Source organism: Conger conger, chromosome 11 (genome assembly GCF_963514075.1).
Source record: "Conger conger chromosome 11, fConCon1.1, whole genome shotgun sequence".
NCBI classification, from domain to species: domain Eukaryota; kingdom Metazoa; phylum Chordata; class Actinopteri; order Anguilliformes; family Congridae; genus Conger; species Conger conger.
The window spans coordinates 36,829,371-36,973,549 of NC_083770.1; the positions used below are offsets into that span (position 1 = coordinate 36,829,371).

The window sequence follows — 144,179 nt, forward strand, 5'->3', positions numbered from 1 at the left end:
TTCCTGACATACTGCTTCTACTGATTTTTGTTTACAGGGAACTCTTGAAAATGAGACACATCTCAATGAGTCCTCCCTGTGAACAATTACCGGCCTGTCTCTCTTCTTCCCTTTCTCGCTAAAACTCTGGAATGGGTGGTCTGCTCCCAACTGTCCACTTATCTTCTCCAGAACAATCTCCACGATCCCAACCAGTCCGGCTTCAAGAGTGGCCACTCCACTGAGACCGCCCTGCTCATGGTGACTGAGGCACTCCACTCTGCTAAAGCCAAATCCCTCTCCTCTGTCCTTCGATACAATCAACCATGAGATTCTGCTCTCATCACTGACTGGGATGGGTGTCACAGGATCTGTACTGACATGGTTTTCCTCCTACCTCTCTGGTCGTTCCTACCAGGTGACTTGGACCCCTACCCCCTACAAACTGGAGTCCCACAGGGCTCAGTTCTAGGTCTTCTCCTCTTCTTTCTATACACCATGACTCATGCCGATGACACCCAACTCTTTGTTTCCTTCCCCCCCAATACCCAGGTCACCACATAGATCTCTGCTTGCTTGGCTGATATCTCTGCATGGATGACTATCATCTGAAACCTGAAACTTAACCTTGCCAAGACTGAGTTTCTCTACATCCCTGCTAAGTCCTCTCTGACAGCTGTAGGAGGAAGCCAAAGTGTGACCCTGCCATTTGTGAGGTGGGGGTTCTGGTGTGTGTCAAAAGGGACAAAGGACAATACTGTTTGTAGTACCTTTTGAGGAGTTCCAGACCAGTGACGCCAAGAAGATAAGGGATAGATATATGGTGGGTGGATGAGCGGTTCCCGGGCAATTAGGCCATGAGGGCCATTAAAACTCCTGGGAAAAGAGTGGCTAAAATCTTATGACCCCACACCTGGTCACTTCCAGGGGGAAAGACTCCGGGCAGTACCACAGTGCCCTCCTTTGGGCACTGCTGTCATTACCCCAGGGACTACTCTCTTGGAGGAAAACCAAAGAACTGTTGTTGAGATGGTCAATAGACCCGGTAAAATATTGTAAACATTGCCCATGTGATCCTGGTTGTATTGCATTATGCCCAGTGTTGTAATAACAGGAATTACATGTAAAATGGATACACAGGAGGGAGGTTTCATGATAACTGCACCATAACAAAACATTAGGATAATCTGTTTGGTATGGATGTGATCCAGTAAAATCAAGGAATCAGATGAGATACATTTCATACCAAATGGATTTTAATAAACCATAGTTTCAATAACTCAAGGGAAAACCTACACGTCCTCTCTTGGTAATCATCTCATTTTCCCTACGCAACAACCCCCAACGGTGGGGGTCTAAATTCCAGATTCGACAACCCCACCAGGCTAATTTATGGCACTGCCGCCTGGATCAAACACATGATTTGGCATAAAAGCCAGGGAGACGAGCCTATCAGGGAAGATCGCACTCGACTTCCCACACTGTGCATACTTTGTATATGTGTGTAGCGAAAGCAGGCTGGGTAAGACTATGTCACTATTCTTTTTATCTTCAATTTGTCTTTTCGTAATTGACTGTGTTATTCTACGCTAACTGCCTACCCGTCTGGAAATAAATTATTTTGTTTGTAACTTGCGTGATCTCCATGACTCTAATTCATCTTGTACCTTTTCAGCCTAAATTACAACTGAATATTGAGGGGGACAATGGGGACCAAGGACTGACCGATCGGCAGTCCCTTGGTACAGGTGATAGTTCTAAGCTGTGAGGCCAGCAAGTTTCTGCCAACGTAAAGGGACGGCTATGCACGGCTCTTGTGGTTTGACGTGAAGGGAACCCCTGGGCGTTACGGCGCTGGTTCCTGTCAAATTATCTCTAAGGAGCCCAGTTAATGCTACGCCGACCTGGGCTCACAACTATCATGACTGTGTTGCATGTATTGTGTTGACTGGACCCTCAGCCTCTGAGTTCTACACGGAACTGAGAGCTTGGTACCCATGTGATAGTTCTAAGCTGTGAGGCCAGCAAGTTTCTGCCAACTTAAAGGGTCGGTTAGGCACGGCTCTTGTGATTTGACGCGAAGGGAACCCCTGGGCGTTACGGCGCTGGTTCCTGTCAAATTATCTCTAAGGAGCCCAGTTAATGCTGCGCCGACCTGGGCTCGCAACTATCATGACAGTGTTGCATGTATTGTGTTGACTGGACCCTCAGCCTCTGAGTTCTACACCGAACTGAGATATTCAGCAATAATGTTAATCGCGAGAACATATATTGAGTAATAGTGGCGCCGGTACGAGTCGAGTGTAATCACTCCCGAGGTTCGCGTAAATTTCAAACCCAAATTTCTAAATTATATATCTTAAATGGAGTCAGATAAACGAGTGGAACGAGAGTAACCACTAAGCTTTCAATACGGCCCCGTTTACGAAAGGAGAATATTAGGAATTTTACTGATCTGTTTCAGGCCAGTTGTAAGCGGGATATGGGGCAGGTCAATCCATATCCGACCCGTGGCAACAGACCCAGTATATTCCTAAACATAATTGTGCTCTGTTCGTGTGCGGAGGATGATAATTAAAATCTTTCATTCACTTCCAAACAGCCAGGAAAGAACACGTCGTCCCTTCACCTCCAGCTATTCCCTCATTGGTCTAGCTGTGCAGGTTCTACACAATTGACCTCTCACTGATTGTTGAGGACTTTTTAGTATCCTCCTCCCATACGGCCAAGGATCTTGGAGTGACTCTTGATAACCGCCTCACCCTGGCTCCACATGTATCCTCCACTGCCAGAACCTGCAGGTTCTTCCTCTTCAATACTGGCTGTATCTGTATCTGTACCTGACAGAGAAAGCCACCCAGCTCCTAGTCCAGGTGCTCGTCATTTCCCGTATTACTGCAACTCCCTCCTAGCCAGTCTCCCAGCTTGTGCCATCAAGCTCCTCCAGCTGGTCCAGAATGCTGCAGCCCGCCTGATCACCATGTCACCCCACCTATTGGCCTCCACTGGCTTCCTATTGCCGCACGCATCCGCTTCAAGGCCTTAGTGTTGGCATTTCGGGCTGCTAAGGGGACTGCCCATCCTTACATCCAATCCTTAATCACTCCCTATTCCCCAGCTAGACCACTCCGGTCTGCCAGCTCTGGTCACCTTATGGTTCCCTCACTACAAGCGCCTGGCGGTCTAGCTGCACGTTCACACCTGTATTCCGTTCTGGTTCCTCATTGGTGAAATAACCCTCCTGATCCCCCCCTCTTTCCGATATCCCTCTTGTCTAACCCCAAACCCCCCCCCCCCAAAAAAAAAACACACTTGCACTTACAATGAGTATATTTTTTGTTTAGAACAGCACTTCATGTGTATTTTACTAGTTATGGATGTGATGGTTTAACTTGTGGAAGAACCTATGCACTTCTAAATCGCTTTGGATTAAAAGTGTCTGCCAAATGACTAAAATGTAAAATGTAAATGTTTAAATAAAGAATAAATAAAAATAATCAGGGGTGCGTTTCCCGAAGCCTTCTTAACGCTACGTCATTCGTAAGTTGTCCCTTAAGCTCGACCTTAACATTTCAGCGTGTTTGCCGAAACGTTCTTAGCTAAGTATACCTTCTGTACATCGTACTTTCATAAGGTTGGTCTGGACCACTCTTCGCTATACCTTTGCGATGTTGTCAGCTCTCTCCGCAAGTGGCCACCACTGTAACGAGTGCAAGCCTCTGAAATCAGCTGTTACATCTCAATCTGTTAAGCGATATGTACACTGATAATTCTACAGTTGTAGTTTGCTAATAATATCACTAAAATACCACATTAATGGCACTGCTTTCATGCAAATAATAAAATTGTAAATTACGAAGGATGTATGTTGCACTGTATTGAACATGTTGCCTAATTGCCTTTTAAATGATATTCATAAACTGATGATTTCCCACTCTCTCTGTGTGCTGGAGTGATGCTCAACCATAGTTGTTTCTTGGTTTTGTTGGACACCGTAGTCCTAAAACTGGAAAATAATGTTTCTTTATTCAGCGCCACATCTAACAATATGTCCATTTCGTTGCTGTGAAGCTGTGTATATATACTTTGGCGGAAATTCAATATCCGGTTGGATAATTTCGTTTGTAAGTTTTTTATTCTATTAATACGTTCCCACCAGTCATGATAAATGCTATATTTTTAAGTATTCCTGCAGTGTTATATTCATAAATAACACTACTTTTTCTCAGAATGCAGTCAAACAGTCGCTGCATGGAGTGCATAATCGATCTTAGAGCGAGTCAATGGTCCGAGTAACGTTGCAGGTAGAAGCTCCCTCGTTCGGGAAACACATCCTAGAAAAGTAAACAACTTTAGTAAGGTATACCTTAGAGAGTCTTTGCAAAGTGCTAAGAGACACCGTTATTGGGACACACCCCATAATTATATTGTTAGTCATCATAGTAATTGTCCTTTTCCCCCCAGATTTTGTAGAGTATTTGGGTTCTTGAAAAGTGCAATATACAATTGTAAATACAATTTTCTTGATTATTATTATTATTATTATTATTATTATTATTATTATTATTATTATTATGTCTATCATCATTATAATATTATTATATGAGGATGGTATGATTTAGCAGTGCAACCCACATTACTATTTTGTGTGGGCTCACATAGACATTACACATATATTCTAGCACTTGAAGATGGAGCCTTAAAGCAATAGTTCACCAAACAATTTTCAGCTGATTTCTCATGTCAAAAATAGTCTAATGGCAAATTGAATTCACATTCAAAAGGATCTTTTCCATACATTACCTTGCTCAATCAGAAATTAATGGTAAAGATAGGAAAGCCTTTAGGCTGAAATGAGCTGGTTCATATTTTCTCCGTTGATTTTGAGACCTATTTAACTGTCTAACATTTATAGAAATACATGTGTATATTTCAAATTAAGATATGGAGATATATACTGACTGAAACAAATGGAATTCTTCTTCACAGCATTAATAACTAGAAAGTAACAAGACACATAATTGGTCAATTTTAAGTACATATAGCAACAAAATACTTACCTAATTGATTTCTAGAAATTAATCAACTCCTGCATTCTTCAGAAAATATGGTTGCTGATTCAAAGAGAATATTTGATTGAATCCTCAGCAGCCTGCCCAGTGGTACATGTTGTTTGAAGTAGACCACCATTGTTACAGTACCCATAGCAGGTATTTATGCATTGTGTTGGAAGCCTTGTCAGTGCATTGGTCAAGATAATGTGAATTTCCTGTCTTTTTCGGCTTTTGCCAATCATTATCTCTTCTTTAAAACATAGTTTTTGTGTTGAATTTCCTGTCTTTTTCAGCTTTTGCCAACCATTATGACATTATCTCTCACTATAAACATAGTCTTTGTGTTGAATTTCCAGACTTTTTTTTTACCGGAAGGTAATGTAACCATATCTATTTAAGCAGTGGTTGCCCTCACCGATGATATCTTGTGTTATCAGAAAGTAAACCATTTCAAAATCAGCATTTTACAATATTCCACTTGCATTCTGAATTAACGAATTTTGCCATAATAACTTGAACTATTAATGACTTATATAATTAGAATTTTTGACCATTTTTGACCAGAGAACCATAAGTAGTTTAAGATTGTTACCTATCAAATATATAATGGCCCTTACATGTAAACGTCACAGCAGCAAGAACTTCAGTGAAGTAGCCAACAAGCCTTGAACCCCTTGAACCACATTCTTTTCCACCTTTTCCAGACTGAGTCAAAAAGCATTGCGATGGCTGATTTTGCAAAACGTTCAGCTACCGTTTGGCTTGTGCCATTGCAAGTGGAGTTTTTAAAAGTAAGTTTAGGTCACTAACAAGCGCAAAAAAGAGAAGAGATGAAAGAGATACATGCACTTTACTTTCTATAACTTGCTACCCAAGACCATGTAAATATTATGATACTAACGACAACACATGCTTGATGCCGAAAGCTGATCGGCTTCGAAACACATTCAGATATTTCCACAGTCTATCTATGTGTGTGTGTGTGTGTGTGTGGCAGCAATTATTTCCACAGGGTTAGTCGCAGTTGCTGTAGCTTCTCAAATCAGCACCTTTTAATACAACAAAGTTATCCTCAAAATATCTGCTTGTTCGGAACGCAAGACAAGAGATGTCTGTAATCAGTAAATATAGTGTGTTACATGCACCAATCAGCCACAACATTAAACCCACCTGCTTAAACCTGTTTTTTCATGATTCAAAATGCTTTAAACTGTACTAACGTGTCTATAAACACTTAATATTTCATTATATGATATGTGTACTTATATAAGAAGATAATCATAAGTGAATTGCATTCAAAAGTAAAATTTTTAAATGAACATGGAAATCTTGTAAGCTCATTGTGCTGCGGGTGCATTCTGTTATTTAAATATGTTGGTACATAGTGGTGTTCATGATCACGTCTTATCAGGTGCTCCAGGACATGTAGAATAAAAAAAATAAATAAAGACCACCCGCCATATTTAAAAATGCATTAATCTAATCCTACATCAGTTTCACCCTTCTTCCTTCCATTGGAATTACATGTGGTGAAACGTATGTAGGGTGTGTGAGCATATTAAGTTTTTTCTTTCCAGCTTGCCATAGCAACATTGCCTATTTTCATTGTGATTGAGGGTTTGTTCTTTTCATTTACTAACAGTTATGGTTAGGATTTGGGGAGCTCCATCACAAGATCATTTCAATAGTTGCTGACTACACAGGTTAGCTAAATATATGTTTGCTAGCTAGCCACGTGACTGACCAACCAACCATAGGTGACAAATTCTGGGTAACTCAACTGTTCAAACTAGCCAACATTGCAGCATGATCAAAGACTGTTACTAGCCAGCGCTGCCTATATTGCTAGCTATGATAGCTGTCCATGTAATTAATGTAGTGGCGGGCAATGAAAGAGAATGAACAGAGAAGATGTCATGCCTCCTGCCAGGATGTGCTAGCTATTACTAGCTGCAAATCTGGAGATTATATTAACATTATATTAAGGCAATGTACTTTTGTAAGCTTGGTGGTGACAACTAGTCTGCTGTTGTTGGTTTAATGTATATGCTTTACAGGACTTAATAACATAGCTAGCTAGAAGTTGCCATTATAGCTAAATTGTCCTATTTAACATTACACAGCTAGCTAGATAACACAATTAGCAAGTAATTCCATTCCTCTACTCAGCTGTTCACCTACAGGCTGCGAATGACGTGTGCTCACCTGACACAATGACCATGCAAAACGAAAAGGTTCAGCTGACCCCACACCATTCAGAGATGAGCATACACTGACCTGCACTACCCCAAAGTAACTGTAGGACAAAGTGTTAAGTGCAGTATTGAGATAGGGGGCCTATACATTTGTAGTCAGGAAAAAAAAGACAGCTGAAAATTTCTGAAAATATATTTTATTAGCAGTATAAATAATGTCACACAAAACAGATCTGTAAAAATATATTATCTGATATAATCTCTTCACGGTTGTTATGACCATTGTTTATAATAAATATTAAATTAAGGCAGCTAAATTTTCACAAAATATGACAGATCACGACGGATTCAGTTAAATGCAATTATATTACATTGTGTTAAGTTTCATCTTTGTTTTTGACCTTGAGAAACATATTTAAGCATGATGTATTTTAATGATTTACCATCACAATTCAAAAGCCAGAACTTAATTGTAAACATTTCAAATAAATAGAGTACTTAAATTATAATAAATAAAGTAAGATTTCCAGTAAAATAAATAAAAGAGCTCATATCAGTCACAAGAGTGAGTATGCCTTTTTTCAGGGATAATCATCAGAGTTTCGAGCTCACTACAGACTACTTCAAACTCCAAACAAGAACTTTCCAGTTTTACACATTTTGTCAACCAGGCCAAGAACTCTTCGGATAACTTCAGCACAGTGTAGCCCCATCTCTTCTTCTGGTAGGTCTTGTATTTTAGGTCATCGATGTTGAGCTGGATGGGGGTGGCAGTGGCATTTGTAGAAACTGTGGCTGAAACACAGTTCAGGAGTGTGGACACCGAGCCCTTCACGTTTTTGAGTTGATCATGCAGTTCAACTTTATTGAAATTTAAGTCCTTCTGCTGCTTCTGGATCTCGTCAAGAGCTTGAGCCATGAACTGGAGGCCCTCCATCACCCTGTGACACACCTGCTCAGCCTGCTTGGTGCTGGGAGCCTGCAGCGCAGAAAAATTTCTCTCCAGAAAGCCGCAGGTGTTTTCTTTCACCTAGAAGATAAACAATGGATGAGACCAGGGATCAACAACTTGCGGTCCTTGTTGTCTGATACCTGCTGCTTTTATACCCTCCATTTACCTGGGAATCAGGTGTGAAGTAACACTAATTACGCAGGAGAAAAGAAAACGAGGTCTGGATCTGGATTTGAGTTGATGATCCCATGATTGTTTTTTGACCCTTATTTACCCAGGTAACACCCATTGATAAAAAAGGTCTCTTTTTAAATGTAGGCCTGGCAGTAAAGACAGCCCAAGAGGCGAAGTGTCTGATTGCCTGTACAATTCAAGCAAAGGCTGTCATATCAAATGGGAGACCTTTGCCTTTGGAGTAAACGAACAGAAGCCAGGAGAAATGGAGAGCGTCTCTTGAATAGTGAAACAGTAATAAGTTCCTGTTAGCAATGCCCAAATTGAAACTGAACAAACTTCAATAGATTCAATTCAAGATACTGTATGTGGACTTTAAGGTATAACTAATATTTGAAAGCAGAAACAAAATTTTGATTGCCAACCACCCACTGCTAAAATATATCACCACATAAACATTGGTCTATTTAAGCACAGCAATGATAGTCAGAAGCATTTAAATTTAGTTCATTTGGTTCTGTTGGCTTCACCTGGAAGTTAATTAATGACAAATCAGGTAAGAACACACCTGCAGTATAAGTTAGATTTGCTTTTCGCAAAAACACTTATTTGTATATTTTTTTCATTACATTTTGAGTAAGTTGCATTTCTGTAGGATATGTTGATAGAATGATTGATTGTCAGGCGTTTTGTCAGAGAAAAGCCCCAGCAGTTGGAAACTGCACGTGTGAGCTCACTGTGGAACCAGGCGCACAACGACTGAGGCCTGGGAATATGCATGGGTCTAGCGTCCCACATCGGGGAAGTGCTGCTCATATGACTGCCTCAAAAGAGGCAGAGTAGCGGCTTTTCCTAAAGACACTTCTGACTGAGTAATGATCACATAATCACATGCTCGCTGCTGAGAGAGAGAGAGAGAGAGAGAGAGAGAGAGAGACTTACTGATGACCAGGGCATTGAGGGGATTATGTTCAAAACTTATGTTTAACCCTGGGGTATTCGTATTTTACTGCACATGCTCAATGCATGCTCTCTCAATCAAATTCAGTGGGAGTCGTGCATATATCATTTCCTAAACCAATGAACTCTGTTTTATGCTAATGTCATGCACTTCTACTCTCAGTGTAAACCGTTTAAATATGCTGACTTCAATAAGATTAAAGAAATTCTTAAGTGTTGCTTCTGTTACCACTGTTCATCCTCAAAGAATGATCATACATGAAGAACCGAGAAACACACCTGGAAGAGAGTGATGTTTACTTACATATAATGTCCTGGATTTATTCATGAAATGTCTGGATATGTTTGCCAAATCCTCTTTCTTGCATCCAAACGAAGTTGAATTGGCGTTTAGGCCTAACACCATTATACATATCCACAGTGCTTGCACGAGACCTGCAATACAAATTATTTGTCATGTGGGAACATGGTCCACACAGTACAGCACAGCATTTCACTTCACCATGATGATGTCTTCACACTGAAGTCAACTGCAAGCAAAACCTCCAGTTTAACTTTAAATCTTTTAAACCTTTACTGGCAACTACCAAAAATCAATCATATTTATGTCCTCTTGCCAAATAAAACTACAGGTCACTTCAATGAAAAGAAAAAATTAACACAGGAAATCAGTCTAAATAAATTACGTTCAGAATGTTTTCAAGTAATAAACGGAAGCACAGAAAATAGTCTCCATAACAACAGTACATTTGTTTTTGAGAAAAGGCCCATCATTACCTGTTATTGGCTCCATGAAGACAATCTCTAAAGTTCTTGTGTCTTTCTTTAACTGTGAGCTCAAAGTTATCTGCCCTCAATGAGCAAATGCACATTTTTATAGACCTAGTCTTAGTCATGCTAGGAAAAAATATTATGACGTTAACAGTTTCTCTACAACAAGATGTATCGCAGATAAGGTTAACAGATGATATGGCTGGAGACTTGAACTTAATCCTTAAATTCAAATTGATTTGATATTTCCTTTAAAATGGAAAAATAGAAGTGCTATGTTTTATGACATATTTATGACATAAACTTTATTACACTAGTTTACCAATCTTTAGGGGAGACAGGAGCTGGTCGGCATATGGTTTGGTCGACCCACAGCTATTTTATGGTTTGAAGGTCATAGACCTTATATATCTGCACTGCATTATCTATGCATCTATCTTTGCATGTTAAAACCTCAGAACAATCACTCACACATTTCAGTTTTGTTGTATTAAAAGTCTTCACATCAAATGTGTCATAAAACATTGTTAGATAAATATATTATAGATACATTACTTCCAGTTAGTGCAGAGCTACTCAACTCCTCGTTCTGTGGGCTGCAGTGTCTGCAGGCATTTGCTCCTACCATCCGCTACACCACCTGATTTAACAAATTATCTTATCACCTGAACCGAGCAGGTAAAATAATGAGTGAAATCAGGTGTAGGGCACGGTAGGAGTAAATACCTGCAGATACTGTGGCCCGCAGGATGTGGAGTTGAGTTAGTGTATATTGTATATTGATTTAAGCTGTGAAAGTGTGTAATGAGAGATGTCAGCGTGGTAACCTCATACTATCACAGAGTTGACTCCCAATGAGAGTGGGGAGGTGGCATCCTGATAATTTGATAATGCATGCATTCTACATACATATTAAATCCAATTAAACAGAAGTGTACACGAGTGCCTGAGGGTAGGGTTCTCTGCACACTATTTTGTGGTTACTGACCCATCAGCATTTTAGCATTGTTCCAACCAACCCCGTTACCTGTGCTAACCAACCCCGTTACTTGTGCTAACCAACCCCATTACCTGTGCTAACCAACCCCCGTTACCAACCAAGACGGTGTTGGGACAAGTGCATGTGAATTTAATCATTAGTCACCTAATTTCAGAAAACAATTATAGACATTAAAACATTTGTTCCTAGCTCAAACCTTAACCCTTTCCTTTGCAAACATTTAGAATATTCTAACACAAATTATGCCAGAGAAATACAGCAAAAACTGAAGTGTGCAAACCATCCCTGGTCTCCCCGATAATTTGGATAACAAAATATAATAAAATCGAACTGTATGAAATACCATCGAGCATAAGATGAACCCCATTTATAGTAATTTTTTGGCATACACATCCCAATAAACTGATCATACTTACTCTGTCCGGTTAGGACCTGGCCAGTTGTTTAGTCAGCTGAGGAGTCATCTGCTTTTAAGAGACAATATGCTGGTTTTAATGCCTTTGAAATGAGTATCATTTCCATTTCTAAAACTTTATCTCTCTTTCATAAGAGACTTGCAACACAAAGTGTGTTTTGGGAGAAGGGCGATGCTCAGCGGTCTGGAAATATGCAAAGCATGTTGAAAATATTTTCTTTACAATTGTCGTATTTGCACTGACCACAGCATGCACTGTCCACATTCTGAATACTATATACAGTCAGGTCCATAAATATTGGGACATTGACACAATTCTCCTCTTTTTGGCTCTATACACCACCACAATGGATTTGAAATGAAACAAACAAGATATGCTTTAACTGCAGACTTTCAGCTTTAATTTGAGGGTATTTACATCCAAATCAGGTGAACGGTGTAGGAATTACAACAGTTTGTATATGTGCCTCCCACTTTTTAAGGGACCAAAAGTAATGGGACAATTGGCTGCTCAGCTTTTCCATGGCCAGGTGTGTGTTATTCCCTCATTATCTCATTTACAAGGAGCAGATAAAAGGTCTAGAGTTCATTTCAAGTGTGCTATTTGCATTTGGAATCTGTTGCTGTCAACTCTCAATATGAGATCCAAAGAGCTGTCACTATCAGTGAAGCAAGCCATCATTAGGCTGAAAAATCTAAACAAACCCACCAGAGAGATAGCAAAAACATTAGGTGTGGCCAAATCAACTGTTTGGAACATTCTTAAAAAGAAAGAATGCACCAGTGAGCTCAGCAACACCAAAAGACCTGGAAGACCAGGGAAAACAACTGTGGTGGATGACAGAAGAATTCTTTCCCCGGTGAAGAAAAACAGTTGGCCAGATCAAGAACACTCTCCAGGAGGTAGGTGTATGTGTGTCAAAGTCAACAATCAAGAGAAGACTTCACCAGAGTGAATACAGAGGGTTCACCACAAGATGTAAACCATTGGTGAGCCTCAAAAACGGGATGACCAGATTAGAGTTTGCCAAACAACATCTAAAAAGGACTTTACAGTTCTGGAACAACATGCTATGGGCAGATGAGACAAAGATCAACTTGTACCAGAATGATGGGAAGAGAAGAGTATGGAGAAGGAAAGGAACTGCTCATGATCCAAAACATACCACCTCATCAGTGAAGCATGGTGGTGGCATGTATGGCTGCCAATGGAACTAGTTCTCTTGTATTTATTGATGATGTGACTGCTGACAAAAGCAGCAGGATGAATTCTGAAGTGTTTCGGGCAATATTATCTGCTCATATTCAGCCAAATGCTTCAGAACTCATTGGACGGCGCTTCACAGTGCAGATGGACAATGACCCGAAGCATACTGCGAAAGCAACCAAAGAGTTTTTTAAGGCAAAGAAGTGGAATGTTATGCAATGGCCAAGTCAATCACCTGACCTGAATCTGATTGAACGTGCATTTCACTTGCTGAAGACAAAACTGAAGGGAAAATGCCCCAAGAACAAGCAGGAACTGAAGACAGTTGCAGTAGAGGCCTGGCAGAGCATCACCAGGGATGAAACCCAGCGTCTGGTGATGTTTATGTGTTCCAGACTTCAGGCTGTAATTGACTACAAAGGATTTGCAACGAAGTATTAAAAAGTGAAAGTTTGATTTATGATTGTTAGTTTGTCCCATTACTTTTGGTCCCTTAAAAAGTGTGAGGCACATATACAAACTGTTGTAATTCCTACACCGTTCACCTGATTTGGATGTTAATACCCTCAAATTAAAGCTGGAAGTCTGCAGTTAAAGCATCTTGTTCGTTTCATTTCAAATCCATTGTGGTGGTATATAGAGCCAAAAAGATGAGAATTGTGTTGATTTCCCAATATGTATGGACCTGACTGTATATGCATCCATTATCCATCTGGCTTAATCCTGGTCATTGTCATTGGGGTTGTTAAGGGTGGTAACGGTTAATGAAGTTAAGGGCTAAGAATCCTAATCGCTCCCTCTCATGTGAAATAGGTGCGCATGTTTTTTCACATAGTAGGCAATTACCCCACAAATGCTTGAGATAAGCAGTTACAGTGATATACTATAAGTGCTACCGGAAAAGTTCATGCCTTCTTCTTATTCTTCTTCTTCTAATAATACTACTACTACTACTAATAATAATAATAATCATAATAATAATAATAATAATAATAATAATAATAATAATAATAAATATTTAATTCTACTTTTCCCATTGAATTGGAGGGCACTGTACTTGCGAATACAATCCTTTAAAGTATTAATCTATATCTTATTATTGTGATTTCTGAATGACTGCTACAATAACTTCTTTCGAAACCATACAGGACATACAATAATATCTACCTTAATCAATTACAATAATTCATAATAAGTTCACCTTTTTGTTTTGTCCCCACCTCTTATTGGCTTTTATTTATTTTCTACATACAGAAACTGTTTGCTTTATCATGAATGAACCCATATGCATGCCATGCATAAACATAAAAAATGTCATGCCTTCAACCCCAAAAATGACAGCTGGAAGAAACATATAATGCACTGCGACTTGCATCAAGGAAAGTTTCTTTCCTTGGAAGGAGTTTAATCTCCTGCTGATTTGGCGATAAAGCAGATGTTCACCTGGTAACTTGACTGCATTGGGGTCGCAGGGTGGAACAGCGTGAACAAACATAGTCAGGGTAGTATCTGTAGCTTTTTCCGATCTCTGAAAGCCATCTGAGTGCGATGTCTCCTGACATCACCACTGCTGTGTCACAGGAAGTGAGCTACCCTAGAAAGACCAAAGATGTAATGCTACCACAGGAAGTGCCTCTGGCTGCCCTGTGCAGCTCTCCAGGTACTCTGGGGGTACGTCCCATGCAACGGTTTGCCAATCAAAAGGCATTTGCTTCTTACATTTTTGAACATTTGCATTAGTAAAATGGCTCAGGCAGTAAGAGCAGTTGCCTGGCAGTCGGAGGACTGTCGGTTCGATCCCCCGCCCAGGTTGTGTCGAAGTGTCCCTGAGCAAGACACCCAACCCAAGACAAGACACCCAACCCCCTGACGAGCTGATCGGTGCCTTGCATGGCAGCCAATCGCTGTTCGTGTGTGAGTGTGTGAGTGTGTGTATGAATGGGTGAATGAGAAGCATCAATTGTACAGCACTTTGGATAAAGGCGCTATATAAATGCTAACCATTTACAATTAGGTTAGGGTTAAATTAATGTGGCTTGGCACCTAAGCAGAGTTTGCATCATTCATCCAATTAGTCATTTTGCATCATACATATAACAGTGGAATGTTTTAGAATCATTTGTATGAGTCAAAATCAATGCATCTATCCTGAGAATTTTTAGCAGGTGGAAAGCCATGGTCAAATGCATTGCTCATCAATAGGGGGTTTCTGGTTTAGAACTTTTTGTTTTGCTTTAATCCTTTTACATATGTAGAAGACTATAGGCAAAAAAACACAATTAACTCACAAAACCTATCAGTGTTCTGTTTTGGATGAAGAACAAAGCCTCAAATCTTAATGTAAAATCTTGAGAATGCAACTTGAAAATCAACTGAGCTTCGCATAAAGTAAACACTGGAACAAAAAGCCTAGCATTTAAGGGATGCTAATATCAACTGTTCTAAAAATTAATTCAGGCAAATTTACAGGGCTTTAACAAAAAAGGCAGAATGGAAACATATCGTCTTGCTTAACAATACTGCAATCTTATTAATCAAACCATATTTTTCCGTCATTAAACTATCTATGATAACTATCATTAGCATTTCAGAGAGTATCAACTCTACGACAGAACAAGCAACATTTTGAATAAAACTTTTTTAAATGTATTTATTTGATGAAAAGATGAGGGCTAAAAAGATGCTTCACTGCCTCCCAGAATGGTTTTCTTTCTCAGTGCACATTCTCTTGTTCGGTGAATTCAGGAAATGATTGTTCAACCAGCGTGGCCTGGCTCATCTCACCCTGTCATAACTGCACAGTCTTGCTAGTCTGGTGCCACTGGCCACATCTGGTGAACATCTTCGATATGATGGCTCTGCATTAACATTTGACCATGCATCAAGAGCTCGAGATGGGGGTGAGCTCAGGAGGTAGAGCAGTTGTCTGGCAGTCGGAGAGTTGCTGGTTAGATCCCTCACTTTGGGTGTGCTGAAATGTCCCTGAGCAACACGTCTAACCCCAATTGCCCCAGAATAGCTGGTTGGCAGCTTGTATGGCAGCCTTTTGGTGTGTGGTGTGTGTGTGTGTGTGTGAATAGGTGAATGGGACGCATTCATTGTAAAGAACTTGTTTTGTGTTGGCCTAGTTGGTGGAAAAAGTGCTATATAAATAAAGTCAATTTACCATTTAGAAATTGCCCAGAATTCTGAGCTGAAAGCCACACTTCTTTGAAGGCTCAATTGCAACAAGACTTCAATGATTTCAATTTAGAAATGAATGAACCCATATGCATGCCATGCATAAACATAAAAAATGTCATGCCTTCAACCCCAAAAATGACAGCCGGAAGAAACATATAATGCACTGCGACTTGCATCAAGGAAAGTTTCTTGGCCCAGTTTCTTGAACTCTTAATGAAGGGAAGCAGGAAGTTGACTGATGGAAGGAGTTTAATCTCCTGCTGATTTGGCGATAAAGCAGATGTTCACCTGGTAACTTGACTGCATTGGGGTCGCAGGGTGGAACAGCGTGAACAAACATAGTCAGGGTGGTATCTGTAACTTTATCTGTAATCTCTAAGAGCCACCTGAGTGGGATGTCTCCTGACATCACCACTGCTGTGTCACAGGAAGTGAGCTACCCTAGAAAGACCAAAGATGTAATGCTACCACAGGAAGTGCCTCTGGCTGCCCTGTGCAGCTCTCCAGGTACTCTGGGGGTACGTCCCAAAACTGTATCCACTCGTCTCCTTCTCCTAACTGGAAGTATGGGGGAGGGGGATAATGGAGGAAAGGAGGATGTATTAGGGATGTTCTAAAAGGCAGCCAGAGAAAGGACAGACTGTCTCGATGGGACTCTGAACCAGCAGGGGGAAGAATTAATTTTAACGAGCGCTAAATTAAATTTTTGCCTGGATAGCAAACCGAGACAGTGACATCCAATCTGTACTTTTTTATGACAGAGGGACCTGGGCTAGCAATGTAGATGGTGAAATAAGCCTGTTAGCTTGCTACACTTACTCTTCAGTACTAAATAAACCCGTGATCTAAAAAAGTACAGTCAAGCCCCCATATGCATATAACATCACAGCATAAAAACACAGTTAAATTCCCCTTGTAGGCCCCTTGTAGGCCTAGGTTTCAAGCATAATCCATTCCGTGGAACTTCCCAGTCCTCAGAAAATGGTAGACATTTGGCCTTTGACATGCATGTATTTCTATGCATGATGTGTGCCGGTGGTTGAAAACAGTTGTCACAGCACATCAGATGTCACAACACACCGCAAAACCACAGGCCTATTTATAAGTTCAAGAGAGCATTGGCTATATTTCCCAGCGTCATGAACATCAAGCTCGCTCCCTTTTTTCCTTTTCTTTTTTTTAAACTTGGGTCTGTTCTGGCCCTCAATGCACCTTTAAATAAGATGTGTTGGGTTAGTGGCCTTGGAATAGGCTGGTTTGGAGACTTTGCCTGCAGGGGAAACAGTTTGGGTTACCTTTTGACTGTGAGCCCCACATTCATCATGGCTACCATGAGGCAGCATTCAAAAATGTTCTGAAGATGCCATTTGTTTGGGGTATAATCACATACAAATCGTTAAAATAGTCATTTTACAAATAGCGAAGGCTAATCCTTGTGATAATCATAATCTGCTTTGTTGCATACTGTTGTACTAAGATGTGACTTAAATAAATCTCAACACATATTCATAGCAGAAAGCCTACAGGACTCAAAACCTCTCATTCCTTGTTTGATGACTTAAAAATATGAATTATGCTTATGAAATCGCATAGGACGCACATCACAAGAATTCCAAAGCAGCAGGGTAGGTCTGACACATTGGTTAAACATGTTTCTGAAAGTAAATCTTTTACACGGTTAAAATGTACATAACTATCAAACGCCTGGATTGAAGTGGTATTGTGGTGATGTGGGCCAAACTCAGGTGCTGTCGTGACATTTACCACTTCACAAAATTCCGAGAAAATGAAACCTGGTGTAAGCCAGTCATAAGTAACATTTGGTCTCATGCGCTGGTCAGCTTGCTGACTTCCCCCTCCTGGAGTATACATTGTTAGCCCCCACCGTTGGCACGCATGCCTGTGGGGGAGAGCTAGAGAAGGATTCTTAGAGGCGCCTTCTTGGGCCCTGGAGGCCCCCCTTTTCTCACATTCCTACAGGATTTGAGTACAGGAGTACTGGAGATGGTATAAAGATGTTTCATGATAATCCCAGGTCAGAATATGTTGATCCATCCATCCATCCATTATCTGAACCCGCTTATCCTGATCAGGGTCGCAGGGGGGCTGGAGCCTATCCCAGCAAACATTGGGCGAAAGGCAGTAATACACCCTGGACAGGTCGCCAGTCTATCTCAGGGCACACACACCATTCACTCACACACTCATACACTCATACCTACGGGCAATTTAGACTCTCCAATCAGCCTAACATGCATGTCTTTGGACTGTGGGAGGAAACCGGAGTACCCGGAGGAAACCCACGCAGACACGGGGAGAACATGCAAACTCCGCACAGAGAGGCCCCGGCCGACGGGGATTCGAACCCAGGACCTCCTTGCTGTGAGGCGGCAGTGCTAGCCACTGCACCATCCGTGCCGCCAGAATATGTTGATGTTTGGTGTTATTCTGATTGGTTCAGTGCGACTGGTGTAATGGTCTAGTTTTTGTAACAGTCTACCTTTGATATCACAACCATTCAGGAGCCGAGGGGAAACTGGGCAAAAGCTGTCTCTGTAGAAGCCATGTATTTTAGCCCCCTGCCGGGTGGGCCTGGCTGTAAATTATAGATGGGTGACTCACTTTTTAGAACTAAGGCCTGAATTTCGGAGATAAGGAGAAGAAACCAAACAGTCTGGGATGTCTCCTTTCCTTTCATTCACCCAAATCAGGTTTATCCCAAAGGTATATTACCATGAGAGGCACAAAGACATATTTACAGCATAATGCAGTTATCATGAAAACTCCCAACTACAGCATTCATAGATATGATGGGGCGGCCTGTAGCATAGTGGTTAAGGGCTGCCATGTGTGAGGGGCCTGAGAGCTGGGGTTCCAATGTTGTTTAGACTACCTGTTGGGGAGTTAAGATGTATGAGTGGTCCAAGGCCAGTTGGGTCATGGGAAAAGAATCCTCCCGAACATTGGTGACCTCCCTGTGACCCCATACCTGGTCACTTCCAAGGGGGAAGACTCCGGACAATGCCACAGTGCCCTCATTTGGGCACTGCTGTCATTACACCGGTGACTGCTCTCTTAGATTAAATATTCAAAACTGCTATTAAGATAGTAAATAAACCCGGTAACACCTTGAAAACATTGCCCATGTGATCCTTGTATTATTGCATTAAGTCTTATGTAATGGTAACAGGAATTGCATGTAAAATGGATAATCAGGAGGGAAGTTTCATGATAACTGCAACATAATAAAACATAAGGGTAATCTGTTTGGTATGGCTGTGATCTGATAAAATCAAGGAATCGGATGAGATACATTTCATACCAAATGGAATTTAATAAACTATAGTTTCAGTATCCCAAGGGAAAACCTACACGTCCTCTCCTGGTAATCATCTCATTTTCCCTACTCAACAACCCCCAAGGGTGGGGGTCTAAATTCCAGATTTGACCACCCCTCCGGGTTGATTTATGGCACTGCCGCCTGGTTCCAAACGTATGATTTGGCATAAAAGCAAGGGAGACAGACCAATCTGGGAAGATCGTATTCGACTTCCCACACAACATGTCTTGTGTATGTATGTATGTATGTATGTATGTATGTGTAGCAGTGGAAGATCGTATTCGACTTCCCACACAGCATATTGTACGTGTATGTAAGTATCAGGAAGATCGTATTCGACTTTCCATACGGCATATTCTATACTCTGTGTTTGTGTGTAGTCCAAGCAGGCTAGGTATGATTATTTACTCTATCTCTATTCTTAATTTGTATATTTTATACTTGATTGTGATATTCTAAAGCTAATAACCTACCTGTCTGCGAATAAACTATTTTGTTTGTAACTTGCGTGATCTCCATGACTCTAATTCATCTTGTACCTTTTCAGCCTAAATTACAACTGAAATACTCAGGGGGAAATGGTGGCCAAAGACCGACCGATCGGCGGGGCGGTACACCTGTGGTAGTTCTAAGCTGTGCGGCCAGCAATTTCTGTCCCTTAAGGGTCGGGGGACGCATGGCTCTTGTGATTTGGTGCGAAGGGAACCCTTGGGCGTTACAGCGCCGGTTCCTGCCAAATTAGCTCGAAGGAGCCCAGTTAATGCTACGCCGACCTGGGCTCGCAACTATCAGGGCAGGTTTTCAAGTATTGTGTTGACTGGACCCTCAGCCTCTGAGTTCTCCACCGAACTGAGATTTCAGCAGTAATGCTAATCCCGGGAGCATCTATTGAGTAATGGTGGCGCAGGTACAAGTCGAATGTAATCACTCCCGAGGTCCGCGTAAATTGCAAACCCAAATTGCTAAATTATATTTTAAATGGAGTCAGATAAACGAGTAAAACTATAGTAACCACTACGCGTACAATACGGCCCCGTTTGAGAACGGAGAATATTAAGAATTGTACTGATCCGTTTCTGGCCAGCTATAAGCGGGATATGGGGCAGGTCAATCCATATCCGACCCATGGCAACGGACCCAGTATATTCTTAAACATAATTGTGCTCTGTTCTTGTACGGAGGATAATAATTAACCCAACTAATGTTCTCCCAGTAACGCCAGAAGGACAAGCACGCAAAACCCCCTTCGGCCCCCGCTAAATTCCGTCATTGGGTTAGCTGTGGGGTTTTACACTGGTGATGAAATTGAGTGAATCAGAGAAGCAGACAAGCTGGTTTGTTGCGTGTTCGTTTTGCAGTCAGACTTTTCTCTACAAATGACTGGCAGGCTAAATACCTGGCGAGCTGGTCGTCTGATGTGGCGCCGACTGAATTCCCCTTGTTAACATCAGATTAGCATCCCGCATTTCATGCAGCTGAACACAGAGGCATCGCATCCCTCAACACATGTCCACGTTCATGTCCACTTCCTGGCAATCACTTGGCCTTGAGTGCCCGTTAGGCCATGTCTGTTGATCTGGGCCCTCCTGCAAGGAGAGTTTGCTTCTAGTTCAGCTCTTCAGTGTCATGTATGACATCTTTGTTTCCAGTGTAAAAAGTATAGCAGCTGTACTTATCTGCAAGATGTGGCTCGAGAACAAAAAACCACACTCTGTGACCTGCAAAGGAAATGCAGAGAAATGGAAAAGGAACCACCTACTGTAGCAAAATAATATCTGGTACATCTAGGCTTAGTTGTATTTCCGCAGAATAATTATATTTTAAAAAGATGCATGACAGAACAAAATTGGATTCAGACCAGTTTCCAAAACCCCGATCCAGGAGAACCACATGGACTGCTGTTTTTCACCTTAAAATCCATTCAGAGCCAAGAAACCGGTTTAAATGAGTTGAATGTGCAGAAAAGAACAAAGCTTTAATGGTTCAATTACTTGACAATCCAGCAGACCCTGAAGACCTCTAGGACCAGCATTGGGGATGCCTGGATTAACAGACTCTAAAAATCCTTGCCTCTCCTTGCACTCCTTACTGCCATTTAGCGCACATTTAGCACAGTTGAATAAATACCTAATAAAGTTCTCACTGAGTGTATATATACACTGAATCAAGTATCTTCCTGTACAATTGCAGTGCACCACTTAGGAATCCAACCCGTAACCTTTAGGTTACAAGCACAGTCCTTTACCCATATTACACTGCCGTTAATGTACTAGGATGACAAAATAGTCAAAATAGGACTTTTGCTTCAATCACACCACACTGCAGATATTATCTTATCTCAAAATAATCATGACTGTTCAGCAAGAAAGATTTTCCACTCGCCATTTACACTACAAATCCCACTTCTTGTGTTAGACAAAATTAAACTATGCATTCACACCCACATTCTTGTTGGCCTTCTTTGACTGGAAACCTGCAAAGGCAGTGAAAATGTGGAGGCAGAGTAATAATGTCACTAATTCCGGAGAGGTGATCCCCAGTTCACGGAGAGTCAGTCATTTTCACCTGGAAAAAAAAAATCACGCCATACTTTTTTATTTGTGATATATATTTTTATTGAATAAAGCAGCACTTTACAAATATTTGACATAATACTATGTTATTGTACAAAAATGTAGTTGTACCAAAAAGAGATTACTGATGACTATTTAATAATTCAACTTTTCTTTTAGCCTACAAGAAATAGGAGAGGGAAGGAAAAAAAATAAAAATAATAATTTTTTTTAAAAACTAAAAAAAAAAAAAACTCTGTCTTCTCACCCCAGTTCACAGGCAAAAAAAAAAATCTATAAGTAGTCTTGAAACCTCAGGTAATAGCAGAATCATCAGTAAACTAATGTCAGCAGCAATCCAGAAATGAAACATTGGGATTACTTGGAAAAGGAATTATTCAGAGGATTGCTCTGGTTTCCAAATAATGAAGCAAATATTTTCCATGTGACAGGTATGATGGCTCAAATCAAAGAGTGCCATGTATGGATGTAATATGTATGCCTATACAAAGAAATTTAATTATATTTGGTAATGCAAGTTACAATTAAAGAAAAACAATTGTAGGTCAGGGTGAGGAAAAAAAGAACAAGGAGGCAATCTCCTTGCATGTTTTCGAGCTTACGGAAATATATGCAGCATCAAAATAAGTTATTTAACCTGAAAAACATCATGTCATCTCTGGCAAACAAAATCATATTTTCCAGATGCATGTAAACATACAACAATTTGGAACTGGGGAGTCATAGTTGTACAAAAGCTTATGAGGTTGTGTACAAAACGCTGCATTTTTTAAGTCATTACTAAGGAAAATGCACCTCAAGAACAAACTAATTTCAAACCCTTGTAAAAGTCCCTGTTGAGAGTAAGGGACCATGAAATGGGTACTAAACATGTTTCTTTTACTTTACTTTACTATATTTTTATGATATTTAGCTTTATCTGAGACTGTGCACTTGTAAAAGGTTTTAATTTCCTCAAAGATTTGACTTAGTCAGGAGTGCCCAAGACTGTGGACTGTAGAGCGCATTGACATTTTGAGCAAATTCTCTCCTGGAGGCGAGACAGTTTTCCCGGCCAACTCATAGCTCTCGTGGGTTCTGAACCTTACCGTGAGCTCCACCATGGCCTGGCTGAAAGTCTCAGACGTAGCACTGTGCACTGCAGTGAAGACTCAAATAACGAGAAAAGTTCAGTGCTTCCGAGTACAGCACGACCACCAACAAAATGCTGGGGGTGGGGTTCAAAAACAGGCTCCTCAGGTCAGCACCTTCCATGGAAGCGCTTTGGTGGTCGTGGCAACTGGTGAAAAAGATAATACTGCTTTTGCTGCAGGGCTAGTTCTAGGCACAGAAGTTGTGTCTACAGCTCCATCTGACCCTCTCTGCTCCAAGGGGAGGGGGTAGGGGTTTTTATTCTCCTCAGGAGTTTTTCCCTCAACAGGCCGGCTCGTTCCTCTGCTGATGTAGCATGTCAATCACACTGATGATGTCCTCCTCAGGAACCTGGACCGAAATGGGGTTTAAAAAAGAAATGTTCAAATTAAACCATGTCAATTCACCGTCATCACACAAAAATAAGAGCTTTGTTTTTTACATTATGCTACGAAAATACATACAAAAAATGTGAAGTAAAGACACTTCTCTGACCACTGGTTGCTTTTTTTTAATTTTTTATCCCCACATCTATATATTCAAACCTCTCAAGTCTCACCCATTGACCGTGAGACGCACGCATTTCAACCAGTTCACACACTCACACGCTCACACGCCACACCTATCTTTTCTCACGGTGAGTCGGCCGAGAAGGGATAAAACCCACTACACGGAAATAAACATGATTTTAAAAGCAGTCTCGTTGGATTTGGAGCCACGTTTGGACACTTGAGGATCTTTTGACATTTTTTGGTGATCTTTACCCGTCTGGCCGGTAGGCGGGGTTACTGTGAGGATCTGCCGCGTTTGTCCCACTCTGCACCTGCATGCTCAGAAAGGCGGTGTGCTCTGATGGGTAGGTATACTGTGAACAATGCTCCAGTAAGTTAGTACGTTTTAAATAGTAAAATATTGTTTCAGTTGAAAACTTTGACATATTTCATGTGTCACGTCATTTTGTTTCTATGAATTGTAGTGTTTGGCTGCAATACAAAGTCCCAAAGGTTTTTAACCTCCCATGTCGAAGAACTAGCCTATGTTTGGGAACATTGCTTAAATATGCGCGAATATGAAAGTTTAAATGCAATTCCTTATGTTTTGCTTGTGCAGCCAATGAAAAGATGCCCCTGCAAAAATGATAGAGATAATTGATGTTAATTCAAATTTAAATGTTTACTGACAGGGGTTTACAGTCTACCAGACAATTTTACAAGAAAAACACGAAGTATTTTATTTATTTATTTATTAAAATTCAATTTACTTGACACTGCACCAATCTACCCCCGCGTTGAAAAAGGCCCCCAGCCTAAACCTTGCGGGGGCCCCCCGAGATTTTGCATTACGCCACTGGGCAATATAGTGTAATATCGTGATATTTTGAAGATATCGTATCGTATCGTACCGTAAAATTTCATATCGGTTCATCCCTCCCACACACACACACACACACACACACACAGTCACACACTCAAAGTCACACCCTCGCACAAATGCTCACCTCTCCCGAACTATTACATTTTTTTCTTACATGTGTAACTAAATCAATTTATTTTATTCAGCTGAGTTTGTCTTATTGGTTTGGCCCATCATTTTCGGTTCTATTTGTTTTATTTGTGCTGGTCAATTATAAACTTAATTCCATCCATCCATCCATTATCTTAACCCGGTTATCCTGAACAGGGTCGCAGGGTGGCTGGAGCCTATCCCAGTATACATTGGGCGAAAGGCAGGAATACACCCTGGACAGGTCGCCAGTCCACCGCAGGGCGCACACACACCATTCACTCACACACTCATACCTATGGGCAATTTAGACTCTCCAATCAGCCTAACGTGCATGTCTTTGGACTGTGGGAGGAAACCGGAGTACCCGGAGGAAACCCACGCAGACACAGGGAGAACATGCAAACTCCGCACAGAGAGGCCCTGGCCGACGGGGATTCGAACCCAGGACCTCCTTGCTGTGAGGCGGCAGTGCTACTCACTGCACCATCCGTGCCGCCCCATGAACTTAATTATAAAGTATAGTTTATATAGTTTATATAAACTCAATTATAAACAAAATTATAATTGGGAGAAGTGGATTCGGCCAAGGGGCCTCTGCGACCAAAACATACACAATGTCGATTTGCTCCAGCCCTGATTTGCAATCTCACTCAGAGTTTTTCATGAAACTTGAGAGCCCTGATACATTTCTCATTTAGGGTCCCCTGCCTTATGATGGTTTTTGTGTGCAACCTTTATTGCATTCAGTGAAGTATAAAGAGATATTAATTGCATTTAATTACACCTTTAATGTCCAGGGATGGACGACAGACACTTAACTACATATTCATGTTACAAGAGTTATGTATGCAACTACGCATCGATGAGCTCCAGATGACTGTCAGAGATGGTGCTTAAAGCACTTTAATTTCCTCCATCCCGTGCAGTCACCGGTTGAGGTCCTATGGACCCCACTCTCTGGTTGCCCACATACATCTTAATTGTGGAGGTAGAATTGTTAGCTTCCAGCAGGGCCTGCAAAAACTGTTACGGTTTCCACCTTTTTGCATACAATGACCAGGTGGAGGGCGCCCGAGAGTTCAGGATGGTCTGAACGATTGCCTGATCACACAACGTCAGTAGTGGTTCTGGTCCCTCAGAAGTCAAACAGAGTCGCAGGTGATTTGGGTCCGGATGCTATCTGCGACCCTCTAATTGTGCAAGGAGATCCGTCCCTCTCGGAAGGTGCAAGAGCTCCATATCACGGGGTCTGAGCAGCACAGAAATCTATGGTCATTCTGGCCAGTTGGGAGCCACCAGCAATCCTCTGGATGCTTTTTTTGTCCCAGTCTAGGGTTAGAAGAAGCAATAGAAGTTGGAAGAAATCCATACAGAAGGCTGGCCATGCATGGGCTAGAGCTTGCAGACAAAGAGGGCTGAATGTCTCCCCCCAATGCCTCTGGGTGGAGTCTCCAATCCCCCGGAGGAAGGCTTTTGTGCCACCTGGTGATGAAAGGTCCAGGTGAGTTCCACACACCCTCGGCGGCCCTGTGTCACCAGACTGCTCCCCACCCTAAAGGGGAGCATCTGTGTGCACCAGGTCCTGGTCCTGGGGGAATCAACCCCAAATATGCTCTTCTTCTCCACAACATAACGATGACATCTTGCTTTAATTTACCATCAGTCCCAATTAAGCCACATGCGAGAGTGTTACTGCTGGATCCTGTACTGCTCGATCACTGGTTGGAGAGACAATCAAACAGTCGTCCAGATATAGCAGGATCTAGCCTGCAACAGTGCAAGGGCTACAGCCATGCAACTGGTGAAAAGGGTCCACTGACAGGCCAAATGGAAGAATAATTGTTTGAAATTCAAAAGGCAAAGCACAGAAACATTTGGTTCAAACCCTGCAGATTGGGGATGGGACGAATAGCCGCCTGCCTTTTTAGGAATTAAAAAGTATGTACAATATGTAGAGTAGTTTTTTTTGTTGTTTTTTTTTAGTTTTAGTTTTTTTACATAAAAAATGTATACTTAAAAACCACAATACAAACAAACTTTTGAATTAGGTCTATCAATGATTATGAGAGCAGATGCAGTTATGATCGGCAACAGTAATGGGTATGGCCAGAAATATTATGGGTTTGTAACTATGATTCTTTTTTACAAAATTATATGAATCATTACCATTACACCACAAAAATAACCATCCTCCTACATCCACTGCAAGCATCATAAGGCCCCACCAAAAATATTAACAGCCCTGTTTCAGTTTCCACCTATCACTGCTTAGAAGTCTTGAAAGGCAACACATTTCACAGCAATGCAACACTTCCATGATGACACAAGAATACAGAAGCTATCAGGTGCTACTATGTCATAAACTACTGACTCGATGACTAACGGTCTATAAAGAAATGAAAGTGACAGATAGATTGCTGACAGTCACAGGTATCTTTAGCCTTCTTTGGCTCTTAATTTGGTCATGCGCTTCTCGCTGTTCCTGTTCACAGGAAGACCGACAAAGTGTTATCTACTGATCAAACATAACTGATCTGCTTGTAGCTGATAGCTGATCTGCTTGTCAGGAAGGCCCAATGATTGCCACAGGAAACGCTTAAAAGGGGTTAATATGCATTCATACAAAGTTCAATTTAAAGCAACTAAAAAAACAAATTCCATCAAGTCTAACACAGGAAATACACAAGTATACTCATGCACATACACACACAAACATGCACACACGAACACATGGACCATGCGCACGCACACATACACACACACACACACACACACACACACATCTCAGCACCCAAAAACAAATTCATTAATAAAGAAAAAAAAACGAAAAAAAAAAAAAACAGCTCATCCATCACCATATGATCATCAGCAGTCTGACTCCAACACCAGCTTGCTCTGCTAATCCTGCCTAGCAGTGCAGCTTTCTGCTGGTTTAACAATTTCTTTCCTTTCAATGATGGGGAGATGATAAAGGAGTATACTGCTAGAGTGATGGAGAAAAAGTGCACATCACCATTTACCAGGCCCTTCAAATCTGCCTTCAATCAATGTCAAATACTAAAAAAGAAAGGAAAACCATCAAAGATCCAATGAGTCTTCTTATTACATTGGAATACAAAAAAGAAATAAAAACTTGCATTTCCATTTAAACCACAGTGCATTAACAAGAGCTGATGTGGCATATTGGTTGCAAGTCTTCATCTCCTGCTTGGATAGGATAGAGAGAGAAAATAATTGTGCCGGCTTTATGACGGCAATTGCTAGAAAGTGAATGTGGCCTTAAATCCACAGAGAGCCCCATTCACCCCCATGGAGAGCCCTATGACCAAACCCTCATTGTCTGACTGAGAACTTGGGGTGCAAAACCACACTGCAAATCCCTGTCAAATGAAAACCATTTTCAGCAAGTTCACAGCATGAACCCACTACTTCGGAACTGTACTTTCCTCTCAGGTCCTCTTCGCACTTGTACTTGTGTTTGATCTGCACTTTGTTGTACGTCGCTCTGGATAAGAGCGTCTGCTAAATGCCATGTAATGTAATGTCATGTAACAAAGCACTTTTCAAAGTGATATGTTACAGCGCGCTGAACAAAAAATAAAATATAATCACAGCAGAGATAAATCATCAAACAATATCAAAGAACTGTGCACTACTTCAGACATTGCAATGTGTGTGCACTGCAGTGATCAGTCCGACAGCAAGAAAGAAAGCGACTGTTACTGTAGAAGTGCAGATTCCATAGACCAAAAAAAAAGACCAATGAGTTAGACAAACAAGAACATAACTACCCTAGTGAACATTGGGCTATATTGGACAAACAGCAGCAGGAAGCTGTGCAAAATGCATATCAACTAGGAAAACTGTACAAATTAATGGTAAATTAAGTCAATTAAGCAAAGGCTCCAGACCTGGTAAAATTAATTACTTGCAATATGTTGATCCATTTAGACATGAATAGAATCCCGGTAGATTTGTGAACATTTTAAAAGTAGTTCTTCAATTACAAAATATATTGATGCTTCTTCTAAAATGTCAGATACAGCAACTTTGGATTTTCTTGAAAATTCTCAGGGATTTAACAGACTTCAAATGTTTCAAATGTAATGGTTTTCAAATGTTACCAAGTATTTCAAATATGTATTTGTCCCACGTCTCATTAGTTCAAATTTCCCAACTGTATTTTTGGACCAACTGTGTGAAAACAAATCTAAAGCACTGGTCTGAAGCACGAAGGATGTGAATGTTAAACATATTAACTAGCAGGTTTTCTACTCAAAGTTTTTCTTTGACGTGAATCTGGACCTAAATACACAAAGAGAAGGTCTAACTAATCTCAGGTGTAACACCTCTACCGCCCCCTGCTGCTAAAAGGTAGTTAGGGAACACACAAGCAACTCTGCTGGAGTAACTTCACAATTTACACCATTCACTGTGAGCTCCTGTCGTGACTGCAAATGTGGCGATTCATCTCGTGAGAAACCAAACTCCTTAAATAAATCATTCACTGAAAACTGCGATGCAAGAATGCCACAAAATGCAGACACACAGTCCTTATCAGCACCTGGGACCACACAACCCAGCTCACAGCCAAGAGCCTCCTGGTTGAGATTTTTAAGAAATACAATTATTCAAGCAATAAAGTTATGATATCCAGGGTGACATACAGTATATTCCTTGATTAATCATATTGTTGAATGGAACCATGACACTTCAGTCATGAAGAAAACGTATCGATTATACGTTGTCCATTGATTAAGTGTCCATTCTGTAATGTTTAGGCATTGCATTGAAAACTCAGTGTCACTGTACGCAGGCAGGCTACAATGTTGCTCCAGGGTTGTGTTTTCGATCCGTATCACTGCAATGCAGTAGAGAATAAATCAGAAATAAAAGATAGAACCTGCTCTATCACTACAGTATATACAAAATCATCCACCCTCTATCCATATTTATCTACATGGGAAATTAAAGAGAAATATGCTAATAATACCAGGCTATTATTGATGAAACCAGCAGGCATGATTTATCACAAATTACAGGTAAGCTGATAAGACCATAAAGGCCAAATTATGAGAATGAGAAACTACATAATGCAAGGATTTGTCCCTATTTGTGTCATCTTTACAGTAAAAGTAAGACTGAAATTCGACTTTTGCAAACAATGTACGACAGTCAATACACGTACATGCACAAACACGGACACCCACACACAGAAGGTTGCTGGTTCAGTCCCTTGCCCTGGGTGTTTCAAAGTTATTAAAGTTCATTATGTGTATATACATTTGAATACTTTATATGGTATTTTATATATATCTCATATCTATTGCAAGAGGACCCTGTGTATACTGTATTGTAAACAGTAGAGTTTTACTAGAAAAGCTGTTACCTCCTACATTTTGCGAAAGGTGCAGGAGAAATGTCCCTCTAGTGGACGATGAAATATGAACTTTGCTGGCTCTGCCTCGAGGCCGGACAGTTTCCGCCGCTTCTGTTCGGCTGTGCGACGGAGCGGGGAGGAAGGAGGAGGAAGGTGCGGACTCACCAGAGCGTGGTCAAAGCTGAAAGTGCTTATGTAATACGCCGAGATGTCGCTGTCCGCTAGCGGCTGGGAGATCTGGGCCACAATACCGCATTCATCTGGGATGGGGGTAGGAACAGACAGTTCACACATTACAAAAAAATACTACACTACTATTTTTGTGCTCTTGGCCTAATATCTACTCTTTTGCTTTGGTGTGTTTTGCCTTCTATCATTTGACCTTTTTTCTTTGTTCTGTCTTCATTGCTAGAAATGTACTCAATAAATAAATGTATTATTGTTATTATTATTATTACAGTGTTATAGTCACTCGGTCACTGAGGCATGCAGTAGTTGATTGAAAGCGATAAGGTTGGTTGCCCTTTTTTTTTTCTTTTTTTTTTTTTCTAAGGCCAAACTCTGAGACATGGAGAAAGATGCCATTCAAGGTTGAATACATATGAATGCAAAGCCTGTCAGTCAAGAGCAGGAAGACCAGATTAGACATTTATTTTCCTTGGAAATGTAAACGTCACACCCAAGTTAACATGCTCTAACCAGTAGGTACAGTATTCTTTTCATAATCATAATGTTCACATGACGCAACTGAAGCACAAACCTTTACATAAAAAAAAATAATAATAATGTCATGACATAAGTTAACTGACAGAAAAGTTACACACAGGAGAAAAAGTGAAAGAGTGGAGAGCCAGCAAGGGGTGTGGCAGCATACAGACCCCTATCACTGACAGACCTGTGTGTGTGCGTGTGCGTGTGAGTGTGCGCGTGTGAGTGTGTGTGTGTGCGCACATGCGTGTCTCACCGAAGCCGAGCGGCTGCCCCCCGATGCGCACCATCCTCCACAGCTCCCCGGAGGAGCTGGTGAACAGCAGGTCTGCAGGGAACCTGCCAATCACACAGGGAGCAGACTCGGTCACTACTGCCGCCCGTCTCAGCACAAACACACACAGATTACACCAGCCCTCAGCCAATCCCCTTCCCCCATATGGCTCCGTCTCACAATCCCATGTCAACGCTGGAGATCCACCACACAATGGAAAAGGCATCTTGCACAGACAGGGTGGGATCGAGCAGATGTTGGGAGTATGCCTGGATAGACAGTAATTGCTGTTGTCTGAAGTGATTTCAATTTTCGAGCCTTTTTTCCCCCCCAAACAATTTGTGTATTCCTTGCTTTTTTTGTCGCCAATTTCACAACTACAATTCAAATGTTTTTAGAATAAATATGTTTACAGTTTACCCCAAAAAATGTTTAGCCCTGTTTTTTTTTTTCATTATTACTATGATTATAATGTCAGATAGCCAACACTGTCCTGCGGTTCTATAAGACAATCAGCAGGGAGGTTGTTGCGAGCATGTTGGAGAACTTGCCACAGTTCTTCTGCAGACTTTGGTTGGCTCCTTGCTTACAGTAATATGTTACTTTTTAAAATTAAAAACTTTAAAAACTGTAAAAAACTGTAAAATTAAATCTTTTGGAAAATGAATATTTGGAAATCTGAAATGTGTTCTTTTATACTAACACACACAAACAAATAAACATACATATAATAAAGTGTAGGGTGCCTAAGACTTATATATATATATATATATATATATATATATATATATATATATATATATATATATATCTAGGATCGGTACCCCACTAGAGTAGAACGGCCAGTGCGCCGGCGCCAGGAGCTGGGGAAAATAACTGACGGCGAATATTCCCTTAAATCGTATTTAAGGGACCGGCACCTTGGAGAGCCCGGGCAGGGGGAGAATCAGCACCAAGGCCAGCACAACCGGGGCGCGGGTGGAATGCACTCCGAGTTTGAGAGAGACCAACTCCCTACAAAAGGCCGAACTCGAGCGCAGGGCGGGGCTCATGACGGAAGAGGAGATACGCAGAGCCAGTGTGGGTGAACGCCTCGACCAAGCCACGACTGAACTCCACTCGAATAAGACGTGGAATACTTTCGGGAAGGACACCGGGAGAACCCCATGATTACGGAAGAAACCCCGCGGAAGAAACATTAACTTCCCGGATTCACATGAGCCAATCATTCCTGCTAGAAGCCAGCTAACTTCTTTTTTTAATCCTAGACGCAACGGACAAAGACGGGCGTCTAGGCGGGGGAAGAGGACTTCCGAGGCTGGGGAACCACGTGGATTTAACGGCCCCTCAACGGACAAAGACGGGCGAACACAGCCGCGTGAAGTCCGGCTCCGTTTTTTGGTTTTTACCGTTTCGGAGTTACAAATTTTTTGGCCGCTTATTTCTATTTTTTCCTCTTTGATCTTTTTCCCTGTTTTTTTTTGAAAAAGGAATTTTTGTTGTGGACAATTGAGAAGTGCCCTGAAGGCACTAGTAGAAAAATAAAGAAATCATTTTTGTGTCTCACTCTCACTCTCACTCAAACTCAACCAACGGGTCACCACTATATATATATATATATATATATATATATATATATATATATCCACCTGCACCTGCACCTCACACTGGATCCCCACCCATAAGTTTAGGAATAGGATGTGTTGTCTGTAACCAAGCAGTTGTTGTCATGGAGATGGAAGTACTGACAGGAAGGACTTACTGGCGTTGTGCTTCAGTGTCCATGACGATCGAGACGTAGCCATCGATCAGGGAGAACGAGAAGAACTTTATGCAGTCCAGGTCCTGGTTGGGCGGAGAGCCCTCTTTCGGACTGCCAGGTTGAAATAGAGAGAAAGAGAAGAGCAGAGCAGAGCAGAGCAGAATACATCAAAGCACACCTTCAACAAACAGCAGCTTGAACTCGGAAGGCCTATAGAAATCAGCTCAGCGATCAAACTCCTCAAACTAACAGTCACGGACAGTGCCAGAAATGCCTCACTCCAGCAACAAACCCCATAAAATGCCAAACATGCCACAGAAAGGACTGCGATAGGGGTGGGCCTTGTCCCGTACAGGTTTATAGAGTCCGATCTGAGACTGATTTACAGATGGTCCAAAAGGGCGTTTACTAAGAATTCCACTCAACAGCTATGAAAGCAGGCAGAGCCGTAATGGAGTAAACACTAGATGGAATTTCTCCATTTGTCCATCAAACCTCAGAAGTAACGCTAACAAAGGGTTATTTTCAAACCGCTTTCCTTTCCAAACTAATACCCAAGATACACACTCAGGATGTGAGCTTAGCATCATAATGAGTAGGTCTGAACAATTAATTACAGAGTCCACACTAAAGAAATATATACTTCTGAGAATCTAAACCTGAAGGTAGGCAGAGTACATTATTCATTTGAAATCCGTTTTGTCATCCTATTTTGACGCAATATGTTAATTTAAAGAGGTTGACAGCACAAGGGCAATGGGTGATTTTAAATGTGTAATTTGTGACTGCTTTTTAATTACGGTTAACAAACGGAGAATGAAATGGAAGTATTTGTTCTCAACTTGATTGTTTTGTTGGGTAACTGTGTTTTATGTCAGGCCATAGAAAAATGCTAAATAATAAAGATTAAATAGAGATAAGTTAAAATAAGAAAATATTAGCCTCCCGTTACTGTCTCAGAATGCCTTGCGCGGGCAAGAGAAGCCCCACCCGTTGGAGTAGAAGAGCACATCGATCAGCGTGGTGGCGATGGCAGGCAGGGTGTCCGGGTCCAGACTCATGACACAGAACCGGTTCTGTGGGCTCAGCACTGGGTGCACCGTGGGGTGGATGGCTGTGGAAAGAGTGATGTGACGTTTCTATTCCAGAACTCATTGAAACCATGGTCACGATCTCCAGAGACTGATCACTTCCACCCAGTTACCGTGGACCAACCATGGACCAAGCCAATAAGCACACAGTGGTATTGATCACATTCAGTAACAATGTACAAGCATTTGCTTTCCGCTAGCTGATGAACTGTGAATACCATACATCAGAAGACCATAAGGACGTTTTATGATGAGAACAGGTTATTCAGATTAGCAATTACTGTACCCACTACCTTAAGCAGTGTGGTTCAACCCGTGGTCCAATCTGGAGAACCATGTGGTTCAAAGCTGCTGTGCATTTATTTTGCATACAGGAACTCCCAGGTGCTATACTGATTGGTTGACCATCACTTCCTTAACATACAAATCGCATATTACAGAGGCACGCTATTGTACAGCGCACCCAAAGTCCCAAATATATATATTTTTTCTTGTGCGCACAAGATATTAACTTCAGGGAACAAGATAAAAAAATATATATAACTTTTTGGGACTTTGGGAGCTCCATACTATCCTATTCACAACAGCTTACGGACAATTATGATGGGTGGTTGGATGGATGCACAGATAGACAGTGTTCCTCACCTTCTTTCCCATTTTTCTGGAGACCGTTGCGCACGTCTTGGCTGTGGACAGGTACGGATTCTCCACCCACCTCCCTGTAGATGTTAAACTCCTCCTCCAAGGTGTGCACCACCACCGCCAGGTCCTTCTCCCGCACCTAGGGAGCACCACGAGTCACACCATCACAACAGCCCTTTCTAACCATCTCACACATACTCACCCACACACTCACACACACACTCACACACACACTTGAGCTGATTTCCCCTCAGAACATGTTTAATGGCAAATCGGCAGGAGGTTAACAAAGGACATAAATAAGTTAAGTATTCAAGTTAATAAATTTCAAATTCTGAAAACAATAGGCCGCCCATTAACCTTAATCCCAGTGCTCAAAAAGGTACTTGACCATCAGTGAGCACTGCATTACTTGCTTACACTGAAAATTGAGTTTACCATTTCAAAATTCTGGAGTCCAAAGGAAGAATCGGATGCAAATCCATCAGCAGCTAACAAATTATACTTCTTTAAATAGACTTGCTTACCATGCAAAACGGTAAAGAACATGTACAGGATATTTATTACCTAAACATGAGCTTTCCACTCACTGCGTATTTATAGACGAGCAGAGTGCCACAGGCCTGTATTTTCATGACATGCTTTGAGCAGATTAATTCAAGAAGCACCTGCAGAAAGACAGACACTATACAAAAATTTTTTTAAAACCTGTGGAATAATTTCATTTTCCTTTTCCTTAACCTACAACTGAAATGGCCAGAACAGAAGCAAAAGCAAAATGGCACAAACACAAGCAATACGGGAACTTCTAGTACATCTAGAGCACCAAAAACGCTCTGCTCAAAGCGTGCACTAAAACGAGGGTGTTTGGACATTGATGTGGGAGTGGTGCCATTAGCAGGGGTGTGTTTATGAAACTCTTCTGGGAAGAGTGCTCGCTCGCCCTATTTTCATCTGACACTGACAACTTTGCTAACACAGACTTTGCAAACCCAAATGCTAATGCACTTCTCTGCAAACTCTGACAGCAAACTTTGTCCCCCTCACATTATCCCTCATTATGAGAGCGCAGATCTTCTTTATGTACACAGCACAAGGCAGCCTCTGCTTTCCAACACTGAGGAGAAGAGGTGCAGAAGGAAGGGGATTTTTAACAGAGAGCAGCTTATTTGAACATCCTGCTCAGCTTCATGAGAGTGCTAATTATATGCTAGAATAGGACAACATTTATTAAATCATGTCACTTTTAATCTTTTATCTTGTCTACAGTGTACACCTCCAAGTGTAAAATCTGTGTACACCTAGAGTGTGCAACCTGTGTCAAGAAAGTCTCTTAATATTATTTATATGTTAAATATTGTGAGTAATCGTGAGCATTACTCTTTACACTTTGAAGTGTAGTTTTTTTAGGGGGGAAATGCTTTTTTCACAATTCTGTCAGTGTTCTAGAACTCAATTGCTTTCAATTATCAGTTGTGATGGTTACATCAGCATTGGAGTGTTCACATTTGTGATCATACACCTTAAAGGGCCAGTAAGCATCATTACTTCAGTCTCCAGAGAAACAAATGCCAAACAAAAACAGTTTATTCAGAGGCAAACGTTTAAAGGAAACCACACAAACTGCTGAACATGCTTACCAGGACCCAGAGATGGGAGAAGACGATCATGTGGTCTAACAGAAAAGGCAGTTCACCACACGGTGGGCAAACAGACTCGGATCTATAGCTTACAACCCGACTGCTGAAAAGGCTGCGTTCATGTTGCTGCTTCTTCCAACCAATTATTCTGCCTTAAATCTCTAAACGGTACACAGCAGTTTCAACCATAGGCAAAGGCGTACTGTGCACTGGACAGCTGTAGCTTGTGAGTTTTATATTAAAGAAAGCTGGCATGAAATCTTGATATGGATCAGTCCGCATTAAGCAGTCTTAGTTTAGCTTGGGTCACCTTCACAACCTTGCAGGCTTTCCTACGTTAGACTGGCATACCAACATTTTTTTGAAGTTTAAACCAACCCGACTTCCTGTACAACCCTACGACTTCCTATGCAGACAAAAAAAAAAAAAAAAGTTTCATTTTAAAATGTTGCATCAACCAAGGTAATTAATCTGAATTGCTTCAGTAAATACCCTGGAGCAATATACTCATACTGTACAGACACAAGTAAGCGGTGCATGATGTTCAGAAAAATTGCTTCTGATACATGTCTAAAATGAACAAACACCTATGAAAAATTGGCACATTGATCCTCCTCTAACATCTGTGTTTCATACGGATGACTTGTTCAGATACCCATCAAGGAGGTGTTTTCTTACCTCTTCAGCTGAACCATTTCCTTCTCTGGTGTTTAATTTATGCAAGGCCTTTGAATCTTGTTGAGGAATTTTTAGAACAGGAAATGGGCAATTAGCAATAAGTTACAGGAACATGCACAGCTTGTTCAATAATTCAAGAAATTTTCAATTGGCCCTCAGCCCCCACAAACAATGTCATCTGTCACCGTACACAATAGCCCTTAATTACACATCACTTTCACCTGTTTTTAATAATAATGCTTTTCAAGAAATTCTGACAAGCAGGCAATGTTTGCCATCTGTCCTCAAGACATATGTGGCATGTTAAAAAGAAAAAAAAAAAGCTATCAGAATATGATCTGCTCTAATAAACAGCCAAATATAGTTACTACTGCCAAATTTACTATGAACACAAAGAAATTTGACCAATTTTCATACCAGGTCTTAAATAGTTTCCAAGGCAATAATGTCATGCTTGTAATTCCAGCCACATAACATGTGTAAGCCTGCCATTTCCTCATACGCATTAATGTGGAGACTTCGATGCAACACTGCATCATAGAATGGTTCCCCAAGCTGTCCAATTTAAAATGAAGCAAAACTAAAGAGAAAACAAAATTAGTCCATGAAAAAAAAAAAAAAAAAAAAAAAAATGCTCATAACTGGAGAAAACAAGGGATGCAGAGCTGAAAATAGAGCTGGAGAGTGATGTGGAATAAGTGAAAACACAACTCTGGGCTGGCAAGGCAAGCCATAAGCAATTAAGGACTTTACTTGGCAATTAAGGACTTTACTTGGCCATGAATAAATAACCAGCAAATGAGGTCTCATTCGTCTGGACGTGAGGAGAATGTCATTCAAGCTCTAAAAATACAGCATTAACCATTGACCTGTCTTGGCCATTCCCGCTACACGCAAGTTTTGTCTTGGCCATGACCATTTAGGCTGGTAACACTTTAACGAGCAGACATTACCTAAATCCAGCATTAACTGGTAACAGCACGCACGCACGCACGCACGCACGCACGCAGGCACGCAGGCAGGCACGCAGGCACGCACGCAGGCACGCACGCAGGCACGCACGCAGGAGCGCACGCAGGAGCGCACGCAGGCACGCACGCAGGCACGCACGCAGGCACACACACACACACACACACAAGACCTGGGTTAAATACGCAATTGTCTTGCTTTTCTGTGTGACTGATCTTGCCTGGTGCAATATAGCCAAACAAGAGGACCAGAAGGTGGTTGCACTTTTTGAGAGTATTTCATTGGTTCCAATGCACCAGAGAAGTTAAGCTAAGCATAGAAAAGTTGAATTTGAATTCAAAATATACACAAACACAAATCCAATCTAAATTGCTCCGTGCTTAAATCTTCTTTAGTGCTTTTTTCAATGGGTACCTATGGGAAAGTTACTATGAGACTATGCTAAAGTTTTTACCATCTTTAAAGGGGCAAGAGTAAGGGCAGACCGTGATCTCACCAGGATGAAGTCAGTCTGATAGGTGGAGAGCATGAAGACAGACACGTGCTGCTCGGCCAATGGGGCAATGACAGACTTGGCGATTTTGGTGACGCCCACGGCCTGGGAGCTGCTGGAAGCCTGGCCATTGGACGCCACGTTGAGTGGCAGCCAGGTAGAGCCCTCAACCTGCAGGAACTCAGAGGATGGGAGCTCTGCAGGGATAGGGAGAGGGAAGGCAGTTACAATGAAAGCAGGGAATCATGCAGTGCTTCACAGAGGAGAATTAGGTATGATGAATTTTCCCAAACAAGGAATGCTGAACCTCAAAGAAGCACAATGAGGGGTGAATAAATCCCATTTGATCAGGGTTAAGACCCTCTTGGAATACAACAAACTCCACTTTGAGATATACTCTGAAATAGTATAGAGATGGTATGGAGATATTATCAATAACAATATTGTTATTTTAGAATATATTTCCAACATACCATTATCAGGGAAAATTAGTTGGACCAAATTTATCTGATCGATTCATTCAGTAAAAAGCCACCAGCCAGTAACTGGGAGTAGCAGCAGAGCCATTTTCTTTTGACCTTCAATGTATTTTTAATGGTTTTAGGCTGCAGCACACAACAGATACAGAGTGTGGTTAGTGCCACTGACCACAGGGGAACTACAAAAGTCCTCTGTCTGTGCCCTCAGAATATACAGGGCAAAATAACACAAAGACAGGAACTGCTCAACATGGGTATACAAAGCCATTTCTTCCCAATGAAAACTTCCTTTAGAAGGCACGTGCAGATTGAAAACATGCTAGTAGAACTGACCTGCTCTGAACAGGAAAGCCCAAAGCGGCCCTGTGCAGTGATGGAATGCACCCACACGACCAGGGCTCAAGGCCACGCACCTGCAAGCCCTTCAGACCAGCCTTACGTACAGTATTAGGAGGGAGTTCAGCTGGCCTTCCACACCAAGCCAAGTCCCTATCAACGGATTAGTGACAGCTAGACTTTTCCAGCATGACTACGGATGTGCATTCAATATGGCAGGGGTTAGCTAACATTAGCTAACGTTCACCAACATATTAAAACTTTTTTCTGTTTGCCATTAACATTAGCCAACGTTAAATAACTTTGAAAAGGTAGTACTTGGCAAACAAAAATGGCCACCAATGGGGAAGATGACAAGTGAATAAAAGTTGATAATTATTTGGATGTTATAATGCACTTTAATTTAATTGAATATTTGTTCAGACCTTTTTTTTTTTTTTAAACTACAGGTTAGCAGCTAATCAGCAAGCTTGCATTGTTAGACCAAAGTCGCAGCCATTTGTATTAAAAAGGTGTTGGTAATTAACTAATTGGAATGCTCATTTAAAATCGTTCAACAGCAACCGTTTGCTGCAAACATAGTTTGTTGGGAATGTTCGCAATCTTGAGTCTGATCTCGGTGTAATGCTGTTCTAGGGAACCACTGAGGTGTCATCAGCACCCATTCCATTTCCTTGAATTAAGAAGAACATAAAGAAGATACTGTAAAGGTCTGTGCTTTGTGCAACTGGTGGCCACTTCCCTCGTCACCTGGCTCAGCCTGGTTTGTAGATACCTTGTACAAAGAGGTTTTTCACTTTGGCTTAATTTAATTCCAGCTTTAAAAATATGGTGCCACTGTCTCCACGCGCACACGCACACACACGCACACACACGCACACACACGCACACACACGCACACACACGCACACACACGCACACACGCACACACGCACACACGCACACACGCACACACGCACACACGCACACACGCACACACGCACACACACGTATTTGGTCTGTCCATTTTTCAACCCTGCAGGAACTAAGAGGCGTGTGCCGTTTGGCAATGGCGGCCTGTGAACAGACGGTAATGCCAAATACAGGGCATTTCAGAGCCTCGCCTGTTTGTGAGGGTTACCAAGTGTGGCACATCAAACAGTGAGCTCATCGCTTAAGAGATTGGCTGGATATAAGCACCTTAAAGCTGCATGATGACGGTGTGTCAAGCTGGGCACACCGGAACAGCTTTTCAAGCTAAGTTTCAAGTCAATTCTCTTGTGCCTACCAAGGGAACAGACCCAGCTCACGTCAGCTCAACTCCCCAAGGCATCCCTGAGAGGCCTCTCCCCACAAGCTTTCACCACATTAAACAGAAATAGAAAGTGTTTTAACCCCAGAAACCAGTACCAGATGTGCAGGCAATGCCTACAAGCGTCGAACTTTTGCATTTTTGCCACGGTTAAGGATTCATAGCACTCACGTCGAACTTTTGCATTTTTGCCACGGTTAAGGATTCATAGCACTCACGTCGAACGAGAGAATGAAAGAACACTGGTGTATACCTGAGAATCCTTCCTCATCAAGCACCACTGTGTAATTCTCGGGGGTCTCAGTCAGGCTGAAGAACTTGCATCTGAAGGAGAGAGAGAGAGGGAGAGAGGGAGAGAGGGAGAGAGAGACACTCTGAAAACCAGACATTCTGAAAACCAACAAAGACAACAGATTGCTTTGGGGAGGCAGGTGGTGGGGGCACAAGTGCCAAGCTCTAACTGGGCCAGTACCGCCTGCTTTCGAACAGCGTGTGCATCCAAATTGGACAGGCTGCTTCAATGACCCACTGTTTTCCTTTCTTAGAAAGGACCCCGTTACCACTTCTATAATGAAACGTCTTTTCTGTGATGGTCTTTAATTAATGCTGAGAGGGGGCATTATGATGATGCGTGATTATGGGCCCAAAACCGGATGTTTTTGTCACCGAACTAGGAGCTGTTGGACACTGTGTTCTGCTCCATTTAAAATGGCCATTGTCGCAAGAGGATCGCTGACCTCCCGCTGCTACACTGAGTGGCCAGCCGCTGAGGCTCATGGGATAGCAATGGGCCTGGTCTGAAAGGACTGTTTTTGCTGGAGAGACAAAAGATCCAGAGCTTAATCAGGCCAGAGGCTGTTGATAGAACATCTCTTGCTGGGTAGCTGTATTAATAAAGTAGATTTCAATTCCTGCTTGAGTTCCATCTCAGCAAGATGTAACATGTGAAATGTGTGTGTGTGTGTGTGTGTGTGTGTGTGTGTGTGTGTGTGTGTGTGTGTGTGTGTGTGTGTGGGGCGATCAATCCAAGGGGAAAAAATAACGCTCCACCCTTTGGGCCAACTCAGCAGCCCATTGTGTTTCCGACACTCCAACTTCCCGTTCACCTCTCAACCTCCACAGAACCGTACTTCCTGCAAGTATGCTTACACCTCCTGCTGTAGAGGCCAACACTGGGGTTATTTCCTGTTTGTGCAGTATTCAATATGAATTTATATAAACCAGTGCTCTAACGTAGATCAGAACAATAAGGTCTTGAAGTTTTTTTTTTTTTTTTGACAATGTTAATATTAAGATATTTGAAATAAGGAAAAACTTGTTTGCAGAAATAGAGCAATGCAGGGCTAAGGCCTTGCTCAAGGGCCCAACAGCTGTGCAGATTTTATCGTGGCTACAGCTGTTGGACCCTTGGGCTTGAACTACCGACTTTCCAGGTCCAGGCATGTACCTTAGCCACTAGTGTCTCCCCTTGTGACTGTTTAACAAAGTGACTGCTATTGCTTGAGAAAACACAACAAAAAGGCTCAGTTATCTCAGTGATAACCCCTGGAATCTTAAACCGATAGCCCACGCTGCAATCCAGCCTAGTACACTTTGCTTCCGACATAGCCTACAACAGAAAATACCAGTGAACAGGACAGGGGTTTTCCCCAACTGGGAAGACCAGCTTCGGGGAACTCTGCCTCACTAAAAACGGTAAGGGGTCCGGAGATCCATCCAAGTGTGGCGATGGGATCTGATCTGAGCCCACACAGGACAGCGATCGAAAGATATGTCCAAGCCCGGCTCAGTTTGACCACACAAGCAGGCTAGTGGCTAGGGGGTATAGGGGCCGCTTGTAGGAAACCCCCTCCCTGGGGCCCCACATACAGGACCAAGCTCACCCCACTGCTAATGCTGGCTGGTGGAAAAATCTCTCTTGTTCAAAATCTCTATTGTTGTTGGATCAGAGGCGGCATTGTTCAAGTCGGTCTTCACTCATTAGCCAACTCTATGGGAACCTCCTCCCCCCCCAAAAAAAGAGAAAGCACAAAATAATAAATAAATAAAACACACAGATTAACAGAGATTTGCATTACAACAAACACCCAGGGACAGGTCAGATTTCATGTCCTCTCTACTTTCATGAACTTACCATTAAGTTAACCTTCATTCTTTGTGGGAACAGCAAGCAAAACCTTTTAACCCTTCAAGTTGAAAAATCACCAATACGCAATTAGAATGTTCTTAACTAAACACTGTTATGCTGATGTAACAATCACTACTGGTAACGGAATGCAAAGGAGTTCTAGACACTGAGTATAAAAAAAATAAAAAATAAAAAATAAAAAAATAAATAAAATATTTAAAATTTAAAAAACCTAGAAGTAATAACCTCAGCCAAAGATCTAAACTGGACAGAGACTTAATCTGGTCTAAATCCTCATCACAGATAGGGTTTGGAGCAAATGGAGTGCTTATAAAAGCTACACTGATACTACGGAGGCAGAGCTCGCATTTGCTGGTCTCTCTCTGCTGGTTTCTGAAACCCTGCTTAAAGTGCCATATGCAGCCTTTTTAAAACTGCACTTTTTCATATTGACACTCATCTATCCATCTGCCAAATGACAATCAAGTACTAATTTAGAAACCCATAGGCCCAGTTTCACAGACACAGATTAGGACTAAATTGAGTTTTGTATGGTGAATCTCCAGTCAAATTCTAATTTTGTCTAGGACTAGGCTTAATCGGTGTCTGTGAAACAGGCCTTTAAGCTCTTGGTCTGGAGTGGAGTGGAGAAGGCAAAGGATGAAAACACTGGTCAAACACTACCTCATTAACTTCACATGGAAGGATGATAAATATATTTCTGGTCAATTGCATTTCAGTTCAGTTCAATTCAGGAACTAACCAGAAATCTCATTCATAAATTGAAAAATCAGATCAGTATGGGCATTTTCAACTGTCCTGAACTGACTGGATTCAAATTGAACAGGAAAAACAAAAATGGAGCCCATGTAAATATACACAGAAACTCAATTTCCAGTGCCCTGGAGGGTATATTACAAAGCAGGATTATGGAGTTAGCTGGATTAGTTGACCAAGTAAAACCTGGAACCCTTCCAAATCTGGAACATGGACTGAAATAAAAAGCACTGTTTCAGGTTTTACTTTATCCAACTAACTTGTCCAACTAACAATCCTACTTTGTGAATTACACCTATGGTCTCATTGCTGATAAACAAGGAAATCAGTGAGTCCATGCAGAGTAAAATGTAGATAATACAACATAAACAGTACAGCATAAGCCATTGGCCAAAAGCAAAGGTTCAATGGTTCTGGAAAATTCCAGCTATGCCCCAATGTAATGGTCTAGAAAATGTTGCTAAATTACTAAGTCAGGTTTTGCTATGCTGTTCACAAACCCATTCACAGGTGAGGTGAGACTGAGAACAAATTCCTACTGGGTGAAGCTTTATCCAGGTTTACATTAATGGCATTTGGCAGATGCTCTTATCCTGAGTGATGTGCAGTTGATTAGACTAAACAGGAGACAATCCTCCCCTGGAGCAACGCAGGGTTAAGGGCCTTGCTCATGGGCCCAACGGCCTGAGCAGATATTGTGGCTACACCGGGGATTGAACCACCGACCTTGCGGGTCCCAGTCATGTACCTTAACCACTACGCTACAGGCCACAGCCTTGACACCACATGTGTTGCGTTTACAACACAACAGAATCCGAGGAGACTCGTGGGAGTGTTCAATTAAAGGAGGTTAACTGCACTTTCATTGAGGCAAGTCTTGTTTGTTCAGTAATATAATTTCACCATCATATAAACATATAGCCTAAATGAACTGAGAACCAGTTCTGAGACAAAAACAACCTGTCTTAGATGTTGGCCAAATGCATTACAAATACACCTGAATATCACAAGAGAAATGGGCATTTTAATTAAGAAATTTATTATAGTTGAGAATTGTTCTTTAATAGTAATTACGAGGCTTAGTAACCACCAGATTTTTTACGGACGCATAACCACATGTAATGATCCACTGCCTTTGAAACATGATGGAATACTTTCTGATACCAATAAAAATAGATGGGCTTCAGCTCAGCAAGGAAAGAGATATCCTGATCGCGTGAAAAGATCTGCCCTTATAATTCATGCTTGACACACAGATTGTCAAGCAGTGGCCAGATGTTGGAAGCATTTAATAGGGTAATGATTATATGGGTCGTATAAATAACAATTACATAACAAAGAGAGGATTTCCAGGGATTTAATAAAATCACCATTCCAGTCGACCTCTAATTCGGGCCCTTTAAGTACGGTTTACATGGCTGCAGCATCAGTATTACACTTAATATTTCTGCAAAATACTAACACATCTAACCTATTAAAGGAGTTTATGTGTGTCACCGTTTTTTTAAACTGAGGCCAAACCACCGCCCAAGGGCGTGACTGGTACATTATTCAACGATGATTCTTGAAATATCCTCCTTAACAGTAATCTTGGAAAGTTTTGCAAGCGCGGATCACTCAGTACACTCCTACTACAGATGTGTGTCCTTAGCTTTAAACCATGTTTGGACAATGGCTTGATTGTATTCTTCCATCTTACATAACATGTTTTGCTGTGTTCGTAAGTACTAAATGCTTTTGAAAAACGCAGACTTAAATTGACAATGCACATTGCAGCGACATTAAATCTGACCCCATGACCTTCAAGCGAAATATGCTGAATGAGGTGAATGTTTCACCATTCAATTTGCCCAATTACCATAACATTGATGAATTAGTTCTACCACCCATTAAGAGTTTAAGCCATAGTTTGTTTGTTATCAATTTACTGATGTCTCCCCAGTAATATATTCCTGAACAGGTTTATCCAAATGTGCTATTCTAGTTAACATAACTTTACTTCACTTAATAGCGAAGCAGTTACGTTGCATTCTGACATCCATGGAGAATGTTTGGTACAACTATTTGGCACAACTCACAGCAGCGTTCTCTGTTCCTCTGGAATTACACATGTTAACAATTAACTTAAATAGTTTTCTACTTCTTTATTCAGTGCACTTAATACTACGCATTATGTTTATATAGTTACATCACTAACTACAATGGTAAAGCCTACAAAAAAAGCTTTTCCAGGTGGTTGCTCAGTAGCTCGAAGACTGATTGTCTGGGTAAGGTTAGTTTAACAAAGAAACTAGGCACCCGCGTAGCTCTGCACAACATCATGCCCATGCTAGTAACCACGGTGGCAGCTGACAGCGTGTCCTCATGCACAATGCTAACGTACAGAGGGGAGCATTCTAAAATCTGCTGTCACATTTGCTAGCAGACATAATCATTCCGGATATTCGCAGCAGTTACGCAGTACTCATAGGCCACGTTATATTAAACCATGCATGCATGTTTACAGTATTGCGCTCTGGAAGTATCATTATCCAAAATAACACCGTTTAACCAGTTAGCTCACCAGCGAGCTATTTTTGTTTTCAACATCTCTATCTTGTGTCCCGATTGAGGAGCATCAAGTTTCACAAGACTACATCAAGTTGCACGATGAATTTTAAATAGCTAGCTAGTCACCAGCTACGCAAGCTAATGAGTTTGGAATGCAGCATGCTTACCTCGTCCTATTCCGGAGAAATATGAGTTTGATTAGTGGGTGCGTAAAATTCACCAATCCGTCCTTACAGATACTAGTTACTTTGAGCCTGTGATCTAAAATGTGCAGGTCCATCTCCGCTTTGCCAGTTGTTGTGAACAACGGTATAGAGAGACAAAAAAACCTTACCGCCTCTCCTTCAAGGGGGCTTTTTACGAAATATCCCCCAGATAACAACGATTTAAACAGAGTGTCTATGTTTTTTCGCATTCCCGAGCGCTAGTCAGGTACACACAGCTCTGGGCTTTGCAGAATAGCTTGCATCAGTCACGGATGAAGAAAAAACACGCAACGCAACTTGACTCCACAACGATATTCAAATACTAGCCCATAAAGCAACACGCCCCCTCGGTCTTAAAGGGACAGGCTATAAATAATAGTTGTTTTTTTCCGTCATTGAAAAATCTAGTAGCGCACAAATTATTCTGCATTTATTTGTGTGTAGACAATTATTTGTCAAATATCAAGCAAAATATTGCAAAATCATGATATTAGTTCATACAATAGCTCCAATGTAATCAGCTTAATGTTTGCTGCCTGGTAGGCCTGTAGACCTCTGTACGATACCGATAATAGCTACTGAGAAAATTCAGAGGCTACCAAGACCTGTTATTTTACACTTTAAGCTTCAAACTATTTGTTGTACAGTATGACACTTCTTTTTTGGGGAAATTAACATATTCTGGATTATTTGGTACAGAATTGACATTTTACAAAATGCTTCCAATACAATGTGAAGAAACCTGAAAATATAACATCCCTTTAATAATAAAAAAAACAGTTTATTCAAATAGCTTTCGCATCTTAAAGTGGTATTTTAAAATATCCCAAGAATATTTAATTTAAACATACATTTACACATACTACAAATTATGCTGTTTTTAATTTAGCACATTATCTTATCATCTTTACATCATATATGATGATGATGATGATGATGATGATTAAATAGACACACTTGATGTATGTATCCCTAGTGGTAAACTGCAACAATATGGTGTTAATAAACTGTTTTCTTGTCTTCACAGTGGGACATCTGGCCAAGTCTGGGAGATTGTCTCTCAGGTAGATGGTATTCACAGTGCTCATCTCCATAGCTTAAGAGGAAGCACTCAGCTAATGTAGATACAAGGGAGAAACCATCTGTCTGTAGTTTCCAATTTAGCTGTAGAAAAAACACAATGAGTAAACAAATCCAATCGCAATGTTGCATCTACCTGCCCCATACAGCCTGTCATAAACTGGAAATGAGTCGGTTTTAATTGCTCTCTTTCGTGCATCAGTATACACTTTTGCATGGAAACTGCACTGCAAAGCACTAATTAGTGTGCAAGACGGAGATGACCAGAGTATGCCAAGATCCAAGATGCTTTTTTTATAGCATCAGAGGCATTTAGTCAAATAAACAGGCACAGAGGTTAACAGCTATTCCTCTGCTAATGCATTTGAATTTGCATGCATTTGAGTACAGTTAATCTATGCTATGTTTTAGCCAAATACATCAGGCATATTAAAGATAATTTTAGCATATTCTGGTTTAATGTGGCGGCACAGATGGTGCAGTGGGTAGCACTGCCGCCTCACAGCAAGGAGGTCCTGGGTTCGAATCCCGGTCGGCCGGGGCCTCTCTGTGTGGAGTTTGCATGTACCTCCCGTGTTTGCGTGGATTTCCTCTGGGTACTCTGGTTTCCTCCCACAGTCCAAAGACATGCATGTTAGGCTGATTGGAGAGCCTAAATTGCCCATAGGTATGAGTGTGTGAGTGAATGGTGTGAGTGAATGGTGTGTGTGTGCGCCCTGCGATGGACTGGCGACCTGTCCAGGGTGTATTCCTGCCTTTCGCCCAATGAATGCTGGGATAGGCTCCAGCCCCCCTGCGACCTGGATGGATGAATGGATGGATGGATGGTTTAATGTTGAAAACTGCATCACTGTTCACTCATGCCAACTATGCTCAGTTATTCTGCATCGAATAAGCAAGCACTAGGTTGGAGGTAATTGGACAGAGGTGAGAAGGTGTTTTACCCTGTTCAACAAGAAAGTCAGAAGCTAGTACGTCCTTAACACTTTCTGGACCGGGTAAGCACACATGCTTTCACTCTAGGGTGTCTACAGGCACAGTAGTTTACAACTTGGGACAGTCAGAGCAGCCAGTTTCCCAATGATACGCTAGTCAGGAAAACGGGTCTAAGGCCCTAACCAAGGTATAACAGACCTATAACCTGCTCCATCTTCATGAATAAATGAGTGATCCCACAGAAGGGGTTTTAACCTCACTTGATGTTTGTGTTTGGAGATTCAGGTCTGGTCTCTTTCCTATTCCTATGTGAAACATCTGTGTGGAGCCACACACACCACACACGGCTCGTCCTAGTTATATTACCCATCCATGTCTCCTGAGTCCTCGACTAACCCAGAAATCAATCGAGGTCCACCACCTTTAAGGACATGACAGGCTGTTAAATGCTCCTTGAAGCAGCTAGGAACTAGGAGCTAGGAGGCTCCCGAAGGGTGCTTGAGCAAGGAATCAAGAGTGCATCCTTTGCGGAGATTTTTTTTTTTTTGAATGCGTGACATATAAATGATCAAAATGAAACCAATTTTCTTTTTTAAGCAACCATTCAAGTTAGTTTGTACAACTTCCAGAGTCTGCCACACAAGCAACCAGACCATAGTTTTATTGCCCATTTGTCTAAGTGTGACATGTACAGGCTGATTTTTATGCAAATAACCTTGTAGGTTTATGCATGTATGAGTGACATATGTTGCGATGTTGACAGCTGATGAAGAGATGCATAAGGCATGTTTCACGTGGAAAGTTTAGATTATTCCCATGTACTCAGAACAACATTCACTCAAAATCTCTCAAAACAAGGTTGAATGGAGAATATGAAAAAAAACTACTACAAAGGAAAAATATAAGGTGCATGTTTGATAAGTACTGGATACAGAATGCTACGAATAATTATTTATTTTGCACATAATTTCATGATTCTGCAAAATGATCACAGACCTTGATTAAAATAATTGGATACATTTATACTTGAGAGTGTCTGCATTCAAACAGCTCTAAAATTAACTGAACAGACTTGATGATGTAGTCAAGTTCTCCCTGATTACTGAGCTTATTGCACATATTTTACACATAACAAAACTACAGTGCAGGCTGACTGTTTCTAGTGATTTATCTTGTTAATTTACTTAGTCACATTTCTATAATTGGGTGAATCACTACTGTAAATAAAACCATATCCAATAAAATAAATGCATATTGTTCACATTCACAGATCTGCATTTCAATGACCTTGCTGAATACAGGTGACCAAGAGGAAATGCATATCTGCAGTAAACTGGAATGACTTGAGTGTTTCAAATACTACTCTACTGTACTGTAGCTGATATGTATATCAATTATGTAATTGTTTCAGATTCAAATACGTTTCTACACTTTAGTGAGCTTGTTTAGTGTATTGGAACCTATGAAATACTCTTGAAAAGTGCAATCGCCGCCTTCTGGTCCTCTTCACTCGCTCATCTGCACTAGGCAAGATCAATCGAGCACAGAAAAAACATTTGAATCAAAAACAATTACGTATTTGACCGATACTCTCCCACTCACCTCCCAATACGCTCACTGCAAAGAATTAGCAAACATTCATTATCTTAACACTTATGGTTTGCACTTAAGAGTCAGGGTATACCAATCAAGTGGTTTGTGATTTAAATAGCTAATGCAATGGTGCAATCACTGATGGTTTCTCTCAAGCATTTTTATTTTTATTTTTTTATTTCAAACGTCATTGAGCTGATTAGCTTGTTGTTAAGCCTCCTAGTCACAAATAGCTCTGGTCACACAGACTCAGGGGATTTATCATCAACAAGACTGAATGGGGAAAATAATGTTTCATATTTTATCTATCCCACTCCTCCATTTTGTGCTTAAAATACTGGAGAACAGTGAGGGGCAGTTAGTTCAGCAATTCGGAATTATTAGCATTACTGATGCCACCAAACATTTATTGTCAACACTTTCGGTGGCTAAAGGATATCACTACACAACTTAAAATTAAGAAAAAAATAAGAATCTACAAAAAGTATGTAGTCCTACCTTGTTGGGGGGTTCTAAATCGCTGAATTTAAAAGAGCTCAGATGTGAGTCCTAACACTGAATACTGGCATCATCATTTATCAGCAGGAAACTACATCGACTCCAAAACAAAATTGTAAGTATCACTGGAGTTGCACTGAATTTAAATTTCCCTAGTTTCCAAGGTATTGCCAGATTAATCAACAGTTAGAACATGGAAGCCTTCCAACCGAATCTGGGGTCGGCAACCCCTGGTCCTGGAGAGCCACGGTGTCAGCTGAATTTCCTTGGTGCGATTATCTCACTGCACCTGCTTTCTTTGGTTCAAATCATTAGCTGATTTTGTGGCAAAAAAATAAATAACCCCCAGCGGGACTAAGAACAGGGATGCAGACCCCTGATCTAAAAACAACAACAGCTAGTCTACCAAAGAGGCAGGCAGTCCGTGTAGCACAACAGCACTCGCAGTAGCAGGACTCTGAGAAGATTACAGACATTCTGCCACCGCACTGGACAGACAGTAATGACCAGGCATTTGTCAAACGCAGCATATTGGCTGCAGGACTTGGGGGAAAAGTCAACTTATGATGATTTGTGATTTCAATTTTATGGCCCCGGCACACTTGCCGCGTTATCGGCAGTGCCCGAGATAAAGAAACAAATTATTATCGCTGTGATTGTTGTGGCTTTCCACAGCCTCCTTAAATGACACCATTTGTGAATGCGAGGCCTTCGCAGAGCTTTACCCAGCAGACACTAAGCAGATTAGGAACGGGTGTGCCCATAAAGCAACAGATACTGCTCCATAGACAGGCACAAGATAACCGCTAGGGAGAACCAGGCTGCACGTGGGCCAGGAATTAAAGAAAAGACTGCTCAATCTTTGCCCTGGTGGGTCGAGGTTTCTGTAGGCTTTCATTCCAGCAACGCCCGTGGCACACCAGATTCAAGCAATCAAGTCACGGGTTCAAGAGGGCTAGAAAGGGTGACTGGGTCCCTCCCAGGCAGTCACTGAGCGGCCCTGGTTTACGACACCCTTAAGGCACACAGACACAACAATCTGTCCCATACGAGGCACGGGCTGTCCACCTTCTCTGATAAGCTACTGCAATGTTTGGCTACGCGTCGAGATAATGGCGGTCAATTCCGAAATGGTTTTTATTGGAGCCAGTCTTGGAACCCTTCCTCTGAACTCTGATGTAGGTCACTGTGACAACCATATTTATGACAGGGGGGCTGGGGGAGGGAAAAGAAGGGGGGGGGAAAGAAGGGGGGGGGGGGGGGGGGAGTAGAACTGACTGTACAAGATCCCTTTACTTGTCTCTCTTGTGTAACAACTTATAACATTCTTGGCTTGCGGAAGCAGAGATCCTGGTCATTGTAGGTTACTGTAGAGGGGAGTTCTTTGTGGGGATCATGATTCTGGACTCCATGCTCCGGATGAGTGGTACTGAAAAACAGGGAGGAGTGAAGGTTACGTTCACGCAGCAGTGGCATTCAAAGTGAAGACCGAGCAGCCCACGCTGAGGTCTCACAGCGATACCAGTCTGAATGGAGAATGAATTATTTTGTAACTTCATCATTCGACAGTGCCCTTCACCGATAAGGGCAGTAACAGAGAACGGCTGCCCACAGGCTCTCATACTGTACTGGCTTCAAGCGGCTAAAACAATATCCACTCCAGCTGGAACAGTGTCCTACGCAACCTCCTAAAGGCTCTGCATGAGCTTGTTTTTATTCCAACCTTTTAGGTCTGTACATTTCGCCTCAGTGTTTTTCCCCCAATATAAAATGAGGTCCCACCTTATAGCAAAGGCCACAAATATAGTTAAATATTTAAAAAATATATGTCAACAGTGATAAATGACTGTTGTGAAGCAGACATGAAGAGCCCTGCACTGCCCATTGGAAGACACTGAGGCCTGTCTCTATGGATTACTGTCGCCCTCTGTGACATGATTCTGCCAGAGTCTTCTGCCTTTTTTTGTGTAGCCTAGAATCATGGTCGTCCTCAGTAAAGCATTTAATTCCTGTCAACTGGCTCATCTTAAATTTTCTTTTCTCTTCCCTTAGTCGCGAAGCGCGTAGGTTCGCGGAAAGGTTAATCCCTTGAAATATGATTGGCATATGGAGGGAAAAGTGGATTTTCCTCACCGGTGTAATACACCAAAGAGTCCCAGCCGTCGTTCTGCCAGGCAGCGCTCCGAGTTTCCTCTCTGGACTGCAGGCTCTTATAGGCTACAGGCAGGACACAAAATCAGTTACATGTGCTAGCAAAACACAATTAGAAATGCAAGCAAAACACAGTTACATAGGCTAGCAAATCAGTGCTACACGGACTAGCAAAACACAATTACACATGCTAGCAAAACACAGTTACAAGAGCTAGCAAAACAGAGTTAGACATGCAAGCAAAACATAGTGACATGGGCTAGCAAAACAGTTACACATGCCAGCAAAACACAACTACACATGCGAGCATGCACATATTAGCATTTCTCTCCATGCACTCAGTATGTTGTCTGTGTGTGATGGTGGCTCCCAGCAGCAAGCCACCGTACATTACACTACATTACATTCACCTAGCAGACGCTTGTATCCAGAGCAATTTACAGCTTAAGCACATAAGGGCATCCAGAGTTATGTCATCAACAGTGCAGACAAACCCGGGGCCAGTATCCAAAAGCAGGATTACCGAGTCAACTGACATCGTAAGGTTGACTCACCCCACAAATGGTGGACGACGTACAGGTCCCCAATCTGTGAGTAGAAGCCGCCCACCGCCTCCTGGTTTTCCTGCCGATGCTTGATACCTCGAGCCCTAGCGAAAGTCCGACAGGATTAACCTACGTGACTAGGAATCGATGAAAACAGTGTATACCCCTAGACTGCCAACAAAAATCTTATCACATGTTTTGATTTCCATGTGGTGACTTTTTAAGTTAATAAGCTACTTTTTTTATTGGCTGTGAATAAAAATTATATTATCCATTATGACAGTACAAATATAGCAGCAGAATGAGAGATGACATACCAACAACACAACACTCACCAATAAATATTTTCAATTGAGTAATTTCACAATTTCAATCTTGTACTTACCAGTGATTTCCCCATTCAAGCATTGTCCCTGGCTACAAGAGAAATGGAGAGAATATTGCATTTTGGTTATGCAGTGCACTCTAAAATGGAGAGATTTTAACAATTATTTTCCTTCTCAAAGAACAACATCTGCACTACAACTCCTTTGCCTTGGAGAATTGGAAAATTTAAACACGCAAGCCAAAAACTTAGCCACTATAGGGCTATAGGCTGCCCCCATTTCAGGATATATCACGTCAGGTTTTCCCCTTTTCAGTTGGTCTTAGCAACAGAATACTGGCTCCAGTACTGCACATACCTTCAATTGCCCAAAATGACAAATGCAGCCAGTTCTGCAGTGGTGCTCTTGACAGCACCATGCATTTCATCACTAATTTCAGTGCCATTGCAGGGGGCTTCACACGCAGGTTGATAGGAACACCACAAAGGATCCCTAAATACTTTAGCCAGTAGGTCCACATTGATGCTGAAATTGTTCTTTCAGTTCCAATGGTTTCTTATATGGCCAAATCAGATGAACAATCTGAGACCTATTTCTGTATGACATACAGTAATGGAGCTAGGGCAAGTCAAAGTCATGGAGTCACACTAATTAGTGCAAACATTGTTAGCCCATATCCCTCAGATTAACAATCCGAGACAAGGCCTACCTTTAGCCTGTAGGTGCGCATAGACACGGTATACCTTTAGCCTGTAGGTGCGCATTTCGTAGATGTTTGGTCCACTCCTGGGGGTCGGCTCATTCCAGAAACTGAACTCGAGGAGGAGCTGGTTCCGTCGTGAGGTCAGCATTTTACTCCTCTCCTGACGAAACTCCAGGTACTCCTAAAAGACAGAAAGGAGGAAAGGCACATCGCTAGGTTTAATGTGGACAACAAGTAACAGAAACTTGTGAATAAGTCGTAGTGAAACAACATAAATTTGTGTTTTGTTACCTTTTCCCAAAATAGCATACTACGTGTTCTGGTGGTCCCTGCGTCTGCTTGGAATGGAGGTTTGGCTAATGTTTTCAGGCTGTGTGTTGTGTGTTCTGTTGTATGTTGTGTGTCTGTGTGTGTGTGTCCTAGTCATCTGAAACTCTCCCAGAGGCATCTCAGACTGGCATAAAGACATGCTCTGTAAGGCCTGTGGCAGATTTAAATGTATTTATTTTGTCAGTGCTAAATTATCTAATGCATTTTTACCACCTCCCCTTTTATTCTGATTATCTACATGAATGAAAATCACTGTATAATAAATGTAAGTATTATTGGCAGTAGTTGCAGCAGTAATAGTAGTATTATGATACCTTATTCTTCTTCAGCTTATTGAGACATTCGGTCAAGGCTGGATAACCCCCAGAGTACCGCCAAAGGTGCACTACAACAAAAGACCAGCAGGTGTCACTGTTGTACCGTTTACAAGAAGGCCAACTTACGGAACATAGGAGGGGGTAAAAAGCACAAATCTGATGCCTTTAAAGCTTATTGCTTTGGACTTTAATTCTATGGATACAATTAACTTGTTAAATCTACTGTCAAGACTAGTTAAAGAAGCCGTTTTTGAAATGTATGGTCTCACCAGCCTGGTCTTGCTCTCCGTACCAAGTATTCCAGCTTCCTATCACTTCACAGGGATAGTCCTCATCGAAATGGAGTCGAGTCTGCTCCTCCGCCCTATTCAGGGTACAGACAAGTGCAGCAGCCTTCATGTCATTACATTCCATTCCATTGCAGTCTGTCACTTTTATGCAAGTATCCAGTTGATTAGGCAAAGCAGGGGACAATCCCCCCTGTAGCAATGTGGGGTTAAGGGCCTTGCTCAAGGGCCCACCAGTTACACTGATCTTATTGTGGCTACACTGGGGCACAGTGAACCACCAACCTTCTGGGTTCAACACCTATACAGCCTAGTGGCTAAGGTGCTGGACTAAAGTGTTGGCTGCCCCTGTAGTCTAGTGGTTATCAAGCCAAGTAGCCTATCCTCAATGGGAGAACTGCACCACTGTCTTCGGTTGGCCTGCCCTTTACACTCCTCAAACCACAAGGCTTAAAGGGTGAAAGGTAGCGATACAAACTACACAAGACTGAGAGAAAATCATTCAGGCGGCAACCATTTTCTGAAGCAGAGATGCAGAGAAAGCTATAAAAGACTCACGTCAGGCTGTTGTAGGCTGCCAGACAGTCTGGCTTCACATTATGAACTGAAAAGCAGAAATATTCAGAGTTTATGGGCAGTAGGGTCAGACAGCAGTCGAAAGAGTGAAGGAACAAACAGTACTGTAGCTTTAGCTACCAGCTCATATCACCTATGCACAAGTGTGTGGCCTCCAGTTTTAAATGTCCATGACAGTCCTATTACATTTATCATAATATAGATCAGAAGCGTTGGCTTGTGCTTCTGAACATCACCCCAGGCATATGTATATATTAAAAGCACATGTGAGTGTGCTCCCGATTAGATATATATGGCTACGATGACACAATGTTGAGACTTTTTTTGATTTTTATACAAACCAAACCCCCTAAGACACATGTAAAACAACAATCTCAATACATGTAATTATATTTGCAAGGTGTAATATGGAAACGTTTGTTAACAAAAAACAACCAGTTATGCAAGAATTGTGGTAACTAAAAAAAAAAAACAACAGTTTATTAAGGAAAGTTAAGTTTTAAGTTGAAGCTACAAGTTCAAGTTCAAGTTCAAGTTCAAGTTGAAGTTGAAAATATTGATGGGTGGGTGGGTGGTGGGCAGTACATGTTTGTGATTTTCTTAACTGACTTTAATAGTAAATCCTGTACTCACACTGAATTTTATACAAGTTGCTAGTCTCCTTCTTTGACAGTAGGTTGGAATGGGCATCCTTCCTGGCTTCCACTTTGTGCACAAATAGGGATCGGAACCAGTTCTTGTCACCTTTCTCTGCAAAACCTCTAAGGAGACACCAAGAAATGTCCACACTTATACATCCGTACATTGCACCGTTTGGAACACTCACAGTATTCCAGAACAAACAAGCATATGGCTAAGGAAGTAGCCTACAGTAGCATTTAAAACGCATGGTCATGGCCGTTTTATACTCAACTGCGGTCAGCATGCATGCACAAATTTAAGTGAGAATGATAGTCACGGTAAACTGCACATATTGCCAGTCCTCGTCAACCACTGAAGCCCCAAGACCCTCTATGCAATCCTAGGAAGGCCTTTTGCTTGGGCTGTACAGATTGCCCGTGTCATGTGACAACACCAAGCTAATCTTCAATGGGGCGAAGTTCACTGGCAATGCAAATGATTAAGTGTGTGTACCCTTGTTAAAAGTCCCATAACATTATGCATACATGCGTTATTTCTACGATCTGCATTATGTAAAGCCAGTGGGGGGAAATGAATGAACTAGTTTATGCACACACACAATTGTTAACGAGTAGTCGATATCACAGCTTGCTCGTCTAGCAGTGACGTACAGTAAGATAACAAAGTATGCGGCAGTATTCTTTTCAGGTCTATATTCAAACAAACACAATAGCACCTGGCAGCGTTGACTGAATTAATTCCAGGTTTGCTATATTGTACATTATACATTTGACAATGGACCTGAAAACAAGCCCGAAATCATACTCTGTACTTAGATCGTAAACTCTAATAATGCATGACATAGCCACCTAATGCAGGCACTCTCGCCTTCAAGGTGATAAATTTACCTTTGAAAGACCAGCAGCTGCAAAGAATTCTTATATAGGAGCAGCTGGTTTTTCTGCAACTTTAAGCACCACGTCGCCGCCATCTTCTGTGTTTATTCTTTCCAAACACCCTTGTCCAGGAACTGATCTAGCTAAATGCTTAGTAAACCGGGCACTGTCTGACACAGCGATATTCACACGAGTCAATCCGTCACCCAGGTCTGTCTGCTTCTGCCTGCGCCAGAGTTTGTATGCGCGTGGATGACGTGAGCCACGGTCGGAACAATGTGGCAATAGAAAAATCAACACACATTTATCATTCACGTCTACATACAGAACAACATATTAAATATCGCCAACTGTCGTATTTTTTTACTTTAATGTCTTCGTTTGTTTAATCACTTTTTCTAGACTCCACTGGACAACACCACATAATAGAATCGTTTGTTTTTCAGATTGACAAAATGCAATGTCCCATCATTTTTATGTTTGCATGTTTTATTGGCAACATTTTCAAACAAATAGCACTTTCAATCATATAAAAGCCCGTTTATTGAAGTATAGATTTGCAAATGTATCACACTACAGTTAAAAAATGTTACAAAATGTTTGTTTGTTTGTTTGTCTGTTTGTATAAATTGCTAAGATACAATATGGCATGTTAAGCGCAAGCAACATTAGCTTAGTATTTTCAATTAGCATTTAATTAGCAATAATAGCATGTTTCTCCAGGCTTTGAAGCAGCTACCTGCTGCTGTAAAATTTAATTGGTGCAGAGTGGATCCAAAATCAGCTAAAGTAGTAATCCTCTTCACTGGTTGCCAGTATCAGCTATATTAGTGCCTGTCCCTGATCTTCAGTTTTATCAGCTGATTCTGTGTTCCCCTGTATCTCCGACGCGTCCTGAGAAGCAAATTCCCATATCCATTCAATATCACATATACATTACACAATAATACAGTATGTGTTTATATATGCATCACATTTCAACATCCATTGAATATATTAGACAGACAGATAGGCAGGTAGACAGATATACAGATAGATAACGTGCATTAAACATTATTTTAATCATGTATATATATATGAATATGAATATGTTTGGGGGGATTATACAATTATATTAAAATGTAATTTAATTAAAGTGGTGCACTAGTTTGTCCCCACATTAGCTTTTTAGGCTCTCCAGGGTTACTGTTGCCTGCATCCTCCAGCAAAACCAGAAAAGCCTTCATTGATACTGTTTACTGTTTAAATAAAAAAGGTAGCCATTTTCTTTTGTGGTTTTATTAAATTGTGTGTTGATTAACACCATTTACATTTATTATGTGTGTTTCCTCGAAGGATTAAGCATCACCCAATATTTCTGAACGCTGTTTCACTTGGAAGATACTTTCAGTGCAGATGCTTCACAGTAAGAAATATATCTTCAGACCTTGAACACTTAAAAGTGTAGATGCTCCTTCAGTCTAGGGGCTGAATAAATATCAGAGCAGTGCTGAAGGGGGCCTGGGAGATGTGTGGGTGACCCTTATCAATCTGATTAAATATAGCACTTCTCTAATTATGCTCTGGAGAGTCAGGAAAACACAGCACACATGCTGATCTTCTGGGTTCTTCCCTTTCTGGTGGGCATACTAATGACAAAGTGAAGGGGAGACATGTAATAAAACAGATGCCACCAAGGGCTCACAGATTTATGAGCACTGGCTAAATTGAACATTCATACATTCTCATTTTAAGCTGGGTTCTTCTCTGAATAACAATGGGTGGCCATTATGTTTGTCCGCTGTCAAGTGTCCAGTCCAAATCAGAATTCATTTAAAAGCTCAAACAAACCTACGTCCTCAGCTGGTGCAAAAACTAGCAACAATAGGTGACTGAGAGCCCAGTAGTGGGGTGCAGGGCATTTCAGTCACCTTGCCCCCTTCAGGTGGAATACTAGAACTGACGCCTGTCACAGAGTCCCCTCACTGTTGTGTTATCGCTTACCTTCAACTTTGGCTTTTTGTTTTTGCCAAGGCAGCCTCCGTGTTGCACGCGCAGGTTGGGAAATACTTCTTTGACCTCCTCGTACAAGTCAATGAATTCCTGGTTCACCGGGATGTCCTGAGAAACAAAATGGCAAGCGATGCTCCTATTTCAGTAAACACAGCAAATGTGTGAGAGAGCAGAAGGCAGAGGGCTAACCAAGGGGAATGGTGACTCACAGAGAAATCCAGAAACTCCACAGCGGACTCTGGGTTTTCTTTAATGGCTTTCAGCAAGCTGTAGCATCCGGCAGTCTGCATGGGGTTTCGAGCCATCTTCATTGGAAACAAGAGACAGAAACCCAGTCAGAATTCTCACCCCTTGTGGAAATTGTAGCTTGGTTCCAGCCTGGTTTTATGCTGGCCCTGCTGAGCTGAAGCTGGGTTGGAGATGGTCAAGCTGGCAACAACACGGCTGAGATGGCAACCATGCTGGTAAGACCATGTTCAGCTGGTGGGCCAGCATGGCACAGACAACAGACCATCATCATGGTATCCAGGTATCCACTTGTTTTGCTATAAAAGGTTATAGTTAGCAATTTCCCCCACACTATATTGATAGAGAGAAAACAATGTCATAGTATATCATAAGTCCTTTTTTTCTAAGTATGTGCTGTTTTATCAGTTATTTTATGTTTAATCAGATCTGAATAGTTTTCTCTAAATGTATTATTATGGCATAGATTAATTTTACTGTTTATCTATTTCAGTGTGTCTTGTAACTGTCGATTTGTGTTGAAATGTTCTTTTATATTTTCTTTTTCATTTTTGTCGTGCTATTGTTATTGCTATTATTCAGTAAAAATAGAAAGCTAGGAAACCACACTGGGTGAAATACCTTGGTGTGCATGTTAATGAAACACACCAAACAGGTGTTGTTGTGACCATATCTTATCAATACTGTTGTAGGGCACCCAGTTTCTACCCAATAAATCACCGTTCCTCAAAGGATTTGTGTGGCAGCCCTCAATCAGGCAGAATATACGGCAATATACTGCATATGTATGAACTGTATATACACCCAGTGAGCACTTTATTAGGTATTTTAGACTACTGCTGTTGTCTATCCACTCAGAGTTATGATGCATTATGTGTTCAGAGATGCTCTTCTGCATACCACTGTTGTAATGTGTGGTTATTTGCGTTACTGTCACCTTCCTTTGACCAGTCTGACCATATTCCTCTGACGTCTCTGATTAACAAAACATTTATGTCTGCAGAACTGCTGCTCACAGGATTTTTTTTTTTGCACCATTCTTTGCAAACTCTAGAGATTAGTGTACATTAAAAATCCCAGGAGATCACTCAAACTAACCTGTCTGCCAGCAACAATCATTCCACGGTCACTTAGATCAAATTCTTTCCCCATTCTGATGGTTGATGTGGACATTTACTGAATCTCCTGACCTGTATCTACATGATTGTATGCATTACACTGCTGCCACACAATTGGCTGATTAGATAATCACGTGAATAAGCAGTGTAATAAAGTGAAAATGTTCCTAATAAAGTGCTCGGTGAGTGTATTTCACAGCAGTGCATAAAAAAAACACATTTACAATATCTGAAAACATGATAACCACATACTGTGATGTTGAAGTTGTTTCATATACAGTAGGAGTAATAAATGTATTGTTTGGAGAGACACAGGGCAGCGTAAGGAGTTGTGGATCTCCGCTGAGCAGATATGAAGTGTCTGGTACCCCCGCTGTCTTTTACACTTTCCCCTGTCATCTTACGGCGAGCGTTCGGAGTGTCTTGTTTTGCTGGAGTCCTGACGCAAAGCAGATCGCTCCATCGGGGGGTATCCGATTGATACTAGGAGAGGAAAAAACAATGTCAGAAGAGAAACCAGAATATAATGTTCTTTCTGAAATCAACACCTGCACTCCCAAGCCTTGCGCCCAATTCTCAATGTTTGCTACACATTCTTAGGATGTGGTCCTGTCGGCTGAATATCCAATCCTACACCTGAATTTCCATCTATATTACTCTGACATGTAAAACCGGGTCATTTCCATTTCAGTCAATTCAGGAAAAGATTTAAAATTCAATTCCTGTCAAATGTTATGGACATTTCGAATTCATGAATTGAATTTCAATACATTTCCTGACCTCAATGAATTAAAAATGGAATCGACTCCCCACCCATTGACACTACAGTTGTTACAGACAGTAGGGCAGCAATTGTCTTTTGACCTGTGGCCTTTCAAATTTAAACCTTGACCAATAAACAGGTTAAATGCTTGATATCCAGCGCATTCACCAGGGATTGTTTGTTGTTCTGTTTTGTGGTTCCGTAATGGCAGTTGTGCAAAAACGTAAAAGAGAGCTGAGCATCATGCTGTGCATCTCACCTCAGGTTCAACTCCTCCAGAACGTTGTTGACTTTGAGGGCGTCTCCCATGGCGACTGCCCCCTCCTTCCCCAGGCCGTTGTAAGACAGGTCCACCTTTCGGAGGAATATGTTCGCCTGACGAAATGAGAAATGAGTAATTCATACGCCATTTATTATCACACATAGACTTCTTTCAGAGAAGAACTGTGGGACATCACAGTTTACAGATTGTTGCAAATTGTCAAACATTTTCACCCCAGCTGCTTAAGAATGAGTTGAATTGGTTTTAGGCATAAACAAATCATAAAACTCTATTTAGGGGTGAGATCACAGTTAGTAATGTATACTCAATGATATTTGTTTGATATTTTAATTTCATCGACTTGTATTGTACTGTATATAACTTTTCTAAGGGGTTTGTGAGTCCGGTGTATGAACTACCCCCAGGCCATTCGCCAAAGACACGGCGCCTTTCCCGCGAATGCAGTTCCAGCTCAGATTCAGGTCCTTCACTGCCGTGTTTTCCGCGATGGCATTTCCCAGAAGCTCCCCTGCAGAAATCAGAAAAGAACAACCTGGCGATGCACTCTTATACGTCTCATCTCAGCCCTCCTTTCACAAGCCACTGATATTCACTGCTGCTCGATTCCACAGCCTGACACAATCATCTGCCTTTACTTTTCCAGACAAAGACATAATAGTCATAGGAAATCTAATAAAACATAGCACGACTGATTGGAATACTTCATCACAGGTCAACAGCGACAAATGACTGTCCATAAGTGGGTATGTTCAAATAGGGGGGAGAAGGGCATTCCTCATTACAGGCAAATAAATAAGCTGTTTGAAAGCAATATGACCGCATCAATCACATGCTTGATTGTCCTCTTCATTGAGAGGGCAATCATCTCCCTCCACACTTACAGAAAACACGAGGGTGTTGTTTTCTTTATAGCTCCCTTGCCCCCTTGGTTTTAATTTAGCGAGGCGCTGAATGCAGGAGGGAGTCTCTCTGGCACAGAGACGTCTGTAGACCACACATTTCTCAGTGCAGTGATAGCAGCCGTCAGGTTCAATTTGCAGAGACACTAGTATTCAGTCGCTGCGGCAGAGTTGCAATCATAGACCAAGGGTTGTGGGGAAAGGGGGGTTCTCAGCGCAGACTGCGGTTGGTGGTGGTGTGTACGATGTATGAGGGGGTTACAATCTGCAGCTGTGGAGTTGGGGTGGGGGGCGGGGGGTGGTGCGGGACAATCTTCATTTTTTGGGCATGCCAATCAAAGCCTGGGTGTGCCTAGGAGCCCAGGAGATGCTGCGTGTCACCGCCAGTGCTGAGTATGCTGGGATACGCAGCGCGTTCTGTTCCCCGCAGGTTCAAGTAGAAGTTTACGCGCTTCAGACTGATGGAAAAACTTTCAAAAAGGACAAATTCGCCTGACGCAATTGCCTTGAAACGCACTTCATTCGGAGCGGTTACTCACTCTGCACTCCAGTGCCCCCGGTTCTCGTGTCCCATATTGAAATATTAATAACAAAGCTGTTCATTGTGGCCTCTGGTTTGTTTGCACATTAAACCTTTATGCATTCTTTTCTAAGGAAATATTAGTTTCATATTCACTGGCAAATACGTTTTCATTGTGCAAATAAACCTGTGATTATTCTTATGTGATTGCTTTGTGGGATGCGCGGGTGAATGGGGGGTGGGGGCCTGGGGGGGGGGGGGGGGTGGGTGTGAGACGATCTCGGCATTCAGATTGGCTCAGCGCCGCCTTGTTTGATCATCTTTTTTTATTATTAAAATGCTTAGTGGGACGAAGGCAAAGACGTACATGGCTAACGGCTACACAGTGTCTGCATCAGTGTTTCTCAACTCCAGTCCTCAGGACCAACTTGCCAAAAGGTCGCCGGGAGCAATTGAAGGTTAGGCGTCTTGCTCAGGGACACTTCGACACACCCAGGGCGAAGGATCGAATCGGCACCTCTCCGATTACCAGACGACCACTCTTACCTCCTGATCTAATGGCTTCTCAATTTTGGTGGTTTGATTGGTTCAGTCAGGTGTGTGAGTTCCTGGTTACAACAAAAACATTCTGGTCTACACGCTAAATTAGCGCGTAGCAGATATAGCGGAGAAGTACCTGCCATGTTCCCCATCCTGTTATAGCTCAGGTCCAGGGCCTCTACCTTCTGATTGGTCACAAGGGCGTCAGCCAGGTGGCGGGCGGCGTGGTCGTCAAAGTCATTGCCCGAGAGGTTGATGCTCACCAGCGTGCTGTTCTCCCTCAGCATGCTAGAGATGGCCTGGGCCCCGGCCAGTCCCAGCCTGTTCTCAGATAGGTCCATTTCTGGAAAGACAGAGCACCCTGTTTGGTTCCAGACCTGGGTTCAAATAGTATTTGTTTCGGATTCAAATACTTTTTTCTGTGCTCTTTTTATCTTTCCTGGTGCATTTGAGCCTGCAAGGAGGAGTGGATGCACTAAATTTACAAATTATTATCGCTGGGGAGGTATCCTATAGGTACAGTACATACAAGTACATACAAGCCAGTAATATATAATTAATTTGTACATTTTGGGTACAAATGTACTGATTTGTACCTAAAGAGAACATTACTGTACTTTCATGGTACATTTGGGAAAATTTATCCTTGAAGAACAAAAATGTTCCTACACTAACCTAATCATTTCTGAGAGTGTGGGCGGGGTTTATATTTTTGTTTAATTTAATTTGTTCTAATACACCAGGCAAGTTTAATCAAATGGAGAAAAGTATTCGAATCCAAAACAAGTACTGTTTGAACCCAGGTCTGTTCGGTTCCCTCATAATTTAATGACATGCTCGATTGCCAAGTGCTATAATTCGCTAAATTTAACTGCGAGACAAAATGAACTGCAAAGAGGACCAGCCAAAATGGCAGAAACCCCCACAAACATCAGTCCCATAAACATCCTGTCCGCAGCAGTACCTAAACCGCCCCCAACCGGAAACGGTGGATAAACCATTGATGGCAACGCCGACTGACACTGTCTGAAACGTCACGTAACCCGACGGACGGAGGCCGAGGGAAAATGGCGGCCGCGGCGGTCACACGCACCTGTGATGAAGCAGTTCTCCGTCATCATCTCCGCCATGGCGGCCCCGCCCGGGCCCTCCATGCGATTGTCCCTGAGGTTCAGCTTCAGGATGGAGGTGTTGGTTACCAAGGGAACCGCCAGAGCTTTGGTACCCTGCGGAGGAATTTTTCTGTGGAGTGAGACGCCGCGCTTTCTCTCATTCTGCTACCTGATAGGGAGGAAATGGGTTTTCACTGAACCGCCTCCAGGGGCTGTGCTATGAAAATGGGGCCTCCGCCTGCTGCAGCCTTATCGTCTGAAGAGCTGTGCCCCCTACAGCACTGAGGCTACAGCTCTCGCTGGAACTTCAGACCGTATCATTACATTCACTTATGTTACATGACTTTCATCAAGCGCATGCTCTCATCTTGAGTAGCTGACAGCGAAACAGAACAGAAGTGCACCCACTACAGCTATGTGACTAACAATACCAAGACTTGATTTGATGAGATCACCAGAAAAGTGGACCATCAATAAAGCACAAACTATATGCTAACCCAGGACCATAAAACAAAACAGATTCATATACAGTAGCTGACATCTAGCATGCTATTACAATATAGAGATAATTAAATGAGAAAAAGGTGGGTGTGCGAATACGAAGTGAGCCAATTTTCACACTGAAGAGGTAGGCAGACAAAATGGCCGCTCTTCTGACCTCCATTCCACTACAGCGAGGTAGTAAAGATCAATCGACCTGGAGCTGTGAGGGGAGTAATTGTTGCACAATGAGGAGAGGAAGGAATACCTAGCTGAAATAAATTTTCCCTCAGTCCCCAGGCAACACTATGGCAAATGATACTCCCCTGGCAACACTTAGATATAGAAATGTTTTTAAAAATTATACAACGCTTAGTTCTGGTCAAATAATTTAATTGGACCAGAGGCATTCCATAAGTGCTGATATATAGTACCATGGCACTGGAACTTTTTTACCATAACATATCACTCCACTTTGCTAACATTCTAATTGATATTAGATATTGCAAAAAAAAAAGAAAGATTTTTAAAAATGTATTCAATGGCGTACCTGAAGGAACTGTTGCATGAAAGCCGTATCACACTCAAGCAAGTGCTTTTATACTGTGCATCAGCATCTGCGATTATCTCTGATATACAGTACTACGGTATGACCTTGAGTGCAATATTGGTTCAGTAATTGCTTAATTAATTAATGAAAGGAAGCAGGAAGGAGCCTACCTGTGGCCCCAGTCCATGATGCATCATGTTCAGCTCGCTGGTATGCATGTTTCTCAGGAAGTAGGACACAGGAACCACCCCAAAGACCTTGCAGGCCGAACGGTAGCACGTCTCTCCAGTGGGGTCGTAGGGCACCTTCTCATCTTCAACCGAATGAAGAGTATGTTATTTTATTGTTACGTCCCCCCCCCTCATGTACCTGGAATATGGCTCTACGGATGTCACTGCACTCAGGAACACACTTCTCTAAAATGGCAGACACGTCTATCTCTCCCCACCCCCCGTTGGTTGTTGAGCCTCACGTTAACAGATGGTCATTAATGGTGGAGAAAGTAGCCTTTAATCGAGAGTGCAAGTGGGATTTGTGTGTTGGTGCCTGCGTGGGAGTTGCTGCATCGTCAACAAAACCAAGAGAAGGAGAAAGCAGAGGGTGGATAAAGCATAATAATAATGAAGCTGCCAGGAGCTGAGATTGTTAAAGTCCAGCATATGACTCATATCTGTGGGTAATTCTACTCCACTGAGAGCTGGTGTATCTGGGCAGCCTGTGCCCCCTTGATTTCTAACACCTTTCACCACGTGTGATTCACCCGCCGCGGTTTTAATAAGAGCGTCGTGTATGTCCGCCACCTTCCATCTCCAGGTCGGTGTCATAGTCCTGGTCTTCAGCCGCCTGTGCGGGCCCCCCGTCTGTGTCCTCTCCGGGGTCTTCACCCTCCGGGCCCTCCACCCCGTCGCTCCCGCCGTCCGCCATCTCCTCCCCCGGGCGCCCGCTCAGCGACCTGCGAGGGTCTGCGTCCGACCTCGTGACCGTCTACGAGAACAACACAGCTGGTAAGGGCGCTTGATTCTTTGAATGATTGATTGATTGATTGATTGATTGATTGATCGACATGTGTTTGGCTATTCATGGATTTTATTGTTTTTCAATTGTTGAGGAACTTGTGCCCTTTTTGTAGGTTGCTTAGGATTAAAAGCATTTGATAAATGACTAAAATGCAAAATGATTGACTGATCGATTGATTCACTCTTTTTGATGCTTAAAATACAGCAGAATGTATTTCTGTTGTGGTTCTTCTTGGGGCAGACAGGGGTGCATAAAGGATATCACAATATGCTATACAAGCATGAAATAAAAAAATAATAAGAAGAAGGACAGACAATATTTTGACCTGGACTCATGCTGACCGGAAGTTCCTAGACTCAATTTAAAGTTAGGATTGACAACTCTTCACAAAGGCACACTATCCATAACCATTGAAAATGATAGGCTAGAATTAGGTGAAAAGATAATCAAAAAGCATCTGCACTGTACAATTTTCAAAGTTTATCATCTGCATTCAGCCACCTGGAAAAACATTGAATCTGGTCCAGCGTCTGGGAAAAATGACGCTTGTAGGTTTATTTTGAGACGAACAATACAGTGGTAAATGATAAGAAATGGGGGGGAAAAATGAACCTTTCTGCATTACTGTCATCGTCTGACAGGTGCACCAATGGCAGGAGAGCATGCACAGTCCACTCACCTGGCTGTCGACACTGCCCCTACTGTAGAGCTTTCTGGGCCTGCTGGGTGGTCTACTTCCAATCCCACCAAGCTCCTCGCTCTCACCAAGCAGCTCACCCTCCATCTCAGCCACATTATCTTCCAAAACAGAGGGCAACTGAGATTCCTTTGCCAGCTTTTTGACAACCATAGCTTCATTCAAACAGATCACTCTATGAAAGAAAAAATATGTTTTAAATTCCTTGCGAATGATAACTATTGTTGTTCTGTTGTTGTTTTTTTTGTTTTTTTGTTTTGTTTGTTTGTTTTTCTTCCTCCCAGATACTACTTAGCTGTTTGGTCCGCTTCTATAGGAAAAATACATGATGGAAACTGTATTATGACGAGTAAATCAGTGCAGAGCCTTACGTTCCTGCCCTGGTTTAACGATTTCCATGGGAGGGGTCCGCTGTTAGACTGACGTGCAGTTAAACTAATTGCAAAGCAGCAAGGTTTACACTGAAAGCAAGATCCTCCAACCCACAAGCGGTATCTTACATTAGGGGTGTTTACTCTGGGACTGGTTTGTCTTTGTTGTCATGTTGCCATGGTGCCCTGGAAGCTAGAACCGTGTGCTTATGTGTTTCAGTTCTATTCTCTCACAGAGAGACAAAGGGGAGGATTCCATTTGCACTGAGAAAATAATTAATGGGAGTCGGCTAATGCCACTTATTACGTGTGAATATGACGTCGCTAAAGCATCGAAGTTATTTCGTTGCATCACATTACATTGTTAAGCGAACGATTTTAATGTTAGGAAAATTGATCTGTTATTAAGTTACCTACCTTGGCTAGTTTGGATTGCTTTCGTGAAAAATAAGCATTAACCAAAGTATTTGTGACCCCAGTCCGTGCCAAAAGTAGTAATTTATTTGATAATATGTCTATATAAGAAATTATTTTTGCCGTCTAATATGGTCCCTGTGACTTTTCATAAGGAAGGTACATCCGTGGTTGCATGTTTTTTGTTTTTTTGTTTTTTTCATTATGGCTCACATTCTCAACTTGTCTTTAGGTTATATGAACTCTTGCCTACTTATCTATGTGTTACACAGTTCAAAAGCATCAGTACTCTGTTGTGGCAAAAAAAAAAAAAAAAAACGAGTTAATCCACTATGCATACACTCACCGAGCACTTTATTAGGAAAATGTTTTACTTTATTACACCTAATTATTCATGTGATTATCTAATCAGGAAATTGTGTGGCAGCAGTGCAATGCATACAATCATGTAGATACGGGTCAGGAGCTTTAGTTAATGTTCACTTCAACCATCAGAATGGGGGAAAAATGTGATCTAAGTGACTTTGACTGTGGAATAATTGTTGGTGGCAGACAGTATCTCAGAAACTACACTACACAATCTACACTCAATATACCATAATGACAAAGTTAAAACATGTTTTTAGACATTTTTGTAAATGTATTAAAAATCAAAGCCCTTCTGGCAGTAAATCCAGCTTTGAGTCTTCTTGTGTAAGTCTACAAGCTTTGCACACCTGGATTTGGGACGTTTATCCCAAAGTTTATCCCCCTGTTCGTCTAGCCAATCTACCATAAAAGGCCTGGTGGTGGAGGGCTGCCGAGATTGTTGTCCTTCCGGCAGGTTCTCCCATCTCTGCAGAGGACTTCCAAAGCTCTGTTACAGTGACCGTTGGTTTCTTGGTCACCTCCCTGAGCAAGGCCCTTCTTACTTACTCAGTTTGGCCAGACAGCCAACTCCAGGAAGAGTTCTGGTGGTTCCAAACTTCTTTCATTTCACAATTACTGAGGCCACTGTGCTGGAAATACCCATAGCTTTAGAAATGGTTTATACCCTTGCCCTGATCTATGCCTCACTACAACTTTTTCATGGAGGTCTACTGAGAGTTCCTTGGATTTTTGTCCTGAAATGTAGTGTGAATGGTGGATATGTATATACACTTGTGTGCCTTTGTAACGATGCCAAATCTATTCCATTTGCCACAGGTGGACTCCGACCAAATTCTAAACACATCTGAAGGAAAAAGCAAACAGGATGCACCTGACCACAATTTGGAGTGCCATAGTAAAAGGGTCAGAATACTTATGTAAACAAAATCCGTTTTTGATTTTTTTCTAAATTTTCTAAATTTTCACTTTATCATTATAGGTTATTGAGTGTAGATTGATGAGCAAAATGGCAATTTTATCCATTTAAAATCTGCAACACAAAGTGTGCAAGAAGTGAAGTGGTCTGAATACTTTCTGAAACCATTGTATTAGATATGACTTGAAATGGCTTTTCTCATATGAGACACTCTTTGTCCAATGTTTCTCCTTGACCTACAAAGTAAATTATGTCGAAATTTAGCTTCCTATATGGTCAACACTGCAAATGACTCCCATCGTGACCAGTATTCATGAAGGAAGGAAGTAGCTTTAAGTTTTGTACCCTGAAATATGTCTTGTTCTTACTGCCTGTCGTGTTTCTATTGTATGTTTGACCACAAAAACAGGCCATACTTGCTGAGATAACTGACAAAACGTTTCCTGAACAATCCTCTCTGAAAACAAAAATGCTGTATGGTTATAATTCTGACCACAGATTTTCTACTCTCTTCTTGTTCTAAAGCATTGCAAACTCAGACCAAAATAAATCCAGTTTTTGACATAGAAATGTTTTTTATTAAGTCAATGCAAAGTCTTTGCAGTATGCAATATATGGTAAACGTTCAAGGTTGATAAATTTCACAATAAAAGGAGCACTGCAGAGGCTGTTATCAGCAGTGAAATAAACATTAATATATTTTAAGCACATTACCGTCCAATCTGAGAGGGTGAATGCAGTTATGATAGTCATATAGATAGTGCTGGAAAAGATACAGTACATAGCATCTTTTAAACATCACAGCATACATCATGCAGTCAGATCTCTGTTGTAATTTCCAATATTTAAAGGATTTGAAATACAGAAGCTTTTTTTCTCTATTTTTTTCCCACACAGAAAAGACAAATAGATATTTATAACCAAAATACATTCTTAAAAAAAGATCTCATATAGTTTATTTTTACTTAGTTTCTTTGCCTTTGTAAATCTTTTTTTTTTTTTGCACATTTTACATCACAGAGTTTCAACGGTTCTCGTTCCAATCAAAATAAAGAAACGTAAACATATTTTCAGTGAGAAATGCATACAATTATCAAAGTTGGCTGTTCTCTCACTGGAAAAAAGTTTTCAATTGAAAATGTAATTTACAGTCCCTTCAAAAAGTATTGGAACAGCAAAGCCAATTCCTTTGTTTATGCAATACACTGAATACATTTGGGAATGAGATAAAAAGATGAACGGATCCGAATTTCAGCTTTTATTTCCTGGTATTTACACCTAGATGTGTTAAACTACTTAGAGCATAGTTGTTTAACAATCTAGATATAAATACCCGGAAATAAAAGCTGAAATTCAGATCCATCATCTCATGTACATCTTTTGACCTCAAACTCAATTGTCTTCAGTGTGTAGCAAAAACAAAAGAATTGACCTTGCTGTTCAAATACATTTTGAGGGGACTGTATATAGGCCATTTGCACAACAATTCATAAAGCTTCTTAAAATGCATTGAGCTTCTGTCCTACCAGAGGCAAATTCTTTTCACCACAAATAAAACACAGGTTAAGGACATAGAAGAGGCAAATAATAAACAAGAAAAACTGTGATCAGCAATAATTACAATAAACCTTTGAACCATAGGTCAAACCACATGAACATTGCATTGGGTTGACTTATCAAAGCCCTATACAAAAGGCAGAGATTTAACAAAATAGTCACCAAAAAAAAAGGCTAAATTACAAGAGACACTCTGCATGCATTGATGTTTGCAATTTTAAGAAAAGGAGATGAACACAGTCTTTAATATATTGGCTGCTCTTTAGGATAAGGGCTGAAGGCCAAGCAGGATTATTATTAGTAATAGTTTTTTTTAATTTGGGGAAGAGTATTTGGCTGTTAAGCTGTTATGTTTGCAGGAGGGATAGCATTCCAAGCTGGTGCATATCAGAAACCACGAACAGTACATGGCAGCCTTGACTGACACGCACATTAAAACATGTCAGGGGAAAGCTTTACAAGAGACATAAAACAAGCCTGTATGTGTCTTTCTTTATATCGTCAAAGAGAGGTAACTGAGCGGCTAGTGAGTGGATATGCACTACGTAAATATATCCAACATAAGGCAGGCACAGAGGGGAAGGGGTTGTCCAGGGTGCATCTATGAGACAGGGAGGAAAGCCATAGAAGTACCATGGCAACCACATGTGTGAGGTTCACAAGCCATCACAAGACAGCCTGATTCACTCAGGACTACTGCAGTTACAAGCATAGGGAGAAGACCTCAAGATGGAGGGAAAGAGCATCAGCTACTCTCATGTAAGGCAATAGTCAGTCCCCAGTACATTCTCATCCCGTCCTGAAAACTGAAGATTCATGGCTCAGAGGACCAGATGGACATGACAAATGTTGGGGACCCCATAGAGAGGTACAAGAGTTATGGGCTCATAGGAGTCAAAAGGGACTTCCTACGGCCACAGCCACTCGCTTATTGGCCTTTAAATCTTCCTTTGTGGTCCCCTCATTAAGCAGATATCTCCCCCATTCCTCTCACAGCTTCCGTTGACAAGGAGGAGTGACAGCTGTTCAGCCAATCAAACAGCACTGAACCACCCCCCTCATAAATAAAGTTGGAAGCAGAGATACGGTAAGTTGCCCACGCAAAGTCCTTCACCTGGCTGTCGGTTAACCACAGATTAAGGGAAAATAAGCAAGAAAAAACATCAAATGCTTATCTCTTCCTGAAACGACATACCGAATACCTGATTCTTTTGAGATCAAAGTGTAACTCGGCCATTGATTAATAAGCAGCATTATTTGAATCTTTGTCATTCCTTGTGGCAAAACAGTAGGAAGGCTATCAGGCAGGCATGCCTCGGACTTCCTCATTTCCAAAACGCAACATGTATGAGGAACAGATTTCCCCACAGCTCCATGAATGACAGCAATGTTGAGCGGTACAGTAATTTAGCCATTCCCTGCACTAGAAAAGGCAGTGGCATCTGCCAAGCATGATTCTGCAACCACAGCTGTAACGCAACACTGGATTCAGGAAATAAAAAGTTGCTTAATTCTGACAACAGTACAGACATGCAGGTAGAAAAAAACTGACAAAAGCACAGGCAGATTTTGATGGGCTGTCAGCATGCTATTGGATATTGTTGCTGTCCTGAATAGTCGAATGTGCCAAAAATGAGATATTCCATAGTCTTATTCATAGAAATTTGAGACTTTCAATACATGATGTAATACGCATATAGAGCATGTTAGTATGTTGTTTCCATTATAATTATATTAGAAGCATAACCTGCCTCCAAGGTATTATCAACACGCATCAAAACTGAAGTAGCACTCGGTCAACCCGTTCCTTTCTTATTGGAACATCAAAACATTGATGTAAAATCCCTCCTGAATAAAGACAGATTCTCCTTTGTGTCCTCAATGATTGAACTAACTCACACCATTCATCCTTTCCAATTTTCTTTAGCTACCCTAAATGCTGCACTTTCAGAAAAGGCGCTCATATTAAACAGTTAACATTTAATATATGAAGAATATTGTTGTCTTGCTCATGCATTGACACTGAGATACAAGTCATATGATGGGAAAACATTGCTCCATAAATCAGTTAAAACAGATTAATTTGAAAAATAAAACATACATTTTGGAAAGTAAGATAAATAAAATAACTGAGATACCACAGACAAAGTGCACAGCCTGACCATTACAAAGCATAATTGGTAGAAAATAATTGCAGGTAATTTATTTGTTTACAGTATAAAACTTGGCACAGTATCTTTGTCTAGCTCCGGGAATACTTGGCTCCCAACAGTTCATCCCAGTGGTACCCTCCAGAAGAAGTGTGGAAGTTCAGCACAGTCCTATGAGCAGAACACCCTGGAAAACATAAATTCACGACTCAGTCTTCATCCACTGTGAAACTTGTTGATTTAAGTAGAATTCACGATTAAAGCCAGAGTGTTCATGCGGTCTTTGGACACCTCATTTGCCATGTTCCTTTCCTATTTTCAGCAGTGCTACGGGGCCTCACCCTGAAGGGCACACGTGTGATTGGGGAAAAAAGGAGCCATTCGCAAGCCTGTAATCCTGTCAGACAGAAGCCTTCTTCAACTGCCGTTTCTATGGTTACCACTCTGAGTTTGTCATATTGTTCCAGAGGCTGTATCTCTGATAATCTACTGCTTGCAGGCCCCTCCTACAGTTAGTCGTGTAAGAAACAGGGATTATCTCAGGACATAACGATGTTTATCCTGTGAAAGCCCAAGGCAATCTGGGAGAGCGAGACTTACTCATCAGAGTCCTTTTTGCTCTCCTCGATGAAAGCAATGGATTCAGACCGCAGCCTGTTGGTAACCTCATACGTGCGTAGCGTAACGCCAAAGATATCCTCGTGGTACCGGTTTTCATCCTGGGAGGTAGAGTGAGGGCAAACGCCATAAAACTTCCAGTGAGCATTTAGAGACAAACATGTTTCTGTTTTTTTTGCACTTATATTTTCTCTTAACCCCTTAAAGAGTAGCTTTTTTGGATTTGTTTTCAAAATTCAGTGTTCAGTGTTCCAGAACTGCTTTCAGTTATCAGTAGTGATTGTTACATCAGTATTAAAATGTTCAGCTAAGAGAGTTTTCATCACGTGTTTGCGATCCTACACCTTAAAGGGCTTTTTGATGTCATTGCAACCCCTGTTAACTGGCATAGCACAGACAAGCACATGTGATTCTCTCTTTTCACTACACAGTCTTCCAGCTACACTTGCACACACATGAAGTCAGTATGGCACTATGTGCAGCTTGTGCAGGCAGACTAGAGCATCTGATTGACAAAGGGGGGCACTGGTGAGCAGTGTGGATCTCCCACCAGCTTAGATCCTGGGCTTCTCCTGGGTAATGTCCTGCCACAGCCAGGGCATGATACCTCATTATGGGGGACATCCAAACACTAGAACAGCATCTTCACAAGATGAACCAAACACCAGTCGACCAACAGTACCAACCAACCCTGTTCCTGGAGATCTACCACCCTGTAAGTTTTTATTTCAAGCCTAATTTGGCTCAACAAGATCTCTAGCTGTTCAATTGTTAGTGTTGGAGTAGATCCCCAGGAACAGGACTGGTTACCACTAGAATAGAGAATAGAGCAATAAGCCCAGGTGCACGCCCCACCCAGGACCATGGCACCCAAATAGTTCAAAAGAAAGGTTGGTAGTGTAAGTGGATAAAAATAATAAAACACAACACAACGTACTCGCAATTTGCTGATGTAGAAGCCGGCGTCCTCCAGCGACATGTTGCCCTGCAGCTTAATGATCTGCTGGATGGTCTTCAAAACATCCCCGGCCATGGTCACATCCCCGCACACGTAGACGTGTCCGCCACGTTCCTTCAGGCAGGTGTAAACCGTCTCAGAGAGCTGCTCGCGAAGCACGTCCTGGACATATTTCTGAGAGGGAGGGAGGGAGAGGGAGAGGGAGAGACAGAGAGAGAGAGAGAGAGAGAGAGAGAGAGAGAGAGAGGGAGAGAGACAGAGAGGGAGAGAGAGTGAGAGAGCAATTTAACTCACGGCTACCTTTCAGGTGGGCCTCCAAGTGGCCTTCTGAACCTCATAGAAGGAGCCGGTTGGCTGACAGACTGAAGCAGACCTTTGGTTTTCCGGGCTCTCGAGAGTACGCCGTGTACAGCTCTTGGAACACCCTCTGGTTTTTGGCCTGAATCGTCTCCTCCTTGTAGATGTGGTCGATCTGGGACTGCCGACATCCAAAAACCAGAGTCATGGGGCAGAAATCAATTCCTATTATGGGAGAAGGAACACACATCAGCGTGATATTAACACCCTGAACAAGATTATTAGATGAGATAATACTCTGTCTACTGCTTATCAAAAATGGGTTTTATGTTCAAAAGCGGTTTTAATTTAAGATACAGCAGCACAGGCAAGACAAACACTAAAATGCTACATAGACACATACTCACACATTAGACTCATGTATAATATAATTTAATATATTTCAGATCACTGACGAAGCACCCAGGTCCTACAGTGCCTGGTTTTTGCTCCACCCAAACTTACACCTACACCTCTATATGGGTGAATCATTAGGCTTAAAAGAACAGTTAACCATGTGCTGGAGGTACTTAGTGCTGCTTCACTCAGGCTCTGAATATTCAGCCTCAGATATTCAGTATAATAATGCAAAAATCCATGTGACCAAACTCGAATAAAAAGAAGAAACAACGTTCCGACTACATAATATGATGTAGAGTGTATGTACAGTAGTAAAACGAACCCTTGTGTTCATAATCATACAGTCTCTGTTGCCAGAAGCTCCTGAATGGAGCGATGCCTGTTCCAGGTCCCACCAGGAGGCAAGGAAGTTTGGGGTCTTTGGGCATTCGGAAGGTCGGAGCGCTGGAACACAGACATTTGCAGGAATTCAGGATGTTTATAAGCGTCTATAATATAATGCACTCATTGCTGTACAGCAAACGGTTTCTCCCACCAGTGTTTTGAACAGCCTTATTTGCAATTAATGACTGCGACTGTGGGATGTTTGGAATGCCTCTCTTCGGAAGTTCTCAACAGAAGCTCAAACAGTCAATATGGTTTTTTATCAAGGTAATGTTTATGCGGCTCGTTAATTATCTGCCGATAGAACTGCAATGTCCTTGTTGTATGCTGACAGAAAAGCGGTGCTGATAAATCGAGGCATTATGTAACATATGGCAGCTCCCCCGCAGAGCCAAGAGTGGCGTGTTACCCTCGAACGAAACACGGAACCATCTCGTCCGTTTCGATGCTGTTCAGCCAGGAGGAGCACACACCGTGGTGGACTGGCCCATCTCCATCTGTGAGGGGAAACAAACCAGCCAAAAAATGCTAAGTGACTAAGAACACAGCTCCCAGCAAAAAATAAATAAAATACTATTTAAAATAAGCAGAAGGTCCAGAACACGCCACAGTTTAACCGGTAATTATGTGATTACACAAATTATTTTTGTGCTTGTAGGCAAATTACTGCAATGCAGTTTGGGAGACTCGATTTCCCACTTTGCCGCATTAGTCAATAGACGCAGCATGCTTGCAGTCATCTGCCCCTGAATGCATCTAAATCTGGAATACAAGACCTCTTCCTCCGCCCACGTTTCAAATCCCTAATTGAATGGGGTCATTACATGCAAGTTATGTGGATTTGTAGAGAAAACAGAGCTCCGCGCATCTCTGTAACTTCTGGCTTCCTGTCTCCTAGGAGCAGAAACTGTTTTTCACAGGAAACAGACAGCACGCGCATCTGAATGTTTAGTGAATGTAATCGCATTATATGAACAATAACAAAAAACATTTCATGAATGTCCTCCCTCCCCTACGCACAAAAACAAATACACAAACACACACGCACACACACACACACAGGCATGCATGCAGACACACATAGAAACACAAGCGTGCACAGACACAAGCAGGTGTGTGCACACACATGCACACAAACGTACGCTGTAGATACTACCAGCAAACCACGAGATTGCCAGGAAGACTGTAAATGTCACAGTAAAACCGCATTTTGATTGGCTAATTGACATTCAGTTCCACAGTCAGTAGCAGGGCTTGATGGACAGGCCCCAGCGCTCACCTCTAGTGCGGTAGGACACGACGGCCACAGTCAGGTGGATCTCCCCAGGAAAAGTATCCGGAGAGGAGCTGATGGAGTAGTACCGCGGCTGAAGCAGGGACAGCTGGGTCAGCAGGAGGGTGCAGGGGATCTGCAGGGAGGGAAACTCCTCCAGAACCTCCACCATGGTGGGGTTGTTGTACCACTTCCACTCTTCGTACTCCTGCAAACCCTGAGCAGAGGAAGAAGTCGAGGTCAGCCCACGCACCCTCCCGAGGCCTACATTACATTACGCTACAGCCAACGCTTTTATCCATAGCGACTTACAGTTGAGTAGACTAAGCAGGGGACATCCCCCCGGGAACAATGTTATGGGCCTTGTTCAAGGGCCTCCATGACCAGCTAATTATAGTATAACACATTGTGGCTATATCAGAACTTGAACCACCAACCTTCCAGGTTCCAGTCATGTACCTTAACCACTAGGATACACCACTAGGCTGCCCTACAAAAGAAAGCGGTTCTGTTCACATCCAGAGCCAGTACCAAAAAAAAAATCATGACACACAAACATGAATCAAACGAAGGCCTGGCTTTGTGAATAAGCTGAGGCGTAAGGAGTGATTCATGACTTGGCCAACATTTCTTCAGGACATTGAGAAAAACTGAGGGTTGGGAGGTGGGTGGTGTTGAGTGACAGCATGTCTCTGGGTTATTAAAAAACACAATTTCAGTTTCCAGGCATGAGAACAGAACATGAAAAAAGACAATATCAGGATAATCCCCTTTTCTGTGCAATGATTAATTTGAATCTAATCTAGACCGCTGTTTAGAGCCAAAGGAATGGCGTAGAGAGTATTTTTGAAAGGTCAGTATTTCTCAATACTTGGAGAATGTACAGAGCCCCAGTGACCTATTTCCAAAGATCGCCTCTCCTACCTTGCTAAGAATCTCCAGTTTCTTCTTCTGCTTGTCATTGCTGGCCAGTGCGGCAAACTGCTGCAGCAGGAGGGGGCTGGGTGGAGTAATGATGTCCACGAAGTATTTGAAGGCCTGGTAGATGGTACATGGTGGGATGCGACTCTCATCTGTCCAGTTGCTGATCACACCTGGAGAAAACCGGTAAGGCATTACAAACAATTACAAAAGATCCATTCAAATGTACTTCAATAGTTTCAATGCTCGGATGAGCCATCTCGAAAACATTAATTCATTATCTTAACCCGCTTATCCTGCACAAGGTTGCAGGGGGGCTGGAGCCTATCCCAGCAAACATTGGGCGAAAGGCAGGAATACACCCTGGACAGGTCGGCAGTCCATCGCAGGGCACACACACCATTCACTCACACCCTCATACCTATGAGCAATTTAGACTCTCTAATCTGCCTAACCTGCATGTCTTTGGACTGTGGGAGGAAACTTGAGTAACCGGAGGAAACCCACGCGGACACGGGGAGAACATGCAAACTCCACGCAGAGAGGCCCCGGCCGACCGGGATTGGAACCCAGGACCTCTTTGCTGTGAGGCAGCAGTGCTACCCACTCCACCATCCGTGCCGCCGTATCTCGAAAACAACCAAACCATTTTATCTTTTGCCATAAGACAAACATTTATTTAAAATTAATTCTACTGTTTCTCAATTGTCACCTATGAAATAAAATTAATTGGGACACTTGGAATGACAGATTACAAAAAACAACATCAAACAGACATTTTGAAGAGAAATCCCTGCTCCACCAAATTACTCCAGTACATCAGGGGAGGGGACTCCCATTCCTGAAAGATCCGTTCCTGGATTTCACGCCAACTTCTGCTCTTAAGTATTTAATTAGCCCAGTCAGATAGACACATGAGCTGGCATTCTAGCTGCAGCTGTATTTATTGATAAGCTTGTGAATGACAGCTTAATACAGTTCTTGTGTCCCTACAGAAAACATTTCACCATGGTCTGTAAAGTGAAACAGCATTGGTGTAATACAACTAATTAGCAAATTGAGACAGGGTAACGGCTGGAAACAAAAACCAGAAACAGATATGACTCAAGGAACTGGGTTCCCCACCACTGAACTACAGACCCTGCAGCTCAGGCTATCTTTTGAAACAGCTGGCAGTAAGCTACCAGCACTAGTTGGTTGACCAGCTCATACCCAGCTAGACCAGCTCAATTTTTAAGCTGGTCATAGCTGGATTTTTCAGCAGAGTAGATAGGTGCATGGTGTAAGCAAAATTCTGAGCAATATTTACCCAGTGCAGTATTTCTCTCTTCCAAGAACTCAACCTTGATGATCTGATTGACAGGTGGAGCGTCTTCCAGTTTATCGATGAGTGAAGTCACCAAGTCCTCGTGGTTTCCCGGGAAGATGCCCAGGTGGTCTCCGGGCTGGTACCTCAACCCTTCGTGGTCATTTGCATGGAGCTGAAGGAAGATTGTGGAGCGACTACACAGGCAAAGGAGAATGAAGTTGCTTTCAGTTTGGTGTTTTGCCGTTTCAGTGTGTGATATTGAGGCCTGGGTGAAAAAATAACCCTTATAAAGCTTCAACCCAAAGCCATTAAAAAAAACCTGCTCCTGATGACCAACAGATAAGTTTTTGCCAATATTCAGAACTAAATATTTCCACATTTTGGTTAGTAACATGTGTTATTGTCATATGTTACATGGCAACAAAAGAGTTTCAAGTGTTTCAAATACATACAGTGGATAGAAAATGAATACACCCCCTTGAACTATTTACTAATTTATTTGACCTATAGCCTAGAATGAAAATGCAATTGATCTATGTATTTTCTCTTCTAATCTACTCACAATTCATAGCCATTTCAAAGTGAAAAAGTAATTATAAATTATACATTTTCCAACATTAATCAGTATTCATCTCATTTAAATCCCTTAAACTATCTCAGAAATAACCAATTGTCTTCAAGATCACACAATTGCTCAATGCCCTACACCTGTGTGGAATCACAGCAATCAACTTGATGATGTCAATGAAAACAGCTGTTTACCATGGTCCTTCTGTTTGGAAGTGCAGTCTCACACAAAGACTGCAGCAAGTCTGTGGTACACATCAGGTGAGAGATATAAAAAGATTTCCAAGGCTTTGAAGATGTCATTGAGCACTGTTAAGACTATCATTAAGAAATGGAAAGTGCATGGCACCACATGTCCAATGGCAACCTTGAAAGATCAACAGGGTTTTATGGCCTTCCCATCACCAAATTAACACTATCTCGACTGTGAAGCATGTTGGCGGCAGCATATTACGGGGTTGTTTCTCATCTAAAGGTACTGGGGAAATTGAAGGGAGGATGGATGGAGCCAAATACAGGGAGATTCTGGAGAAGAACCTGAAGAGGTCTACAAAGACTGAAAATATGGTCAGAAATTCATATTCCAGCAGGACAATGACCCAATGCACAAGGCCAAAACTGCCATGAAGTGGCTTGCAAAGAACAAGTTGGATGTGCTGGAGTGGCCAAGTCAAAGTCCTGACCTAAATCCAATTGAAAATCTGTGGAATGACTCGAAGGTTGCTGTTCAACAGTAAAAACCAATAACCCTCTCACAGTTCTGCAAAGAGGAATGGGGGAATATCTCCAAAGGCAGGTGTGCTAACCTTGTGTAGAGCTACCCAAAAGGACCGGTAGCTGTAGTTGCTGCCAAAGTATTGACTCAAAAATTTTTGTTCATTACATTTTCTCTCTTTTTTTATTACAATTATTTCATTATTTCATATTGCATTCACATGATATGTTGTATACTTTGAGTCCCACTTTAATAAATGGAATTTACAGACCATGACACAACAAGATGTAAAAACTTTGAAGGGGGGTATATTCATTTTCTATTTACTGCACTTGACCCTGGTCTGGGAGTCTCACCTATGGAGAGGGTAATTAATGACCTACTTGGATTTGGGACTTTGCAGTTTTTTTCGTGACAGAAGTTTCGCTCTGTAAGCCTTCTTCTTGTGAATATTGTATAGTGCTGTTGGCAAGACACAATCATGGTAAGGAATCAATAAAACATCCTTACAATTATCAGCCAGCATCTACGAGCACTTATTTTTGTACAGTTATGAATCACACGGCAAATACCAAAAAATAAGTCAATCTCAACAAGTAATTTAGTCATGCATTTCGCTTGTCAAGCTCAGTAACTTAAAGCCAGCTAATATTTCCTACTTGACAAAAAAAAAAAGATCTGAAGGCTTATGACAAGACTTCAGCAACAGGTTCAGCTGTTTTTCAGACCAAATGTCAGAATGGGGAATGGTGATCTAAGTGACTTTGGCTGTGGAATGAGTGTTGGTGCCAGACAGGGTGGTTTGACTATCTCAGAAACAGCTGATCTCTTGGGATTTCCATGCACAACAGTCTCTAGTGTTTGTAGAGAATGGTGCGAAAAACTAAAAACATCCAGTGAGCAGCAGTTCTGCAGGCAGAAACCTGTTGTTAATGAGAAGGCCAAACTTCTAACTGCTGACAGGAAGGTGACAGTAACACAAATAATCACGCATTACAACAGTGGTTTGCAGAAGACCATCTCTGAACACACAATGTGTCAAACCTCTAAGGGGATAGGCTACAGCAGCAGACTTACTAAGTATAAAAAATAAGTCTAATAAAATCCTAATAAAGTACTCACTGAGTGTACATATAAATGATAATGTGTGTTACCCTGGGTTAGCTCAGGCGCTTCCACAGTATAAGTCATACGGAATTTGTTCTTCTTCCAGCTGCGGTCATTGCTGATCAACGAATTGTTCGCCTTCTCAATGTTCACCTCATCACCGACACAGAAGACGTCACACGCAGCCTTGAAGCAAATGGTGAAAGACCTTTTAAAGACCTCTTAAATTAACAAATAATTCACTTTAATGTCATGGTATTTCCATGTGTATGTTTTACAGTTTTACTGAGACCCACCATTTTCACTCAACCGTTAACTTACTTTTGGAGAGCACTCTATACTTTAAAATATTTAAGGAGCCTCCTGGCATTCAGGGGGTGGCAAGTAGCCACTTAGGTTGCTTACTGGGTTGGACAAACTATACATATGTAAATGGAAGATGCTCAACTCTTTTTGGGTACACTTCATACCTTCATGCCACCTGTGCATCTACACTTCCACCATTTTGATTGTAATTTTTTAAAGATTTATTTTGGGATGTTCTTTGTATTTTTCACAAAGATACATTTTATTGTATTTTGTTCCATCCCTGGGAAGAATAACACCATGAAAATGGCCACCATTGTTTCTCTTAATCAATGTGCTTTTCTTTGGTCATGGTCTCACTTTTGGCCCATTCACTCGGTTGTTGTGGACTTCATTACATTACATTACATTACATTACATTATTGGCATTTGGCAGACGCTCTTATCCAGAGCGACGTACAGTTGATTAGACTAAGCAGGAGACAATCCTGCCCTGGAGCAATGCAGGGTTAGGGGCCTTGCTCAAGGGCCCAACGGCTGTGCGGATCTTATTGTGGCTACACCGGGATTAGAACCACCAACATTGTGTGTCCCAGTCTTTCACCTTAACCACTACGCTACAGGCCGCCACTTCACATCCCCCTTCCTCACCTTGAAGACTTTCTTGGCCCAGGTTCTGAAGGACTCCTCCTGGCCACAGAGCTCGTCCCCTTCCCCCATGCGAAGGATGCGCTCCCCACCCAGCTCCTCAAAGAGGGTGTCCATGGCGTGAGCGAAGGCGCAGAAGTGTGGGTAGGCACGCGATCCCAGGCCAAACACAGAGAATCTGCAACCCACAGTAAGCAGGCATTACGTACAGGCCTTCTCTCTGTTTCACCCAAGGTCTGCATGTCACCAAAATCGAGGGCAATTTCATTTCAGCTCTGTTAATTTCAGAGGCTTCACAAATAGGAAAAATTCTCTCTGTGGCTTCAGAACGTTTTTTGATGAATTCATTGAATTTAAGTTAATTTCTTTAGTACACTGAACTGAAATGAACCCAAACTCTGAATGCCTTAAAGGTACAATATATGTTTGTGTTAAAACATTTTCACAAGACCATTGTAAATCCCTTCCTATCATTGAAAAAGGCTCACATGTCCACTCACCTTCTGCCTGTGTTTTCAAAGTGTACATTTGATTCTAACTGCCACAGCCAATGGTGAGGGGGGTTTATTCTGATTGTTCATGTAGCTGCCAAAATTGCACTCCAGGCAAGTGATTACTGAACTCTGTGTACTATTGCTTATTATCCATGCAAAGACTACATATCTAGTTATAAAACAATACCAGTTCGCTATCATTAGCAACTAGCAAATTAGCTGTAGTTAGCTTGATGAATTTACAAATATCCACGTACGATAAAATATAAGCAATACGAACATAGTAGCGATTGCACCAGCATTGTGCCTCAGGTGGATATTTGTAAATTTGGGAAGCTAACTAGTAATAGCTAATTTGCTTGTTGTTACTAATAGCGATCTAGTATTGTTTTATAACTAGATAAGGAATAGTATACAGAATTTCAGTGATCGCTTGTCTGGAGTGCAATTTGGGCGGCTACACGTTCCTTTTATCTCTTTATGTATTCAATCATCTGTGTTTAGCTAAACCTTTACTTCTCTCAAACTGTTACCAAAGTTACCATTGCATTGTGGTAGACTATCAAATCTTAGTTATATAGTCAGCTAGTTATATAGCCAAATAACCTGCCTGCTCATAATATAGTTAGTTAGCTAAAGTGAAAACTTCAAAAAGACAAAAATATAAATAGTGTGGTGTAGCACACCAAAGTCAAGATTTCATAAAGTCACATGTGCAGCGAACATTTTCTGATGCGGACACTACAAAAAGACAGCAGGCTCTGTTGCATTTGTCACTGTCAGCTTTCCAAAACTTAACTGTATAATAATGCTCTACATTCCGCGTTATATTCATAGACGGTCGGAAGTATAAACAGTGTTGCGGTTTGGGGTTCTTTGTTGCAATTCCTCTCTTGACCGTTAGGAGTCCGAAATTACCTATTGTAACTTTAAGAACACATGCCCAATGCCGAGTGGCAGGCGCAGAACTGATCCAGAGCATTCAGATACACCAAATATATTTTCCCAGAAATGAGAACCACCAATGCCCGCTATCCCAACTCGAACAAGCCCAAGCAAGCTCTAGCCAAATTTGAAGTCTGAGCCTGAAATCCCAAGCCAACACCACCATACAGCACAATAGACAATAATGCAGTGTCTCAGAGACCAGATGAAGGGAAGGTGCCTGTGATCGCACACCTTTGCATGTTTTCAATCTCTGTACCATTCTGCTCAACTAGCAAAATAAAGCAGTTGTGTTTTCCTCATACTTTGTGTTTGCATTAAAATATATTTGTACAATAGAGGAATAATATATATTTTAATGTCCATAACAATCAGACCAAGCTAGCCAGCTAGCTTTAGTGCCATTTTTCCTTCTGTTAAATGTGGCATTAATAAGTTTGTCTCTGTCAAATATGCCCATTTTTATTTTCTAGTTGATCATAAGGGTACAGTACAAAAACTGGAATTTTGTAAACAGAGCTATAGGACTTCCACCAAATACCTTAGTGGTTTCTTTATGGCTGGGGTGACCCTGTAAATGAATGTAGATGAAATAGTGGTGGGCTTCAGGATTTGTTGTTATCAGGCTCCTTACCAGTGGTACATGTGCTTGGGTGTAACCTACCTTGTACCCTTTTCACCATCATGCAAACATAGGAGAGATGCCCCAACTAAAGATATGATACAGGTACACATACCAAGAATAGCTGACATTTTGTTTCACAGAATTAAGAAAATTAGGTTAGTAAATGCAAACAGGCTTCCACAAAGATCTACACTCATGGTGAAATTTTCGATCACTATGGTCACAGGATATACTGTTTGAAAGCATTAAAACTCATGGTTCCATCTGTATCAAATATTTTACGATGCCATTGCTTTGGCAACAACAGAACATCCATCCATCCATCCATTATCTTAACACCCTTATCCTGAACAGGGTTGCAGGGTGGCTGGAGTCTATCCCAGCATACATTGGCCAAAAAGCAGGAATACACCCTGGACTAACAGCAGAACAGCAAATAAAAAACCTATTTTGTAACATGGGTGACAAAACAAGTGTGGGTGGACCTCAGCTTCTCTGCATTTTGAAAATCCACAGACGACACAAATGGTAATGTTGTTCTCCTTTTCACAGCAAGGAGTTTTTTTCTCCTCTAGCTGGTATTAGGAGCATTGTAGCTAATGACATTACGTTTCCCGACAGTGTATAGTTTGCTCGGCTTGCATGAAACAACACAGAATTTTTTCACCTGCGTAATGAAAGTAACATTTTCAATAAACATGCCGAAACCATTACAAAAACATTCTTGAGATTTTGTAATGCCTTCATCTAAATAGAGGACTCTGCCTTTGGAGGCAGTGGAACCCTTAGGCGGGCATAGCGCTTTTAACAATGAGTACGCAGCACCTTTCTCTACTAATATTACCTGACATTGGCCAGCGGTCCGGTGCTCTCAAAGTCGACCTTTGGCTCCGGCTCGTCACTTGAAGATTTGCGGGTGTCAGAGTACGATGAGACGCTGTTGAACCGCACCTTGTAGCTCCTGCAAAGGACAAGGTGTGGTACTGTAACTATGCAGGTGATGTGTGGCAGAACTTCTGAGCCAATCACCATTGCTTGACTTTAGACACTGAGACACTGGAAAGATGGGTAGGGGGTGGAATTGACCCCCCTCACCTCCCAGTGCAAAGGAACATTGGGATTCTGTGGGATCATCATTAAAAAATATTAAGTAAGTAAATAAATAGCCTTTTTACTGACTTCATGTCCTCCATGTTCGAAGTGGGATGTCTCATCTCCATCAATGCTCCACCAAATTTCTACAGAAGAAAAGGACATGGCACTCATCATCCTCCCCACACAGTCTTTTCAAGTCATTGTAAGTATGAAACAACCATACATTCTTAATGTATTTGTAATGCTCAGATTACCTAAAACTAGCGTTCGTAACCATTCACTGCCATTTAAAAACAACCTAAAATAACTTCATAACTGCTTATAACTAACTCTTAATGACACAACATGATACTTTGAAAGCTGGTTATAATTCTAACTGTAAGAAAATAGTAACAAATATTATTAAACTATTAGATACAAATCACTAATAATTATACTAAGTAGTCGATCGAGATTCTAATATCTCCAGTAGTGTTTAAATCTTGGTACCCCACGTACCCCACTAATCTTACAGATATCAATTAAAAATGACAAGTGTCATTACATTATATTATATTGGATGTTGCTATGTTTTTTCCAGAATTTTCAATACATTACACTTAAAGACAAAAGAACACATTACAAATTAGTACCTCTCCGTTTTCCGGTGGGTCTCCATTACCAAATGTGCTGGTCACCACTAACACAAGCGTTTCATGTTCCAGGTGCACCACATCATATTCATCCATTGATGTCACCTTTGTGTTGAAAGGAGAAGTTGCTGGGCTATTAGATGGTACATACAGCATTCACCCATTCAGTGTCGCAATGCTCTATGATCTGGAAGTGAATATTCCCTTAATCCACAGGGCCATGGGGCTCATTTCAATCACTTATTTTTCTCCGCTTTTACCAGACCCAAAAATCGATCAATCTTTAAGGACATTCCAACCTCTTAAATGTTCCTTCTCAGAGCTAGAAGTAGAACTCCTAACCTTTCCTTTGAGCAAGAAAACAGCGCATCCTTTGCGGAAGTATTTCTTTGGAGAGCCAGACTATAAACGATCGACCTGTGGATCCACCTCTCTGTCTGTAACCAACGTGGCTTCGAGCTGATGTTCGAAGGAGCAAGGAAATTCTATGTGCCTAATTCACATTCTTGTGTTCACTGTCTTCATTTTTTTCCCCACCTTTCCTGGCCTCTCCCAAACAGTGGAGTTATGAGTACAAAAAATAACAAGAAAAAAAAAGTTATTGGAATGAGCCCATATGGAGAGGGAAGTTCTCAGTCAGCAGGGTACTCCCCCATTAATCACATAACATTTCATCACAGAAATTCAGCAGATGCTCCTAATCGGAATGACACAGCTCTTTGCATTATACACAGTATCCATTTAAAAAGCTGGCAACAAGATAGTTGAGGTGCTGGCAAGATCATGGGCCAGCTTGGCATGGACAACAGACCATTGCCAAATTCCAGATGGAGCAGATGCTGGGTCCATCTTAGGCAGGTAGCTGGAATTTCCACCAGGATATACGGAAGGAATTCGGTTTATGTAGGGGGAATTGAATCTGCCAACTTTAGGTTACAAGGCCAGTTCCTTAACCGTTATACTATACACTGCCACCAAACCAATAACATTGTAGTGAATACACAGCCTAGCCAGTGGACAGAAATGTGGAATGCACAAGCCCCCAGGATGGACATGTAAGTCTGTACTTACTGGAAGGATTTTGAAACACAGCATAGTACAAGTATTACAAATCTGATATTCAACACAAGGGAACTTCCTGACTCAGACAGTATTGAAATATGCATAATATATCGAGGAATTCACTGGAATGTGACCTCGAAAACCCATGTAGAAGTGTGATGAAGAGGAATGAGTGGGAAGAATGAAAATAGCTTTCAGGTCATACTGAATGGGGGTTCATGAGAAGTTGGCATGCCAATCAAAAAAACCCAATAGAAGACAGTGAGAAATACATGATAATCTATTCACATGGAAGACATTGTGAACATTAGACAGCTTTCTTCTCTTAATGAACTGATAATTTGGTGGTGATTCACACCAGAGCGCAGGGTTTTGTGTGGGATTGGAGGGGACAGCTGTGGCTTGGTCATGAGGACACAATCCCATCCTCGTTTTGCGATGCTCCATCAAAACAATATCATTTTGGCATCTTGTATGGTTGATTGCATCAGTTAGAAAAAAGACAAATTAATAAAAAAGCACCGTACTCCCAAAGGGGGGAACTTGATGATTGAGAATGCTTGTGTTGTTTTTTTAGTTTTTTTTCAAAAGCCATCTTCCTTGCTCTGGGCGGTTTCCAATCTTATGTTAAACAGCAGTTCAGCACGCTTGGTTGCGTTCATTCCGTTTTGTCCTCTGGCATTTCAATGTGCAAGGCATCATCGTTGTGATGGAAAAAATACATGTTATGGTAGGACTGAATAGTTACAGTGAGGTCCAAAAGTATTTAGACAGTGGTACAATTTCTGTTCTTTTGGCTCAGTACTCCAGCACTTTGCATTTGAAATAAAAGGATGAATGTTAAAGTGTCACCTTTAATTTGAAGGTATTTACATCCATAGGCGTTTTCATCGAGTTATCTTACCTTTGCATCAAAAGCATGCTTGAAAATCTCACACAGGGTCTCTGCGTAACCCTGCGATTTTCCAGTTTCCGTGGCATACAAGATGGTGGCTTTGACTCTCTTTGCCATGGCCTGACCCATGAGCTTAGCCGAGAATTTTACAGCCCTGCAAAAACAAAGATATCACAGGTAAGAAAGACGGAGCAACTTCTGTATCCTCAAAATCCTTAACACCTAATGACAAATTGACTGCTTACTGTGTAATGTATTCTCATGGGCACCAAGAACAGCAATTTGCAAAAGAAATACAAAGATGAGCCTAATGAGTTTTGGAAACATGTCTTGTGGACAGATGAGACAAAGATAAATCTTTATCAAAGTGATGGAAAGGTGAAAGCGTGGAGAAAGAAGGACTACTCTGGACCCTCAGCATACCATTTCATTTGTCAAGCGGTTTGATGCCTTGGGCCTGTATGACTGCATCTGGAACTGGTTCAATGGTGTTTATTGTTGGTGTAACCAGTGATGGCAGCAATAATGACAGCTGAAGTGTAGATAATGTCTCCTAATATTCTGAGAAATGTCACCTCTTTGGACAATGACCAAAAACATTCAGCAAACATAACCAAGGAGCTTATCAGGAAGAAAAGGTGGAAGTGTTTTACGTGGCCCAGTCATTCCCCAGATTTACACACCATTGAACATGATTTTCACTTGCTCAAATAGAAACACAGCAACTGAAAGAAACAGTGGTAAGCAGTGGTACCAATCTCCAATGATCACATCATGAACCTAGTGATGCCCATTTTTGATGCAGTCAAAATGTAGGGGCATGCAAGGAAATATTGACCTTGCAAGTCAATAAATTTGTCAAAACTTGTTTGGTCTAAGTACTTATACTGACTTCAACTGAAATAGGGGGACATGACTCATTGAAGCACTCACTGAGCACTTTATTGGGTATTTATTAGACTTATTTGTTTTACTTATTAGTCTTCTTTTGCTGTAGCATATCCACTATATCCACTATATAAAAATGGATAATACAACATTTTAAAGACAAACCCCACAAAACTAAAAGTGGTCGAAAGAAAATAGCAAGCCTTAAAATTTAGGAAATGCTTTGGGATGTTATTTGAAAATATATCCTTTTATATATTCTAAAATAATTGGGTAGCAGCAAAAACAATAATTTTATAGTTCTTATATTTATAGTCAAATGCTACACCAGAATCCAGATGGACCTCTTGGATAGTCAATGAGACACAGTTGATCAGTAAAAACATTATGCTCTCAAAACAGTTGTGTTTGGAGTGATTTAAGAGAACTTGCGGCATTCACCAATTTTCTCTCATTTAGATTTTTTCCTTAGGTAGGAACAACATTTACAAGTGGTCCTGACCTGTCATATGAGTCATGGGAACAAGAGCCTTGTAGTGCATGTCAACACAGCTCGCCTGAGACACCAAACTCAGGTATGAGTCATCCCTTGTTCTTGTTAATCCCATTGGCCTTTTATCGAACAGAACCAACCTACAGTACAGTATATACTGTATTATAACTTCAATTATATCTTCATTTATGATAGTAATCTGAAGTTAGGTGCGTTTGTTGAATGCAACATTGCACAGTCATATGACTGCAAATCTAGATTCTGTGATCCTGATCTTGTAGTATCTGGAACAGGATGATCCTATCTGAAAATACTTTGAAAAACCAGTACAAAACCAGCAGGATCAATTTGAAAAGGCATTTCAAAATCAGGATAATTCTGATCTAGATTAAAGGTTTTGAAATACTGGGCCCAGAAGATCAGCAGTTTCTGAGACAGTCAAACCACCCTGACTGGCACCAACAATCATTCCACGCTCAAAGTCACTTAGATAACAAATATTTGCATTAACAAGTTGGTGTATGGGTCATTGTTTGTATGGCCCACTACTCTTGCATTAACTATATTATAGGTCAGCGGTTTAATTTGAATTTCAAAATAAGAACCTAACTGCTCCCTCACGCCGATGGTCTGCCAATTATGTTGTAGTCTACTACCTGTATTCATTGTCTGTTTCTGTATTTTATTGAAAAATCTATACATTGTTTTTATTGTTTGAGCAGTTCCCCGAGAACACGTCTGTCTAAAGGCTCAGCACAGGTGCCTTGGCAGGCGATGCTTGTTGGGTTAAACAGCAGAGGCAATCACAGTCACCTTGCTCTTCACATCCTGTGGCAATTACAATAATAGCTGTGAAAAACGTTCCTGCCAAAGGCCTGATTAGTCCCATGGGGATTACACCACTGAGCACCTCGTCCGGCTGTCTTTCTGCGTTATGCTTGTAATGAGAAGAGAGACTTAGGGCCAGATGTACTTAGTCTTTTGTGACGATTTACAGGCGTACATATGACGCATTCTGCCCAGGAAACTTGCGTTGTATGTATCACTGGCTCATGGGGCTAGAACTGCAGTATGTGCGTGATCTACTCAAGTCATCGAAAGATGCACTTCTGTCCTTAATGCATATATATATTTAAGGATGGATCGCGCAAATAAAGGGCAGAGATATTATAAGTGTGGCTGATTGTTGATCCATTGAATTTATGAAAGTTCATGCTGTTAACGAGGGTCGAATTGTGCATGTAATTTCTCCTCCTCTAAAGAGCAGGCGTAAACTGAGGCGCATGACAGAGCCACGGATCTAGGCTTTGAAGAAGCACTGAAATAATCATTGCAAAAAGAATCACACTATTTTAAACAAGAAATCAAACAGATTATTAATAGCAATAATTAAGGCTGGGTGTTTGTCACAGAAAATATTTATGAAATAATTTATGAAATTAACCAAAATCTCATGTGAAACATTCGGAAGTGATGGAAATAACATGCTCAACCATAGCGACAGTAACTGAAAAAGAATCAGTTTTGCTGCTAGTAAAAATAAATATGAGTAGGCTAAATGCAATGTGCTGCTTTTAATCGCTTTTGTCCATCATGGAAATAGCGTGTGTTTGTTTTGTTTTGATTGTTTTGTCCTCCAAAACAATTGTGGAAAAGAAACACGGAATTAAAGGGACTTCAAAAAGAGAAAATCACCTGCGACTTCCATGACAAACAGCTAGCCATACAAATAATTACACTTCTTTTACAAAGATGTAAAGGAACCTCCCACACAACATTCCCATTCTATCCTGGCAATAGTCAAGCTCATTGCAAAATCTCGCATTTAATTAAAACGACAATAGCTGCCAAAGCTGGAATATGCACACATTTTGTCCGGGACTGGAAATGCTTTTACGTGGCAGCGAATACAAGGAATATGGCACACAGTGAATATATTCAAAGCACTAATCATGTATTTACTTTCTTGATATAATATGTTCAACTTTGACAACTCCATCATGTATTGAGATATCTGTTTGGTGTTTAAAATAATACGTAATGCTGCTGCTCCACCCCTGAAGAGCTTGGTTCAGCTCTGCTCTGGGCAGAGGAGCAGGGCTACATGGTCAACCTCAAGGGGGGAGTGTAGAATTGCAAAACGAGGCACTGCCTTTGCACGTTCTGCTTTTTCATTTAAAGCCATAATAATGGAATAAGCTCCCTGCTCCCTGCTGACCTGAAAATGTTTTCAGGTCTTCTCCCGAGAAGTAAAAAAAATATAGTAATCAATCATGTCTACATTGACCGAATTGACACCAAGAATTATTCCATCCACACACTGTACAGATTGTCTGTGCATGTGCATGTGTGTGTGTGTGTGTGTCTGTGTGTGTGTACGCTGTTTACGGGTCAGGAAAGGCTAGGTTATTTTGTTCAGGCTTGGGAATGTGGGTGTGAATGTGATCCTGTTATTTTATTATACTCCATTTGTATTTGTACCTTAACTTGTATTTGTATTTCTATTTGTAATTTTATTTTTATGTTTTATATATCAACCTGCCCTGGGACTGTAGATGGAAATTAGCTGGGAGCTAAAATCTGCTGCAAAGTACCTCCTCTCATGAATTGAGATTTATGTTTTTTGTACATTGTCCCTAACAAATAAACAAATAAAAATAAATAAAAACTGCGCTGTTCAAGATCTTCCTCTTTCACAAAATACGGTTCATAGGCAGTCCCGTTCGCTGATTCCGTAATGAGCTGTAGCCTTCATAAATAAGACATTAATTTCAGGCAGACTGCGACCACACCAACACACCCTCATCAAACCGCATTTTGCGCTGCGAGCTTCATGTATGTAATTCTGGCCCTTTTTGCCAAGTCTGCAAATATTTCAAATTGTCTCACCTAATTGGCAATATTTTTGTCTTATTTAACAAAAAAAAAAACAGAAAGTGAGTTGGTTTTGCCATCATGTTCCATCAGATCAGGTGTGAATCTGATTCTGAGCAGCGCTGAAGCACTGAGCCAAGGATTGTCTGTGAGCAACAAACCCAGTGTCCTCATCCTTCATCTTAACACTAAAATCTTAACACTAAAATCCCTCACCTCCTAAATTTCCTCATCTTAATGCCATGAAATAAATATACAAATAAAATAGGACTATCAGAGTCAATGAAATCAATGATCCCAGTGTAGGATCCATATTTCTCACAATCCCACAGGACAATTCCACGACGTCCACCCCGCATGACGTCTAGCTCGGTTCAGCCAATCCCGTAATGGCGGGAGCAATAAACTTTCCCATATAAGAGCAAGACATATTCTCGGGATCCCTCTTCTTCTTCTCTTCTTCCCACTTATTTTTGACATACCTTTTTGGCCATTCGCTTCAGCTCATCTGCGCCGAGACTCGGACAGAGGCTGAATGCTGCACAGCGCACTACCAGGCCTACGGACACACCTAGTTACCTTGCGGTAACTTCGTGGCCTATAGCGAGTGGAAACTGGTGTACGGGGAACGCTACATCATTTTACCCCTGCAAAGCTCACCAATGAACAACAGCAACAAACTTTTCCACTCGGAAAAAGGACCAGCAAACATCCTTTCAGCAATCGAGCGGACCAGACGACAACACGCGGCTAAGATGGGAACACCCCAGCTTTGCGCACCTCTCCAGGACATCATTCACAGCACCATCACGGCTCCTATAAGGACAGCACGTCTTTTGGATCCAATGCGTATGGACTCAGTAAGAAAACAAACATTCAGGCATAGCCAGTGTTTAGTTTAGTCTTAACTGTTTTTGTGAATCTGTGTTTCCATATTTGCCGTCTTATCATTGGAATGTATTTTGTTAGCTATATATATATATATATATATATATATATATATATATATGTATGTGAATTGATTCGCCGTCTTTTGCGCATATATAGAGTAAACTACGCAAGTAGTCTTCTCACAGCTAACAATAACTAACACACCCACTTTTACTTTCACACACACACACGCACACACACACCCTACTAACTTACCCTACTAACTTAACCCGTTAGTTTATCTGTTCTGTATTTGTACGTTTGTTTAATAAATATATTTTATTAAACCCGGTCTGTTTTGACGTCACATAGACATGATTAATTAAAATACTAAATTTGTGGTTCGATGTGATTCGGCGGCCCTTGCGAGGACCCTACACCAGTTCCCAAATATCTTTCATCCTGTTCAAAAAAAAATAAAATAAATAAAGGATAGGAAAGTCTATGAATTACCAATCTCAGTGTCCTACACCTTACTGTAGTCACATATTTACCATTTTTCAATATAGGTAAGTCGATGAGCAACAAATCCCAGTATTTTATTGCACTTGTTATAAATAAAAAATAGAAAGGGGAGGCTTGTCTGCAAGCAACAAATCCCAGTCTGCCATCATGTATTGTGTTTATAAAAACTAGGAGGAAAATGAAATGTTACGAGCAGCACACCTTATAAAGTGATAAATAGAATCAGCTCTCACTCACTTTGCCAGTTTCTTGAAGCCAATGGCTCGCCTTTTGGTTGGTGTTCCATTCACACCTTTCCACACATGAGTGGTCCATGGATCCACCTGCAATGGGACGAACAGCTGAGGTCTAGAGCCATGGCACCGTCCACCTCACTATGGAAACAAATCCACTTCTGTGGACCACGTAGATCCTTGAGATCCACCAATCACTGGCTTTAAGGTTGTGATTCTTTGAGACAACTGAACATAACTTGATCAGAAACAATGCTAGCGCAAATGAGTAAAATATAAAGGGTACAGAAGTAGGTATTAATACGAGAAGGAGATTCATTATCGCCGAAGGAGACTTCCGTACCAATCAAAAAAGAGCAATTCCTTGTAAAGGGTCATTTTATAGCTGTGATGCCATAAATAGTTTTGCTGGAACAACCATTGCTTTGCAATCCACTGAAAATGATGTCCGTTGTGATCCACGAGGTGGAGGAACGTGTACAGTAACACCCTCCAGACTCCCGGCCTACCTGGTACTCAAAGGATGGGGTGAGACGGTAGTTGAGCATCTCCTGGTGGAACACGGGGGTAATGCTCCCGGACATGGGGGGGACAATCCAGACCCAGTCGCCAGGGCAACCCCCCCGAACCCGCAATTCATTCTCCATGTGCTTCATGAAGGACTCTGTGGCGGAGTGGTGGTCCACGATGGTCACCTTCGCATTCTGAGCGGAGAGGGAGGAGTGACAGAGTGGGTGGTCGGATCATATTTTCTGCTATATACAGTAGGTCAGAATTAGTGAGTTAAATGGGCACATTTCTTCTTGTTGCGTTTTAGACACGGTCACAGCACCAACATGACAAGACTTTGTACATGGGTTTCTTGCATGACACTGAATAAAGAAACCTTAAAATACTGTATATTATCTAGGCATGTGTGGATCTCAAGACAATAGATCCAGGCAGATTTCAGGCAGGTCTGTATGTATTGTGAAGAGAGAAGTACCTGGAAGCTGTAGAGGACAGCAATGTTGACCTCCACCAGAGCCTGGTCCTTCCACAGCGATGAGGTCTTCCTGGTGTCCAGAGCCATAATCTTGGCCACATCCTAGAAAGACGGAACAGCGTTATGAAACACCGTTCTGTGGAGAGATAGAGTGAAAGAGAGGGAGAGAGCAAGGGAGAGGGATATAGAGGGAGGTAGAGAGAATATTGCAGCTTTCTGCAGTTTGTCATCGCACCTCTCAATGAAAATATTTCAAGTGAAAATCAGGGGCTGACTGTTTGCAACGCATCGAGGTGTTTAACTGTCACATTACCATTTCTACCCAATCAGCTAAGGCGCACGGCTTCAGGGAGCCAATGTCAAGTCAAACTTGAACTTTTTCAGTACGGAATTTCTGCTCTACCAACTGTAACCCCAGCGTTAAAAAGGAAAGTATTTACATAAAAAGACAGAAAAGGTATGAATGAAATGACACAGGTTCTTCTGCATAATGGATGAGAACCGCTGGCACATCACTCTTGTTCGCTGTCTTTCACACGGCACATGCGTAAAGTGGCAAATTCAGCTCTCCTAAATTAGAGAAAGGCCAACAGGAAATTACACCACACTCTGTAAAATAAGTGCAAACCTTTCAGGAGACTACTGTACATGCCATGTTCCTTTTCAGAATAATTAACTTCTCCACTTGAAGCATCGAACGTTGGTTAATAACATTTGCACATATCTTCTAGCACGTTAGCCACGTCACAAGCATGCTGCAGAATAGCCCCTGGGGTAATTACCTGTGCAAGATTCAAAACATTCCCTTCCACAGGGGGTATAATGAATGTGCTCTCTCCTGTGTTGACTGAAAATTGGTACATTAGTCAACGGAAATAGCGGTAACGCATAGTTATACCGCCTAGCTGAAACCACCACGCCTGTCCCCATTGGTTCCCCAGGCACGCAGTACCTCGAGGACGTTGTAGCGGGAGGTGTCGCAGAAGTCCCTAACACCAATCTCCGTGCCCATGTACCAGCCACTGAAGGGGCAGCCTGTGAACTCTAACCCTCCGATCTCCAGAAGCATGTTGGACACTGCAGGCAACGCATACCACTTCAGATTTAGGTCTTTAAACCCCTCAAACCTGCAGCCAGATGAGAAGGAATGGCAAGAACATTTCTGTTTAGTCCTTCATTAAATATACTGAATGTATATTTGCGTTCAACATAGTATCCATTACATTACATTACATTATTGGCATTTGGCAGACGCTCTTATCCAGAGCAACATACAGTTAAATAGACTAAGCAGGAGACAATCCTCCCCTGGAGCAATGCAGGGTTAAGGGCCTTGCTCAAGGGCCCAACGGCTGTGCAGATCTTATTGTGGCGACAACGGGATCAGCGTGTCCCAGTCATTCACCTTAACCACTACGCTACAGGCCGCTCTGTATCCAATATTGCAACAAAATATTACAACCATTCACACTATATGGATAAATATATAAATTATTGTTACTTTCAGATATTACAATATATGTTTTTTTAAATACACCGCAGGAATACATGTGCAGTATCACTATATTTTCCAATTAACAGGATGTTGTAGTAGATTCCATTTCTGAAACAGATAACAGAGGAGGGCAAAAGTCCAAGCCTGCTGAACTGCATTGAACATTGGGATTCAGTGCCACAGGTGTCAAACTCCAGTCCTGCTGGTTTTCTGGGTGTAGAGGGCCAGGGTTTTTTAATGGAATGAGTAGCTGAAAACAAAGTGCAATATACACTCAGTGAGCACTTTATTAGGTATTTATTAGACCTATTTTTTAGACTCATTAAGCTTTCTGCTGCTGTAGCCTATCCACTTAGAGGTTTGACGTGTTGTGTGTTTAGAGCTGCTCTTCTGCATACCACTCTTGTAATGTGTAATGTGTAGTGTGGTTATTTGCGTTACTGTCACCTTCCTGTCAGCTTTGACCAGTCTGGCCCTCTGACCTCTCTCATTAACAATGCGTTTCTGCCTGCACAACTCCTGCTCACTGAATGTTTTCCTTTTCGCACCATTCCCTGCAAACCCTAGAGACTGTTGTGCGTGAAAATCTCAGGAGATCAGTAGTTTGAGATACTCAAACCGATTGGCTTATTATAATAAAGTGCTCAGTGAGTGTATACAGGTATTCAAATATAATGTTTTTCAGTCCTTTCTTCAGACATAACAATTTCAGCAGCCTTCTATCTTGCCGTGCTCCTGCTTTTAAACGCAATGTCTCCCTCCTCTTACTATAATAATAATAATACTTTATAATAACTTTATATAGAAAGGCAGCTGTTGTGAATGTGAAGGCCCATACTGGAAGTCCCTCTGATGACTGCAAACCCGTTGCTCTATACTTAGACAGCATTGTGGCTTTGACTTGATTGGCAATTATGATGAAGACGAATTTGAATATTCTACAGAGGAGGGACTACAGAACATTTCATTCCCTCGATTTGTGCAGGCGCACAAACAAAACCCATCTCACCCCCCAGTCATCTGCAAATGTTTGAGATGCTAAAACCCCTGGCCTCTGTTCCATCTGTTTGATACTAAGGAGATTGGGAGGGCCCACTGAACTGAACTACATAGCTCTGCTGCTACAGTAGCACTGAGTGTAATACAGACTGCGGGTGCCAAACTGGCAGCGGCACTGATGCAGTTTGGTGGGGAGGCGGCAGTAGAATTCCCATGTTGAGAAAATCTCTTTTTTGGTTGTCTCTAGCATGCGGCACAGAGAGAACCAAACTGCAAGAAAGGAAAGTGGAGCCACACTTTAATATCCAGATCGGTCTGCGGCCCAACCTTGTGGGGAGAAGCTTTTTCGTGGAACAGTCATTCGCACAATATGATATCAATGTAAAACAAAATAGCTCCTCAACTAAACTTAATAATCAATCAGGAAAAACCAAAGTGGAACCCCAAATAAGCCCAATAAAAGGTTCCGAACGTATGCAGGCCTCCACAGGCTGCGTTCTATCTTTGACTCACTTTGGATGCGTGATCGGCACCTCCAGAATCAGGTCGGCGGGGAGTTCGAAGAGTTCGGGGTCGTTGCCGTTGGCCTGGAGAAGGAGAGGCAGCACGTCGAAACGCCCCCGCGGGGCCTTCCAGCCCTGCTGTATGCAGATCTGCCCGATCGAACAGAAAACAGAGCAGTCATTCGGACAAAGAGCTCAGGTTTTATCCCGTGGGATGAGGTCATCAGTGAGATGAGGAAAAAGCTTGCAGGGTTACCTCTGTCAGCTCCACATTGGCTGGGTCCCCCAGAACCGAGTCGTCCGGTTGCTTATAGCCAGCATATCGGATCAACTGGCTGTTCCACACCCGGAAATCATGTTTGCCATCTGTCTTCTGAGGAAATATGGTGATGGCAGACCTAGAAATAGAACAGCCATGTTAATATGTAGCACAATGCGAAAAGATGAACTATTTAATCCATTTCATCTCTGTGTGCTTTCGTGTAAGAATGTATGACCAACTTAATAATAATAATTAACAATTAATGTTCAAAAATTAACAACCATTCTCATAAACCTTAGTACAAAATATTAATTTAGAAACACTGGCCTGCATTCATATCAGTCCTCAAAGAACTTTTTTAGAAGATCATGAATGAAAGTACTTTTTTTTTTTAATAAAAAACTGGCATTCAAAGGAAAGGAAGAAGGAATTCAAATGACACATACTTATATAAATAAATGTATGAGAAGTTGTGTGAAACCAGTGGCCATCTGTGACATCCTGCTGGCCAGCTAAGATATCCTACAGTCATTAAAAGATAAATTAGCCTTTGTTTTTATTTACTTTTGATAATTCACGCATCTGTGCTATAAAGGGAATACATATCTTCTAGATTCTCAGTTCATAGAAAATCTATTTGGATTTAAATGAATGTTTTTACAAAATGAATCAATCCTGTCACAAAATGCTAAATTCCAAGTGGCACAGAGGTGCAAAGCACACGTAAAAAGAAGCAAGCAAACAATTTTTCATGTAAATTTTCAATATTGCAATATTTGAAATATTGTGCATTCCTGTCCACAGTACTGTGATTTTGCTTCACTACTGTGCTAGAGTGGTTCCGTATATTCTGGGACTACTGCTGCAATTGAGCACATAGAATTGAAATGTTGATCCATCGACCCATGTCAATCTGCACGCAAGGACACTGTTTAAGAAGAGAGGTTAATGAGTCACCAATCACCTTTGGACCTTTCAAGTTACTTTACAGCTTTGAAAGAATGAGCGTTGTGCTATCAAATCAAATCATCCACTTAATTAGAAAGATTAAGACACATATGGGTGCAATCCCGTACTGGCATAATGTGTGAACATTACTAATCTGGCGCAAAGCCTTGGGAGTGTTCATACGTAAGGGTACTAGGCCACTCTAACAGTGCATGAGAGCTACAATTCACCCAGTCACCCAGGGGGAATGATTTCATCAGCGCACACTCCGTGGGCAAGAGATCCACAAGGTCAGTTTCCTGTCACATGTTCTGTTACACAGCTCACAGTGGATCGACCTACTGGCCGATCATGACACACTCGTCTGAATCAGCAACTTGCCTACTATTGAGTATACAAATGTATGCTCAATAGTAGGTAAATAAGCTGCTTCGGACGAGTGTGTCATGATCGGCCAGTAGGTGGCGGTCTTCCCATTAGGCCATAATAAACCTCAACACCCCAGTGCAGGAGGCCACTGCACTGTGGATGCCATCTCCTGGATGAGATGTTAAAACTCAATTTCTGGTTCACGATGCCGTTTAAAATTCTACTGTCACTTATTGTGGCAAAATTTCCAACCTGATTCTCACAGCTTGGCCACTTTTAACGATCTCAATAATTTGTTCCCTCTCCACCTCTATGCTGATCTATGATGAGTGTTCTGACACAAAATGGCTGCCATTCATCACCCAAGCAGGCAGGAGAGTGGAGTTCACCCTTTTGTAACTATACGATGAAAACATTATCCATTATCAACATATCTCCAATATCTTTTTTATTGAATACACTTTCAAGTAAAGTGTCATCTGGTTCCTGAGACAAGACTTTATACAATGTCTTACGATAGAAATGAGGAGAAATAGACCTTGGTGCTGCTAATTATACAGCACTACAGGATAGCTGTCACGTATAATTAGGCCTTAGTTGAGCAACAGTCTGCTAATTGAAATGAACACAAAGGAGTCTTATTGGAAGGTGAATGTGAGGACCTGGGAAATGGGAAGTGCACTAGGATCTCCTCCTCACCTCAAGTTTCCTTTGTTGGTGGCGTATTTGATGTGATTGCAGATGTAATTAAACATCCCATGAGCAGTGGTGCAGTCCCTGGCATCAAATACCTGAACAAAATATACAATTAAAGAAAGCTATTATCACAGCGATTGGCCTCTGTGAAATAACCAGGCAGGTACAAAAAATACTAATACTAATACTAAATACTAAGATTGGACACCGATTTTCAACACTGCTCATGTTCGAGGGTATATTAACCAAAATATTGAACAGAGACATACATTAGTGTGATAGCAGCCCTAACCAGAATGGAAAATACTGCCAATATAGGGAAATAATATTATCAACATCAGAAAAGATATTTAAACAAAACAGAATATATGTACTGTATATTAAAATAGTTGTGAATCCTCATATCCTTATAGCCAACATAATCTATGTATGCATTTACAAGCTATTGCAGAATTTGCATTTCTGTGAGGGAGTAGTCCTAACATTAGCATTTGCATCTTCCCCACATTGGCTGTCACTGCATGATGGCAAAATAATGTATTGTGTCCTGCTGCTTATTTAGAGTGCTTTTTTCTGTGTCTTAGAACTGGTGTCTCTTATCGCTACATCAGTGGCCCTCTTCATTTTATACATATCTAATATAAACTAAGGAAAGGAAGCTAGGGAGGGCGTAGGAGGAGGAATCAAGAAAACGTTTATCAAGCAAATGGAATGTCTTCTTCCAACGTCAGCTTGAAGCCACTTCAATTACAGATGTGGCAGACGGGGGGAGGTGAATTTACAGGTCCATCATCCATACTGCATGTGACACGTTCCAAAAAAAATGGGCTAAAAAGTCCTTTGGGAGCCTCCTACGTGGCTCCTCACTCCTACATCCTTCAAGAAGAATTTAATAGGGCGGCCTGTAGCGTAGTGGTTAAGGTAAATGACTGGGACACACAAGGTCAGTGGTTCTAATCCCAGTGTAGCCACAATAAGATCCACACAGCCGTTGGGCCCTTGAGCAAGGCCCTTAACCCTGAATTGCTCCAGGGGAGGATTGTCTCCTGCTTAGTCTAATCAACTGTACGTCGCTCTGGATAAGAGCGTCTGCCAAATGCCAATAATGTAATGTAATGTAATGTAATGTAATGTAATAGGTTGGAATGTCATTCTCGATTTTCCGGGTCAGTCCAGGAACAAGGAGATAAGGAAGGGTAAAATAAGTGGCTGGAATGAACCCTTGACCTCAGACAGATTCCTTGAAAGCAGTTGAAGAGACCGAGGTTCCTGACCTGGAGCTTGGACCACTGAATCCTGCCCACACAGCGGGAAGCGTTCCTCCAGGCATGCTTGGCCCCGTAGATCAGCTCTGTGTCCTTCAGCTGGTAGCTCCCGGTGCTCTCCACCTCCTTGGTCACCTCCTCCAGTCTGTCTGTGTGGGCCTTGGAGCCGAACCTAGCCACAGGGAAAAAGGGATCAGATCAACCCAAGCCCTCGACAAATCATCCCCGTTTCTCCAGGAGCCTTAGCCAAAAAATGTGAAAATGTGTTTTAGCTAACAAAAAAATCCCTGTCAGCTGAACCTGTTTTATTACTTTTTTGCTAAATGTAACAGGTAGGCCCTGATCGAGGTGCGTTCATGAACACATCCATAACAGGTGAAGCACTGAATCAAGTGATGTATACCTAATCAAGTGACGTACCTTTACAGACAGGTGGATGGACAGGTGGGTGGCGAGTTACATTTTCCTTTGTGCTCACCCTTTTGTTTGTGCAAGGTCTTGTGTCCCATGAGGGAATCCGGCTTGACGCAAGGTCAAACACTGGAGTGCTGCAGATCAGGGTTTCCATGTAACTGGATGTTGCCAACGGTGGTTTGAGCCAGTAATATAGCAGCCAGAAGGTTTGGCTGGTCGACGGAGGCCAGTGGGGCAACTAGCCAAGATACTGTCAGCTGCTGTTTCCAATGATTATAATTGCGATTCGTTCGTGCTCGCAGTATGTGGGTTTTTGTTTATAATTTACACACAAGCCAATAGCCTAGCAAGTGTACCGGGGTTATTGTTCAATCGGTTAGCCAAATTCTATTTTACTACATTAATTTCCTTGTTTGTCTTGACCCTGTACCGTATAGACTATTTCATAGTATTTCTATTCGCCTGCCGGTGAGGGATTCATCCGAGGCAGTCCACGGTGCACATGGGGCCACGGACATTTGTAATTTGTACTGTGTTTGACTTTCATTTCAATCTAGGGGATTAAGATCATTTTAAAGCGTAACTTAAAACAAGTAAATATTTCCTACTTCAGAGAAAGAAATTAAGATTCAGTTTCATTACAAGACTAAAATACTATTTACATATATAGTATTTATATATTGTATAGAATTCATATAACAATAATATATTGTTATAAGGGTAGTTGACAGTTGGCACTTTCCTTGGGTGATACTTCCTTTTGTTGGTGTACTACAGCCTTTGAAGCACGAACATATGCATTTGTTTCTGTGTTGTAAGTTTCTCTGCGTAAGAGCATCTACTAAATTCCAGCACTGGAATATAATAAAGGGCACCAAAATAGAAATTCAGCCATTCAAGCCCACTTGCCTTTTTATGGAGGTGTAGTACTGGTCAATGAAATCAGTTGCCAAGGGAAGAAGCTCCTCTTTGGTTCTGGCCTCATCCAGTTTCCGGCTGTTCTGGTTTGGTATCATCATGGACCCGATGCAGACGTTCTCAGTGCAGATCGGAACCTTTACATCAACAGAATACAGACATGAGGCTCATCGCACCACAGCAAACAAGCAATGTTCTGTACAACCGCCCTTTAGACGACCGATCAGCCACAAACGCATTTCCACTCTGTTAGCGCCAAGGAAACCCTCAAATTGTGTCTCACTTCCTGGGCCAGAGGGATACATCATTAAACATCTCACTTCTTTTGGCGAAAATTGGCAATTACTTGCACATAAGAGCACTTGACCCAAATGTGGCAACAAACCCAATCATTTATCGTCCCCTTGTGTTAGCATTAAAATGATGCAGCAGTGTTAGGGGTAATGAACAAGTCGTCCTTCCTATTGAGTCAGGAAGTAGCGGTGAATGGAGTTCAGTGAGGAGGATCGCAGTCGTCGCCTGAAGCAACTTCATATGGTCAGTGTAATAAAATTAGATTCGAATGCACTGTCACTTTGGGTAGCCATTAATGCACTCACTATTTTAGAAACAAACAGTCGCGAGCCAAAAGAGGAAATTCTGCGGCAACTCGACGATGCTGAAGTGGGGCACCTCGTCATGTGACGCCACCCACTCAACTTACTGAACCGTTCACAACCCACTGCACCCACGCCCAACCCCCCAATTCCACGCCTCAACTGAGAGTCACATTGTTTCTCAAAGTAAATGACATGCACAGATTCCTACTACAGTTCACGTCTTCAGAGGAGAAATGGTGTTAAATAACAGTTAAAAGTAAAACTAAAAGAATAGCTTACGCTTCATCAGGCGCTGGGCATTCAAGCCAAATATCAGTTTCTGAACAGGATTTCATGCGCCGGCTAAGCTATGATGTGAGCACTTTATTAGACTAATTTTAGACTTATTATGTATTCTGCTACTATAGCCTATTCACTTAAAGGTTTGACGTGTTGTGTGTTCAGAGATGCTCTTCTGTATACCACTATTGTAATGCTTATTTGTGTTAATGTTACCTTCCTGTCAGCTTTGACCAGTCTGGCCCTTCTCCTCTGACCTGTCTGCTTCACAGAACTGCTGCTCACTGGATGTTTTTTTTCCACTATTCTCTGCAAACTCTAGAGACTATTGTGCATGAAAATCCCAGGAGATCAGCAGCTTCTGAGATACGCAAACTACTGCCACCAACAATCATTCCACAGTCAAAGTCACTGGTCTGAAAAACAGCTGTCCAATTTCTTGATCTCATTCTTTTATGCACTTAGTCACTGCCATGTGATTGGCTGCTTAAATATTTGCATTAACAAGCTGGTGTACAGGTCTACCTAATAAAGGGATCACTGAGTGTATATTACATCAGAGCTTTCCTGCACAGATCCAAAAAGGCACCACCAGGCTGTAAAGGTACCGCCCTTCAAACTTTAATTTGCTAACTTGTTTGGGTTCCCAAACCCCCCCACATACACACACACACATCCTGTGCTGCGCCATTTCCCTTCAACCCTCCCCCCCCCCCCCCAGCGATGGAAGATCAGGACGTACCTGGCCGGAGTTTTGATATAGCGTGTCATTGTAGGTGGTCCCCGTTTCCCAGTTCTTGACTTTCATGAAGCGTGGGCATTTGGTCGGGCTGCAGTTCTGCAAGCCCTTCGTGGGGGACATTCCTCCATGAGACTGCGGCTGAAGAGGAAGACAGTGAAAAACAACAGCTTGATCGTGTCATCGAATTAGCCCGACGAGCCCTTGCCAACACTTGCGAAAAGACACGCTCCGTTGAAGCTGCGAAAAAACAGGGCCGCGCGTTGGCGCAGGCCGACTGTTACCAGACCTGAGAGGGGAGCGTCATTTCCAGACAGTTTCCATCCGAAGCGTTCACTTCCGACGTGGGAAACACAACGGGGAGAGCATGCCCTCTAATGTTCAATAGCAGGTCATCGGCCTTCTGAAACAGTAATACTCCTCGACACTCGCTGTTGGTTCTGCATTCGTGTATAGGCTTCGATTGATTGATGAATGTTAGTCATTTATCCCTACGGCTCATTTTCTTCAAAGAGGGGGTTGTGCTGAAGCTACTCCCAAGAAAGCCAGACCACTGTGATCCACGGTGATCAAAAGGAAATCAATCAACGCCCCCGATCTTCATGGGAGGAATGTGATGGCAATGATTTCACTAAAGAAAACCCGTAACAACTGCCTAAATGTAGCATGCATGGAGGAAACGAATGCGGGGAACAAAGATGCCAGGTTTATTGACGATCCCTTGTCTCAGAAGAGAAAAGAAGGCATTCCAGTGAATTGACTTCATGTCACACTGCTGCCGCACGCTAATTTACCTACACGCCACACAATTTTGCACCGTTTCAAACGCCACAGATGACAGACGGGCAAAAGGAGGTTTCAGGGCAAGAACAATGGCTGATTATTGAAGTGTAGATGACTCCAGGAAACCAGATGAGGGGAATTAACTTGCAGGAGGTTGAGAGGAGAGAGAGTGAGAGAGTGAAAGACGAAGAGAGAGAGAGAGAGAGAGAGAGAGAGAGAGAGAGAGGCAAAGCATTACAGAGCATGATCTGAGACCCAGATGATGAGAGACAAAAGGGGTGTGATGGGGAAATAAATCGCTGATTTATTTAATGTGATGATTCCGAAATTTGAGCTGACAGGAACTTCACTGCATATGCTGCTGAAGAAGATTTGATGGGGTTCCCTGAGATGGGGAAATCGCTTGCACAACATTTCTGACACCTCTTTTCTGCACCACTAATACAGGCCTAAGCTGTAGGTAGGCAGCATCCCCATCACAAATATCAAAAATGATTCATGTCAATCAGTACCAGTTTATTGGAACAAAGAGCCACATTAACCTCTGGCCTAAAGGCACTTTGTCCCCAAGTGTAACATCGACATTTTAAAAAACTGTTTTTCTCTGCTTTTCCCAAAGGTTTGGCTGTGGAAATGAATAAAAGGTGCTGTGATAGACAATGAAAGCTTAATTTAATGATTAGATGGGAAAGACTTATGCAGGCATACGCGGTTACAGAAACCCCCTCAGCTGCAGCTGAACCTGCCCTCAGCTTGTTTACCGTTTTATTTCATTTTTTCTTGGTTCAAAATCATAATCTATAATCAGCTCCTGAAACTCCTGCTCCCCATTATTTTTGACATACTGGAGCACAGAGTGTAGAAAATTGTCTTCATGGGGGGAAAAGGAAAACTAACGATCATCTCAGCAGGGATACTGACTCTGAAGTTGTGTAAGAATAGTGTATAATAGCTCTACTGAAAGAATAAAAGAGGTACCACACATTATTTTAGGTGGGTCTTAGAGCACTCTTAAGTGCTAAATAATACATTATAAACACTGTCATAAGAAAAAAATTAATATACACCAAACAGATTTAATAAGATGAGTGTGTTAAAGTGCTTATCATTTTGTCTTTTTAAATTCTCAGACCAGTTTATCACCTTGGAGCAGTTTTTTAGATTACAGGGAACAACAAATACAGTATTGTATTTTATTTTTCTGTATTTTACATACAGTAACTGCACAAATTCTGGTGTAGTTATGCCATATACCAGGGATTCTAAAATCTGTAAGATCTTTGGTTTTCTCTTCTACTCGATAGTTAACTGGTTTATTAATGTTACTGATGTGGCCAGATATTCCTCTCACTGGGTCCTCCAGGGCCATGTTTGAGCATATACCATAAGCACATAGACAGCCATGTGGGAGACATTGGGTCAGGCGGTAAGAACAGTCATCTGGCAATAGAAGGGTTGCCGGTTCAATCCCACCTTGGGTGTGTTGAAATGTCCCTGAGCAAGACACCTAACCCCCAAATGCTCCAGATGAGCTGGTTGGTGCCTTGCAATGGTAGCCAATCGCCGTTGGTGTGAGTGTGAGTGTGTGTGTGAATAGGTGAAAGAGAAGCATCAATTGTACAGTATTTTGGACAAAGGCACTATACAAATGCCTAACATTACTTACAGCCCTGGAGGGCAAGGATAGCTCAAAGTGCTAAAATCCTCCTGAGATCCCGAGATAACCATGTCTAGTTCATTCTTCATTTTTATGGTTAGGTTAACAGTCAGTTTAAATCATGATCTCTGAAAGATTGCTATTGCATTCACATTAAGTCAGCATCTGAAGCCAATGTTCCCCATTCTGTCCTCATGGGCGCTTTTCGGCAAAAGGCATAACAGCGGTGTACAAAGATCCGTCTCCAGTGTCAGGTCATCACCGGCCTCCACCAAAAGACACCCTTCACCTAGCAGCACTCTCTTGCTCCCCCGGCGTCAGTGAATGGATGTTCACGTCGGCGCAGGTGGTTAGTGGGAAGTCATCTGAAGAGGCTTGGTGAGGAGACGACGCACCCCACGACGGCAGCTGTGCGCGCCATTCAGCTTGCGCCCCCCGCCCCCTTCCTGGGCCCTCTCCCTCCCCATCCGCCCCATCCGGCTCCTTTCAGGCGCCCCAACCGGCGTGCCAGCCCCGGCCTCGCCCCGCGGCCAGCCGCGATCGCAGCCTTCCCACGTGCCGCTCTGGAGTGGAAGCCGTCACGCTCTCGTGACCCCCCCCCACCTCGCGAAAGCAGCGCTGAACAAAGGCAGCACAAGATCTGTGAGACGGAGCGCATTGGGCAAGCGTGCGGCAGCCCCGCTCTGCCTCTCACGCGCTCCAGTGAGAGTGCCTGCAGTGTATAGCGCTGTTGCCTCACAGCCAGAAGGTGCAAGGTTTCCTCCCGCAGTCCAAATAAATGACGGTTAAGTTAATTACAGAGTCTAAATTGCCCCTTGTGTGCTCCTGCCATTGCCCTTTACCAAGGCACTGGCCTCCGAACTGGAGTTGGTCCCTGGGCCCTGGTCCCTGGGCACTGCACTGCGACTGCCCACTGCTCCAAAGCTATTAGGACACATTTTGTTGCCTTAAGAGGCAATGACAATCAAGAGTGAATAAATAAATAAACCTTGGAATGCGGACAGTACCTTCTCAGCCTCCGAGTACGGGTTGTTGAGCACAGTCGGCATGTTGTCCCTCCTCCAGAGGTCGTCGAACACTCTGTCGTTATCGGAGACCAGCTGCGGGGACTTGCCGTTTCCCAGGCCAAGATCGCTGAAAGTCAAACACAGTGTGGATCAGCAGTACCTCAGGTAGACAAGCGAGTTCCTTTGTATGATGTGTCCCAAATGTATCCCAATCACTTCAGAATTAAACAGCCAGGTTGGAACAGCAGTGTGAATGCCCCCCATAAACCTAGAGAGACTGAGATCAGGCACTAAGCAAACCAAGAATGACCACTCTGACTTCTGCTTTATTCTGGTATGAGATGACCAAGAATCTCCAAAATAGGTCCAATAAATACTTTGTCTTCGTTTGATCCGACTACAATTGATAAAAAATTTTGTAGTTTACGATTTTAAACTTGATTGCTAAAGGAATCCTGGACCGTAACTCTCTGAACTCTCATCGGCTGGTCCCATCGTATGTCACATCAGCTAGATTTTTAAAGTCATTTCAGAGGTTGTGAAGGATGCTACTTACTTTAGGACTTTAGCGCCGCAGGGACCCAAGAAGACCAAATTAGTTATCCCTGTTCTCAACATGAATGAACTGTTAAGCGGAGGAGATTGATTTAATGACAACGGTCTACATGTGCAATACTCCATGCAAATTAAGCTTATTGTATCCCTAGACCAACTTGAAGGGGGTATCCAAACATTACCTGTGTATAACAGAGTTTTCAGCGAAACCACACAGATCAAGTTTGAACAAATCATTACTTGGTTTCCCCTGCTTATGAGCCCAAACCAGGCCTTTGATTTCTATCTAAAAATGGTCCAAATCCAAATGTAGTGATTTTGGATATTGATTTTTCCAAGTGCATCATGGGACAGACCATAACTCATTTACTATGTATACTGTGGTAATATGTACTCATTTACTATGATAGTGGAAGAAAAATAGTAACTGAAAATAAGTAACCATCTGCAAAACACAGTAAGGACAGCATCACACTGGGTAGTGCATCCATTAAATACCAGGATTTTGCATGTTGTAATGTTGGTTCCTGTTGTCCTTGTGCAAAAGGACCCTGTCCTGATTTACTGTATAAATACGTAAGTAAAATGTAAAGTCCAAAGAATGGACACATATCTGTGAGACAAACCGATTATAATGCTGCAGGAAACCAATTAACTGCATGTTGGTTCACTGATCGCATTCGGAAGGAAAAGCAGAGAGTGAGAGAGAGGCTGGGGTTTGTCACGCCATTCTCTGAAACCACACATCATGAACTGTGAATAAATACAACAAACTCATCACTGAGCGATATGATGTTATTTTGCACTTGCTACTCCCACACACATTTTTTCTCTCATGAGTGCATCCGTGCTGACTGAAGCACTGCAGGCATCCACCCAAATCTTAAACAATGCACAGTGCGCGTATACCACATACGGCTCGACTTCACCAGCTGCAAATCCTTGGTAAATGCCTTCCATATCCTTCATGGTACCATGTTTGTAAAGCCTAGTATTTAATATCTCAGGCAGCGATATTAAATATCTGCATCACAGAAAAAATGTAATGTTCTACCATTCTTCACTCCATTGAAAGATGGGCTCTGATTGTCTATCAACAGTATAAATGCTCAAGGCTATCACCGAGAACATTCCGGCAAACTTTTGGTCGGTGGTAGGAAATGATGAGAAATAGCAGCTTACACCCAACCCCAGACATCCTGCAGTAGCCATGCCTGAATCGATACTTCCAATTCATTTTCCAGATCTGTTTTAATGGCCCCTTAGTTCTGGACATTCTTCAGAAAAAAATATAATAATCTTTTCATAAATGCATGGCAGGGCCAAACAGAAAAATTAAGTTAGCTAACTCGCTCCTGTTTCTCAAATGTCAAAGCGTATTTTTCCACCAGTTGGATAAAATTGATACTGCCCATTTATTACATGTAGCACATTTGTCAAAAGATAGTTTTATCTCTGCAATGTTATGAGTAGGGCTATCTATAGTGGATGGGACGTATCCTTTCATCGGAAGTAATGAGTCATCTCAGACAACGTGATACACAGAAGCCTCTAATGGCGGAGGGATGTTGTTTGGCTGCGCTAATCTCGTGGCTAATACGCAAAAAAATCTGATTTCCTTTCCCCGCTCATGGTAGCTTGTAATCAAATGCTGCACTGGCGCTATTGGGTGACCAGCACAAAAGATTAAATAAATGTTTTGACCAAAATAAAAACAAGCTGTTGGTCACAGTCCGAGAGAAAGCTGAAGTGGTTTTACTGAAATAATGCACGTTGCATGCATGTTGCAAGTTGTTCAGTTGTTGTTCTCAAAACCAGTGTATATGGACTGCATTTATAGATCTTTTTTTTCGAAAGCACTTTCCAATGAATGTGTCTTATTCACCCACACACACTCATACACCAACAGACTGCCATGCAAGACACCAATCGGACTGTCAGACGCAATTGGAGGTTAGGTGTCCTGCCCAGGGACACTTCAACACACCCAGGGCGGAAGATTGCCCTGGTAACTCTCCGACTGCAAGACAACCGCTCTACCTCCCTGAGCTAATGTCTCCCCAAAATGGGAGTTTTTAAAAAAAACATTTGGCAAGTGTTACAACATGTGTCTAAAAGGAGGACTTGGGAAAAGGTACTTTCAAGCTCAAGGGGGAACAGTTCCCCAGCCTTTGAATGATCCATGACAAGCCTCAGAGATTTTGAAAGGTGGTCATGCGCTTGTCATCACATTTTTTAAATGCCAATTCATCCTTGACACTGAACATGAAATGTTGTTTTTCAGATATATTAAACATATCTTTTGATAAAAAATGTTGTTGCTTGAAATGATCCCACTCTCAAAGTGTATAGCACATACACAACTGCAAATCAATCCTTAGGGAATATCAAAGTGTATCAACGTCTTCAACTACTTCAACTACTTGAATGAGGTGACATTGGATCAAGAGGTAAGATTAGTCGTCTGACAGTCAGAGGGTTGCTGGTTTGATCCCGTCCTGGGTGTGACAAAGTTTCCCTGAGCAAGACACGTGACGAGCTGGTTGGTGCCTTGCATTGCAGCCAATCGCCATTGATGTGTGTGTGTCTGTGTGTGTGAATCGGTGAAAGCATCAATAGTATAGTGTGCTATACAGGCGCTATATGAATGCCAACCACTGACTTCATGGGGGCCAGATCCAATTTTAAATATGCAATATTTTGCACACCCAATGTATAACTTTCTTTTCTCACTAGTATGCTGCTATATGCTGACAGAGTGTGAAGGCAAACCTCAGTAATTTCTCTTGCATTTCATTAATACATTTCTGCTCTTTATAAAGATCAGTATCTATGGGCCACCAGTTGAATAGCCCTGTGTGTACACCAAGATATGTCTGTTTGTGGGAGGGGGAAAACTCCTTACCGGTCAACCTGGACCTCGGCGTCTCTCCTCTCCACCACCTTCTGGCCCTCCCCGTTGATGTCGCGTTTGCCGGTCTTCAGGAGTTTGAGTACGGGTTCGATCTCCCTGAGGAGGTCGTTGTTTTCCTCCACCCCATTGAGCAGGGCGTGGCAGTCGGCGTCTAGGGGCTCCTGGGCGATGAGGGAAGAGACCACGCTGTTGATCTGGATTAGGGGCCTCTGCTCGCGGGCAGGGGAGAGGTTCTCGATGGCCCTCAGCTGTTCCTTGCCCGCTTGTAGACTGGTAGGTGAGCAGTCGAAGGACTTGGAGACCGGGTACAGGGGCCTGGTCACCCTCACCGTCTTCTGCCTCCCATCCCCAGAAAAAGTGGTCTCCAGGTGGGTGGTGAAGCCCTCCGGGCCCCGGAGGATGAGCACGGCGTGGCTCTCTGGCGAAACATTCTTCAGCGTCTCCAGCGCTCGCTCGTAGCTCAGGTCCACCAGGGGCTTGTTGTTGACGGCGAGGACGATGTCGCCTACCTGGACCAGGCCACACTCCTCTGCGGCCCCGCCCCTGATGAGGTCCGAAACGATTACGGGCGGCTTGCTCACCCTCTGCTTCACCAGGAAGCCCAGTCCCCCCACTTTCCTCTTCAGCAGCCGGACCGAGATGATGTTGGGCTGCAGCTGGTACACGCAGGGCTCAGTATCCTGCATGGTGAGGCCGGAATCAGGGGGTCTAGGCAATTCGGGAGTGTGATCAAGAGATGTCAACTTAATATGTGATTAGATTAGAGGCCTCCTTTGCCACATGTTTAGCCTTTTCAGCTCTTTTCAGATTGGCATACCCTGTAATTCAATCAGGAAGAAAGATAATTAAAAGTAGATACAGTGAGCATGCTCTTCTTTGTTCCTATAGCCTAATTAAGTTTCTTTACCGCAACATAGAAATAAAATGCACAACAATCAACAATGCATGATATGCAACATAACATGCACATAAAGAACTTCAAACAATCGTTAGGGAATTTCAGAAGGGAGGACCTGTCTATCAACTTCTTCAACTATTTGAATGGGGTGACATTGGCTCAGGGAGTGTCTGCCAGTCAGAGGGTTGTGGGTGTGTTGAAGTGTCCCTGAGACACCTAACGACCAATTTCACCTGACAAGCTGGTTGGTGCCTTGCATGGCAGCCAATCGTGGTGAGTGTGTGTGTATGAATATCGCTGTTGGTGTGTGTGCAAATGAGAAGCATCAATTGTACAGAGCTTTGGATTAGGCAAAAATATAAATGCAGACATTTACCATTTATAATGCAAGACACTGTGTCAGTAAAGTCTCCTCAAACACTCATTTGGGGGTTATTTATAAAATAAATCCTACATGGATCACTCAATATGGATGTAAATACCCTTAAATTTGACAGTCTGCACAAACTGATTGTTATTTCAGGTTACATACTATATTCTGTTGATTCAAGTTAAATGTTCACCAAGAAAGATTCGGTTACATTTACGAAGTTCATGATGTTCATGTTTGTTTTGGTAATGAGCAAAAACAACAAACGTTGCCTCGCCTTGTCCTGTGGGATAACCGTAAGAGGAACACAACAAGGCTTCTAGTCGTATGAGTTATGAGTTAGTTTCAGATGGTTTGCATAATCCTGACAAAATCGAAATGAAGTCTGCAATATAACATACAACGGTGCGCACAGTAGCTGCACCATTCATAGTTCCTCCTTTGGGTTGGCTGGACAAATATATGCAGTTTACACATTGGAAACATACACTTTTGCGTAATTTCTGTCGTTTTATTCTTAAAACGGGCTTCCTTTTTCGTCCTCCTGCCCCTGCCCTGCCGTCACCCTATTTAGCAAGGTCCCCACCGTGGTAATCATTACCGGTATTAGAACATAACTAAGCATATCCACAAATATTGTTAATCCCAGTGGCACTACTCCAAAAGGTTATACGGTTGAATTACTTGTAGTGATAATACATTTATAATCCTATTAATTTGCAATCTTTACAAAGACGATTTCCCATAATCATTTCCATCAATATCGCCAAGCTTGCGGGAAAATTCAAGCAAATAACCCGATTCCATAAGTAGGATAAAAATGATTCGAATGAGACTATTTATCCAGCACCCAGGACTCAGTCAGCAAGCTAAGTCAGTACTATTAGATTTTTTTTTTTTTCAATGATCGATTTATTTTATTCAGACAGAACCAGGACAACGCAATCATCGATAAATCTATTTAAAATGAATACAATCTGCAACGTTCTCCCCCCCTCCATATAAAAAATAAATAAATGTTATTGTTGGTGATCGGAATGCGCTAGAGTACTGTTCCACACAGGCCTGCTAAGAGTTTTAATTATGATGCCCCCTACTTTATTATCGTATATTTATCCCCTAAGTCGCACTGGATAAGTGAGTCTATCAAATAAATATAATACAAATATAAATACGTGTAGTGTGCTATAATGGTATAGTTTACTTATTTGTAAATCCAACTAAATTGATTTTCAACGTCTATTGGCATATGCTCCCATCATGATACATTACCATAGGAACACTGGTACACTCCACCGTGAAAGATCCAAGTTTAATGAACACCTGTGCGTCACGCTGTTCACTCAAGTAGACTACTTCCAGCTACGCTCTTCATCTGAATATATTCTGTCGGTGCAAATCTGAATATTGAATGGTTACAATTAACAAAATAATCTTATGGAATAATGAAATTAAACATTAATGATCTTGCGTTTCTCCTATCCCTTATTATTCTGCAAAGCTGATGTCTCCCAAGTAGCCAATACCTGCGTCCTCTCATACGGGTTGCTAAAGAAATAAAATAGGCACGCCACAAAGCAAAATTAGTAAATGAATTTCAAGACATATTTTATCGACTATTAAAATATTAATAATTCGGTTATAACTGATTGAGTAGTAGTATTCACGCCAAGTTGCGCCAAGTAACGCAGATCGTGTCGAAATCTGTATACATTTTAATAGAGACTGTAGCATTAACATTTCGTTAGTGTTATATCAAGTTGTCTGAAGTCGATAGACTAGACCTAGAGTCTTTCTTCAGGATGTAGCTAAAGTAAATCACCTATTTATTCCTTCGGATAATGCTCCGGTGAGGAAGTAGCCTATAACTGCGAATGGGAAATATCGATCCCATATCCCTTTGTCCAGTAGCCTACCTGTTTAGTGAAAAATATATCATGCAACTCCATATTTTATATCGAGGCAACAAGTGCATACTCTAATACTTTGTGAGCAAGCTCAATTGCCACTTAAAAAGGACATAATACGCGCATTGTATGCAAGGCGGTTTGCTGTGTTTGCAATGCTTAAAGAAAATGGTAAAATGTATAAGTTTATGATGACGAATTCAACAGGAGGAATGCGCTTACTGACCTACACCATCGAATGACTTCACCTGGCCGTTACACTGCACAAATAATGTGAAGTCTAACGTGCAAAGTAACCCCTCTTCTACGAACTATAGCAATATACCAAACCCGTTTCCTTTTTATTTGCAGAAACCATTTATGTTGCTAGAAGATGTGGATAAAGAGATCCTTACCGTCACCAGTGACAACTCGCAAAATAAACGAAAAAGTTAAATGATCTCTCCGATAGTTTCCTCTTCGGAACGTGTTCGGTTTGTCTGCGCGAGGTATGCTAGAGTCCCACTTCCCCGGACTGTCACATTAGAGAAGTGATGAGTCTATGCGACTCAGAAGTGCTGGGTGCTGTATAAATATAGAACATGGGGGACTCTGATGAGCTCAGCATGGTTCGTGTGCGAGCATTTATTTCGTTGTGTACTGCCTTCAGTTCTGTCATCGCGGAGACGAGCAATTGTTGACGTTCATCCAGTTTTATTGGTGTGGTCATCCTGATTACAGTGGCGGCTCCTGAGCTCAAAATCGAGGCGGCAGAAAATATCCCCTTAAACTATTTATTGGTCTTGACCTGTTTTCAATAATTTTCCTTGATTAACAAGTTTACCAATGATGGGAATAATCAATTGGCAGGTAAACACATAGCTTCTTTATTCACGCCATATTAGAGAGATGAATCTATTCAATTTCAGATACTTCGTCGCTACAAAGTCTGAACAATGTAATTATATTTATCGGGACGACTTTGTATTTACAGCATACACTAAAAAAATCTACTGCTTTGCAATAGAGGCTATCTAACCAGAGCTCGATTGTTTAAATTACTACATTTGTGTAGCCTATTGATAGATACATCTTTGCCATGCATATTCTTCCAGTATGAGTGTGATGAACAAAGGGCAGTTTCATGTGTCAACAATTTTGAATAACGTCGATTAAAATGTGCGCAAATATGTATTTCTTTTATTTCTGTTTTACCTAATTGAGTAAAGTGGTTACCTGATTCAATATTTTTTCTTGATTAACAACGTGATTAAGTCACAAAGTGTAGGTACTATCAGGGGCATTTTCAATCTGAACCGTTTCTGTGTTGAATAGTATGTTTTCTTCCAACGGTGTACAATGTTTTGCAACAGGTTATGAGGTACGTTTACTCCCATTTGATGGGTGTGTCAGGGGTGTAGTCTGAATCAATAAGGCAGTTGACCTATGCTTTAAAGCCTGGGGAACGCCTTCTCAGACGCCGGAGGAGTAAACGGTACTGTAAATCAGTCCCCGTCGTTTGCAACAGAAAGTTCAAGGCGCCACAGTTTCTGTTTAAATAAAAGTTTTGCTACGTTTTGTCAGGGCTGACCGTGGCCCAGGTCAAGACCAATTAGATTAAGGGGTTATTTTCTGCAGGGCGGCACGGATGGTGCAGTGGGTAGCACTGCCGCCTCACAGCAAGGAGGTCCTGGGTTCGAATCCCCGTCGGCCGGGGCCTCTCTGTGCGGAGTTTGCATGTTCTCCCTGTGTCTGCGTGGGTTTCCTCCGGGTACTCCGGTTTCCTCCCACAGTCCAAAGACATGCAGGTTAGGCTGATTGGAGAGTCTAAATTGCCCGTAGGTATGAGTGTGCGAGTGAATGGTGTGAGTGCCCTGCGATGGACTGGCGACCTGTCCAGGGTGTATTCCTGCCTTTCGCCCAATGTATGCTGGGATAGGCTCCAGCCCCCCTGCGACCCTGTTCAGGATAAGCGGGTTCAGATAATGGATGGATGGTTATTTTCTGCTCCCTTGATTTTGAGCTCAGGAGCCGCCACTGCCTGATTTATTCCGCTAGTAAAATAATGCTCTGCCGTTATTAACCACGCCCTCTTGTTGGCTTTGGTCGTTAATAGACTTGGAGATTAAGTAAGTATCTTTTCCTTTGATTATGAATCATGAGTATAATTTCTAGGAGCATGTAGAACTCAGTGGCCACTTTATTACGTATTAGGTGGGCAGCTGTTTAGTACAGAGCTGGACCCCCTCTTTCCTCCAGAAGTGTGGATTCTTTGCAGCATTGATTTAAGGTGCTTAAAACATTCCTTAGGATGTTAGGTTCAGGCTGACTGGATAGTGTAAGGCTGAAATTACGAAACCTTGTATTGTCACTCGTCAAACCTTGTATGGTCAGCACCAGGTGGATTGGAGGCTTCCTAAAATGGCTGTAAACTGATAGACTAGGAGATTAAGTTAGTATTTTTCCTTTGATTATGAATCACGAGTATAATGTTTAGGACAACCCCTCCCACCCCCCACACTAATCCAATAATTCAGTCCTAATTAGACAGCAGCAGATCAAAACAGAGCCGAATCAAAGTCCAAGAAACAAAAGTCGGGGTACACAACAAGTGGCGATACATCTGGAAAATGCTGGTAAGTCAGAGACAAGCACATAACAATCTGGCAAAGAATTGACTCAAACATACAGGAATAAATACACAGGTGATTGGAATGAAATGACAAACAGGTGTGAGTGTGAGGAACAGGCAAACAAGGCAAAGGTGAACTGAATGAATGAATGAACAGACTACAGAAAACGAGAGCGGACAGAAAACGTGGACATGACATACACAACAGAAAACAGAAGAGGCATGGAGTATGGCATTCTGCTGCTGTAGCCCATCTGCTTCAAGGTTTGACGTGTTGTGCATTCAGGGATTCTGTTCTGCACACCACTGTTATTTCAGCATTTGTGCACTTCCTCTTAGCTCGATAGAGTCTGCCCATTCTCCTCTGACCTCATCAACAATGTGATGATGCATCTTTGCCATGAATGTTCTTACAGTATGAGTGCGAAAAACAAAGAGTAGCAACATGTATCAACCATTTTGAATAACGTCGATTGAAATGTGCACAAATAAAGACTTTTATTTCTGTTTTACCCAATTAATTAAAGTGGCTACACCTTATGGTACCAATACGTTGTGACTTAATCACATTTTTAATCAAGGAAAATGATGGAAAACAGGGGCTTGTTCAATCTGAAAACGTTTTGCTATGTTTTGCTACAGTGTCTGTGTTGAACGATATGTTTTCTCCAACCGTATGCAATGTTTTGCAACAGGCATTGAGGTATGTTTGTTCCTGTTTGGTGGGTATGTAGCCTGAATAAATAATGTCGTTGAGAACGGAGAACGCCTTCTCAGATGCCATTGGAGCAAACCGTACTATGTGAGTCAGTCTAACAGGATGTTCAAGGCGCCACCATTTCTGTTTAAATAAACTTTTGGCTACGTTTTATCAGGGCTGACCGTGGCCCAGGTCAAGACCAATTAGTTTAAGGGGTTATTTTCTGCCTCCTCGATTTTGAGCTCAAGAGCCATCACTGCCTGATTCATTCACTCATAAAATAATTCTCTGCCGTTATTAACCGCACCCTCTTGTTGGCTTTGATAATTTCCCGAAACTTGTTTCAATCTGTTTACATCAGGGGTCTCCAACCCTGGTCCTGGAGAGCTACTGGGTCTGTTGGTTTTTGTTTTCACTTTAAAATCAGCACCTGTTGAGACCCAAGTAACCAGGTGAGGTGAGTTAATTAATCAATTAGAGCAGTTGATTACAGTTAATTGCTGGGTAACAAGGAAAACCAGCAGACCCTGTAGCTCTCCAGGACCAGGGTTGGAGACCACTGGTTTACATGAAATATACATTTTATAAATGACAGACTGGGAGATTAAGTTAGTACTTTTCCTTTGATTATGAATCACAAGTACAGTGTTTAGGACAACCCCCCCTAACAAAAGTCGGGGTACACAAAAAGGGGCGATACGCTGAACAGACAATCTGGAAAATGCTGGTAAGTCAGAGACAAGCACATAACAATCTGGCAAAGAATTGACTCAAACATACAGGTATAAATACACATGAGATTGGACTGAAATGAGAAACAGGTGTGAGTGTGAGGAACAGGCAAAAGAGGCAAAGGTGAACTGTATGAATGAACAGACTATGGAAAGCAAGAGCGGACAGAAAATGCAGACATGACACTTCTGTTTTGACAACGCCAAAACAGAAGAGGCACCGAGTATGACATTCTGCTGCTGTAGCCCATCTGCTTCAAGGTGCATTCAGAGATGCTGTTCTGCATTTTGTTATTTCAGCATTTGTGGACTTTCTGTTAGCTTGAAGGAGTCTGCACATTCTCCTCTGACCTAATCAACAGTGTGTATGTACTAATATACTAATCCCAACTAACAAAGAATTTGTACAGTACTAATTATACTAACACACTAATATGTTTGTCAAACTAACAAACTAACATTCACTAGTTTTTGGTATTTGTAATTTAAATCTTGTAACTAACTTACTAACGCATCTCCAGTTTCAATTCTGTTCTGTAACTCCGCCTCCCTATTCTATCACTGATTACTTGCTTAGTTTCAACGAAGTATTCGCACCTGTCTCTCCATATCTCTACATCTCCTGATTGTGTGCAATTGTCTGTTTCTTTCCTAATTAACATACGTAATTGGTGTATTTTGTTTATAAAAGTCCTACGCAAAACTCACCTGAACATATGCCTTGCGAGTGCCTCCTTCTTCGCCAACTGACTTCCGCTGTTTGAGAGGTAGGTCTGCTGGTTGCGTTGCAGCATTTTGCCAGAATCAGTTTGCTTGAACTTGAACTTCTTCCAAATTGTTTGTATCAGCTTGTCCTGGGTTCAGAAAAATATTTATTGAATGAACTTGAAGCCCAAGTGGCTGAACCTCTGACCTGAGCCAATGTGAGCCTATCACAAGTCTGCATCGCTTTACTGGGGGAACTTCAGAACTACATGCTAATAGGTGCTTTCTTACGGTTGCAGGACACACATATATATATATATATACACATTTTTTATAAGTCCTTTCAAAATCTAAGTGGCTCAACCTCTGGCTTGAGCAAATGCAGGTCTATTGCAAATCTCAGTATTGCTCTGGGCGAAACTGGAGAACTGCGTTTTCTTTGCTGCAAAGGGAGGCAGATCGATAGCCGGAACACGGATCTGTATCCATACACGAGGCTTTTGATTGACGTTTTGTATGCTGTCGCGATGAATGATAAATTAAACGATAAATCCTGAACTTGGTGGTGATGAATAAATAGAAGCCGGTTCTGTTTTTTCAATCAAATAAGCACTGCTTTAATCAAATCGCTCACGGCATTTTGTTAATTCATGTGTTGAGTTCACATGCAATGTAGTTGTTAATTCACCTGTTGAGTTTTCATTATTAGACGTGGTCATTTGATAATTGTAAATGTGGTAGGGAATGGAGGAGGACACCTGACTGTACTTATCAAGGTCTTGATTGAAGACCATGATGAGTTCACTTTGTGTCGTGGACTAAAATAAAAACCTGTACCCACACTGGCAATTTTCAGATTTGACCCCTGCTTGAAATTCTCCATCTGAGTGTGTGCATGTGTGTGCGTGCGTGCGCACGCATGCGCACGTGTGCGCATGTGTGTGTGTTAAATATGAGTTAGTTGTCTGATTCTTTGCGCATCTTTGGGACCATCTTTCTTGTGTCAACACAAGGGAGAAAATTTTGATTCCTTTTGTGAGAGAGTCATCCGCCACAAATATAAACATCATGAATAATGAGACCAGACTTGATTGTGATAATGAGACAGGGGATGGAGCCAGTTGTTTTTCTTTTAATGGAATCAATTTCCGGATGCATGATCACTGTCAAACCTGGATGACAAGAAGTGGATCTGGATGGGGGGTGGGGGATGGGAGATTAATTCTGCGGCAGCAGATAATACTTCAGCCTCCATGGTTACCTCGGAGAGAAACACGGACCCTTAGACGCGTCGCGGCAGTCTGGTGTTTTCCATGCCTGATGGACATCCGTGGCGCTACTTGTAGCCTCAGCGAATGGTGCACCAGAAACTCTTAGTTTCTCTCTCCGGGTGCCCCAAGTTCACATTTTACCACCTGTCAAGTCCATCTCCCCCTCTGGATCCTGAGGACGCTCTGAGCAGTGCAGAGCCCGTCGATATTGCCGAAGAAGGCCGAGGCGTGATCTTTCAGTGCGGACCGTACGCCCTCCCATTGCGGTCTGAGCGCTCGATAACAGTTTTCAGAGAGCGGATTGAGAAACGCGTGTCCACAGAGCCATGGGTGACTAATACTGACTCATGTCAAAGGAGCAGCGCCGGTCTCATAATTAGCATACTGACGACCCTGGGCATAGCTGGTATCCCAGGAGCCTTTGATGTGACCCACTCATTCCAGTAAGGCATGAATCAAAGGGTCCTGCTATGAATGGGGAGCTTGGTAAAATGTCCAGAGTCACTTCAAGTCTATTTCAGTTTATATGAATCCAAGAGGGAACACTTGTAGACTTTACACTCCATACAGGTACATTTTTGTTCTTCGAGGATCAAATTTCCCAAACGTACCCTTTGGGTACAAATGGCTGCGTTTTCTAAGCAAAAAAAGGTGCAAATTCATTATATATTGCTGTCGAAGGTACAATTTTATGCACCTATAGGGTAATGCTCCAGTGGCGGGCATTTGTACCTTTACCTAACATGGACCATTTTGCTGTGTGTGCCAATAAACTGTCGTGGCCAGCGGGTCACAGATTATTATGGTACAGACGGGAAGACTTGACTCAACGTGTTCCTTAGTAATTGGCCATCAATACTTCACCAATTTGGAGGGGGAAGGATGGGTAGCAGATACTGTGTGCTGAAGCTTTTTTTTTCCCAGAAAGACTATCTCTGTGACGTGAAGCAGCATCCCATGCTGCCTGCCGCCAGGGCCATGTCATTATGTCAATCATTTCCTGCTTGAGTGGGACCATCTGCCCTTTATTAATAAAGCCATGCACTGAACAGTCCCTTTATGAGAGTCCCTCTCTGTGGCTCACTGTCTACTGCTCATGTTCAGAGCTAAAATTACACCGCTTACTTTTTATACTTCCTTTCACTAATAAAAGGAGGGGCGAAGTTTGTGTGTGTGTGTGTGTGTGTGTGTGTGTGTGAGTGATAGAGTATGCATGTGTGTGAGCGTGTGTGTGTGTGACAGTATGTGTGTGAGTGTGTGTGTGTGTGTGTGTGTGATAAAATAATGCCAGTTCAGATGTGACAGGTTGCTTGTTGCTTTTTCCCTGATGGCATTCTTGATGGATTTCTTACATGGGTAATGAATGAGAAAGAGACAACTTTCTTTGGTTGATGAGATGCACCTATATATACACTCAACAAGCACTTTATTAGGAACATTTTTACTTTATTGCCCCTACTTATTCATGCAATTATCTAATCAGCCAATTATGTGGCAGCACAATCATGTAGATACAGGTCATGCATACAATCATGTAAATACAGGTCCGGAGCTTCAGTTAATATTCAGATCAACCATCAGAATGGGGAAAAAGTGTGATCTAAGTGACTTTGACCATGGAATGATTGTTGGTGGCAGACAGGGTGGTTTGAGCATCTCAGAAACTGCTGATCTCCTGGGATTTTCACGCACACTATTCTCTCGAGTTTGCAAAGGTGCAAAAAAACAAAGAAATCCAGTAGTAAGCAGCAGTTCTGCAGACAGAAATGCCTTGTTAATGAGAGACATCAGAGGAGACTGGTCAAAGCTGACAGGAAGGTGACAGTAATGCAAATAACCACACGTTACAACAGTGGTATGCAGAAAAGCATCTCCGAACACACAACACATAATACCTATAAGTGGACAGGCTACAGCAGTAGAAGTCTAAAAAATAAGTCTAATAAATACCTAATAAAGTGCTCATTGAGTGTATATTGTATTTAGATGGTAATATTTTGAGAGAATGTTTTGGTCAGAATAGAGAAGGTGGCCAGAGAAAACGCACTGCATATGCGACAAAGAACTTGAATCCAATAAGAAGAATGGGCATGCAAATTTTCCTCCTTTCTTAAATATGCCTACCTCTCCAAGAATCAAGTCCCATTGTCTAAATCAAATAACACCGACAATGTATGGCCTTTGAACAATACTTTAAATTCTGTGCATTCTTGTGCCACCATTTTAATATTTATATAGTAGTTACAGACAGAAATATTAGTGCATTTCTTAGCATTAACCTGTTTGAAGAGTAGGCTTTCTTGGAATGTTTTTATTTTTATTTTTTTATTCTAAAGTCACCAAGAAGACGTCTTTCATTAGAGTGGCAGGGGCAGAATGTGTTCCACTCATGACTGCTGAACAGTTGTCATGCGTTGGACACGTTTGTTTGAGTTCACCACATTATGGGCTTACGATTTCCACGGCATTTGTTCTTTGTCATTTCCATCCTCGTGCTGCTTGGCTCAACACAAAACTATATATATCTCTCTTAATTGGTGAGGGGCAACTTATGAGCTCTGGTTCAGATTTGCGTTTACTTCGGGTTTCTATGGTAACGTTTAATTATGTGTGTGTAGTCTTCCTGCTGGTCTCTTCATATGAAGATTATTTATTACACATTGGCAGAAAATCTTGTAATTCGTTGTAGGTCAATTAATTGTATTGCGGGGCAATTATATGAGGAATTGTTTGCTTAACCTTCTATGCACATGTTGTATAAGTATGTTTGTTTTTTTTACTTTGGCCTAAGGCGTAAAATGTCTACATTTTAGTTTCACAAATGCTCTTAACATTTACACTAATGCAGCATGTAGGTATGGAGCCGGTCTCCTGACATAACACTGCTTTTGTACCCTGATGTTATTGATATTTACTGAATTGGTTTGTAAATTATACAAATAATTAGATTATATTATGGACATGTAATGTCAATTATATAGTATCCATATCATATAGATGGCGTTCTAAATGTAAGCTGAATAGCCTTACAAAAAAAATATCATATCCAAAAACTATATGTTCAAAAATCGCATGTGTACACCCAACATGTGAATTTACATGCAGAAATATTGTACAAAATACTGTTGACAGGATGCCAAGATGTTAAATGCAAGATGCAAAACTCCCTGCCTTCTGACCTTGCTGGCTGCTCTCTCTATTTAAATGATGAAAGTACACAATGTCCAAGATGTCTGAGAGGTAGTGAAAGTAAGAATTCCCCCTTATTTTTTCTACTGCTTTTGTTCAACTCAATAGAAAGGTACAAAAAATAGCTTTTGCATTGTGAGGACACATGTTTGCTCACGTCAAATATTCCTAGAAAAATACTGTACATAATGGTGCTGCGGAGTCAACAGTTGAACATACATATAAAGATTATTATTCATTGAAATAATAATTTATAGGAGAGTGATTTCTCTTGGTGACTTTGAATTGAGGAATTATATTAGCTGTAAGTCCACTGGATGTTCATGTGAATGGTAGCGAATTTAAATGATTTATAAGTGAAATAACTGCGAAGGGAAATGGTGGGAAGTGCTCTTGAGCTTTTTAATTCATCTGACATGACCAGTAATGACTCTTGCAGTGTCACTCATTTTGAAAATGATGTGTTTTTGTGTTTTAGGGTAACAGCTCCAAGCTGTCTTGGAGCAAACACATGCATATTGATACAAAATAAAATTGGGTCAAAAGGTAACTTAACCCTCCACTCAGTGTTTGACCTCTCTTAAAAACCATCCATCCATCCATCCATTATCTGAACCCGCTTATCCTGATCAGGGTCGCAGGGGGGCTGGAGCCTATCCCAGCATACATTGGGCGAAAGGCAGGAATACACCCTGGACAGGTCGCCAGTCCATCGCAGGGCACACGCACCATTCACTCACACACTCATGCCTACGGGCAATTTAGACTCTCCAATCGGCCTAACCTGCATGTCTTTGGACTGTGGGAGGAAACCGGAGTACCCAGAGGAAACCCACGCAGACACGGGGAGAACATGCAAACTCCGCACAGAGAGGCCCCGGCCGATGGGGATCCGAACCCAGGAGGTGCTACCCACTGCACCATCCGTGCCGCCCCTCTTAAAAACCAGTTAAATAAAATAAATAAAATAATTTGGTGGAATTAAATAGTAAGAATTCAACAAACATAATGCTATGTGAAGTCCTGTACCAACTTGGCATACAGATGTGTTGTGCAGTGTTATTTTGACCCTCTGTAACTGTATAAAAGGTAAGATATTATATATATATATATATATATATATATATATATATATATATATATATATATATATATATATATATATATATAACTATTTTTATTTAAATTTATAATTTTTTCTTTGTGAATGATTCTGGTGGCACTTTCCCATACAGGTGCCCAACTTTCACTTACTGCTCCTTAGGCTCTAAAATTAGATTCTCACAGATGAGATGTCTTTTCATATTTATGGATAAAAGGCTAGTAATTTGCGAGACAATAAGAAGGCTACATGTTAAAATCTTTCTCTTACAATATTTTTGTGTTTATTTCAACTGTTGGAACCCACTCAGTGTTTGACCTCTCTTAGAACCATGTAAAACCAGTCATAAAATCAGAAAATTTAATCTGAGGGTCAAAATAAGAAGTTCATTACCATAAAATGTAACATGCTCACAAGTGCACATCAGACAGTGAGATCATTGAGGTTGACTGTAACAGTGGTCCATGGTTTGCCCAAAACTAGGGTTTTATCTTGGCTTAATTGCATTTCCATAGTCATGCTCAGCACTCCTAGAACAATCCACACAGCGTATATAGCTCCAAGGATAAAAGCAGTTATTTACACCCTGAACAGGAAATTACGTTGGTCACATTCGTGGCACCCAAGATGTCCCTTGGGTACAGTACACTGTGTGCAGACTGTCTGTCCTGATTTTTTTCCTGTCTGGCACCTGCTGAGATTCCACATGTTGCATGTTTTACTCACTCTCAGAAGAAAATAGTTTGAAAAGGAGCCTTGTGATTCAACATAAGAACCGTCTCTAGTTAAAGGGTGTCAAACACAGGGCTGAAGAACCAGTTGCAACCAGGAAATGCGCAAAATAGCAGGTTTTATTCAATTCCAAACGGAAATCCAAAATAGAGTCGACCAGGAAGCAGTCCAACCAGGCAACAGTGCAAAGGAGAATCCAAGAGTCGTAATCACAATGTTCAGTCCGAAATTGTAAACGGCAGATCAAAATGGTGACAGAATCATAAACCAGAAAACAAAAGTCGGAGTACAGAAAATGGGTCAGAATATGGATCAAAAAAATGTCAGAGGTAACACAAATGTCAGAGGCTAACAATAGTTAATAGGTGACAGGTGAATTAACTAAATTAAAATGGTGAAAGGTCAAAACAAATGAAATGAACAAATGAATAAATGGACTACGGAATGAGCTGATGGACAAAACACACAAGCACAGAACAGGTAACGGAAAACGCCAAAACCACACAGAGTAAAAAAATGGCTCTTTGTCTAGGAGCTTTCACACACCTCACCTATGGTAGAGGGTTCAATAAAGAACTAAAAGGCTTCCTCTATGAGGGAAAGCCAAAGAACCCTTTGGAGAACCTTGCAATATCAAATAAATGGATAAAACTAAGAACAGATTCAGAAACTAACCAGAAAATTTCACTTAGACATGGAGCTACATAATTAAAATAAAATAAAAATCTAAAGTAACTCGTATGTACATCAAATGACATAAATTTGTCATTATAACATATTCAGAATCCTATTAAATTTGGGGATTTTGTTGCCAAATGTTAGTTGTCTGAATATTAATACCAAGAACTGGAATTTAAATAATTTTCAAACCAACTGAGTAAACACACAAAAATGCCTGGCATTAGTTCAATTTCTCAGGTTCTGTGTGGTCTGTCATTGTCTTTGGTTGCCATGGAGACAAGAGTTTTGTTCAACTATATACCTAGAGAAAGTTTAGGAAATAAACTGTAGGAAATAAGCTGTGGCATCACACACTGTGGTCTTATTTTGACAGCTTTCCAGTACATGCTATATATGTGTACAAACACCATTGCATCTACAGTACATGTATATTACCATGCTAATGTGTTTTTTTGTGTCTTATTGCCTGAATAATTTTTTTTAAATGAGAGTGCATAGTCTGCCATCCTTTAGAAAAGAATAAACCTTTAGTTTAAGAATGACTCTTCTTATCACCATTTTTAAGGAACAGCATAACTATCCAAAGGCTTGTGCAAAGGCTTTTCCTGTTCATTTCCAAGTGAAGGCTATGAGATGCTATTGCTTGACAGCTTTGAGGTCAATTCAGAGTTTTACCTCTCAAACACAGTTCTCAATGTGAAATGTTTGTCAACAAAGTTTTGTGCAGAAAGCAACACGCATGCTGTAAATTAAACCATAACAATCCCATCAAAAGAAACAATTTAAAGTTCGGTTTTTAGTTTGTTTATTGAGAGCATTAGCAGTGCAACAGCTTTTAGCAAACCTAGTCAATCAGGCCTTAAATGTAGTCCACAAACTGCTTATGAACAATGCTCAAACTCTTCCCTGCACGAATACAGCACTTACATTAGCGCCTCGCGTAGTGTGCTAGCCACCGAGAAAAGCTCTCATGCTTATTCCAACAGCAGCCATGTTTTTGATGTGTTTCCTGAAAACAGCATCTCCATCAGGCTTCTCTGTACAATGTTTTCTGATATTGTTGTGTCTATAATGCAACCATGAAAATCAAGACATTCATTCTCGTCTGTGACCACCAGGCGACCCCTAATGAAAAGGAGTGATGATCCCAAGTGAGCATAATCACTGTTCGGCCATATTTTTGACACAACACCTCCTTTTTTCCAAACAGGTACAGATTCATTAACCCTTTGAAACCTAGGGTCATTTTTTTTTCAAAAGTGATTACTGAAATAATATGTTCACGAGTATATCTCTAAAATCAAATGTGTCAGTTAAAGTACTCAATATGGTATACCAATGCTTAATGATATATAAAAATATCGACAGTACCTGGCAGAAAGATGCTGAGAGAACTGAAAGGGTCACGTTTCATGTTTGTCGCGTCATGTTTTCTGTTTAGTTATTGTTTTTGTTATGTTCTTGTCATGTCACGTTATGTAGTTTATTCATGTCACAGTTGCAAACTTGTTATGTCACGATTTATGATTGCTTCATGTTATGTGGTTCTGTTCATTGTTTAACATACACTTTTTTGTGTCTTTCTGCAAACCTTGGGTTCCTGCTTTCTGTCACTCACACCCTAATTGTTTCAATTTTCTTACTAATCTACTAACTTTAGATCAGGATTGGGTAATACTAACATTCTAACCATGTGTTCATGTTACCTTACGTTTCTTGTGCATGTCATTTACTAATTTACTAACGCTAGGGCAGGATAGGTTTATTACTAACGATTACTAATTACCTCGTTAACTTGTCAATCCTCCACACCTGATTTCCATTCTCATGCTGCTCTCAAGCTAATTGTCTACACCTGTCTACACCTGCATATAAGCTCAGTTTCATGCCATGTCTTTGTGAAATTGTTGCCGCCTGTTCGTTAGTGCATTGCTTTAGCAGTTTTGGCAAGCCATTGTCTACCTGTTACGATCCAAGCCTGTTTATTGACCAAAGATTATTGACTTCTGTTTTGTTGACCATTGCCTGCCTGTACCACGACTTTACCTGCTGTCTTTGTGCTTTTGCCCCGTGGAGCGGTCTTGACTCTTGCGCCATCATCGACCCTGAGCCTGCCTACCGTCCGCCTGTACAGCTTACCCGGCTACTGGACCCTTTGCATGGTCTACCAATTACGAGACTGCCTTCTCCCTCGGTACTGTACTTTGGTTTTGGCTGGATTTTACGTGGATGACCATTGCTTGTTTTTTGACTACGCTCACTGAACATTCCCTGAATAAAGCCCTGACAGGATTTTATCACACCCCTGTTTCTGAGTCGTGCATTTTGGGTCCAACCCCCCACGCACCCATCTCAATAAAACCGTTTTCGGTTTGATGATACTGCTTTTACTATCAGTCAATTCAACACATTTGAAGGTCGGAAGTTTCCTCTGGATAACAAACAAGAATAAATTAATCCTATGTTCAGAAGTAAGCAAGTTATTTGAGGGAGATTAAAGGGAGTGCTTTTTGACTCAAAATGTGTCATTAGGCCTCAAAGGGTTAATGAAAGAAAATAAATAGAAATAATCTGAAAATATAACTCTGAAATGTTTCCTTGAAATCTGATATTAAGTCTATAAGAGCTCAACCTTGGAAAAAGTGCCTCCAGTGATTATTCTCACAAAATGGCGGGTGTATCAGGTAAGCAGTTGAAGCGGCCTCAGTTGCACTGGCCGGGTCGTGTGGCTTGTGCTCTGTGCAGAGAACTGCGCTTTTGATGCCCGTGGGCACCCAATGATTTTTTTTTTTTTTAAATAAGCTGGATTCGACAGGCTCTGAGCTGTCAATCACACGCATCAGTCACCCCCCACTGCTGGTCTGTGAGTGATGGCCTCATCAGTGCTGAGAGAGAGGTCTTAACAGATGCTGCCAACTCATTGAAAAGTGGAAAGTTACCGTGCACAACGGGATGCCAGTCTTTTCCTCATGCAACCCAGCTTCAAAAAGAACCCCTTATCAGTTCTCCTGCCTTTTAATCCCTTGAACTAACTGATTCAGTGTATTTACGGGGGCCCACGTGGACAGGTGACTGGAAGCTGAAAGATTATAAGAATTCCACAATGGCCCACAACTCAACAACCATAACCTGTCTTGCTTCCTTCTACCTACATCCTGCCAGACCAGAAAAGTATTTATTTATTAATTTATTGAATAACCGGATATTATTATGGCACAACAGCTGGCACAGTGGCATCGTGACGTCAGTTACAGACATCCAAAAATAGGGGCGTCACTAATTCTTGCCTCCCTGAACTGCAAGAGCTTCATGAATTCAATATTTCAGAGGTTTTCCATCACAGAAAACTGCAAGCCACTCTTTGTTCTTTGGTGGGATTTTAATAATGAAAAAAAGATTTCACAATGGAACGTTTTGCATGGTTTACAGAAGCTGTGGCTTCTTAAATAGTCTCCCGGGAATTTTGACTTGTCGGTCACTCTGGGTCGTTAGTGGCCAGACCACATCCCCTGTATCCGCATTGCTTCTCTCCCCCCCCCCCAGTGTACTAAGCCTTGAGTGGGCGGTGTGGTCAGTCTTGTGAGGAGAAGGTCTCCGTGGGCAGTGAGTGCTTTCCCAGCTCTCCATGGCGGTGAAGGCCTGAGATGATGCGTGGCGGCCAGCGGGGGGGTGTGTGGGTTCAATCGCCTTCATTTCCATCCTGTAACAAACGCAGGCTCTGCCTGGTCAACGTCGAGCCCAGAGGCCTCTCAAGCACGCTGGTGATTCCGCAAAACACCGTGAAGTGGTGCACCAAGCTTTCTACTCATTAATCCTGCTGCACTAACAGAAATTATTTGCATGCAGCCCTCTTGCTTGCATTTGCAAGACTACGGCCAGAGATGAAAATCAAAGGAGCCGTATACGTCTCGGGAAGGAGAAAATAATGAAGAGAACGGCCATCTTAAAAGCAAGAGCTTCTAGGTATGAAAAACAGGCTTCGGTGCTGAAATTGGCACAATGTCCATTGCATGTTTTATTAGTTGTGCATTTTTATCACATTCATTTCTACGAAAAACAGTTTCCATAGATTCTATTTGAATCACCCTGGCAATAAGATAAATTAATTCACAGTTTCTAGGTTTATGCTATAATTGAGCCTCCACTTCTGTTGGATATTTTCAGCAGACTTACAGTAGTTGCTCATTTTTTAATGCAGTCCTGTAAGTTTGCTTTCCATGCATCATAAGAAGATTTCACAGCAAACTTGAGCCTCCAAGACCTTGTGTTCCATTCCGAAATTGCCATATGGCGTATAGCTAAACTGGTAATTTGTTTATAATACATGCTTGCAAACAATTTATGCCAGTGTATCAGTTTTTTCACACAATTTGGTGGCCGATTGTATCCCATCTATTCCAATTGCCCATGCTAGCTGAGGATACACCACTGTAGCCCCACCCCTGGCGGAGTGTGCACATAGCAGTGTGTATGTACTGGCACTTGACACAGAGACAACCAGATGTATTGTGTAATATATATACTGTAGTTTACAAGAAAAATGATCAAGGAACTTTTTTGCTCTGTAAAATGGCTTAAATTAGCTTCTAACAGCGAGGATGAACTATGAGTCAGAGTCGGCTGCTGGCATAAGCAGTCTATGCGGTCATTTAGGGCCAGAAACCATTCGTTAGCCGCAAAATTAAGTTTTAAATGTTTAATTCCGTATGTATTTAAAGACATTCTAATTGTGCTGTTGTCTGAGGGTGCAATATTTTTTTGCTGTAAAAAAAAGCTTTCATTAACACTAAACATACTGTGCGCTGTGGAAGGAAGAGAAAGGTGGGAAAAGCTTAAAATCATAAAGCTATCCTCATTGGAGAGGAATGCTGCATTACAAGCGATCATGTCTCTGGTACAGTACAGGTACATCGTCATAGGGTGAGTTGAGTCCTCTGCTTTATCTCTGGACAGGCTGGCAGGGCGCTGCTTGAGTTTGTTGTCCTGTGCTTCGAAAGGTCAGGTATGTCATTTGCAGGGAAAGTCTGAAGCCTACAGAAAGCCAAAAAGCAATCGAGGCAAAATCCTTACCGCAGGAAATAGTTTTTTGTTGTTGTTGTTTTTTAGTTGTTTTAGCTGTTTTTATTGTTTCTTCCATGGCAGTAAATGAATTAAAACAAATGACTTGCAGCTCTTTAATTCCCGATACTCTTGCATACTGTTTCAAAGCATGTACAGTATGGCACAGTCCTGGGTGTCAGAAATATTGAGTTTCGTAATGAAAAGCTCTATTATAGTCAATTTTAGGGAAATTACTTGTACGCTAAGAACTCAATGAAAATAGATCTCCTCTCACAGGATGGGAAGGATTCAGAAGAGTTGCCAGCATTGCAATGCTGGTACAGTTCCGGCGCTGAGAAATATAGACGCTAGGGTATTAAAGAGACTTCAATAACATGAAAAGCTCTCTAGGGTCCCTTATATTAAGGCTATGAATCTTCCACTAGGGTGCAAAACCTTAATTTTACTGATGGTACTCATATGAAATGATAATGAAAGAATGAAGCTTTCCTTTTTTTCAAATGCTAGGGTTAATATGACAGTCAGAAAATGCCGTTTGCCTATTCTATCTGGCCATATCCATATTCTTCCTGATGGCTCTGACATGCCATACAACTGGAAACTCTTGAATCTGCCTCCAGGATTAAAAACACAATATCACAACATCACGTGAAATAGACCAGCACACGTTCAGTGTTAATTCAAAATGAGGAGATTGTATTTCAGTCCAACAGGCTCAGATGTATTCTGTGTGCTCAACTGTATATCAGATTTAAATAAACACTGATCATTTTGCCGTGTGGAATGAGACATGATTTTTGCAACCGCATACTTGCGAGTTAAAAGCTGTTACTGGAAAGAAACAGCTTCTCAAGGCAAGTGTTTTCCTGTTGAGAATTCCTCTTGGCATTTCCTGTGCATATTCTGCAACTGTAACAATGACAGATATGCAGGGTGCAGATGTAAACCTCCTTCTGGCATTTACGGTGTGCCCATATTCTTATAATAGCTGGTGGTTAACATTTGGACAAAAGTTTATTAATTCAATGCCCAAGTGCTAAATGCTTCCAGGCCTTAAAGTCCCTCCTCCATAATAGCAGTCACTGTGCATTTTCCTATAAAATAACCAGGTTGTTCTGTAGTATCCTTTTGAAAATAACAGTGTAAAAAATGGTAATTGACATGTCTCTAAAGTAAAGTTTTAATTGCCTCCATTAAATACTGCAGTCACCTCATTTTTCTAATTGCAAAAGATGTAATTTAGGAGAGGAGGACAAAGCATATTTAATATTAGTATAATATTAAAATCATTGAATTAAAATGTGGGTTTTGTAACCTATTATTTTAGTTTGGAACCAGGAAATGTTCTGCGTGAAGATTCAGGAAGGGATCAGAGGCAAGAAGACATCAGTTTAATTACCTCACACAATTCAAACACACACAGTCTCCTCACACGATTCAAACACAAGCAGTCTCTCTCTCCCCGAAAGCAGGTGCTGTTTTTCAGACGCTTCCGTAAATAAAGCGAAAGCGTGGAAGGGAAGCACAGGTGAGCGCCAGGGCTCTTTCACTGTGAATTAAACACAGCCTGAGTGCAGGGCTGCTGATTGAGCCTGGCCGTAATGCATGGAGACAGCCGGGTTTTGACATCCGTGGTGAGATTACACAAGTTTCCTGCGTCCGATTTGTGTTGCCGCATTGATATCGGCACACGTACCATTTCTGGTCAGGCCTGGGCTGCAGGAAGGTACGCAGATGGACCCAGCTTTCGACCTGGGGGGATCTGAGTCACCCCACTGCTGTGGCAGGTGTGCGGTTTGGCCAGGCTCCGCAGTCTGCTCCAACTCCCAGATTTCTCCACCCGAGCTCGCTGCCTTCGCCCAGAAAGTCATCAGGTTCGGTACAGCTGAGGAGGCCAGGATGGTCGTGCAGCACCAGAGCTGTCGTATAATGTGTTCAGAAGGCTATTAAATGTGCTGTAAAGATGCTGAATGCATCCATCTTGCTTTTCTATGTTGGTCTAATTATATTATCCTATTATGTCCTGGGCTTTCTCTCACTGCACAGTTAAAGAAATCTGGTGTAACCCTTTTCGAAAAGGGACTAACATGCATTGCTTTAAGCATGCATGTGTGTACATGTGTTGTGTAATGGTAAATGACTTAACTATGCATTTCTCTTTAGATCCATCGATTTAAAATATTATGCATTGGGCATTACGTATCCAAATGTCATAAAAAAATTGTTTGAACCAGTCAGGTCAGTCAGAAAATTATCTGTAACTACAGTTTTCAACAGAGAAAACTTTAAAAATAAATTACTGGGTACTAATGTACTGTTGTCTGTTGTATCCTCACTAATAATCCCCTTCCAACAGTATTTAAAATGTGTGCATTAAGTAGTCAGTTCAGGTTCAGTCATAGTGGGAGTTTAACTTAATGTTAAATCTTTGAACATTACCCCTCTTCTACGATAAGCTTCTTACATCCATTATTCATTTCCCCTCCGGTAGATTGTTCTGTCCAGTGATGTCACTGCAGACATTAATCTTCAATCTAATTGGTCAGTTGGCAGTGACAGGAAAAAAGACAAGCTTTTTTATTACTGCAGTTATCTACTCACAATGTGCTTCCTGTCTGAATGCTTTTTAAACAGAGATGTGCATACAAGTTAATAGGGCTTAATATATCTGTGCAACTGCATATCATTATTATTTACATGCAAAATGCAGGCTTATAAACAATTAAATAAAATTTTTTGCTGACTGAAATAAGATTAACAAATCTTGACTGATTGTACCAGTAATGTGTGTTTTAGTTCAATACCTTATTATTGTTTTATCCATTTATGCGTTAACTCAAGTTGAACGTAGTACCTGTTCCTGAATTCAAAGCTTCTGCACCATTGAACATACAGTAGTTGGAATGCATCCTTGCCTCTGGCTCATTCTAAAGTACCTGTGGTGCCTACAGATGGAAAATTACAGTTCAGACATTTATTTTCTGCTGTGCTGAATGGTAAGGGATACACCGAAGTCCCAAACATCCAAGAACCATAAAAACTCAGACAAAGACCATGTACTGAACAACTGAAAATATGTCTTTGGCTGACCATCAGTAACTTAATGTGAAGGAAAGTACACACATACTATTGATGTCCAGCAGTTTGTATGGCACTCAAAAAAAAGAATTCTTACACAATCATTTCATCTTAGAAAATGATTATTTCATCTTCTGTTTATTTGCAAAGGTGAGAGATGAGAGGAATGTCTGGAAGTCAAGTTTGAGTGAAATGTTTCATTTCCAAATCCACTGTTAAAACCCTTAATTTATCCAGCATGTACAATAAATGGGTAACCTGTGGATCAAACTTTTCACTCACAACCAGATTAAAATTAAGAAATGTATCAAGTCAGAACAAAATATTCAACATCTACATCTGAAGATGAGGATCAACAACCTCAAACAAAGAATCTCACAGACATGGACAGTCACTAAAGAAAAGAAGTAAGGAAAATACCAAGCCAATGCTTACAGAATAGTTCCAACAATGCTGAAATCAAAGTTAAAAACCAAAAGCAAGCTGAATCTTCCTGAAGCCCAGGGCTGAAAATATCAAAATGGCAGATGAGCTGGAAGACAAAAACGTGAGACTCCAAACACCATGAAATGCTAGGCCAGATGCAAAGCTCAGATGGCAACAGCAGATAATAACCCCCTGAATGTCCACACCCTTGTGTGTCAAAAAGCCCCCCAAGTAAAATTTGTATGTGGCGCTCTTCTTCCCAAGCCATAAAGTCATGAAAGCTCAAACTCTCTCTCTGTATTTTTAAGGGATGGGGGCATCAGGGATAGAGAGAAAACAGACAACATTCCTATGGTTTAAGAGAGTGGACACTGAGCAAAATTTGGCAAAATAATTTAACAATTATTTTACATTTTAAAATGATTTTGTTTGTCTCACAAAGGTAATAATCAAAACTAGTTATCCAACAGTAATAAGACTGATAAAACGTAATTTAATTAATTAAAATGTTTTTATTGAATTAATTACTGAAATAAAATGTTTTATTTGCATTATCTTTCATGGAGATATTACAGTTTATAATGGTACAACGTTAATTAAGGCATGTGAGAGCTTCATTTGCAACACTCGTCCCCAGGGTAAACCTGAAACGTAGTGAATACCCGTGTGAATAAGGAGATAATCCAGTTAAAGAGAGAAACTGTGCAGGTGATAAAAATCTTGTTCCCTCTATCAAATTTAGAATAATTCTAATTTCTGTGGTACATTTCCAAAACCACATGAGGTGCGTAATTCAACTGATTGCTCCTAACACCCCTCACATACTCCTGAGAGCCAACACTGTGCTTTGAGACACAGTTAGTCATTGGCTCACTGTTACCCTATTATTTCAAATTCTTGTAAGATGTCATGAAATGTGATGATTCACTGATAATCTTACAGGGCTCTGTTTCACACAGAACAAGATTGCAAAGTCAACTTATCACAATTCAGATGTTACATAACAACCCATTTCCCTTTCTTCCACAGTTCAATACATTACAATTAAACAAAGACTGCAGATGGAATTACAATGTTATGTAAAAAGAAAAAATGAAAAAAGAAAACTTGTTGAACTTGATGGGAAAGAACCACACTTATTTGAATTAAGTGAATATCTATCAGGTTCAAAGGAAAACTATTTTCACTGGCTACTTTATATCACTTATTTATGACCCAAGATATATCAATATATATTTATATATATAATATATATATAATATTTATATCCCTTGGCTGATTATGACTCATATTCCTCAGATTATGTTAGACTGAAATAATTGATTTTGGCATAACTGTCTAGTTCTGTTGGGCACATCCATATTTCTATAAAAACATATTCCGACGAAGTTGCAGAAGTTTGTGGACCAACCAGTATATATACTTCCCTAGAGATATTGTGAGCACACATAAAAATGTTCAGTGATAATTCAACTCGAACAAAGTACAAATGAGTCCAACAGGGACCATATGCACTCTGTAATAGTTGATATGAACATTTTCCTGTGTATATATTTAAAAATATCAAGACCGCACAGGTTACTGAAAGCAGAACAATGCTTCTACTTACCTGCCATCCTTTGCTAATTAACTGAGAAACTTGTTCACTAATAGCATGCGTAATGTTTATGTCATTAAATGGGTCTCATTGATTTTTTATTCTCATTGAGTTTTTCTATTTTTTTTGTATGAAAAGCATATTTCAAGTGTTCCATGTCTGCGCAAACATAAAAGACTCACTATTACAGAATTCCATGTACTGTACACATATTTGTTGTTTTTCAATATTTTCTTGACACATATGATTCCCCTAAATAATGTTGTGTATAATAATATTTATTATTATTATTATTATTATTATTATTATTATTATTATTATTATTGTCATAATGTTTGTAATTTTCTGCATGCAAAGAGAAAAAAAGAAGAAGATTTGTACATATAAGATAGTAAGAGTAATTAATGAACAGAATATAATTTTCTGATGCATCAGTATAGGTTAGCACAGCCATACTGTCAGCATGTGTTCATTACTGTGGGCTGAATCATGTTATTGATTCACTGTGTTATTGCTTGATGAACGCCGCCATGTCAATCAGCACCAGTCACCACATCCTCTAACGACAAAACATAGTCTGGTCTTCTTTCACACATTCATTTACGCACACACACACACACACACACACACACACACACACACACATACCCTTCTGTAAAACAACTTGTTAGGTTTTGAAACCGCTGGTCGCTGGTTGACCAGTTCAGACCTGCTCCATACACAACATGGTATAACCAGCTCAGGTTGTGTTCTGAAACAACTAATACCTGGTTATTTCAAGCCGGTCATAGCTGGATGTTACAGCAGGGTAGGCACACTCCCACACACACATGTACACACACATACAGATATACACACACACAGACGCACACACCATACACATGCTCTCTCCCAAACACCTGAAACATTCTTTCTCACACCTGGAATCACATAAGCACAGGGAGCATGTTAATGCAATGGGTCTCAAATTCTTTATTGACTTTCATTATTTTTTTCTCTGGACATCTGTACCCCAACAAGGGCTGCACAAAAAAAAAAACACAGAATGAAACAAGGCCTGCAGTTTTCAAGAGCTGACATTCAGTAGAACAGCTACATTAGAAACACTTTCTGGAAGAGTAGAAAACTTTTATAAATGTCACTGTACAAATGTACAAGAGTAGATCCATCATCTGTTTGCACAAGAAATGATTTTTGCTTGAAATGAAATTACAAAAAAATAAATCTTATCACAGTAATAATAATGACAGTGACATTGATGGTCATGATGATGATTATGATGATGATGATGATGATGATGAAGATGGGAAATGGCCGTGGGGGCAAGGCTGATGAAGTGAGGATCCGGACGCTGGAGATGAAGATGGCCTGGGTGATATAATTCCCCGCTCGTTCTGCAACAGTCATGAAAAGTTACATGGACAGTATAAAAAATATCCATCAAGCTCTTCACATAATACAAGCAAATATTAGAAAAAGTAAAATAGTCATTTACAGAAGTTGATTTTTGCCTTTGACAAAGCTTGCAAGGAAAATATTCACATAAGAATAATCCAACTCATTTCTTTAAAAAAGCGTGCAAGATACTAACGTAAAACAAAGAACAGGAAATTGAATAAGCCACAGTATTGGAGGTAAGCTGGCGCACGCAGGGACAGTGAACCTTTCAATCCACAGTGCTAATATTGAAAAAAGAGAATGAAGATTTATTTTCTGTTTTCTCACTCCATTTCTGCATTTTAGGCAACTTGATATTGAAAGTATGTGCAGGGAGATATTTTGGTGTTTTTTTTTAGATTAGATGCTGTCATGACGAGGAAGGAGCGCTTGGTAAATGTATGCTTCATGTAAACACGTGTGGTCGCGCAGTACCGCTGCTGTGAAGACTGCACCGCTGCCCTGAGGACTGGAGATTTGGCGTAGGAAGAATACATACATTCAGGCTTCACCCCAATCGGTTCCCCTGCGACCGACTCGTTAATTAGAAGCGAACGTCGAGTTTTTCCCTTTTTCCGAGTCTGGATGTAACTGAATATCCATATTGTCTCCCTGTCCATTGACTGTGCCGAAGTGTAATTGAACAATATTACGTTGAACAGGAAGCGGTTTTGGACGAGGGAGAATAACAGAACCAATTGGAATTCCCCGACCAGCTTTATTTCTGGCTTTCATTACACCACATTACACCCGACTCATCCTTTAAAAGCAAACCGAAATGAGGGTATTCTGAATTACATGGAATAAAAAAAGTTGAAAAGGCAGCTTGCAACCACCCAACAGGGCCATTTCAGGCACCGATGCGTCAAATCTTTTCACACTCCCGAAAGTGAGGACTAGACTTTCATTGGTTTATCTGACCACATCCTTGAATTTTAATGTATTAAGGACATTTGTGCTTCTTGAAGCACATGTAAACAGCTGCATTGCTTAATGATGGAAAAAAACTAAAACCATGCACATTACTAAATCAGTGAAAGGTGTGTGCTTTATAACTGCTTTATAAAGCTGTTACTCCATGCTGATGAAGGTGTTACAAAGGCTTTACAAAGATTTTATAAAGCTATAATCTTGATTGATTTTATTCAAAATAATGAGCAATGATACCATATTTATCACCGTTTCACTATCTCCCACACATATGGCATGGTAATTTGTACACAAAGTGAAAGCCTGACTAAAAATGAAGTATAGCAAAGCCATAGTCACTGGTTGTTTTGCAGTAGTGTGGCAGATTTCACACTGAACTGCAGGAGAAGACAATCTGCTGAGTAAAATGGCTCAGTGAACTGAGTAGCTGCACCCATGGAGGAGAAACCACATGAAAGTTTGCCAATAAGAAACATGACTGAATCTGTTTATTTTTTTAATACAGGGTGAATGAAGCGCCATGTTCAGCGAGTCTTATTTACTCAGTCCTTATGGGCACCTCTCCAAATGACAGATCCCCCCCCCCCCCAACCCCAAGTGAAGGCAAATATATTCCACACAGAGAAAAGTGTCTCAGTGACTGTGCCACAGACACTAAGCCCCAGGGAAGCTCTGTCATGCAGTTGCTGACATTTTTATGCATTATTAGGCAGATATGTGACACAAGCCACATATCATGAGTGCTGAACCAACTTTACTTAAAAACAAAAACAAAATTGTGACAACCATGCCTTTAATGCATTGTGTGTGTGTGTGTGTGTGTGTGAGAGAGAGAGAGAGAGAGAGAGAGAGAGTGATGAATGAAACGGAAATCTTAAAGCTTAAATGTTTTAAAGGTTGTGTAATTGTGATAATGCATTAGGAAAGAGCCTTTTGTCTTTTTTGCATCCACCAAAACCAAGGCAATTAGATGACCTTAATATGTAGAAAATGAGCCAGTTTCACTGCGCATGAACACAAGAAAAAAAAACCTGACATGACAAATGGTTCTCCATCGTGTACGGATCCTATTCCTGATTCGCATGAAAGCATTTGTGCCAGTTCATCATGAGGAAGACATCTGCTGTGAGTGCTGTCGTTGGGGCCTCTCTGCTTCATCCAAGAGAAGGACTGCACTAGTGGCTAATCTGTTAGCATGTGCCTTTTACTGAGAACCCTTGCAGTACCATGGCACATATGACAGGCTCCAGGATACAATAATCAAACAGAAGGGGCCCCATTCATAACAGTGTCCCTGGGTTTAAACATGGACATGGTCATTTCCCAAGCTGTGCTTTGGTTTAAATATAAAAATAACTGAGACCAAAAAATGTTTCTTCCATTGGGGTAAAGGGGTGGATCTGCGTCTGACTGTATCTGTGATGAATACATTTAATGTGATGTAGAGCTCATGTGAACGTGCCGTTACCCATTCCTGTGAACGCAGCCAAGTCATTTCCCACTAAATAAGATTCCCTCCTGTACTCTTCATGTCTACAGTTCCGTATCAATTAAATGTTATTCTCAAAGTGCAAACACATCCTGAATCTCAATGTGCTGCAACCGGCAGGTCTTACATCTAGTGTAAACTTTACATTGAGATGCGATAACATGCACGTCAAAGTGGGATTTAATTCATTATTTCTTAGTCATGGTTTTCTGCTTAAGCCACTATTTAAGATACAATTTGATCTTAAGACCATTTTATAACGGAGGCCCCAGGCTTGAAAAAGCATAGCTCAGATACCCACACCTACCAGCATCTAAAGATGTGTCCTGTTAAGTTTTAAGCTAGTTCTTATTAAGATATGATCTCCTTAAAATTTTAATTTCATGTTAGCAGGTGGACCCTAGGACACTTGTGTGGGTGGAGATAAATTAAAAAACCGGCTTTGTCACTCAATAATAACTCTAGTTACTAAATTATAAAAGATGATTCGATTCTAGAGTATGCACATAATTAATTGTAAATAATACTTTATTTTCTATGCCTGGTATTCATGAGAACACGGCGTATGGGAACATTTCTGAAACACAATTCAATTAGTGCATTTGAAATGTGCTTCAGAGAGGTCGGACTTCTCCATTGCTTGCACTGCGTTTTTATGCCACGCTTTCTGGACTGATGTGAATTAATAGCTGATCACAAGAGGAGTGATTCATCTCCTCACTCATTGAATTGCATACAAAGTCCTGTGTGCATCAGGATTCCAACAGGATGGGCTCCAATAGGATATTTAACAGTTACATACTCAGCACAGTTAAATGAAGAAAAGTATGAAAAATATATATAATTTTCTAGACAAGATGGAAGAAAGGCATTGGGCTAGTGGGGAGCTTTTGCATTTTGATCTTGTGTGACTGGTGTTGGACAAGGTGAGCGTGTGTTTGGGACCGGCTGTTGCAGTGGGTTTGCGTTCAGTGTTATGGCCAGTTAATCAGGCACTCAACATGCAGGGGAGAGTCGTAATAACACATATACCCCTCTGTGCATTTTTCTGTCTCTCAACCAAGCACTTAAAGAAAAAAACTTCTCCCTCCAAACCTCATGTCTGACAAGACCAAAAAACAACAATAACAAAAAAAACAAAAAACAAAACCCAAGAACCGAAATTATATCCAGAAAACCCAATACCTTTGTAGAAATCTGCCGCGAGCCATTGAATATCAATGAGAACACTTCCTTCCCTCAGTTATGTAGTTAATAATTAAATAATCAGACGCTGTCTAAGGCGCTGCCCAATTTACCTGCATGATCCGTCCGCATTTGCCATCCTGTCATCAGGTAGTAGTTTGTTTGTCAGTTTGCATTCATGGCTCTTAGAAGTTAAGGAGATGTGAAAGCCATGTTCATTCAGTGAAAGACTGCAGGGAAGCCACTGAAAGATTTGGGTTTGTTTTGGGAACTGTCTTTCTCAACAATAAAAATTAATAATTGAGGCTTCTTTACCCTCAAAAATAATGGTGTACTGTATGTTCTCACAAAACCCTTTTCATGTTGATATTCATGTGAACTGAAATGAGTGGAACCGTGGGTGATGAAATGTCAAAGACAAAATGACACATAACTGAGTGTGGACAATGCAGGGACAGGCAGCCCACAGACTCAATGAGGCGATGCAGAGAGGTGTTCGTGAGAGTAGGGAGAAGATGCGCGAACATGTATGAGGTAAAATAAACCGGGCGAGAGAGAGAAAATGCTTTACATTTCCCAGTGTTACAAAATGGCAGCCGACCGCAATGTCTATCGGAGTTCACAGTGAGTGTGTGGATGACGTGGGCGGATCGATGAAGAGAGACGCAGATTATCACTTCCTCTCCGACACCGGAGGGGTGTGGGTGGGGGTGGGGGTGGGGGTGGGGGTGCGGGCGGAGGGAGCATGCGGAGGAAACTGGGACGGGTGGGGGGGAGAAACCGAAGTGAGATCGGATATCGATGGCGGACACGTCGGCCGTCAGGTGAGGAGCGGAGGAGAGCTGTCAGGAGGAGAGCTGTCAGAAGGGAGCGGGCGCCGTGTGTAACGCTTTGAGGCATCGAGGGCGAGAAAGGCTCGGCTGCAAGGGATTCTGGTCTGTGGCCCCCACAGGCTGCGACCTCAGTGGATTCGGGATTCACTTGGGGAGACTCCTGATGCAGGAATGGGGCGGGCAGGTTAGGGGGGTTGGTGGCTGTTTGAGGACAGGGCTTATGGCAGAGAAGTGTTGAGTTGAGTGGGGGGTGGGTGGGTTGGTTGCACAGTAAAATGCTCGGTGTTAGTTCAGCTGTAGCCAAGTACATATGATTCATATAGGTACATACGAGTACATACAGGTCACTCCATAAGAGTTGATTTACTGTAACACTGAACGTTTTACTGTGTGGGAGGGGAAGGGGAGAAGCTCGTCAGAAGAGAGGCGCAAAAAAAAAAAAAAAAGAAATAGAAAAAGGCACACTCCCATCGCGGCTTCTGTCACAGCCTGCAAAGAGGAGGGAAAGAGAACAGAGAAGACGTCAGAGAGAGAGTCCCCCCCCCCCCCCTGCTGTCCCCACATCGCTGGGGCCCTGCGCACAGGGCCAGCCCGGAGTGGGGACACGAGGAAGATCACATCAGACGTGCACAACAAAGTCATTCCCAGTCGCAAAGCCTGACCGGGCCCCAACATTAATTAAAGAAGACAAGTTTAATAAATTATTTACCACTTAAAACATGTGTGCCAAACCCGCCTACCCGAGCTCCACTGCACTGCTTCCTAAAACCTGACTTTAGAGCTGGGAGAGGAGATGTGTGGGTGAACAGTGGATCTAGTGGGACTGCAGTGTAGCTCATACACTAGCTGGTGGACTGTGGACTGTGTGGGCCCATGCTTCAGGGTGGTCAGGGTCAGAATTTTCTTTGTATGATGGGTTTTGCTTTTGAGGATATTAACTGTATCTAGCCAGATTATTATGAATATTTATTTGTCTTGCCCAGTGCTCATCAAAGCTGGGGGGTCCTCTGAGTCTAATTCTAGCATTGGGACTGCAATTTCCATACAACCAAAAAATATATACATGTATGTATATTGGAGGGACAAAAGCTGGGAAAATAAGAAGGACATTTAGCAGTCCTGACATCAACACTGGGAGAAGGCAGCTGGTGATAGTGAATAATGAATGTGTCTTTCTTTAATATGACCTGGACCATGGCTACCCAGAAGGGTGTATTAAGAGAACCCCATACCAGTGCTCGGCTCCCAGACCCCAGGGCTCTGTGTAATTTAAAGGAAGTTCTGATTTGTACTTGTACCTCTCTCTCTCTCTCTCTCTCTCTCTCTCTCTCTCTCTCTCTCTCTCTCCCTCTCTCTCTCTCTCTCTCTCTCTCTCATTTTGTGGATAATGAGACCCATCTCCCATGGAAAACGTGGGTGTCTGTGCTTGAATGAGTAGAAGCCCACACAGTTTGTAGATTCTAAGCTGACTTTTCAGGCCAATTATATGTGCTGTTACATTAGCCAAAATCCTCCCACGACAAGGCCTTTCATATCCTAAGAAAAGACACAATGTAGCCAAAGAATACTGGATAAAAACATGCTTGTTTGATTGGACAGAGAGAGACACTGCATTTTGTTGTTGGCGTTTACATACCTCTATCTCAGACTAGCATTAGAATGACTGAACAACAAGGAGAGGAGAAATGAGGATTTGTTTACCTGGAGATTTTGTTTTTCTCTGCACAGCTCAATCAGTACGAGAATTTCAGAATGAAGTAAATGTAAATGAAGAGGGGGTGGGGGGAGGGGGGTGGAAGATTCATGGAAGGATCAAAAAGGTTTCAACAAAACATAATCAGGAAAATCAGTGAGACATCAGGAAGAAAAACATAATAAAATCAATAAGCTCCATACCACTATTTAAGACACTGTTTGAGCACTATTGCCCCGTACCTATCCATTATTCCTGATGCTGTGTTAAGTTAATCAAGGATTATGGGTTGAGTTCAGGGTCATTGAGATATTTGTTTTAAATATGTGTTAATCA

The 144,179-nt window shown here is 41.6% G+C and overlaps 4 protein-coding genes across 5 annotated transcripts; all 4 read right to left on the reverse strand.

The window, feature by feature from the left end:
- Positions 1-21,820: 21,820 nt before the first annotated feature.
- On the reverse strand, positions 21,821-46,140 carry castor1 (cytosolic arginine sensor for mTORC1 subunit 1). The gene is made up of 9 exons (XM_061260714.1): positions 45,806-46,140; positions 40,437-40,507; positions 38,081-38,274; positions 34,301-34,436; positions 33,555-33,678; positions 32,565-32,675; positions 30,785-30,867; positions 29,986-30,080; positions 21,821-23,285 (listed from the first exon to the last, which is right to left on the reverse strand). Exons 1-9 carry the CDS (start codon positions 46,051-46,053, stop codon positions 23,217-23,219), a joined length of 1,131 nt encoding a protein of 376 aa, XP_061116698.1. The 5' UTR covers positions 46,054-46,140; the 3' UTR covers positions 21,821-23,216.
- A 5,055-nt stretch (positions 46,141-51,195) lies between these two features.
- Positions 51,196-56,932, reverse strand: nipsnap1 (nipsnap homolog 1 (C. elegans)). The gene is made up of 10 exons (XM_061260160.1): positions 56,716-56,932; positions 55,820-55,947; positions 55,169-55,214; positions 54,593-54,687; positions 54,321-54,391; positions 53,717-53,857; positions 53,033-53,064; positions 52,657-52,751; positions 52,085-52,168; positions 51,196-51,380 (listed from the first exon to the last, which is right to left on the reverse strand). The coding sequence occupies exons 1-10, from the start codon at positions 56,796-56,798 to the stop codon at positions 51,316-51,318; spliced, it is 840 nt and encodes a 279-aa protein (XP_061116144.1). The 5' UTR covers positions 56,799-56,932; the 3' UTR covers positions 51,196-51,315.
- Positions 56,933-57,174: 242 nt separating this feature from the next.
- lrrc74b (leucine rich repeat containing 74B) lies at positions 57,175-67,310 on the reverse strand. 2 transcript variants are annotated; one of them, XM_061261607.1, is made up of 11 exons: positions 66,903-67,310; positions 66,007-66,190; positions 65,377-65,519; positions 64,158-64,290; positions 63,201-63,407; positions 61,504-61,613; positions 61,082-61,197; positions 60,464-60,542; positions 58,905-59,000; positions 58,687-58,803; positions 57,175-57,597 (listed from the first exon to the last, which is right to left on the reverse strand). In XM_061261607.1, exons 1-11 carry the CDS (start codon positions 67,071-67,073, stop codon positions 57,526-57,528), a joined length of 1,428 nt encoding a protein of 475 aa, XP_061117591.1. In that variant the 5' UTR covers positions 67,074-67,310; the 3' UTR covers positions 57,175-57,525. The 2 variants fall into 2 exon arrangements, 1 of the variants encoding a protein (XP_061117591.1); XR_009710055.1 differs by lacking the exon at positions 57,175-57,597 and having other exon boundaries at positions 58,768-58,803; positions 60,312-60,542.
- Positions 67,311-69,545: 2,235 nt separating this feature from the next.
- Positions 69,546-114,907, reverse strand: nos1 (nitric oxide synthase 1 (neuronal)). The gene is made up of 29 exons (XM_061260735.1): positions 114,788-114,907; positions 111,209-112,035; positions 107,749-107,875; positions 104,305-104,442; positions 102,676-102,821; positions 101,362-101,524; positions 100,091-100,182; positions 98,069-98,210; positions 97,823-97,962; positions 95,768-95,942; positions 94,816-94,917; positions 94,340-94,534; positions 93,835-93,920; positions 87,957-88,101; positions 85,991-86,095; positions 85,443-85,501; positions 85,108-85,224; positions 82,203-82,377; positions 81,293-81,431; positions 80,522-80,600; positions 78,857-79,050; positions 77,551-77,720; positions 76,633-76,843; positions 75,763-75,850; positions 75,292-75,413; positions 74,647-74,795; positions 74,253-74,447; positions 73,298-73,416; positions 69,546-72,884 (listed from the first exon to the last, which is right to left on the reverse strand). The coding sequence occupies exons 2-29, from the start codon at positions 111,901-111,903 to the stop codon at positions 72,869-72,871; spliced, it is 4,284 nt and encodes a 1,427-aa protein (XP_061116719.1). The 5' UTR covers positions 111,904-112,035; positions 114,788-114,907; the 3' UTR covers positions 69,546-72,868.
- Between the last annotated feature and the right edge of the window lie 29,272 nt (positions 114,908-144,179).

What these genes read in the sequence shown, in the direction of transcription:
- castor1 (XM_061260714.1), bottom strand. Translation starts at nt 46,053, where the DNA reads ATGCGAAAAAACATAGACACTCTGTTTAAATCGTTGTTATCTGGGGGA. An exon ending in GACACTGAAGCACAACGCCA is followed by an intron (nt 30,868 to 32,564) that starts GTAAGTCCTTCC and finishes TGTGATTGGCAG; the next exon opens with GTTCCCTGCAGACCTGCTGT. An exon ending in GGGGCAGCCGCTCGGCTTCG is followed by an intron (nt 30,081 to 30,784) that starts GTGAGACACGCA and finishes CCCCCATCCCAG; the next exon opens with ATGAATGCGGTATTGTGGCC.
- nipsnap1 (XM_061260160.1), bottom strand. Translation starts at nt 56,798, where the DNA reads ATGGCGGCGACGTGGTGCTTAAAGTTGCAGAAAAACCAGCTGCTCCTA. An exon ending in ATAAGCTGAAGAAGAATAAG is followed by an intron (nt 53,858 to 54,320) that starts GTATCATAATAC and finishes TCTGTCTTTTAG; the next exon opens with GAGTACCTGGAGTTTCGTCA. An exon ending in TGCGCACCTACAGGCTAAAG is followed by an intron (nt 53,065 to 53,716) that starts GTATACCGTGTC and finishes TTTCTCTTGTAG; the next exon opens with CCAGGGACAATGCTTGAATG.
- lrrc74b (XM_061261607.1), bottom strand. Translation starts at nt 67,073, where the DNA reads ATGGTTGTCAAAAAGCTGGCAAAGGAATCTCAGTTGCCCTCTGTTTTG. An exon ending in GGAGAACTGCTTCATCACAG is followed by an intron (nt 63,408 to 64,157) that starts GTGCGTGTGACC and finishes CTGTCTTTCCAG; the next exon opens with AAATGGACCTATCTGAGAAC. An exon ending in AGACACTCCGAACGCTCGCC is followed by an intron (nt 59,001 to 60,463) that starts GTAAGATGACAG and finishes TTTCCAATGAAG; the next exon opens with ATGGCTCGAAACCCCATGCA.
- nos1 (XM_061260735.1), bottom strand. Translation starts at nt 111,903, where the DNA reads ATGCAGGATACTGAGCCCTGCGTGTACCAGCTGCAGCCCAACATCATC. An exon ending in GTGCCGATCACGCATCCAAA is followed by an intron (nt 95,943 to 97,822) that starts GTGAGTCAAAGA and finishes ATCTGGCTGCAG; the next exon opens with GTTTGAGGGGTTTAAAGACC. An exon ending in ACCCACCGGAAAACGGAGAG is followed by an intron (nt 85,502 to 85,990) that starts GTACTAATTTGT and finishes TTTCTTCTGTAG; the next exon opens with AAATTTGGTGGAGCATTGAT.